The 144,179-nt window shown below is 46.4% G+C and overlaps 3 protein-coding genes, 3 long non-coding RNA genes and 2 other non-coding genes across 9 annotated transcripts; 2 read left to right on the forward strand and 6 right to left on the reverse strand.

Moving 5' to 3' along the window:
• The first annotated feature begins 26,264 nt into the window (after positions 1–26,264).
• Positions 26,265–28,720, forward strand: LOC103647391 (UDP-glycosyltransferase 90A1). Its single transcript, XM_008671933.2, has one exon. The coding sequence runs from the start codon at positions 26,279–26,281 to the stop codon at positions 27,827–27,829; it is 1,551 nt and encodes a 516-aa protein (XP_008670155.2). The 5' UTR covers positions 26,265–26,278; the 3' UTR covers positions 27,830–28,720.
• Positions 28,721–35,404: 6,684 nt separating this feature from the next.
• On the forward strand, positions 35,405–35,477 carry TRNAK-CUU (transfer RNA lysine (anticodon CUU)). Its single transcript has one exon. It is a non-coding gene; the product is annotated as a tRNA-Lys (tRNA).
• Positions 35,478–39,513: 4,036 nt separating this feature from the next.
• Positions 39,514–39,586, reverse strand: TRNAK-CUU (transfer RNA lysine (anticodon CUU)). Its single transcript has one exon. It is a non-coding gene; the product is annotated as a tRNA-Lys (tRNA).
• Positions 39,587–41,374: 1,788 nt separating this feature from the next.
• On the reverse strand, positions 41,375–43,149 carry LOC103649130 (UDP-glycosyltransferase 90A1). Its single transcript, XM_020549356.2, has one exon. The coding sequence runs from the start codon at positions 42,955–42,957 to the stop codon at positions 41,515–41,517; it is 1,443 nt and encodes a 480-aa protein (XP_020404945.1). The 5' UTR covers positions 42,958–43,149; the 3' UTR covers positions 41,375–41,514.
• A 14,460-nt stretch (positions 43,150–57,609) lies between these two features.
• On the reverse strand, positions 57,610–63,637 carry LOC111590833 (uncharacterized). The gene is made up of 2 exons (XR_002749965.1): positions 59,161–63,637; positions 57,610–57,888 (listed from the first exon to the last, which is right to left on the reverse strand). It is a non-coding gene; the product is annotated as an uncharacterized lncRNA (long non-coding RNA).
• Positions 63,638–65,138: 1,501 nt separating this feature from the next.
• On the reverse strand, positions 65,139–70,059 carry LOC118476396 (uncharacterized). Its single transcript, XR_004856388.1, has 2 exons — positions 65,583–70,059; positions 65,139–65,464 (listed from the first exon to the last, which is right to left on the reverse strand). It is a non-coding gene; the product is annotated as an uncharacterized lncRNA (long non-coding RNA).
• Positions 70,060–71,560: 1,501 nt separating this feature from the next.
• On the reverse strand, positions 71,561–76,207 carry LOC118476397 (uncharacterized). The gene is made up of 2 exons (XR_004856389.1): positions 72,005–76,207; positions 71,561–71,886 (listed from the first exon to the last, which is right to left on the reverse strand). It is a non-coding gene; the product is annotated as an uncharacterized lncRNA (long non-coding RNA).
• A 7,272-nt stretch (positions 76,208–83,479) lies between these two features.
• Positions 83,480–85,720, reverse strand: LOC100384387 (uncharacterized). 2 transcript variants are annotated; one of them, XM_008670261.2, is made up of 4 exons: positions 85,364–85,720; positions 85,158–85,276; positions 84,579–85,024; positions 83,480–83,966 (listed from the first exon to the last, which is right to left on the reverse strand). In XM_008670261.2, the coding sequence occupies exons 2-4, from the start codon at positions 85,264–85,266 to the stop codon at positions 83,670–83,672; spliced, it is 852 nt and encodes a 283-aa protein (XP_008668483.1). In that variant the 5' UTR covers positions 85,267–85,276; positions 85,364–85,720; the 3' UTR covers positions 83,480–83,669.
• Between the last annotated feature and the right edge of the window lie 58,459 nt (positions 85,721–144,179).

The following is a 144,179-nucleotide window of genomic DNA, read 5'->3' on the forward strand; positions in this document are numbered from 1 at the left end:
AAGTAGTAGAACAAAAGTAATAACATCACCTGCGATGCAATGCATATGACAAATTGAGTTTAAGTTCCATAATTTAATCATGTGAGGGTCCGAGCTGCTCATGACCGTGAGCACGGCTAGTATACCAGTTTTACACTCTGCAGAGGTGGCGCATCTTTACCCACAAGTCATGTTACCCATCTGCCAAGGGATCGCGACTTCCCATACACCTCTACCGAGGAGGCGAGGCAGGGTAACACTACGAGGCCTTTACAAAGTTCCACTAGCTTCAGAAAACCCGCTACAGTTTATAGGAAGCTCCAATGCAGGAATTCCCTTGCAGGACCGCCATCACAGCAAAATCCTCCCGAGGGCCTCCCTACACTGACCACTCCCCTACTGCCCTTGCCCCTTTCGGGTAAGGTAGTCCTCCACTAGCTTTCCTAATTAATCAGCCAAGGGCGTCCCATTATACCCTTGTGGTAGCACTGTTTTCCCGGGTGGTCGCTCCATGTTCCAATTAACATAATGATCTTATCATGAACAGTGATAATAAACAGATAATAAAAGTATAATCGTGAACAATGTATCTTCATACCCAAAACCACATAAAGCACTAGCAAGTACTACCCAAAAAGTTCAGTGGTAACAAGGTATAAAGATAATCAAACTAGGGTAACCTATTGGGTCCCATCAAATTAACCTATGCAGATCATTATGATTAATCAGAACATGGCTGGGTAAAAAGAAGTGATCAAGGACACAACTTGCCTGAGACTTGAGATTCCAGGTACCAGGATGATCTTCAGGGGACACGTGACCTCACTGCTAGTCGTAGCAATACAGACAAACAGTGTATAGGCAAAATTAACATTACACCAAACATATATGCAAAATACATAATAATGATCTACATATTGCAATAAGATCACATGAACAGGAATTATTAATTTTGGAGTTATAGATTTTAAGTTATGAATTTATAAAGATTTTATGTGCTTTGTACAAGATTAAATAGGATACAAATTTTAATGTGATATTCATGTCAAAACAGTGGTACTAATTTATAAACAATAATATTATAAGATTTTAGAAATTGGAATGGATAAATTTGGACTCCATATGAATTTTCTATGATTTATACAAGTTTCTACATTATTTTCGTATTAAAAATGATTTAAAAATGAATTTCCCTGATTTTATTCGCTAACTGGTCGGCGCGTCAAATTCAGAGAAGCCCAGGGGCTAACACGTACATTTTCTAAGACTCAGTGAACATCGCCCATGGACGGCGGGTTGATTTTTAAGAAATCCAGGGGTTCTTTAGAAAGAAAGCCAGGGCGAAGGGGTATCGTTGATTCAGAGCCGTCCGATCCTGGATCCAGGTACTAGATTAGACGACGAAGGGGTACGCGATATAAAGCCTCGGATCCAGATCCAACGGTCCGTGTTTTATGACAGCAGGACCCGACCTAATCCACACGATTTCGATCTAACCGCCCAGGACTTAACCCGCCCAACCCAGGTGCACACCTAATCCTAGTCGTATAGATCATATCCAACCGCCAGAGACGGCTGGCCGTTGATCCCAAGATCCATGGCTCACAGCCCACCACCCATTTCCAGCCTGACCGTGCGGCGGCCCGAGCAACGGCGCACGCATAGGCTACGGCAGCGCCATTGCCGTGCTGGACCACCCCTAGTTCCCGTGCTCTAACACTGATTCTATGAACGATACACGTAGAGGAGAATGAAGCGGACTTAGGATAGAAAAGCTCACAGGAAATCGTCGCATGGAGATCACTGGCCACGGTGGATACGCGGCCCAACAGCGTCGGTGAAGAATCACGGCAGCCGGAGATGTGCCAGGAACACCCGCAGCGAGATCCAACGGATCTCCTCCATCACTCGGCGCAGGAATTCCGGTGGCACAACAAGATCTAGCACGGACACAGGAGAGACCGCGGATACGGATACTCCGACGAGGAAGAGTCGGGTGCCGTCGGACTTGGGGCAGCGGCGCCTAGAGGTGGTGGCCAAGGATCCGCGCGCCGGGAAGATCTCGGTGTAGAGGATGGTGACCGGCTGGAGTTGGAGCACGAGTGTTCGGATATGGAGCTTGCTGGTGTCCTCACGACGGCCCAAGGCGAGCCAACGCGGAGGGGAAGCCAAAGAGGAACAGGCCCTACGCCATGGCTGGGAGGAGGTGCAGCTGGTGGAGCACGGCGTTGGTGAGGGATGGGAGCATGAGTGGTCAACCATCATGCGGATTGCACGAGGAAGAAAAGAAGGCTAGATGGGAGATCGGGGCCCTGTGTATTATAGCGCCGCCGAGAGGGTCACGGACGGTTCGGAGTTTGCTCAGATAAGCTCGCGTGAGATGCGTCGAGGTTGTTACGGTCAACCAGATCCGAACAACGCGGGGGAGGGGATGACCCTGTCAGCCGGGACCCACTATCAGAGCCACGGCTACACCGACAGCAAGGGGGAGGGAGGATGGATTGTGGGCCCCGGACGGCAGTCACAACACCAAATCACGCGCGCGCGTAGTTGCGAGATGGAGCTACCGACGTGCGGGCCCCACAGGGCAGTGCCCGGGTGTAAAGTGGGCGTGCAGATTGAATGCCCTGGTGGGCCGAATTAGTGTTGTTTGGCCCAATCCACAGTTTATTCGTTCCCTTTTTTTTCCTTTTCCTTTTCTTTTATTTCCAAATTCAAGCTTCCTTTCAAATTTGAATTTAGTGTTGTGGCAAATTTGTATTCAAATTTATATGTTCTATTCCTCTGAACATAGTATGAATAAATTTTATTTATTTACAAATTTATTCTGTTTCTCATAGTATTTTCTCTCTTGCTTTATATACATTATTTCCAATTTCCTAAAGTACAATTTTTTTAGCTTCAAACTCTCACTCAAGTATTATATATATTATTATTATTTTAAATGCACAACCAAATAAGACCCAGCATGATGCATAAGATGTTTATGTGCCACTTGTTAATTATTCACTTTTCAATGTGGTTATTCACATGTACCAATGAGTAGAGGCAACACATATAGGGAGAATAATCTTAGTTCTTATGCTTTTACAAATTTGGGTATTACACGGACCGTCCGTGATGCTCGGGTCAGGTTGCCGTGCTCAGCTGCTCAATTGAGCATGTCCCCCACCGCCTCCGGACTTGTTATTCTTCCTGTTCGGAGCCTTTCGAGCAATCCTACTTGCGATATGTTTGACGTGTGAGGATCACCAATGATGATGCTTTCGCCCTTGCCTTTATCAATCATTTCCGGCCGAACCTAGATTTTTCGCTTGTGTGTTCTATTGTATTGACAGGAAATGGTTGTGTGTCCACTTGCATCTCCTAGAAAACCAACCGGCCCTCATTTACGGCCGATTATATCTGTTGACGAAAAACATTACAACCATTGGTGGCATGGAAAAAGAGTTATGCCAATTGCAATAAGCACATCTCTTTAATTCATCCATAGGAGGAACAATATGTGTTAATTTAATGTTGCAATTTTTTAGTAGCTCATCAAATATTTTATCGCATTTGGCAAAATTAAAAGTAAATTTAACCTATTATTGTCGATTCTTTTGAACCAGCTATAAAGAAGAACATGTTGAAGATTTGGCCTTTATTGGCCAAACAAGCTCAGCGGTATATACATCCGTGGATTCATCATCTGAACTATCACGCTCTACTAGATGTATTGTACGGGCGACCGATTTTGATGTCTCTTTAAATCGGCTTTCACAGGCCAAAGGCCACTGATGTAGCTAAGCTATTAAAAAGACCTAAGTGCCATCTAATTTGTCTCTTAAGTAGGATAGCAACATATTAAAAGCCAGCCCTGCTAGCTCTTTGTCTGCAACATGGATTCGAAAACATCAGTTTCTAGTGTCCCAGAACCTCCGGATATAATCATTAACCGATTCTTCGCGTCCCTGTCGGACCGAGGCTAAATCAGCCAACCCTAGTTCATATTCCCTAGAAAAAATGCTCATAAAATTTAGTCTCTAAATCATTCTAGTAATCAATGGAATTAGGAGGCAGAGCGGCGTACCATGTAAAAGCGGTACCAGTAAGGGATAAAGAAAATAAATGAACACGAAAGGCTTCCCCATCAGCCAATTCACCTAGATGTGCTAGGATCTGGCCTACATGTTCGTGTGTGCTACTATCACTTTCCCCAGAAAACTAAGAAAACTCTGGTATCCTTGCCCCTTGTGGGTAAGGGACAGTGTCAAACCGGGGATCATATGACTTTTGATATGACTGCCCTACTCTGGCTACACTAACTCCGAGCCTATCTCAAAATAATTCAGCTATCTCTTCCCTAATTTCTCCATTGCGCTCGGTGGTAGACCACTGGATCTTGGGCTATGGGGCTCATTCGGTCGGGCGTTGCTATGCCGACCTTCTTGTCGTGACTGATCGATAATGTTGATCAACCTATGATCATATGGTGTGCTATGGTTTAAATATGTAGGGGGGGCATACTGCTGCTATGGCGTGTAATAATTTGGTGCATAGTGTGCAATAGTAGGTTCAGTGTATGCGTATCCGGTCTGTCCGGTGGTAAATCCGAACTATCCGATTGTGTTCGCTACTATTGGGGCACCACGTGGTGGTCATGGTGCGACCCCACACAGTCCAGTAGGGAAAGCTCGACGGTCCACATTAGGGCCGGACTGTACGGGCAAAAGCTCAGACGGTTCGACCATATCCAGGGGCGCCGATCTGCTAAGTAGGGACAATGATGGTGGTATTTGCCCTGGATATGAGTTCATCGGCATACCATATAATGGATGGGGCTGCGAATCCCCATTTGTTGCCGATGTATTAGACATAGATATCCTATTACTAGTTTCATACGATGGAAAACTAGAAGCAACATATTTCTCTAGCAAACATGTTAATTTTCTAATTTATTCTTCTAACTCTCCAATCTATTGTTTCATTTGATTTTGTTGTTGATCTACATACTTTTTAATAGATTGGATGTTGTCGGGTTTACTTATGTTGGGGACTTGAGGCAGAGATAAAAGAGATGCGATGTCGGTCTCTCTATGTTTGACAACCTTCTAGTGGCGACCCACTATGTATTGTGACAAAAATTTCACCTTCGCTTGACGCATGTAGTTATCTTATTGTTGTTGCTCGTCGGCCGTTAGTCTTTCAACAACCGACTTCAGGATATTGTTCGGGGAGATATCGGTGTGATCTTTAGAACCAGCCTGTCGGAGAGGAAATTCTCTGGCCGGCTGGTGGAACGCACCCGCCCTAAATCCTAAGATGAGGAGGGGCCTAAGCGTTTTGCCTATTGGATGGAGTCGGGAAGAACACAAGAACACACAAGGGTTTAGAGTGGTTCGGGCTGCCGGAGCGTAATACCCTACTCCACTGTGTGATGTATTGAGCTTAAGAGCTTGTATGAACTTGTGAGTCTGAGAGTTTAAGTTGGGTCTGAGTTCGCTTCCCTTGTAATGTCGTGTGCCCTCCCTTTTATAGCTCAAGGGGGGCACGTACAAGGATACTAAGCCCCGACATGTGGGCCCAGGGACAAATGGAAGGAAGCAACTAATGCCTGTAACGCTAGGGTGAACTCCGAGCGCCATAATGTCCGTAGCGCATACAGTGTTAATATCTCGTGGCTGCTTCCTCGGTAACGTGCGAGCCATGATGAGCACAGTGTATGCCGCAGCACGGGCATACTGCCTACCAACGGAATGGACAGGCACGCCGCCTGCAGGATGGCCTAGTCGCCACCCATCAGCGGAGTGGACAGGGCACATTAAATGCTGAAGCGACACATCGCCTGCCAGTGGAATGGATAGGGCTCATTAAATGCCAAGGCGGCACATCGCCTGTCAGTGGAATGGATAGGCGGCGCGCCTTATCTGCAATAAATGCAGAGGACACGTGGCCCAGAAGCCTTACGTCATGCTCCGCTCGTTCGCTTACGTCACGGGCAGTCGGCCACGCGGCAGCATCGGGTCTCCGCCTGAGCGGGGAGCGGAAGCGTACGCTGTATGGTCTGGACACATGTCGGCTCCGGACCCCCGCCTGACCTTGATCAAGGCCTGGGTATTCTTTGTCTCGGAATCCCGGGACCTTGCTGTGAGTGGCCCAGACCCTGCACAGGGGGGTCCGGAACCCGTCCCAGGGGTCCGGGCACGCCCGTGGAGGTTCTGGACCTTACATAGAGGTCCGGTCCATACGTACAGGGGTCCGGCACTTTCCCATGGGGGTCCAGACCCACTGTTGATATCCTGGAGTATATCGTCTTCTCTGGCCACATGGCGACCCGGAAGCCGTCCACGTGGTGGGGTCGGGTGCTGTTTACCACGCGACTAGAGATAGCCACATGGGCACCGTGCCTTCACACTGTAGTAAGGGGTACCCCTGTTTCAGGGTACCGACAGTGGCCCCCTGGCCCACCTCAGGGGAGGATACGAGCCTACAGGTGGGGCCAAAGCCTGGTTGGCGATTGGTGCGCTGCTTCCGTGCGCTCGCTGACGTAATCACTGTCAGTCCGCCTTCGGTCACGCCAACTGCCACGTTTGTCCTCGCGGCTGACTGAACCGCGGCCCCCACACATGATGGTTTTGCCAGGCCACACGTGAGGTGCCTCGATACCGCTGCACTGGTTTGAAAAATTACCTTCTCTGTCTTCTGTGGCGGCCCCGAGGTGGCGCATAGCTGGCGTGAGCAGTGGTTCGACTACTCTGCACCCAGGAACCAGCAACCAAGGAGTATGACTCGTGGGCCTGGGCCCCCGTGCCAGAGACTGGGCCGCTTGTTTCTTGCGGCGGAGATGAAGAGGCACACTACCGCGAGCGGCGGTTCGCTTTTCGGGCGTGCGCGGCAGTTTTCCTTCTCCGCACCCAGGAACTGACACCCACGGAGTATGACTCGTGGGTCCGGGCCCCCATGTCAGTGACTGGGCCGTTGTTTTTGGTAGAGATGAAGAGGCGCACTACCGCGGGCGGTGGTTCACACCTTGTGGCGGTTCGCCTTCTCAGCACTCGTAGACCCGCACACCAGCTATATGACTTGTGGGCCCGGGCCCCTATGTCAGAGGCTGGGTTGCATTGGTGCGCGTCGGGCGAGATGGACGCGAGCGGGAGAGTCTCCCTTGAAAAGGGATTCACCGCACGTGCAGCAGTTACGCTTTCACATTCTCTCCACTCGCTGTGCCCTTTCGCCTTCGAGCTCTCCGCGCCCCTTCGCATTCGCGCTCTCCTGCTCCACACCTGCGTTGCCGCCGATGCCATGACTTCGCTTGGCCAACCCAACCGCCTCTAGATCGAGGCGACGCTCGATGTGGTGGGCCACCTGCTTGGATGGAGTGCGCCGGCGCTCGCCGGGAGGATCCATGCTGGCGCCGTCCCCCTCTGCGACCTCGCCACTGGGGAATTCGTTTTGTTCACCTCCCCTGCGAGTTGGTGAAATGGAAATGTGCCCTTGGGCCATTTCTAAGTATTTTGGTGATTGAGTGCCAACACAAGCGCTTTTGTGTTGATCTATGCAATGTGGTAGACAAAGTGCAAATCATGTCAAAAGGTACGTTTCTAGACTTAGTACATTGTTTTATGGACTAATGTATTGTGTCTAAGTGCTGGAAACAGGAAAGATTGAATTGGAAATGAGATGACTATGTTCTGCCAGAGTCAGCTCCGTCTGGGTGCACCGGACTATCCGGTGGTGCACCGGACAGTGTTCGGTGGTGCACCGGACAGTGTCCGGTGCGCCAAACTGGCTCTTGCGAACTCGCTGCTCTCGGGATTTCATCGGCGGCGTACGACTATAATTCACCGGACTATCCGGTGTGCACCGGACTGTCCGGTGAGCCAACGGTCGGCCGCGCGATCCACGCGAGACACGTGGCCGAGCCAACGGCTAGTAGGGGGCACCGGACTGTCCGGTGCGCCAACGGCTCCAAGGCTGCCAACGGTCGGCTTCGCCAAATAAGGAAGGAAATCCGCACTGGACTGTCCGATGCGCCAGGCGACAGAAGGCAAGAATTGCCTTCCCGGATTGCTCTCAACGGCTCCTAGCTGCCTTGGGGCTATAAAAGGGACCCCTAGGCGCATGGAGGAGTATACCAAGCATCCTTTGAGCATTCTTGATCACTCACACTCCATTCTTACGCACTTGTTCAACATTCTAGTGATTTGAGCTCCGTTCTAGTGTGCTAGTCTTTTGAGCTTAAGTCTGGGTCTTGTGTGTGTGCGTATTTGCTGTGATCTTTGTGTCTTGTGTGAGTTGCTAATCCCTCCCTTACTCCGTGCTTCTTTGTGAACATCTTTGTAAGGGCGAGAGACTCCAAGTTGTGGAGATTCCTCGCGAACGGGATTAAGAAAAGCAAAGCAAAACACCGTGGTATTCAAGTGGGTCTTTGGATCGCTTGAGAGGGGTTGATTGCAACCCTCGTCCGTTGGGACGCCACAACGTGGAGTAGGCAAGTGTTGGTCTTGGCCGAACCACGGGATAACCATTGTGCCATCTCTGTGATTGATATCTTTGTGGTTATTGTGTTTTGTTGAGACTCCTCTCTAGCCACTTGGCGATTATTGTGCTAACGCCTAACCAAGTTTTTATGGCTTAAGATTAAAGTTTTACAGGATCACCTATTCACCCCCCCTCTAGGTGCTCTCAATTGGTATCGGAGCCGTTCTCTTCACGGAGGGACTAATCGCCCAAAGAGATGGATCCTAAGGGGAAGGGAATCGTGATCAACGACAAGGAGAAGGAGTCCTTCGTCAACAAGCCGAAGGATGACAAGCCTACCGACTCGGGCTCGGGCCACAGGCGCAAAGATGGGAAGAAGAAGAAGACAAGACGCATCAAGGAGATCGTCTACTACGACGACAGCGATGATTCCACTTCTTCCCAAAAGGACAACGACGACAACGACTACGAGAGAAGGAAACTAGTTAATTCAAACTTTTCTTTTGACTACTCTCGTATTCCGCAAAGTACAAATGCTCATTTGCTCTCCATTCCACTTGGCAAACCTCCTCACTTTGATGGAGAGGACTACGGATTTTGGAGCCACAAAATGCGTAGCCACATATTCTCTCTCCATCCGAGCATATGGGAGATTGTGGAAAGTGGAATGAAATTTGATAGCTCGGATGGTCCTATGTTTATCAATGAGCAGATTCATAGAAACGCACAAGCCACTACTGTGTTGTTAGCCTCTTTGTGCAGGGACGAGTATCATAAGGTGAGCGGCTTGGACAATGCCAAGCAGATCTGGGACACCCTCAGGATCTCACATGAGGGGAACGACGTCACCTTACTCGCCAAAATGGAGTTGGTGGAGGGCGAGCTTGGAAGATTCGCGATGATAAGGGGCGAGGAGCCAACCCAAACATACAACCGGCTCAAGACCCTTATCAATAAAATAAGGAGCTACGGAAGCACGCGATGGACGGACCACGACGTCATCCGCCTAATGCTAAGGTCCTTTACTGTACTTGATCCACATTTGGTGAACAATATTCGTGAAAATCCTAGGTACACCAAGATGTCGTCCGAAGAAGTCCTTGGAAAATTCGTAAGCGTGCGAATGATGATCAAGGAGGCGAGGTACATGGACGACGCGTTGAACGGTCCAATCCATGAACCTCAACCCATTGCTCTCAAGGCAACGAGGAGCAAGGAGGCGCTACCTAGCAAGGTGGCACAAGTTGAGGCGGATGGGCTAAATGATGAAGAGATGGCCCTCATCATCAAACGCTTCAAGACGGCGCTAAAGGGTCACAAGGGACAGCCAAGCAAGACCAAAACAAAGGGGAAGCGCTCATGCTTCAAATGTGGTAAGATTGGTCATTTTATTGCTAATTGTCCTGATAATGAAAGTGACCAGGAACAAGGAAGCAAGAGGGAGAAAAAGAAGGCATACAAGAAGGCTAGGGGCGAGGCACACCTTAGCAAGGAGTGGGACTTGGATTGTTCGTCATCCGACTCCAAAAATGAAGGACTCGCCGCCACCGCCTTCAACAAGTCATCTCCCTTCCCCAACGAGCGTCACACATGCCTCATGGCAAGGGAGAAGAAGGTATGTACTCGAGACAGTACTACTTATGATTCTTCTAGTGATGATGAGTCTAGTGATGAAGAAATAGATTACTCTAGTTTGTTCAAGGGATTGGATAGAACTAAAATAGATAAGATCAATGAATTGATTGATGCCTTGAATGAAAAGGATAGACTCTTAGAGAAACAAGAAGACCTTTTATATGAAGAGCATGATAAATTTGTTAGTGTACAAAATTCACTTGCTTTAGAAGTTAAAAGAAATGAAATGCTTTCTAGTAAATTGTCTACCTATCATGACTCTATCTCTAGCTTAAAGAGAATTAACAATGATTTAAATGCTAAACTAGAAGTAGCAAGTAAATCTAACTCGTGTGTAGAACATGTTATGATTTGCACTAGGTGTAAAGATTTTGACATTGATGCTTGTAGTGAACACCTAGTTTGCATTTCTAAATTAAATGACGAAGTGGCTAGTCTTAATGCCCAACTTAAGACTAGCAAGAGTGAATTTGACAAGCTAAAATTTGCAAGGGATGCCTACACGATTGGTAGACACCCCTCAATTAAGGATGGACTTGGCTTCAAGAGGGAAGCCAAGGACTTAACAAGCCATAAGGCTCCCATCTCCGCCAAGGAGAAAGGGAAGGCTCCTATGGCTAGTAGTGCTAAAAAGAACCATGCGTTTACGTACCATGATAGAAGACAGTCGTATAGGAGTTGTAATGATTATGATGCTTTTAACTCTCAGGCCATGTTTGCTACTAGTTCTTCCTATATGCATGGTAGAGATATGTCTAGGAGATATTTTGTTCATAGGCCCAGGAGAAATGTTGTTAATGTTCCTAGGAAAGTTAATGAACCTTCTACAATATATCATGCTTTAAATGCTTCCTTTGCTATTTGTAGAAAGGATAGGAAGATAGTTGCTAGAAAATTAGGGGCAAAATGCAAGGGAGACAAAACTTGCATTTGGGTCCCTAAGAAAATTGTGACTAACCTTGTAGGACCCAACAAGAGTTGGGTACCTAAGACCCAAGCCTAAATTTGCCTTGCAGGTTTATGCATCCGGGGGTTCAAGCTGGATTATCGACAGCGGATGCACAAACCATATGACGGGGGAGAAGAAAATGTTCACCTCCTACGTCAAAAACAAGGATTCCCAAGATTCAATAATATTCGGTGATGGGAATCAAGGCAAGGTAAAAGGGTTAGGTAAAATTGCTATTTCATCAGAGCACTCTATATCTAATGTGTTTTTAGTTGAGTCTCTTGGATATAATTTGTTATCTGTGAGTCAATTATGCAATATGGGATATAATTGTCTATTCACAAATGTAGATGTGTATGTCTTTAGAAGGTGTGATGGTTCACTAGCTTTTAAGGGTGTATTAGACGGCAAACTTTATTTGGTTGATTTTGCAAAAGAAGAGGTCGGTCTAGATGCATGCTTAATTGCTAAGACTAGCATGGGTTGGCTGTGGCATCGCCGCTTAGCACATGTGGGGATGAAGAACCTTCACAAGCTTCTAAAGGGAGAACACGTGATAGGTTTAACTAATGTTACCTTCGAAAAAGATAGACCTTGTGCAGCTTGTCAAGCAGGTAAACAAGTGGGAGGAGCGCATCACAGCAAGAATGTGATGACCACATCAAGACCCCTGGAGCTGCTACATATGGACCTCTTCGGACCCGTCGCCTATCTAAGCATAGGAGGAAGTAAGTATGGTTTAGTTATTGTTGATGACTTTTCCCGCTTCACTTGGGTGTTCTTTTTGCAGGATAAGTCTGAAACCCAAGGGACCCTCAAGCGCTTCCTCAGGAGAGCTCAAAATGAGTTTGAGCTCAAGGTGAAAAAGATGAGGAGCGACAACGGGTCCGAGTTCAAGAACCTTCAAGTGGAGGAGTACCTTGAGGAGGAAGGGATCAAGCACGAGTTCTCCGCTCCCTACACACCACAGCAAAATGGTGTGGTAGAGAGGAAGAACAGGACACTTATAAACATGGCGAGGACGATGCTTGGAGAGTTCAAGACCCCCGAGCGTTTTTGGTCGGAAGCCGTGAACACGGCTTGCCACGCCATCAACCGGGTCTACCTTCACCGCCTCCTCAAGAAGACTTCGTATGAGCTGCTTACTGGTAACAAACTCAATGTGTCTTATTTTCGTGTATTTGGGAGCAAGTGTTATATTCTTGTAAAGAAAGGTAGAACTTCTAAATTTGCTCCCAAAGCTGTAGAAGGGTTTTTATTAGGTTATGACTCAAATACAAAGGCGTATAGGGTATTCAACAAATCATCAGGTTTGGTTGAAGTCTCTAGCGATGTTGTATTTGATGAGACTAATGGCTATCCAAGAGAGCAAGTTGTTGATTTTGATGATGTAGATGAAGAAGAAGTTCCAACGACCGCAATACGCACCATGGCGATTGGAGATGTGCGGCCACAGGAACAAGATGAGCAAGATCAACCCTCTTCCTCAACAATGGTGCAACCACCAACTCAAGATGATGAACAGGAGGCGTGTGCTCAAGGGGGAGCACAAGACGATCATGTAATAGAGGAAGAAGCACAACCGGCACCTCCAACCCAAGTTCGAGCAATGATTCAAAGGGATCATCCCGTCGACCAAATTTTGGGTGATATTAGCAAGGGAGTAACTACTCGATCTCGATTAGTTAATTTTTGTGAGCATTACTCCTTTGTCTCTTCTATTGAGCCTTTCAGGGTAGAAGAGGCCTTGCTAGATCTGGACTGGGTGTTGGCCATGAAGGAGGAGCTCAACAACTTCAAAAGAAATGAAGTTTGGACACTGGTGCCTCGTCCCAAGCAAAATGTTGTGGGAACCAAGTGGGTGTTCCGCAACAAACAAGACGAGCACTGGGTGGTGACAAGGAACAAGGCACGACTTGTGGCAAAAGGTTATGCCCAAGTCGCGGGTTTGGACTTTGAGGAGACTTTTGCTCCTGTGGCTAGGCTAGAGTCCATTCGTATTTTGCTAGCATATGCCGCTCACCATTCTTTCAGGTTGTTCCAAATGGATGTGAAGAGCGCCTTCCTCAACGGGCCAATCAAGGAGGAGGTGTATGTAGAGCAACCCCCTGGCTTCGAGGATGAACGGTACCCCGACCACGTGTGTAAGCTCTCTAAGGCGCTCTATGGACTTAAGCAAGCCCCAAGAGCATGGTATGAATGCCTTAGAGACTTTCTAATTGCTAATGCTTTCAAGGTTGGGAAAGCCGATCCAACTCTTTTTACTAAGACTTGTGATGGTGATCTTTTTGTGTGCCAAATTTATGTTGATGACATAATATTTGGTTCTACTAACCAAAAGTCTTGTGAAGAGTTTAGCAGGGTGATGACTCAGAAATTCGAGATGTCGATGATGGGCGAGTTAAGCTACTTCCTTGGGTTCCAAGTGAGGCAACTCAAGGATGGAACCTTCATCTCCCAAACGAAGTACACACAAGATTTGATCAAGAGGTTTGGGATGAAGGACGCCAAGCCCGCAAAGACTCCGATGGGAACCGACAGACACACCGACCTCAACAAAGGAGGTAAGTCCGTTGATCAAAAAGCATACCAGTCTATGATAGGGTCTTTACTTTATTTATGTGCTAGTAGACCGGATATTATGCTTAGCGTATGCATGTGTGCTAGATTTCAATCCGATCCTAAGGAGTGTCACTTAGTGGCTGTGAAGCGAATTCTTAGATATTTAGTCGCTACGCCTTGCTTCGGGATCTGGTATCCAAAGGGGTCTACCTTTGACTTGATTGGATATTCAGACTCCGACTATGCTGGATGTAAGGTCGATAGGAAGAGCACATCGGGGACGTGCCAATTCTTAGGAAGGTCCCTGGTGTCATGGAGTTCTAAGAAACAAACTTCCGTTGCCCTATCCACCGCTGAGGCCGAGTACGTTGCCGCAGGACAGTGTTGCGTGCAACTACTTTGGATGAGGCAAACCCTTAGGGACTTTGGCTACAATCTGAGCAAAGTCCCACTCCTATGTGATAATGAGAGTGCTATCCGCATGGCGGATAATCCTGTTGAACACAGCCGCACAAAGCACATAGACATCCGGCATCACTTTTTGAGAGACCATCAGCAAAAGGGAGATATCGAAGTGTTTCATGTTAGCTCCGAGAACCAGCTAGCCGATATCTTTACCAAGCCTTTAGATGAGCAGACCTTTTGCAAGTTGCGTAGTAAGCTAAATGTCTTAGATTCGCGGAACTTGGATTGATTTATATCATACATGTGTTTATGCCTTTGATCATGTTCCTTATGCATTTTGTTGTTTATTTATGGTGCTCAAGTTGTACAAGCACTCCCCGGACCTTACAAGTCCATTTGCACGTGATGCACAAATTTAGGGGGAGATGTGTTACAACTTGACCCTTTGAGACTAACTGTGTGTTTAAGTTTGCTTAATTAAGTCTCAAAGGAGGTTTGAAAAAAAGGTGGACTTGGACCATGAAAGACTTCCACTGCACTCCGATGAGAGGGTAACTTATTCCAAGTTCATCTAATGTACTCTTATTGCCTTTATATTCTTACCTGAAGATTTTGGTGAGGCAATGGGGTTCCAGGGCCAAAGTTGATCCCGTTTTGGTGCTTGATGCCAAAGGGGGAGAAAATAAGGCCAAAGCAAGAAATGGATCAGCTACCACTTGTGAATTTGAATTTTGAAAATAGTAGAGTTAGAGTTTTTGTTTGTCAAAATACTCTCGTTTGTCTCTTATTGTCAAAAGTTGGTCTCATTTTGGTCTCAATTGGACTCATGTGGGGAGAATGGTTGATTATGGGAAATAGGGGGAATTTTTGATACTGTGATCAATTTCTATTGAAACAACTCTCTTTATGTCTCTACAAGTGTGTTTGACTTAGAGATAAGAAATTGAGTTTGATTTGCAAAAACAAACCAAGTGGTGGCAAAGAATGATCCATATATGCCAAAATTGATTCAAAACAAATTTGAGTTCTTATTTGAATTGATTTTGTACTTGTTCTAGTTGCTTTATGTTGTGTTGGCATAAATCACCAAAAAGGGGGAGATTGAAAGGGAAATGTGCCCTTGGGCCATTTCTAAGTATTTTGGTGATTGAGTGCCAACGCAAGTGCTTTTGTGTTGATCTATGCAATGTGGTAGACAAAGTGCAAATCATGTCAAAAGGTACGCTTCTAGACTTAGTACATTGTTTTATGGACTAATGTATTGTGTCTAAGTGCTGGAAACAGGAAAGATTGAATTGGAAATGAGATGGCTATGTTCTGCCAGAGTCAGCTCGGTCTGGGTGCACCGGACTGTCCGGTGGTGCACCGGACAGTGTCCGGTGTGCCAGACTGGCTCTTGCGAACTCGCTGCTCTCGGGATTTCATCGGCGGCGTACGGCTATAATTCACCGGACTATCCGGTGTGCACCGGACTGTCTGGTGAGCCAATGGTCGGCCGGGCCAACGGTCGGTCACGCGATCCGCGCGGGACACGTGGCCGAGCCAACGGCTAGTAGGGGGTACCGGACTGTCCGGTGCGCCAACGGCTCCAAGGCTGCCAACGGTCGGCTTCGCCAAATAAGGAAGGAAATCCGCACCGGACAGTGTCCGGTGGTGCACCGTACTGTCCGGTGCGCCAGGCGACAGAAGGCAAGAATTGCCTTCCCGGATTGCTCTCAATGACTCCTAGCTGCCTTGGGGCTATAAAAGGGACCCCTAGGCGCATGGAGGAGTATACCAAGCATCCTTTGAGCATTCTTGATCACTCACACTCCATTCTTACGCACTTGTTCAACATTCTAGTGATTTGAGCTCCGTTCTAGTGTGCTAGTCTTTTGAGCTTAAGTCTGGGTCTTGTGTGTGTGCGTATTTGCTGTGATCTTTGTGTCTTGTGTGAGTTGCTAATCCCTCCCTTACTCCATGCTTCTTTGTGAACATCTTTGTAAGGGCGAGAGACTCCAAGTTGTGGAGATTCCTCGCGAACGGGATTAAGAGAAGCAAAGCAAAACACCGTGGTATTCAAGTGGGTCTTTGGACCGCTTGAGAGGGGTTGATTGCAACCCTCGTCCGTTGGGACGCCACAACGTGGAGTAGGCAAGCGTTGGTCTTGGCCGAACCACGGGATAACCACTGTGCCATCTCTGTGATTGATATCTTTGTGGTTATTGTGTTTTGTTGAGACTCCTCTCTAGCCACTTGGCGATTATTGTGCTAACGCCTAACCAAGTTTTTGTGGCTTAAGATTAAAGTTTTACAGGATCACCTATTCACCCCCCTCTAGGTGCTCTTAGTTGGCGCTGCCGATCTAGTCTTTCTTCCTGCTGCTGCTGGAGGAGCTCGGCCTCCAACATCAGCACTTCACGCCCCACTCCATCCTTCAGGCAGCCATCCGGAGATGTTTGTGGGGGCGACGCTTCTTTCGCCAGCGCTCGGACGAAAGGGTTTTGTGCAGTGACCCTCCGGAGATGGAAAGCGGGCTGAGCTATGGCTCCATCTTCCGCACGAACTTCATTGCCTTCTGTAGCAGCCTCGTCAGCTCCTCCCTGAGCTTCATCAGCACCTCGAGGTACGCCTCCATGAACTGGTCAAGCTCCGGCTCCGTCTCAGCGGCCAGGCCGCCGAGCGCCGTGTGCTGCCGCGCCTCTATCTCTTTGGCTTTAATGGCCTCGACATCGCCTCCAACGATGAGGGCTCCTATGCCTTGATGCACGCATCGAGGGGGCCACCACCGTGTTCAGGTTGAGCGGAAGGTCTACGCCATGCGGTCGCGGCGGCAGCTGTGCCGTTACGGCGCTGAGGGAGGATGCCCACGGGTCGTGGTAGTGATCGCTGGTTCAGTTGCCAACACTAAAGACGCCGCTCGGGAGGTCGAACAAGATGTCGTAGCGACGGCGGCCGCGCGCTTCCAGTGCGACCCTGCTGATGTCGAGTAGCTCATACCTATAGAAATGAGGCTAGGGCTCCGCTTGAAGGCGGATGTAATAACTTTTGTTTTTGTAAGATACTTTTGAGAACTATCAATAAAACAACTCTTATCTTGTATGGTATTTGTTCTTACTGTGTGCGGCGTTACCAACTTGTCCCCTGGTACCTGGCCCCCCTGGGATGTAGGCTCGACGTGTCGAGACTGGATACCAGCATATCTAAGAAAGAGTTGGTGACCTAGCCTCCAGGAGGTAGCCTCTCCTGGTACCTGGACCTATACACAGCTTCGGCTAGGAAGTGTTAGTAGCACACCCATAGGACCCATCGTCTGGTATTAGCCGTCCTTTGATTCACGCAACAGGACCTGCAGGATTTAGCCTGGGAAGCCAAGCCGTGTGTCCGGACCCCCTGAATCATAGCTCCAGGTACTAGAACACCCATCGCAGAGTGGTGGAGCGTGCAGGCTTAGGGTACAGAACCAGGCTAAGCGGCTACACGGCTCCGGACCAGCCCAGGAGACGTGCGTCCATTCTCTAGGACCGGACCCCAGGTTCCTGAACCCATCGAGCTATAGTTCCAAATACTAGGATACCTGTCGCAGGAGTGGTGGAGCGTGCAGGCTTAGGGTACGGAACCAAGCTAAGTGGCTACACAGCTCCGGACCACCCCAGGGAACGGGTACCTGTTCTCTAGAACCGGCCCCCAGGCTGCTGGACCCCCTGCTTTCGTAGAGGGGTCCTAAACTGCAAGCCTAGCTACTCAATTCGGATGTCATGATACCAGCAAGAGTGGGGAACTGTATGGGTGGATTAGATAAAAAAATAATATCTAGAAACCGCAACAGAATAAAACCAACACAGAAGCACATCTTAGGGGGTAAATTCTTTCTTTTCATAACTCGATATGCATGGGTGCAGCCAACAAGCAGGGCTTACGAGGGCGGACCTCACCGGGCTGGCATACACGTATGCGCAACCTAGTTACAAAAAGAAGAAACCCTAACCCCTCAGACTTGCTCCTATGGATAGAACTTACGGAGATACTCTATGTTCCAGGGGTTGAGAAGAGACACTCCTTTAGTTGTGGCAAGGCGGACACACCCGGGTCGGCGTACTTCCGTCACCTTGAAGGGTCCTTCCCAACTGGGGGAGGGTTTGTGGAGCCCTTCTTGGTTCAGTACTCGTCGTAGGACTAGGTCCCGGACCCTGAGCTCCCTACTATGCACGATCCGCTAGCGGTAGCGCCCGAATGCTTGGTTGTAACGTGCATTTTGGATCGCTGCTTGCCATCTGCATTCGTTGATGAAGTCCACGTCCTCACGCCGCAGCCATTCCTACATAGACTCATCAGAAGACTAGGCCCGTGGGGAGCCCATAAGGGTTTTCGGGGGAAGACAGGCTTCGGACCCGTGGACCGGGCAGGGCAGGGTCGCCACGGTAGCCCGGCTAGCTGTCGTCACCGGAGTCGGAGCCTCTGGTGAAGACATCCTTCAGGACCCCTTGGGTGACTGATACCCGAGGTCCCGTTCTCCCGCGGCAACCTCGCCGCTGTCGACTCTTTCCTTGCCAGGGCGACGACGAGGTGGGGAGCCATCCCTAGAGGTCTGCTCGTGCCGCTCGCTGACGCGCTTCGCGAGTTCGATGATCTCGCGACACTCCATGGTGCTATGGCGACTGTTGGGGTGTACAGGGCATGAGCCGCTGTTACCCCTCTGCGGTCGTGGGCGCTTGTTGCTCTTGTTCCGGTCCCCAATCGCAGCTGCGACGACCAGAGCAGCAGACGACGACTTCTCGTGGTCGCGGTTCTTTTTCTTCTTCTTTTTGCCGTCCTGAGCGACGGCACCTGAGCCACCCGTCTGGGCAGCCCCGGTCTATGGCGCCGAGTGCCATGCACGGCCCTCAGCGGCTCTGGCGCACTTGTCGGCTAGAGCGAAGAGTGAGGTGACAGTCTCCACGTCGTACGTGGCTAACTTCTCCAACATCTTCTCATCACGTACTCCCTGGCGGAAAGCAGTGATGATGGAAGCATCGGAAATATGAGGTATGGTGCCTCGTACCTTGGTGAAGCGGGAGATAAATGCCCGGAGAGTTTCCCCGGGCTCCTGCCTCACTGCGTGGAGATGGGCCTCCACGCCATGCTGTTGGTAAGCGCTGGCGAAGTTCGCTGTGAACCACACACAGAGCTCTTCCCAGGAGTAGATCGATCCTAGGGAAAGGTTCATGAGCCAAGTCTGGGCTAGCCCAGACAAGGCTACATGGAAGTATGTTGCTATTAAGGCGGTGTCTCCACCTGCTGCCGTAATGGCGGTGACATACACCTGCAAGAATTTCAACGGGTTAGTCGTACCGTCGTACTTCTCCGGTAGGTGTGGCCGGAACTTGGACGGCCAAGTCGCCGCACGGAGATGATCCGCCAGCGCGGCGCAACCCACGCCGGCCAATGGGACACCCGCTTGGATCCGGGCACCCATCGGAGTCTGCGGTGCAACCGCATCGAAGTCGTAGTCGAGGTTGCGACCCTTGACATTCTGTCGGCGCTCTCGCGCCCTCTCTAGAGAGACGGAGGCATCCTCGCCCGCACGCCTACGGTTGAGTTCTGCCCACAGGTCATTAGACCTCTCCAGAGAGACTGGAGCGTCCTCTCCCGCACGCTGGCGGTTGAGCTCCGCCCGCAAGTCCTCGGTCGGTGCGGCCCTCACTAAGGGGGAGCGCACTGACGTCGACGCCTCATGTTGACGCCGGGATGACCGAGGCCTGGCCCTAGTTGAGCCAGACTGCGCCATGCCGAGCAGACGGTCGACATCGTCGCGCCACTGCTTCATGGCCCCCGGTGAGGCCGTGGAGCTAGGAGGGTGGCGCAGCTGTTCTCTGGCCGCAGACAGCGCCCCAGGCGCCGCCCTAGACGTCCTGGACGTTTGCGCATGAAGCGTCCCCAATCCTCTGGGACTCAAATGTGATACAATTACTAATCCCAGGAGGCTAGTAAACACATTTATACATCAGATGATTCCAGATCTGCTTAAACGAGACAAACCTACAAAGGTGGCGAACAACTTTAAGAGTTGGTCCACAACTCGGACATATCATCAGAGTGGGGCTGAAGCAGCCCTATATACGCAGCGAAGCAAATCAGCGGTCCAACAACCACAGGCAAGGTTGAGAACAGTCGTAACTCTTACCCGATCTCCTTTTTCTGAAAAACAACAAATAAGAAAGGGTGAGAACAAACGTACTCAGCAGCCCACCTTCACCCGCGGAATGGGGAAATCATATATAATGCATGGAATATGTGGAGCTCAGGATATTTTGCAGAAACAGCAATATTTTATGCAGGGTTGTTTTGAAAAACATTTTGTATTTTTGCAAAGCGCATCCTCTCCAAAAGGAGCAGGAAGTTTTTCAATATTAGAACAAAATCCCCTGGACTAAACCATCCAGGTATCTCAGCAATTCCCACTGGTTTTCATTTTCAAAAACAACTACTAGACTTCTCGTCCACCATAACTCACGGCTCAACCGCCGGACCTTTTAAAAACCACTTTTCTCAATCGCACCTCTTTTTTTCGAAAACAAAGCACTAATTGCCATACCACACCACACTCGTCTATTCCTGTGGACACGGACTATTCGAATAGGTTTGAACTCTGCACAGAGGGGTACACTTTACCCACTAGACCGGCTCTGCGATCTCATGATCAATGAGATCCGAACCTCTTTCTTTCCCCGCACGTCCTAACCTTAATGGTTATACCGGAAGGAGTCAGGCCACCACCATATCCAAACCGGACAAAACATTCCCCCTCCTTATCCTCCCGGTGCTCCCCAGCCTTCATAACCCTGGGGTTGGACCGTACGAGTTCAGATTGAGTGACTGCCCACACAGTCTCGAGTGGTTGTACTTATCATGAGTACAGGTAGTGAAAGATGACAAACCGGTCCTTATATGAGGGGACAATCCTTCTGCTCACGCCTAAACCAGCTGAGCCTTCACCTTAGGCCCTCCCCTAAACCAGGGAGTCCCTGATCATCCCTACTCAAAGGTGATAAGGGTAAAAACCCTTCATCATACACATTTTGAAAAGCATTTTCTTTTGAAAAACTCACACCTTTTCTCAAATCATTTGTAATAATTATATTAAGGATTGATTGCGGCAAGCGACTTGGGTGGCCATAATAACTTATCTCAAAATCATATCATGCATAAAATAACAGGCTCAGGGTTGTGGTTGAAAGATCATAGGTAATTTATGCATCAAAGGGATCCAGTGAGCTTGCCGTGCTTATCCGGCGAAGGGGGAAGGAGAGCTCGTGGAACTGGCTTCTGGCTCCACCGCCTGGCGTAGACTTGCAGATCTGGCCTCCGCGAGACGGCACGAACGCTCCAATAACTATGCAACATGAGCAAGCAAACATACAAATCAGCAAGTATACCAACAAATATTTAGTATAGTGGTCAGAATAGCGATATATGGATGGGTAGAGTCTTGAGTAGAATCTGTGTCATGTGGTGTTGTGATATTACTGGTGGTGGAGCGGAGGTGGTTACCAGGAGGGTGGACTAGAGGCGAAGCGACACTATGCGTGTAGCCGGCAGAGCAGAGTAACTGAGTGGGTGGGGTGTTTTCCTTGGCTGAGGGTGTTGAGTGTGTGTGGAGAGGGAGAGGGTAGCTGGGTGTATTTATAGCTGGGTGTATGTGGTGTAGCATAGTGAAGTTTACTGTTGGTGAGAACAGTGACGAATGAATCGTCTGACTTAGTATGAACAGGATAGTTATAGGCAGAATATGGGACAAGAGTATTTTGGGAGTTTTCTGGAATATGGACCATGCTTAAGGGATGACATGGTTGGATAGGGAATAGTTTGATAAGAATTTAGAAACAAGAATTATTGGAATCTGAGTTTGGGAGCCTGGTTCGAAGGAATCTCAAAGTTAAGCGTGCTCAACTTGGAGAAACCTAGGATGGGTGACCAGATGGGAAGTTCCCTACTGAAGGAAAATCACAGTCACCGGAGTTCGTATGACTGGAATATGGGTCTGGCTGGTCTTAGGTGGACTGGACAACATGATGGATGAGTAGTTGAAATTTGGGGCGATCGGATGACCGATGAATAGTAACGATGAATAGTGACGACGAAAAGGTATTATAGATATTCTCGATAAATAGTAACGATGACGAATAGAAACGATGAATAGTAACGATGAATAGTAATGTAGAATAGTGATGGTGAATAGTCGTATGAACGAACGATGAACGATGAATATTGATGATGAACGAACGATGAACGATGAATAGGAACTATGAACGAACGGACAAACGATCGAATGATCGGACGAACGAACGATCGGAATTTCGGCAGCATAACAGCAGTACAAAGATTATCTGGAAGAACGATGAATAGGGACTATGAACGAACGATGAACGATGAATAGGAACTATGAACGAATGATGAACGATCGAATGATCGAACGAACGATCAGAATTTCGGCAGCATAACGACAGAGAAAAGATTATTTGGACGAACGAACGGACGAACGATCGGAATTTCGGCAGCATAACGGCAGGACAAAGATTATCTGGAAGAACGATGAATAGGGACTATGAACGAACGATGAACGATGAATAGGAACTATGAACGAACGATGAACGATCGAATGATCGAACGAACGAACGATCGGAATTTCGGCAGCATAACGGCAGGAAAAAGATTATTTGGACGAACGAACGGACGAACGATCGAATGATCGGACGAACGGACGAACGAACCATGAACGATCGGACGAACGATCGAACGATCGGACGAACGAACGAACAAACTAAGAACAGGGGGACGAACGATCGAAGAACGATCGAACGATCCTTGTGCTAGTGTGTGCTTGTGTGGAACATGGAGTGGGTGTGGGGGGGAAGAGAGTTGCCATGAAATGGCTTGGGGTGGGATGAGAGGAGGCCCTTGCCCCTCTATTTATAGCCATGGTGGGGGATTAGGGGGAGGGATGAGAGGATTAGTGGGAGGATGAGAGGATTAGTGGGAGATTAGCATGTATTTGTCTTGTATAAGTGAGGTTAGCTTGTAGAGCTCACCATATGACACTGGAGGCATACGTATACGTATGAGCATGAGGAAGTTATGAAGAAAATATTTATAGGGACTTGAAAAATGATTCTGAAGATATTTCTCAAGAGGAAAATACTTGGAGATATATCGGTGGAATATTTGGATAGTATTTCTAGAAAGGACTTGAAGGGGATTACTTGGGAAATATCTGGGCGGTATTTCTAAAAAGAAATTGAGAGTGATCACTGGGGAAATATTTGTAGGATATTTTGAGGAGGATTTTGGAGAAAATATAGACCACTATATTTTATTTGTTGATATCAACTCGCAAATAAACATTTTGAAAAGAAATTTGAAATTCATTTTGAATTTAGAGCAAGTTTGAGAAAATTTCAAGATTTGAATTTTTGGGATGCTACAACGCAGGAGTGTGCTGCCGCGCAGAGTGCACAGCAGCAACTGCACCAGGTGCAGGGAGGTTGGTGGCCCGCAGTGTGGAAGAGGTTGCCGCCTCTTCCACCATGAAGTCCTCGGGCATGAAATCATGGTGCTCGATGATGTGGACCATGGCGTCGAGCAGAAGAACAAGCAAAAACCTAAAGCCTAAGGCCCCTACCTGGCGCGCCAAATGTCGGAGAGGAAATTCTCCGCCCAGGTGGCGGAACGCACCCGCCCTAAATCCTAAGATGAGGAGGGGCCTAAGCGTTTTGCCTGCTGGATGGAGTCGGGAAGAACACAAGAACACACAAGGGTTTAGAGTGGTTCGGGCCGCCGGAGCATAATACCCTACTCCATTGTGTGATGTATTGAGCTTGAGAGCTTGTATGAACTTGTGAGTCTGAGAGTCTAAGTTGGGTCTGAGTCCATGTCCCTTGTAACATCGTGTGCCCTCCCTTTTATAGCTCAAGGGGGGCATGTATAAGGATACTGAGCCCCGACATGTGGGCCCAGGGACAAATGGAAGGAAGCAACTAATGCCTGTAACGCCAGGGTGAACTCCGAGCGCCATAATGTTCGTAGCGCATACAATGTTAATATCTCGCGGCTGCTTCCTCGGTAACGCGCGAGCCATGATGAGCATAGTGTATGTCGCAGCACGGGTGTACTGCCTACCAATGGAATGGACAGGCACACCGCCTGCAGGATGGCCTGGTCGCCACCCGTCAGCAGAGTGGATAGGGCACATTAAATGCTGAGGCGGCACATCGCCTGCCAGTGGAATGGATATGGCTCATTAAATGCCGAGGCGGCACATCGCCTGTCAGTGGAATGGACAGGCGGCGCGCCTTATCCGCAATAAATGCAGAGGACGCGCGGCCCGGAAGCCTTACGTCAGGCTCCGCCCGTTGGCTTACGTCACAGGCAGTCGGCCACGCGGCAGCATCGGGTCTCCGCCTGAGCGGGGAGTGGAAGCATACGCGGTATGGTCCGGACACGTGTCGGCTCCGGACCCCGCCTGACCTTGATCAAGGCCTGGATATTCTTTGTCCCGGAATCCCGGGACCTTGCTGTGAGTTGCCCGGACCCTGCACAGGGGGGGTCCGGGCACGCCCGTGGAGGTTCTGGACCTTACCCGGAGGTCCGGTCCGTACGTACAGGGGTCCGGTACTTTCCCATGGGGGTCCGGACCCACTGTTGATATCCTAGAGTATATCGCCCCTGTTTGTTTGGGCTTTTTCCAGCTTCTGGCCACCAAAAGCTGTTGCAGATCGCCAAACGCCTCAGCTTTTCAGCCAGCTTCTATAAGAATCGCTTTGGTAAAAACCGTCCAAAATCAACATGAACACAAAATCGGCCGAATCGTCACGATAGTAGGAATCTGTTGCTTTCTAGATCCTAAACCCTTTGGACCACTTCATCTTTCTCTGCACGTAATCCACACAATACTCAGATTCTTCCCACAGCCAAATTCTCTCCACAGCCAGATTCTCAGAAAAGCTGGTCAGAAAAAAGCTGAACCAAACAGGCATATCGTCTTCTCTGGCCACGTGGAGACCCGGGAGCCATCCACGTGGTGGGGTTGGGTGCTGTTTACCACGCGACTAGAGATAGCCGCATGGGCACCGTGCCTTCACACTGTAGTAAGGGGTACCCCTGTTTCAGGGTACCGACACAGCCATTTGAGGGCCTAATTTTTAGTAGATCTAGACACCTGATCCCCAGTGGAGTCGCCAAAAAGTGTGTTGGCGCCCAGAACACTGGAACGAACCACTTGGCAGTGCTCTCTGCAGAGGCACGGACGGGCCGCAGCACAGGGCCAGACGGTCTGCGACCTAGGCGCAGGAGCGGCTCCTCCTCTGTGTACGTCCGGATGGTCCTCGCCTGGGGCTCGGACGGTCCGTGATGGCGCAGAACGTCGTCTTCTTCGTAGCAGACCTAGATTTTTTTTCTCCTGGGAGGGACCCCGTCGGAGAGAAGAGATCCTAGGGTGTGTCTTGGCGTCGGCAGGCCACCCAAGACACCTCTAGTCGACGTAGAGCTGAAGAGAGGTAAAGATTTGAGGTAGAGGGAGGTTAAACTAAGGCTAAACTAGAGGTACTCCTAATGCATAAGGTAACAACGATGAGTAGAGTTGATTGTATTGATTGTGGGGGTTTAATCGATCGTAGCCCTTGACTCGTTACAAGTCAGTTCCCGATTTAATCCTGCATGTTTGGCTAACAAATCCTGCTAGAATATCATAACCCTAACTGATTCTGTGCACGCGTGGAACGTCCGCCTGCCTATTTTTAGGCTTAACACAGTGTAAAAACTAATCAAATACTACATCCGTTTTCGAATATTTTATTTTTGAATTAAACTGTGACAAATAAAAAAGAACGGAGGGAGGAGGGAGTACTAGTTAACTATCCAAATAATTTCCATAATTAGCATGTCATAAAAAATATTGTTGGAAACAGATCTCTACGCACAGTGTTTCTTTGTGCGTACCTTATCAACATTGCCTTATCTCGCCATCACCACACGTCTATTTCCTATCGTTCTTCCCTGTTTGTGGCTCTCAGGCCGCTTGTAACATTTTGTTTGATTAATATAAATGACACGTGATCTGATGCCCATTTAAAAAAATATATACTCCTGATTTTAATTTATGATCCATTTTACTTTTTATGTAGTTTCATCGCCTCGTCTTATTTAAAAATTTTGTAAAACAAATAAAAATAAATTAAAACTGTACTTAAAATATATTATATATTAAACGATGTAAAAGTTAATAATAATTATAATTTCTTTTGAATAAGGCAAACCATTAGAAAAGGTACCATGACAGGGTACTGTACGTCTGTACCTGACAGGCTCACAGCGACCAGCATCGCCCAGAGTCCCATGGCGTCTTCAGCTCCTGCCCCTGCCTCTACGTTACCTTGCAGCGGAGCCCATGACGCGCAGGCTGAGCTTCCCCACATCGTCATCTTCCCGTTCATGCTCAAGAGCCACACCATCCCGTTGACGGACCTCGCCCACCAGCTCCGACGCCGGCAGATGGCCACCGTGACTTTCCTCACGACCCCGGGCAACGCGGCGTTCGTCCGCGCCGCTCTGGCTGGTGCCGACAGCGTGGCCATCGTGGAGCTCCCCTTCGCCGACAACCTGACCAAGCCGGGCGCCCCGCCGCGCCGGGAGTGCGTCGAGACCCTGGACTTGATGTCCTCCTTGCATGCCTTCGTCGAGTCCGTCTCCCTGCTGCGGCCGCAGTTCGAGGAGGCGCTCGCCGCCCTGCGGCCCCCCGCCAGCGCCGTCGTCGCCGACGCGTTCCTGTACTGGGCGCACACGGCGGCGGCCGCGCGCGGCGTCCCGACGCTGTCGTTCTTCGGCATGAACATGTTCGCACATTTCACCCGCGAGGTGTTCGTGCGCGACAACCCGGCCTCCGTGCTCACCCGCGGCACCCCGGACCCGGACGCCGTGTTCACCGTGCCGGAGTTCCCGGACGTCCGGCTCGCCCTCGCCGACATCCCGTTCCCCTTCAACGACCCGGCGACGACGGGGCCGACCCGCGAGATGGACGCCAAGATCGGGCACGCCATAGCCAGCAGCCACGGCCTGATCGTGAACACCTTCGACGCCATGGAGGGGCGCTACATCCAGCACTGGAACCGGCACATCGGGCCGAGGGCCTGGCCCGTCGGCCCGCTCTGCCTCGCGCGGACGGCCGAGGCGGCGTGGCATCATGGCGACGTGGCCAAGCCCGCTTGGATGCGGTGGCTCGACGAGAAGGCCGCTGCTGGCCGTGCCGTCCTCTACGTCGCGCTTGGCACGACGCTGGCCGTCGAGAGCGCTCAGCTGAGGGAGGTGGCGGACGGGCTGGACCGAGCTGGGTTGGACTTCATATGGGCCGTGAGACCCGTTGACGCCGACCTCGGAGCGGGCTTCGAGGAGCGCGTCCGGGGTAGGGGCGAGGTGGTGCGCGGGTGGGTGGACCAGCGTGCCATCCTTGCGCACGAGTGCGTCAAGGGATTCCTCAGCCACTGCGGCTGGAACTCGGTGCTGGAGAGCATCAGCGCCGGCGTGCCGTTGGCGGTGTGGCCGATGGGTGCCGAGCAGCCGGTCAACGCGAAGCTGGTTGTCGACGAGCTGGGAGTTGGGATCAGGGTGCCACCGAAAAGCGACGCGGTCAGCGGGATGGCCCGAAGCGAGCAGATTGCCAGGGTGACTAGCGACCTCATGACCGGAGAGACGGGCGCCGAGGCCGCAAGGAAAATGTCTGCTCTGGCAGCCAAAGCGCGGGAGGCCGTGGCCGAGGCCGGGTCGTCGTGGAGAGCCGCGGAGGAGCTCATCGGTGTGTTGAGCAAGGGGAACACACCCCAATCGTAGAATCGTCGTTCCGATTCCTTTATCCTTTTTTCCGGCTTGAATGCGTGGTCGGCGAACTCCTTACGAAGCATGTCAGCGTTTGCATCCTTGGCGCCCTCCGCGCCCACGCGAACAGAGTTGATGGAGTTCCATAGCCTCCCAAAGGCTCCGTGCTTGCAGATTCACTGTATGATCAGGACCATCCGGCGTAGTTCGTCTTCAAGAGCATGGAATACACCACGCTCCACGAACTCCGCTCGATGATGCGTTCGACGACTTCCTCCCTGCTGCCGCGTCGTCGATCGGCGAGGAAAGACCGGCTACAGTGAGCGACTTCTTCGTCCGTCTCCATCGCGTCGGCCGTACGCTAGCATCGATCGAACACTCAGGCTCCACCTCGGAACTACTCCATTGCTGGAGAGAGATAAACGCGAACTGGATTCCGCGGAACAACACACAACTGGATTTCACGGAACAACATCATGATCAGCAGTGGCGTAGCTAGATTTTTTTCGTGAGGTATGACATAAGATTTTTTTATAATCTATAATAATTTGGTATACAGTTCAAAATATAAATGCAAGAATAACATATTAATTATAGAATTAGCATTTAAGTCCATAATTGTATACATTAGAATGCAAATATAATATGAAATTATGTAAACATCAAGTGAAAAATAACCACTGGTGTTAGATTTTTTGCTAGGCCTTAATAGACCGGTGGTCCGGTGGGTCGGCTTAGGGTATGTCGTGGCCCATCCGGACCACCCATTAGATACGCTTTTGATGATCAGTGAAATTAAACAAGCAATTAATCAGATGTACAAGGATTCAGCCCTGGCCCTAATGGATTTGGTGCCTCTTTCTCCAAAAAGTTCTAGAATCTTATTAAAGGAGATATGATCATTGATGTTCAGTGACTTTTATGCAGGGAAGTTGGATATCTAGTTTCTTTTTTTGGGGTTATCACATTAATTCCTAAGATTAATATGGATTTCAAAATTTTCACCAAAGTTCTGACAAATAGGTTGTCTCTAGTAGCTAAGGAGGCTATTGGGGGCAGCCAGATAGGGTTTTTATGGGTTTTTTAAGCTGGTGCCCTCAGTTTTGATGGTGTGCTCACCTATACCCTTAGTCGTGTTTTTTGCTAAGTTTTGCCCTTCTGTTCTATAACACTGGAAGGGCAAAACTGAGCAAAAACACGACTAAGGGTATAGGTGAGCACACCATCAAAACTGAGGGCACCAGCTTAAAAAACCATTTTATTAAAGACATGAATATCCTAGAGGGGGTGGTCATATTACATGAAATTATTCATGAGTTGAAGATAAAGAAAAAAGGTCTGATAATGAAAATTGATTTTGAAAAAGCTTACGACAAAGTCAAGTGGAACTTTTTGGAGGAAGTAATGAAAACAAAAAATTTTCCGGATAGGTGGATTGATATGGTGATGAGGACATGGAGAGGAGCAACTTTTTCAAAACTTTCATAGATCTTAGGTAGGGTGACCCTCTTTCGCCAATGTTATTCAACTTGGTAGTGGATGCCTTAAGTGTCATATTAGATAAAGGGGTCGAAAAGGGTCACATCTCTGGGGTCTTAGGAGACCTTGTTCCTAGTGGCATTTCCCACGTCCAATACGTAGATGATACAGTGATCATGATAGATGGGTCTGATAGGTCAATCTTAAACCTAAAATTAATCCTTTATTGTTTCAAATGGATGTCTAGGTTAAAAATAAACTTCAATAAAAGCGAGGTCTTCATCTTTGGTTCAGTTCAACAAGAAAGGGAAAGGATGGCTAATATTCTTAACTGTACCCTGGGAACTTTGCCGATGAAATACCTAGGAATTCCTATTTCGTATGGTCGTTTAAAACCCTCTGTGTTTGAACATATTGTGGGAAAGATGGAAAAAAGGCTGGACCCATGGAATAGTAAACACCTGTCTTCTTGGGGAAGGCGCATTCTAACTAACTCTTGTTTAAGTAGTCTATCAATCTATAATATGGGGTTCTACCTCTTGCATAATAAGATTCACCAGAAAATGAACTTGATCAGAGCTAACTTCTTTTGGTAAGGTGTTGAAGACTCTAAAAAATATCACATGGCAAAATGGGATAGTTTGACCAGACCAAAAGACCAAGGCGGTCTCGGGATCACAAACACTCTTATGATGAACAAATGCTTGCTTGTGAAATGGATATGGAAATTATGTCAAGGATTGGATGATTTATGGTACAAGTTGCTGCAAGCTAAATACATGCACATGAATAATTTCTTTCTCTCTAAGAACAAGGGAGTTTCTCAATTCGGCAAGGCCTTCATAAGGTCAAGCATCTATTTCAATGAGGTGTGACAAACAAGATAGAAATGGGGAAGGGACCCTGTTGTCACACCCGGGTTTTAGGGGTCCAAACTCGGGCGCGAAATAACCACCAGGTGTGCTAGGACCAATTCTCACACATATGATGAATAGTGGTACAGAACGAATGTCACATCTTTACTATATAATAGGGGTTCTGTACAAAATAAATAAATAATTACATCATATGAAGACACGATCCAGCAACCCAAAGTTGACTGGGAGACGACGGTCTAGACCACTCACGAACTCATCACAGCATCCTCCATGCTCCTCATCCTGCGGTACCTGTTTTTGACCGTACCTGTGGGGTGTGTGAGCCAGCAAGAGTGAGCTCACATACGTTTATCGCTCAACAAGTTGTGGGGAATAATGTGCATGAACTCGCCAAAAATGGGAGCTCACGTGAAGTGTAAGACTTACCAAAGAGGATGGTTGAAGCTGAGCATTGCTTTTAAAGTTGGTCAAAATTTTATTAGTAATTACTAAGTATAAGTAAATACCAACCCAATTAAGTAGTAGAACAAAAGTGATAACAACACCCGCAATACAATGCATATGACAAATTGAATTTAGTTCCATAAATTAATCATGTGAGGGTCCAAGCTGTTCATGACCGTGAGCACGGCTGATATACCAGTTTTACACTCTGCAGAGGTTGCACATCTTTACCCACAAGTCGTGTTACTCATTTTCCACGGGGTTGATCGGACCCCATACACCTCTACCAAGGAAGCGAGGCAGGGTACCACTACGAGGCCTTTACAAAGTTCCACTAGCTTCAGAAAACCCGCTACAGTTTATAGGAAGCTCCAGTGCAGGGATCCCTCGCCTGACCGCCATCGCAGCAAAATCAACCCAAGGACCTCCCCACACTAACCACTCCCCAACTGCCCTTGCCCCTTTCGGGTAAGGTAGTCCTCCACTAGCTTTCCTAATTAATCAGCCAAGAGCGTCCCATTAAACCCTTGTGGTAGCACTGTTTTCCCGCGTGGTCGCTCCATGTTCCAATTAACATAATAATCTTAACATGAACAGTAATAATGAACAGATAATAAAAGTGTAATCATGAATAATGTATCTCCATACTCAAAACCACATAAAGCAATAGCAAGTACTACCCAAAAAGTTCAGTGGAATCAAGGTATAAAGATAATCAAACTAGGGTATCCTAAAAGGTCCCATCAGAATTAACCTATGCAGATCATTATGATTAATAAGAACATGACTGGGTAAAAAGAAGTGATCAAGGGCACAACTTGCCTGGGACTCGAGATTCCATGTACCAGGATGATCTTCAGATTCTCGGTACCTCACAGCTATTCGTAGCAATACAAACAAACATGGTATAGGCAAAATTAACATCACACCAAACATAAGCACAAACTGTATAATAATATTCTACGTGATGCTACGAGATCGTAGGTTCAAGAACGACTAAAATCAGAGTTATGGTTATAAAGATATGATTTTCTGAAGTTTTAAGTGATTAAATGATAATAATATATTCTGTGCTATAAATCATGTGAGAAACATATAAAAATAATTGATTCAACTTTAGGCTAGGTAATAACATAATCCTGTTCCAGTAAAATTATAGACACTCCGAATTGAAATACTATATTAACATGTTAACCTAATAAACATAGGGTGAACAAATTAGTTAACTATTTTGAGAACATGTTATATGATAAAATAATGTTACTAAAGTGTAGATAATTTTATTACGAGGCTAATGCAACTGGAACGGGTCAATTCGAAGTTAAAACGTGGAAGATATGCATTAAATAAGATTTAGGATCACTTAATACTAATTTTACTAGCTCCAAGGATCAATTTGTAAATTTCCAGAGCATAAACTGAATTACTTTTACATTCCTTTGGACGACGGGTTGATTATAATAAAACAAAACGCTCTTTAGCAAATTACCGAGGTCGAAGAGGTATCCATCACCAGGGGTCGTTCGATCTGTTTTTAACGCCCGAGATTAGATCCACAAAGTCGTGAACCGAAATCCAGTGTCAGCGGTCAGATCTCGATCCAACGCTCGAGATTAAAGGATCCCGCGATCTGATCTCGGCCAACAGATCTGAGATCAACGGCTATGCTTTTCGATCAGGATTGGGTATTTGAGATTGAATCGTGAGCGCTCATCACCGAATCGATGGCTAGGGCCGTTTCTCCCCCGCACGATCCTGTTCACGCCGGAACGGGGCTGCGGCATCCTGCCCGCGGTGGCAGGCCCACCGGCGAGCGGTGGCTGCTGCGAAGCTATGGATGAGATGAGTCTTTGATTGATGGCTTGAGGTGTTATGGTGACATTATTTATATAGGCTAGGAGGTGGGTGGTTATATGATAGATCTAATATGATACTTATCTGTTACGACCATATCCTATATATTAGGAACTCTAACAAACTCGAACCCAAATTTGTTACATGATAGATCTAATCTGGTACTTATCTGTTACAACCATATCCTATATATTAGGAATTCTAACTTATCTCTTTTATTCCAATAATATTGTTGTTAATTTGTACTAATCATATTAGTCCTTCAATTTAAATAAATCTTAGAATATATTTTTATTTAAAATTTTAAATTAATTTTTTGTGTGTTACACGCGAGCTGAAAAGAGTATTTTCTTAAATATCTTATTGCTATACCCTAATTTTTATCAACTTTACCTAAAGAACGTCGTATACAAACAAACCAACCAAACATACATCAATTCATTATATTAGCTTATATTTATAATTTTTGCTTTCTATTTTAAATTTAAAATTGAAGTCTAATTTAGAGGTTAGTTAAATTTTCTATTTGAAGCATAAATTGCAACAAACAAAAACTCAACATGAATGCAAAGCATTTTTATTAATTAATTTATCCATTTAAACAAATAAAAATTAGTAGGAATAATTCATGTAAGATGTTTTACAATAATAATTATTAAAGAAAATAATTCAAACACATAGCCATATTTTAGAAGTACAATAAAAATAAATTTATAATCTTCCCATATTTATTTAAAAGGATATAATTTCTTATATAAAATCTATATTAAGAGATAGTTTAATTTAATTCTTTTTTGGCGAATAAATCTTTAACACACAGGATAGTTCACATAAGAATCTTTTAGGTAATATATTATTTAAAAACACATTTATTTAAATCATGAAATGAGTTTTCCTAATTTATCCAGAATAGGATTTTGGAGTGTTACACCTGTTTTGGAAAGACATTTGGATGGGAAAGGTTCCTATTAAAATCAAGTATACTAGATTCTTTGACATCTGCAGGGACAAGGATGTGCCTATTTCTGAGTGCTGTGAGAGAGGAGAGTGGAGTATAGATTTGGTGAGGCCCCTTAATGATTCTGATTTTTTTTTGCTTATGGGAGGAGCTACATACTGAGCTTAGGGAGCATAATACCTCTCAAGGGAGAGACTTAGTGTTTTGGGTTCTTGACAACTCTCGCAGATTCACTATAAAATCCCTCTATCCCTCTACAGATTTAGAACCGACGGTGGTGTCAATAACCCCGTGTACAAAAAAATTGGAATTGCAGGGTGCCTTTGAAGATTAAGGTTTTATTTACAATGGGAAAATCCAAGCAACCGTAGTGTTAGAAAAAAAAGGGTGGAAGGGTAGAATGCGATGTTCTCTGTGTGGGGACAAAGAAACAGTTGATCACATCTTTATTCACTGTATCCTTTCGAAATATGTATATTGTTGGTTGGGACCGTGTTCTCAGGTCGGTAGTTAGCCTGTTTAGCAATTGGGGAGTGGGCACCTTCCATGCTGCACGCACCTTTCATCTCTTTATTGTTGCCGGGCTGGTTTGGACCCTTTGGTGTAACAAAAACAAGATGACGATTATGAAAAAATTCCCTAACAATATGACAACGATAATCTATGAGGTCATGTCTTTATGTCTTTTTTGCAGAGTTGGAGCCTGTTACTCAAGACAAGGGAACAGGCGATGCTGGAAGATATATTGAACTCAGTGAAGAGGTGGTTGCGTGAGCAGCATTTGGATGAGGAAAATTACAGTGACATTGGAGTGGAGAAAGTCTCTTCTTTTTGTTTAGAGTTGCTACTCTGTTTAGTAACCTGATGCAGGGGTTTTAGTCCGGCTGAAGAAAAAGGCTCTGACAGCGGTATGATCTGAAGTTGAGATCGTTTTGTTCTCTCTGCAGAGATGTTCTTACCAGTTTGCTAGACACTTTTTAGTCTTTATTGCCTTTTGTATCCTGTTTTGCCTTTTAGTCTGCAGAGATGTTCTCTTCTTTTTGTTTTCAGGTTGTGTGTCCCTTCTGTGCTTGTCGATTTCGTTCAGGAAGGTCTGGCGTCGTGGTTCTTTGATATGTGGTTGTAAACTGGCATCTCCAGTATGTATGTTTGAACAGTATTATTTGGTTTCTTAAAAGCAGAGTAAAAAAAACAGAACAACACACACATGCTGTTCGATCAGATCGACGCGAATCCAAAAGTGGATGCAGACCGGCGACGTTGCATGAAGTGCCCGATCACTCTGGACCTCATGACGGACCCCGTGAGCCGTGACCGTGTGTACTGGGCTACTGGCGGACTGGCCAGACGTACGAGTACGACCGCGAGCCCATGCATGACCCGGTGGATCAAGGCTGGAAGCCCACGTGGTCGGTCACCGGCGAGCGGCTTCGCACCGCCGACGTCGTGCCGAACTCCGCGCTCCGCGTGATCATCGAGCGGATGCTGCTCACTCAGCAACGGCGTCTCGCTTCCGGATCAGGACCCAAGCAGCTCAGGGCACCGTCACGGCGCGCTCGGCAACACAGCCTTGCCATTCGGGCCGGCCGTCGCCGGCCTACATAAAGTTGTCGCCGAGCTCTCGATGGGTTCCACGGCGGAGCGCAGGGAGGCGACGCGCGAGGCACGCAAGCCGGCACGGCGGTGACAAGGTAGGTGGTGGACAGTGGACTGGTGTCGTCGCTGTACACGCTGGTGGCCGACGGCCTGATCCGTCGTCATTACGAGATGGACGGGCAGCCGGCATCGGCGGCTTCAGAGGCCCGCGAGCAGGTCGGGGCGGGAGCAATTTTTAGACCATTTGTGGTTTTGGCGACGAAATTTGCTGCTTTGCTTTCTGACGACGGCTCTGCTGCGCTGCGAGCTTGAGATCGATAAAATTGTTGTATGGATGTTTAAACATGATACAATTAAAATTATCACCATCATTGACATGAAGCCCGTCTAGCTCAGTTGGTAGAGCGCAAGGCTCTTAACCTTGTGGTCGTGGGTTCGAGCCCCACGGTGGGCGGAATTATTTTTTATTCGTCCAAATTTTATTTTATCTGCCACCGAACGGAGATTTGCTTATTCATTTGGATTTCGTTTTTTACAATTGGAGAATTAAGCTTTGGTCACTGAAGATTTGTTTATTCGTCTACACTTTTTTTTGTTTGCCCCCACTGTGGGCGAAGTTGTGAAGGCTTCTTTTTTTTATTCGTCCAGATTTCATTTTATCTGCCACCGAACAGAAGATTTGCTTATTCATCTGGATTTCGTTTTTAACGATTGGAGAATTAAACTTTGGGCACTGCAAGGCGCAAGCACAGCGGATCCGCAAGTCTAGATTTGATTTATTTGTCACTGAAGGTTTGATTATTCTTCCGTATTTCAGTTTTTAGGATTGTAGAATGGTACGTACTAAGCTTTGGCCATTGAAGGTTTGTTTATTCGTTTAGATTTTTTGTTTGCCTCGCAAGCACAGTGGATGTGCAATAGATTCCTTTTCTTTGCTCAACTAGCAACCTGGGATCACATTTTCGTTTTGTGCTTTCAAAAAATGGTTTTGTTGACCAAAGTTTGACTTTTACAATTTTAAATTTGAAATCGAAATACTCTAAAAACCGGACCAGTTTTCATATCTCGCTCTACATGAGGAATGGTAAATTTTATCGAATTTCGCCGATATGCATGCACAACAGAGCTGCAGTGGAATCAGGCATCCGGCACGCATCATCACATCACATATGCTACGGTGAGTGCGTTGCCTTCGGACCTGATGTCCTCGTGTATTATCCCCGCAAGCACAACTTTGAATGAGGCACAACGCTAGTCGTCAACGAATCCAAAGCTGACAACGTAAGTGTGTTGCCTGCGGACGCTCTCCCTAGCTCTTTACAGTACTTTAGAGCTTAATATATTTGCCTAGAAAGGGATTCAAAGAAACTGAAGAGGATTGAGCGAGAAATAAACTAATTTCTCTCTCAAATCCCTTCTAACCAAAAATTATCTGAGAGATTGTTTGGCATAGAGGTATCGAACCTATTATGCATAAGGAAAAAAAATTTAATCGAGCTCATTCATCCATTCGGGATATTATTAAACGATCATTTGGAGTGTTGAAAAGAAAGTGGCAAATCCTGTACAAGATGCCACCCTACCCAATGTTTAGGCAAAAACTGATTGTGGTCGCTAAAATGGTACTCCATGATTTCATCCGTGACAAGAGTGAAGATTTGGATTTTGCTCGTTTCGAATGTGATCCTGATTATGTTCCTACAATACTAGGAAGATACAACAAATGTGCCGCATGTGCCAACTATGGATGCTTTCCGTGATGAGTTAGCCACCGCTCTAGCGCTTGCTTGGAAATAGAATTGGCAACTTGTTGACATTTCAATATGTACTGCCAACTTCACTTGTCCTTATTATTTATGAAACACATGAATACATGATTCCTGTGGTGGACCTTGACATGCTTCATCTAACCAAACCAGTTCGATGTTTGATGGTGTACTTTCCTACAAAATTAATCTAATTAGCGAAGTTTATTTTAACTTAAAATAAAACTGGCCGTGCACATCACGTCCTGGGCACATCGGGCCATCATAAAAGGATACAGGATGATAAACGAGTGTATCCCCACTTTAAAGATTGTTTTGGGCTCTTCATGGCACACACATTAGAGTAGCTCTTCATCCTAATGAGAAAGTGAGGCTTGCAGAGAGGGTGCAAAGTCAGGTTTTAACACTAACATGTTCCTAGCATATCCGATGTGGCACCGGATAAAACACCAAACATGGTTTACAGATAGGGTCCAAACTTAGGTTTTCAAACTGACACGCACCTGCCATGTCCGGTGTTGCACCGGATGCAACATCGGACAGGGCTTGTAGAGAGGTTGTAAATTTGCGTCGTCGACCTTTATACTCACTGGACATATCTGGTGTGCCATCGATACCTAGAGCCAATGGAAACTCTGCACTATTCAGCTGTAGGCACCAGAAGTATCTGGTGCGTCACTGGTGGCACACATGGCACACAAGATGTCTGCACAGTAAAGAATAAATTGACAGAAACTACCCGTTGGTACGACACGACATATTAGGAGTGGAGGTCATTTTACACTAAAATATCAATTTTGTGAAGATGGAGTTAGGATGTAATCGAAACACTTGAAAATACTCGCCAATTGTATCGTTGAAGGCTTGAAGCTTCTCTATGGTGGATCAGAGTTGCAAAATATGGAGCAATGGGGTGCCAAACAATCTACGAGGGCCTTTTTGGTTAGAAGGGGTTTGAGAGAGAAATTAGTTTATTTCTCTCTCAATTCTCTCCAATTTCTTTTAATCCCTTTCTAGGTAAATATATTAGGCTCTAAAGTATTGTAAAGAGCTAGGGAGAGCATCCGCAGGCAACACACTTACGTTGTACTTTGGGTTTGTTGCCGACTAGCATTGTGCCTCGTTCAAAGTTGTGCTTGCGGGGAATAGACAAGGACGTCAGGTCCGGAGGCATTGCATTCACCTTAGCATATGTGATGTGATGATGCGTACCAGAGGCCTGATTCCACTGCCGCTCTATTGTGTATGAGTTGCTAGCTAGCAGCGTTTACCTTCTCGCTCGGTATCCGACGAAATTCTATAAAATTTATTGTTCTTGGTGTAGAGCAAGATACGAAAACTGGTCTGGTTTTAGTGTATTTTGATTTCAAAATTTAAAATATAAAGTTAAACTTTGGTCAACAAAACGGTTTTTTGGAAAGCACAAAAACAAAATGTAAACCTCGGTTTCTAGTTGAGCAAAGAAAAGGAATCCCTTGCAAATCCACTGCGTTTGCGAGGCAAACAAAAAATCTGGGCGAATAAACAAACCTTAAAGGTTAGTTTGGGAACCCATTTTTCAAAGAAATTTCTATTTTTCTTTAGGAAATTAGTTCATTTTCCTTAGAAAATTAGGAATCCCTTGGAAAAATGTAGTTCCCAAACTAGTCCTAAATGGATAAAGCTTAGGAGATATTTGTTTGAGATTATTGTTGAGCACTATTTATGGTACTGTGCATGTCCGGACAGTCCGGTCCTGAGGACCGAACGGTTCGGCCTACAGACTGTCCGCCCTTAGACACGTACAATCTACGATTAAATCGAATCAGACGTAACTAATCTCTTTTACCGCGTGTATTTATCTATCTAAACCCGTCCAGACTTTTTCTATATATATATATATATATATATATATATATATATATATATATATATATATATATAGGTATGACCGATTGCAGACTTCAACAATTGAACTACAATCAATATATCTTTCATTATTTATCTTTTACCCTAGGAGTAGACAATAACATAGCTTTCTCCCTTTAATCTTCACCTATCTTCGACTCTACATCATATAGAGGTGTCTTGGGTGACCTGCCGATCTCATGACAAACCCTAGGATCTCTTCTCCTCGACAGGGTCCCTCCCGGGAGCGAGATCCAGTGCACGCGCGGACCGTCCGACTCGTCAGCCGGGAACTCTTGCCTCTGTGCCAGATCACGGACCATTCGGCTCTCGGTTGTGGACCATCCACGCTGCCACAGAGAACCCCACCATCGGTACACATCGTAATGATTGGCGCCTAAATCGGCGCCAATAATTATAATCTACCTAGATTATATAATCCAACAAATTTTGATGAACAGATTATAATCACAAGCAAAAGCAAACACCCGGTACGTACCATTCTCCAATCCTAAAAACTGAAATATGGAGGAATAAGCAAACACCCGGTACGTACCATTCAGTGACAAATAAATCAAATCCTGACTCGCGCTTCTGCAGTGCTTGCGCCTTTTGGGCAAACAAAAAAACGAAATCCGGATGAATAAGCAAATCTTCACTGGTAGATAAAATGAAATCGTACCATTCAGTGACAAATAAATCAAATCCTGACTTGCGATTCCGCAGTGGTTGGGCCTTTTGGGACAAAAAAAAACGAAATCCGGATGAAAAAGGAAATCTTCTGGTAGATAAAATGAAATCTGGACGAATAAAAAGAAAACACTATATAAAAAACTTCGCCCACCGTGGGGCTCGAACCCACGACCACAAGGTTAAGAGCCTTGCGCTCTACCAACTGAGCTAGACGGGCTTTGTGATGATAAGTGTGGTAATGTTTTATACTTTTTTACTTAAACATCCATAAAGCAATTTTCGCGGGCCTCTGAAGCAGCCGATGCCGGCTGCCCGTCCCTCTCGTAATGACGGCAGATCAGGCCGTCGGCCACCAGCGTGTACAGCGACGACACCAGTCCACCACCTACCTTGTCACCGCCGTGCCGGCTTGCGGGCCTCGCGTGTGGCCTGGCCTCCCTGCGCTTCGCGGTGGAACCCATCGAGAGCTCGGCGACAACTTTATGTAGGCCGCGGGCGACGGCCGGCCCGAATGGCAAGGCTGTGTTGCCGAGCGCGCCGTGACGGTGCCCTGAGCTGCTTGGGTCCCGATCCGGAAGCGAGACGCCGTTGCTGAGTGAGCAGCATCCGCTCGATGATCACGCGGAGTGCGGCGTTCGCCACGACGTCGGCGGTGCGGAGCCGCTCGCCGGTGACCGGCCACGTGCGGCATCCAGCCTTGATCCACCGGGTCATGCATGGGCAGATGGACTCGCGGCCACACACGGTCTCGATGGATCGTATTTGCAGTAGTTTTAGTAGCTGTTTTTAATCCGAAGTAAATAGCCCCGACATCTCGAGAAGGAGGTATATAGTGAAGAAACTATTGCATTCTAACCCTAATAACCTTGCAAATCGAGATGCTTCTGGATCTCAACGACACCACCGTAGAGGAGGTGATCGGACGACTACGGGCTGTGTGGAGCAACGAAAGACGTCCGGTCATGTCATCTGGCTAAGATGGTGGAGGTCATTTTCTCCTCACCGATCGAGGAGTGATTCATGCGCTTCAAGGCAACCGAGAACCGACAGAGGAAACAAGTCTGGATCGAGCTCTGACGTGAAGCCATAATCAAGGCACGGTCGGATGGGCGTGGCCGCGGTCGGAGGGATCTGACTTGTTTGTTTTTTTTTTCTTATTTATTCCAATTGAGTTGTAGGGGAATGAAAAAGATTAAGAAGAATTTTAACTTGTTTTTGTTTATGATTTAAACTCACTTAATCTCATTCAATCCATATTGATCAAAGATTAAACCGAACATGCCCTAACCTGGCTGCTATATACGAGCCGAAGTTCTGATAGGAAACAAACGAATCAGAAAAATACGATACAGCACATCTTGATCGGACTACAAATACAGCCCTAAAAACAGGATAAAGGAATCAGAACGATTCTACGATTGCGGTTTGCTCCGCTTCCGCTTGCTCAAAACACCGATGAGCTCCCCCGCGGCTCTCCACGACGACCCGGCCACGGCCTCCCGCGCTTTGGCTGCCAGCGCAGACATTTTCCTTGCGGCTAGAGATGGCAATGGGTACCCGAAACCCGATGGGTTTTTACCCCATTAGGGTACGGGTTTGGGCCAATTTTCATAACCGTGGATTTGTTAATGGGTATAAATCTGTACCCAGCGGGTTTATGGGTACGGGTTTGTTCCTATAGTACATAAACCCGTGAACCCGTGAGTTTTTTAAACCCGACCAAACCTAGTGCATATTGTCATTTTATTTTATAAACGAACAAGAAACTTGTTATTCCTTATTTGCTTCATAATTTTTAACAATTGGTGAATGTATCAGTAATCGGTGAGAGTGTTGCTTGCTTGCTATTATAGTTTTTACTAGCGTTATATATGTGGTGGATGGATAACTTAGTGCAAGGTCACTTAATTATACAACTTATTATTTGTATTTCATTCTCTCTACTAATATTTTTTATACCAAATCATGAACTCGTTGTTTATTACATAGATTTTGGATCATGATATCATTAATCATTATGATACTTATTGATTATGAGAAGATAATTATATTGCAGATGAAACACGCGGGTAACCCATGGGTACCCGTTAACCCGATGGGTACGGGTTTGGTCAAAATCTCAAACCCGTCACGGCTACGGATTTTTTAATGGGCATAGATATTTTTCACGGGTACGGGTTTGGGACGGCAAAACCCAGCGGGTTTGTATCCGTTGCCATCTCTACTTGCGGCATCGGCGCCCGGCTCACCAGTCATCAGTTCGCTAGTCACCTTGGCAATCTGCTCGCTTCGGGCCATTCCGCTGACCGCGTTGCTTTTCGATGGCACTCTGATCCCAACTCCCAGCTCGTCGACAACCAGCTTCGCGTTGACCGGCTGCTCGGCACCCATCGGCCACACCGCCAACGGCACGCCGGCGCTGATGCTCTCCAGCACCGAGTTCCAGCCGCAGTGGCTGAGGAATCCCTTGACGCACTCGTGCGCAAGGATGGCGCGCTGGTCCACCCACCCGCGCACCACCTCGCCCCTGCCCCGGACGCGCTCCTCGAAGCCCGCTCCGAGGTCGGCGTCAACGGGTCTCACGGCCCATATGAAGTCTAACCCAGCTCGGTCTAACCCGTCCGCCACCTCCCTCAGCTGAGCGCTCTCGACGGCCAGCGTCGTGCCAAGCGCGACGTAGAGGACGGCACGGCCAGCAGCGGCCTTCTCGTCGAGCCACCGCATCCAAGCGGGCTTGGCCACGTCGCCATGATGCCACGCCGCCTCGGCCGTCCGCGCGAGGCAGAGCGGGCCGACGGGCCAGGCCCTCGGCCCGATGTTCCGGTTCCAGTGCTGGATGTAGCGCCCCTCCATGGCGTCGAAGGTGTTCACGATCAGGCCGTGGCTGCTGGCTATGGCGTGCCCGATCTTGGCGTCCATCTCGCGGGTCGGCCCCGTCGTCGCCGGGTCGTTGAAGGGGAACGCGAGGTCGGCGAGGGCGAGCTGCACGTCCGGGAACTCCGGCACGGTGAACACGGCGTCCGGGGTGCCGCGGGTGAGCACGGAGGCCGGGTTGTCGCGCAGCAACACCTCGCGGGTGACATGTGCGAACACGCTCGTGCCGAAGAACGCCAGCGTCGGGACGCCGCGCGCGCCCGCCGCCTCGTGCGCCCAGTATAGGAACGCGTCGGCAACGACGGCGCTGGCGGGAGGGCGCAGGGCGGCGAGCGTCTTCTCGAACCGCGGCCGCAGTAGGGAGACAGACTCGACGAAGGCCGGGAAGGAGGACATCAAGTCGAGGGACTCTACGCACTCCGGGAGCGGCGGGGCGCCCGGCTTGGTCAGGTTGTCGGCGAAGGGGAGCTCCACGATGGCCACGCTGTCGGCGCCAGCTAGCGCGGCACGGACGAACGCCGCGTTGCCCGGGGTCGTGACGAAGGTGACGGTGGCCATCTGCCGGCGTCGGAGCAGGTGGGCGAGGTCCGCCAGTGGGATGGTGTGGCTCTTGGCCATGAACGGGAAAATTACGACGTGGGGAAGCTGAGCCTGCGCGTCATGGGCTTCGCTGCAAGGTAACGTAGAGGCAGGGGCAGGAGCTGAAGACGCCATGGGAGTATGGGACTCCGGGTGGAGCTGGTCGCTGTGAGACTGTAAGGCACAGTTCACAGTACTTTTACTGGTGGGGATCTACGAAGAATGGCGAAGCAAATTCTGCGGCTGGTCATCCTCACATACGAACTGGATCCACATGCGAGCACGTGAAATATCCGTGTTTAAAAAAATGTTCACGTGCCCATCGACCTGTTGCAGCGACTATGTTTTTCTTATCAAGAAGTCACGACCTTTACTGCAGGGTAAGATGGAGAAAACCTTGAACTCCTGCTGCACACCCCAGCTATACCATGTGAGAAACTGGAAAGTCAAACTAAGAACATAAAAAGTGTTACTTAATCCATCTAACTAATTCAGCTAGAGATCTTTTCACAATAAGTCCAGAACTAGCAAGTACTAATTCTTTCACAAAGTTTTTGAATTTGAAGTGATTCGGGAGAGTTTGGAGGCATTGGAATCGGAACCTAAGAAACAGGGTCGCCAGACCAATGGTTACGATTTGATGCCTACATGTGGGATGATATTTAAAGGCATAATTGTCAAATCTTGTGAATGGGGTTGTCAGGCCATTGCACCTTAGTATGATAGTATGCAAAACTAGAGTAGAGAGGTTTTGGTAGTATTGGGCTGGTCGACAGAGTCCACTGAACTAAACAATGCAATTATAGCAGTTATGGTTCTTTCAGCAATGACATCATACCTTATATACAGAGTGACTATCAGACCATTGTGCCCTAGTTAGACGCACTCTAGAGTGTGAAAAGAGAGATATTGTGAGTATTGATCTGGTTCGCTGAGGGGTCGTTAGACCATATGCTCCTATAACACACTCTAACGACTATATCTAAAATAGCGAGGTTACTGTGACCATTATGTCTCATTGGACCAATGTCGATGGTCTGATCCTCATGTGTTGGGTGGTTGACGCCTGTGATTTCAACAAGAGTTCCTATAGTGAAAAGTTGTATAGTTGGGATGTCCATTCTATCTCTCTTGGCCATTTGATCACCTAAACAAACCCTCTAAAGTGGAAGGAAGAGCCTTTGTCTAGTAAGGAACTTGAGACTTGACAACCACATAATTAGTGGCTTCGTTAGTGCATTGAGAGTAGCTATTGTACATCTCCTGTTAAAACTAGCCTTTGATTGGTCAAGTGAGAGTTTGTGCTTGTTACTCTTGGTGTGATCAACATCACCTAGATGGTTTTGGTAGTGATGGGGAGTTCGGTGATCACCTAGAGAGCTTATGGGTGATTCACCTCGTTGTACATAGTTGGGCGGTTCACTACGTTGGAGTGGCCAAAAACTAGCTGAAAGGATCACGATGCCCAAGAGGGGGGGTGAATTGGGCTTTTCTAAAAATCAACACTAATTAAAACCTAAGCAAGAGCTAAACAAGAGCCCAACTTCACCCCAACAACTAGCACTAAGAAAATAATACTAGAAATGTAACAAGGCTAAAACAGTGCTTCAAATACTTGCTAAACAAATACACAAAGTAAATAGCTTGAATTAAGTGCGGAATGTAAAACAAAGTTTAGAAGACTCCTCCAATTTTTCCCGAGGTATCGAAGAGTCGGCACTCTCCACTAGTCCTCGTTGGAGCACCCGCGCAAGGGTATCGCTCCCCCTTGGTCCTCGCAAGAACCAAGTGCTCACTACGAGATGATCCTTTGCCACTCCGGCGCGGTGGATCCCTCGAGACCGCTTACAAACTTGAGTCGGGTCACCAACAAGATCTTCACGGTGATCACCGAGCTCCCAACGCCACCAAGCCGTCTAGGTGATGCCGATCACCAAGAGTAACAAGCCATAGACTTTCGCTTGACCAAGAGAAGCCTAATGCAAGTGGTGTGTGCTCTAGGTGGCTCTCACTAGCGCTAATGAGGAACAAGCGCGGATTATGATTCTCTAATCTCCTCACTAGGCTTTTGGTGCTTGCAATGCTCTACCAAAGTGCTGGAATAAATGTGGAGTGCAAGCCATTGAATATGGTGGGTGGAAGGGGTATAAATAGCCCTCACCCACCAACTAGCCGTTACAGGAAACTTGCTGCGCGATGGCGCACCGGACAGTCCGGTGCGCCACCGGTGCGCCAACGGTGCGCCACCGGTGCGCCAACGGTCACTTCCAACGGCTAGTTCTGACACAGAGCCGTTGGACTCATGGCGCACCGGACAGTGAACAGTCCACTGTCCGGTGCACACCGGACAGTCCGGTGCGATGTCCGGTGTGCCACTAAAATTCATCTCCGAAGGCAGCGCTCTCGGGTTTCTGCGACTGGGAAGGCTCTGCTGTGAACCAGCCTGGTCCCACCTGGCAGAGGGTGCACCGGACAGTCCGGTGCACACCGGACAGTCCGGTGCCCCAAAGCCAGAAACCCTAAGTCTTGTTTTTCAGCTGATTTTCAAATCGGTTTTCGCTCTAACTTGTATGTGAGTTCTAGAGTGACACCTAGCACTGTGTATGAGTGTGATTGTGCACCAACACTACACTAGAACTCTCTTGGTCAAACTACTCATCGACAACCCCTCTTTATAGTACGGCTAAAAGAGAATAAAAGACCTAACTAAATCGCGAGTGTCCACATCTCCTTGACACTCGGACTCCGTAGACCTTCACCTTTTGTTCCGTCGTTTTAGCCGTCGCTTCGAGTTCTTATCTCCGGGATTGCTTTCACATTGTAGTGCTTTTACCTGTCATGTGACCTAACTTACCACTTGTCTCTGCAAAACACACGTTAGTCACATATAATATTACGTTGTCATTAATCACTAAAACCAACCAGGGGCCTAGATGCTTTCAATCTCCCCCTTTTTGGTGATTGATGACAACCCTACAAGTTTTGTGAGAGTAGTTTGTTTTGAAGATTCTGTCAATTGAAAAAATGGTTAGTTATACTCAGTAATTTTTGACAGAAAGAATGTGTACCATAATAATAAGAGTGAGCGCATACACATCATAAGATTCTTGTTCATATAAAAGAAAAAGTAAATTAATGAAACAAGAACTAGAAGACTGGAGATATGATATAAGGTGAAAACGTAATACACACAGTCAACCAAAAGCAACGAGAGTATATGACGAGTTTGTGAGCCAAAAACATAAAGCTAGTACAGAGAGTAGCAGGCACAAATATTACATCAAAAGGACACTGACTCTCTACTAACTCTCTGACTCCCCCTAGCTCTCACAACTCATATCTCTCCCCCTTTGGCGTCAAACACCAAAAGGGACCTAAACACCTGATGCAGGAGGAGGCGACGGGGGCGCATCCGGTCGAGGTCGAGGTAGCAGAGCAAACGCCGACGGAGGGTCAGAGTCAGGCTCGGATCCAGGATCTGCGGTAGAAGCTGGAGCTGGTACTGACTCGGACGCAGGCAGCGCTGCAGGAGCTACCGGAGCAGATGCAGTCACAGATACTGCCACAGCGGTAGTGGTAACAGCAGATGCTGGTGGCACTGGCGGCTGCGGGCAGACAGAGCTGAGAACTGGAGAAGTGAACGCCAAGGTGACCGGCCGGAGCGGAGAGGTAACAGCAGGGGGTGCAGACAAGATCGAAGGCACTACTGGAGCGTGAAGCGAAGAAGGCGGAGCAGACTGAACTGGAGACGCTGAGATACCAGAATGCTGAAGCATGAGGGCCATGAATGCCCTATTCTCTGCCCTATCCTGAATAAGCTGCTGCTGAAGTGAATCCTGCCTGTCCTGCATAGTCTGAAACATTGAGAGCATCCTCTCGGACATACGGGCCTGCTCGGCTGCCAGCTGAGCCTGCTGCTGAGTGAGAGTCTGAAGAATCGAAGCTAGAGCAGGGTCCATAGCCTGAGTGGTAGCAGGGGCAGCACTAGAGCTCCCAGCCTCATGATCATGAGAGCGTGGAGGCATAGGAGGCGGAGGTGGAGGAGGAATCCCAAAATCATCATCATCATCATCATCATCTGCTGCACCCTGGGTGTCAAACTGTCGAAGTGCGGCATCCTCGGCCTGAGTGTCAAACACAGGAGCATAAGCTGGCACTGGAATCTCTGGAGCAGGACGGTAAGATCCAAACACAAGGCGAGAGGCCTCAAGGGTGCTCTGAAAGCGAGGTGGCTGGATCAGCTGCGCAAATATGTGGCATAAGTAGTGAGCATAGGGCAGCTGTCGTCGAGCACGAATCCCATCCAGAACAGTGTCCTCAATCTCACAGATCAGAAAGTCCACAACATCAAACTCAGAGTGGGATACCAGGGCACCAAGGAGCCATAGCTGAATATGAGTAGTGGCCTCCCTGTATCCCATCCTAGGCAGGAGTGTCCGTCTGACGAGCTCATATAAGTACTTCGCTGCCGGAGTGAAGTCTGCTGGAGAACGTCGCGACCCATCTGAAAAAGGCGGGCGGAACAGAGCCGCGACGTGAGCTGTCCCTGGAGCCACACCGCCGTGAGGGCGACGTGGAGGATCTGAAGTGCCGTAACAGAGACTGTGGAGGCGAGTCGACGAATCAGGGAATCCAAAAAGCTGTCTGATCTGACTGGCAGTGATCGTGACATCCTCGCGCTCAAAACGGAACCTCATCCACTGATGATCCGGGTCAATCCAAACAGAGGCATAGAAGACGCGGACCCACTCCTCAACATATCTGCCGCTGATAGTCAGAAAGGATAGAAGGCCTGGCAAATATGTGAGATGCGCCTCAGACTCAGCACCGGCTGCTAGCAAGAAGGCTGGAAGATCCAAGAGGCGGTGAACTCGTAGCGCAATCTGAGCTGACATCTGAGCCCTGAAGAAAGACTCCTGAATCCGAGTGCTGAAAAGAACTCCTGCTGCTGGGTCTCTCTGAGCTGGCAGCCAAGACTCCACGGGTACGTACCTGAACCGACGTACCCGGGCTGCAGTAGCACGCTGAAGATCAAATAGACGAGGATCCGAAACCAGTGGACGGACCTCAGTCTCGTCACGCTCCCGGAAGCGAGGAGGGGGAACAGGTGGAGCAGAAGCGGGAGCGGGGGCAGGGGAAGCAGTGGAAGCTGGCGTGGTGCTGGTAGTGGGTATGGCGGTGGAGGTGGATGGAGCAATAGGAGTGACTGGGGCAGGAAGAGTGGGTGGTGGAGTGGCAGCGGAGGTGTGAGTGGATGAGCGAGACCGGGAGGCGACACGACGAGCACGGAAAGCAATCTGATCTGAAGGAACATCCGGCTGATCTCCAAGTGCTGCCTGTGCAGCGGCTGCTGCAGCTGCTGCTGCGGCACGAGCCTCTCTGTCCGACCGCCGCTTCTTGCGGCCTTCCTGCTGCTCCAAAAAGACAGTCTTCCCCTTCACCTGCCTGAAGGGGCGACGAGGGTCCTCGTCATCGCCACCCCCTGACGCCGACGCATTCTTCGTGCGCGGCATCCTGAACTAAAGTCTGCAAATGAGATAGAGAGACTAAGCACAGAGCAAATAGTGACTGATAGAATTATCAAAGAGTGAGATGTCTACCTGGAAAGCGCACACTGGAGGTGACGATCCAGGCAGAACGGAAGACGGCACACACAAAGTCACTGAAATGACAGAAGAGGTGAGCACGTATTAGTCACATAGTCATAAGCATATGAAATGTGAACAAATACATACACAAAGAGATATGGCACGAGACAGGACGATTGATAAGTCAAAAGCCGTGAAAACGACGTTTGACGGACAAATAGAGACATAGGATGATTGGAATGCAAATTGAGGCACAAAACGATATGGGATTGAGCCGATACTCCACGAATAGGTTTATATAGGTCAATATGAGTGAAGTGTGTGCTTGGTTTGAATTTAGGCGAAGAAATAGGGTTTTGGGCACTCGGCTCGGAAACGATCGTGCAAAACGAGAATTTTGGTTAAATTTAAGCCTGGGATCTCGGATTGGCGTGAAATTTGGCATGTAGGTTACTGGAAGTGTGGTGAAGGTGCCTGAAAAATTTGGGTTCAATTGGAGCAAGTTTGGCTGGTTTGGGCATTTCACCGAGCACTTGGTGTGCGGGGATCTAGGGTTTTAGGAATATGGCCATTTGAGGTGGGAATGCCCTCCCGAAGGAGCTAAAGGTTTGCAGGGATACACAATGGAGGTACATGAACACATTTCAACAATTGGATTCACAGGAATTTGAAGATTTGCAAAAGGTGGGAGAAAGGGTAGAGAGGGGGTAGACTTTTCACAGAGGACTGAGAGGAAGAAGAACAGGAGATGGGAGAGAGACTTGCTCACCGAGGGAGGGATGGAGAGAGGCGAGGTCGCCGGCGATGATGGCCGGAGATGGTGGCCGCCGGAGAGGTCGCCGGGAGGAGGAAAACGCCAGACGCAGAGGCTGGGCGGCTGGGGGAAAAGAACAACCAGAGGGCCTCTGGCTCGGCTCGGGCTGGAGGCTGTTTTTTAAAACGCGAGATGGGCACACCGGACAGTCTACAGTGGCTGTCCGGTGCACACCGGACAGCGCACAGTAGATGTCCGGTGAACCACCGGACAGCGCACAGGAAAAGAGGAACTTCGCGCGCGGCTGCCGGTGCACCGGACATTGCACAGTGCAGTGTCCGGTGCACACCGGACTGTCCGGTGAGCCCAGACAGAGGAGAGTTTGGAAAATTTTGAATTTTTCTATCTAACTCCTAACCAAACCAAATCCCAACTTATAATCACACAAAAGAACACTTGTTGGGACAGGTATTGGCACCCTCATATACTTTTCAAAATATTTTGCCATAGGCTAGATAATTTTTAGAGAAAATAGGCAAATGGTGAAATTTGCATTTTGGTTTGCACTAGGGGTTTTTCATGAGTGATTTGAGTTTTGAATACTCCCCCTAAGTGCAGTACCTCATGCATATTTCAAGAATCAATAATTGCTTGAAAGTAAGAATTTAAGTGCTAAAAGCTTAAAACTAAGACTTGTCAAGTTTGACCCGAGTTAAGCTTTTTCACTCGCTTTATTGGCGGTTATCTCAACTAGGTTAGACAAGCCCTAGATGCAATACAAGGAATTTAAATATGCAATGCAAGTGACAACACCATTTGACATTTCACATAAAATTTCTGAGATCAAGGATATTTAGTTCATTCCTCAACATGCAAAAGCGGGTCTTATCAAGTGGCTTAGTGAAAATATCCGCTAATTGATCTTCCGACCTCACTCCTTCTAAAATAATATCTCCTTTAGCAACATGATCTCTAAGGAAGTGATGACGGATATCAATGTGCTTGGTGCGAGAGTGTTGTACAGGATTATTAGCAATTTTAACAGCACTCTCATTATCACACAACAAAGGTACTTTTTCTAGAACTACACCATAGTCTAGAAGAGTTTGTTTCATATATAAAATCTGTGTGCAACAAGCACCTGCGGCAATGTATTCCGCTTCGGCAGTTGACAAGGCAACACTATTTTGCTTTTTGGATGTCCATGAAACTAGTGATCTGCCAAGCAGATGGCATCCCCCAGAAGTACTTTTCCTATCAATTTTGCAACCGGCATAATCCGAATCGGAATAGCCAATTAAATCAAAAGTAGCTCCTTTGGGATACCACAGACCAACGCTTGTGGTGTGCTTGAGATACCTAAGAATTCTCTTAACAGCGCGAAGATGAGCTTTCTTAGGATTAGATTGAAATCTAGCACACATGCAGACACTAAACATGATATCGGGCCTAGATGCGGTAAGGTATAATAAACTACCAATCATAGAACGGTAGAGGGTTTGATTAACCGGGTTACCTCCCTCATCTAAGTCGAGATGTCCATTTGTAGGCATGGGGGTCTTGATTGGTTTGCACTTCTCCATGTTGAATCTTTTCAACAAGTCTTTGGTATACTTCTCTTGAGAGAGAAAGTTACCATCTTTCATTTGCTTGACTTGAAAGCCGAGGAAGTATGTTAGCTCACCAATCATTGACATCTCGAACTCCTTCGACATCAATTCACCAAATTCCTTGCAATGACAGTCATTTGTCGAGCCAAAGATTATATCATCAACATATACTTGACAAATGAAAATATCACCGTTATGTTTCTTGGTGAAGAGAGTTGTGTCGACGGTCCCGATTTTGAAGCCCTTTTCGATGAGGAAGTCGCGAAGACGCTCATACCAAGCCCTTGGAGCTTGCTTTAGCCCATATAGCGCCTTGGACAACCTGTAAGCATGGTTAGGATATCTAGGGTCTTCAAATCCAGGCGGTTGCTCAACATATACAAGTTCATTTATGAAGCCATTTAAAAATGCACTTTTTACATCCATTTGATAAAGTTTTATATCATAGCATGATGCATATGCAAGCAGGATACGGATGGCTTCCAGTCGAGCAACCGGTGCAAAGGTCTCTCCAAAATCTAAGCCTTCAACTTGAGAGAATCCTTTTGCAACAAGTCTTGCCTTGTTTCTTACAATCACACCTTGATCATCCTGTTTGTTTCTGAACACCCACTTTGTTCCAATGATTCTTGCATCTTGTGGGGGCTTCTCTAGGGTCCAAACTTCGTTACGGGTGAAGTTGTTAAGTTCTTCATGCATGGCATTCACCCAGTCCGGATCCTGTAGCGCCTCATCTATACAAGTAGGCTCAACACAAGAAACAAAGGAGTGATGTTCAATAAAATTAGCATGTTTATGTGATCGAGTAATAACCCCTTGTGAAGGACTCCCGATGATTTGGTTTTGAGGATGAGCTTGAAGTAGTGATGAGTTTCTCCTGTCAACCACTTGGGAAGAAGATCCTGGAGCATCAACATCTTCGGCTTGTACCCTTGCTTGTTCATGAGAGACAAATGTATCTTCATTTGCATGCCTCTCATCTTTTTCATCATCTTGTGGTACATTTGATGAAGAAGGCCTGTCAATGATTTGCACCTCTTCTTCATCTTCTTTTGGTTTGATAGCTCCAATAGGCATGTTCTTCATTGCTTCCCTAAGTGGCTCATCACCTACATCATCAAGATTTTCAAGTGCTCCTTGGGAGCCATTAGTCTCATCAAATTCCACATCATATGTTTCTTCTACCACGCCAGTGGCCTGGTTGAATACTCGATATGCTTTGGACTTTAATGAATAACCCAAAAGAAAACCAATATCACAACGTCTTTGAAACTTCCCTAGATGATGGCGTTTTTTGTAGATGTAGCATTTGCACCCAAACACCCGGAAGAAAGAGACGTCTGGCTTTTTCCCATTTAGCAGTTCATAAGGAGTCTTTGCAAGTAGCCGGTGAGGAAATAGCCTGTTTGATGCATAGCAAGCAGTGTTGACAGCTTCGGCCCAAAACCTCTCCGGTGTGTTATACTCATCAATCATTGTTCTTGCAAGAGTGATCAAGGTCCTATTTTTCCTTTCAACAACTCCATTTTGTTGAGGTGTATATGTGGCAGATACTTCATGCTTGATCCCAATTTCATCACAGTACTCATGAATGTTGGTGTTGTCAAATTCTTTGCCATTGTCACTTCTAATCTTCTTAATCTTGCAATCAAATTCATTTTGAGCTTTCTTGGCAAACTTCTTGAATATAGATGCAACTTCAGATTTGTCATGGAGAAAGAACACCCAAGTGTATCTTGAGAAATCATCAACAATCACTAAACAGTAGAGGTTGCCACCGGTACTGACATAATTTGTAGGTCCAAATAAATCCATATGAAGTAGTTCCAGTGGCCTTGATGTTGACATGAAAGCTTTAGTGGGATGTGTATTAGCAACCTGCTTTCCAGCTTGACATGCACTGCATGGCTTGTCCTTTTCAAATACCACATCCTTTAATCCTCTAACCATATCTTTCTTTAATACCTTCTTGAGTGTGCTCATCCCAACATGTGCAAGCCTCCTATGCCAAAGCCATCCAAGAGAAGCTTTGGTGAAGAGGCAAGTTCTTAAGTCTGCATCTTCTGAAGTGAAATCCACTAAGTAGAGGTTGTTGTATCTAAATCCCTTGAATACCATTGATTCATCATCCATTTTTGTTACAATAACCTCTGATGGAGTGAATAAGCATTGAAGTCCAAGATCACAGAGTTGTCCCACTGATAATAAATTGAAGCTCAAAGGTGCAACTAAGAGAACATTTGATATTGATAAGTCATTTGAGATTGCCACCTTGCCAAGTCCTTGTACTTTTCCTTTTGAGTTGTCTCCAAATGTGATTTTATCTTGACCATCAACATTCTCATCTAATGAGGTGAACATCCGTGGGTTGCCTGTCATATGTTGTGTGCATCCACTGTCAATAACCCAATGGCTCCCACCGGTCTTGTAGTTCACCTACATTCACAGACAATTCAAGCTTGAGTTTTGAGAGCCCTATATTGCATAGGACCAGTGACTCTCTCAATTAAGGACTTTGCCACCCAGATTTGTCTAGGTCTACTCTTATTTGGTGGACCTAGGAATGTAACCTTAATCTTTCCATTTGCAACCTTTCTTAGAACATAGTGAGCATTGAAAGCAAATGGTCTTGAGTGCTTAGGCAAGGGAGTTGGTGGTTTAGCTTTGCAGTTGTGGGCAAAATGACCTTCATTTCCACACTTAAAGCATTTGATAGGCTTGTGAGTCTGCATTGGCTTGTATTGAGTGATAGCTTTCTTTTGCACAAAAGCATTGTATCCAATACCACTCTTGTTATTTTTCATAACAGTGTTCATAAGCAGCTCATTTTGGAGGTATTGACCCTTGTTGAACTTTTGCACACTTGTTGCAAGGTGTTCATTTTCACTTTTTAATTTCTTGACCTCATTCTTAAGCCTTTGATTATCCACTGCCAACTCATTGTTGAAATCATTGTTCTCAATAGCAACTTTTCCTCTAGTAGTTGCATCAGTCAAATAATTCTTCAATTTTTGGTTGTCTAAAGTCAGGACTTCAACTTTTTCAGTCAATTCAGCATGTAGACTAGTTTGCTCTTCTTGAACCAAATCATCACATGAGGTTGCTACATCAAGCTTAACAACAGGGTTAATAGCCTCATGTGTTTTGTAAGATAAAAGTTCATTTTCAACAAGAAGATTGTCATGATCAAATTTAATTTGAGTATAGTCTTCCTTGATCTTAACTAGTCTATTTTGCAACTCCCTATTAGCTTCATTTAATTTGTCATATTTCTCCTTAGCATCTTTTAGGGAGTTTGTGAGCTCTTTTATAGTTGATGACATAGTTTTATTTTCTTCTTTTATTTCATCACTAGCCTTCATAACTATGTCATACTTGGCATTTAAAGATTCATTTTCATTTTTCAACCTGTCACATTTAGCTTTTGACTTTCTAATGATTTGAGTATATTCTTTAAGTAAGTCAGCTAACTCATCATATGAAGGTGAAGCAAATTCTTCATCACTATCACTATCACTAGCATCATCAATATTAATATCATTTTGTACCTTTCGTTCACCCCTAGCCATAAGGCACAGGTGAGAAGTGGATGATGGCGATGGTGGTGGTGAAGAGAAGTCCCCGGCGATGGCCGCAACTTTTTCATCATCCTCTTCTTCACTTGAAGAAGATCCACTTGATGACTCGACGTCGGTGAGCCAGTCGCCAACAATATAAGCCTTTCCATTCTTCTTTTTGTGGAACCTCTTTTGCTTCCCATCCCTTCTTTTGAAGAATTTCTTTTCTTTCTTTTCATCATCGCTGTCATCTTCCTTCTTGCCCTTAAACTTGTTCTTCTTGGGCTTGTTGCATTGATGAGCAAGATGACCAAGCTCACCACAGTTGTAGCAGTCCATCTCAGAAATGGGCTTTCTTTTGTTGGAAAAGAACTTCTTCTTTCTTGAATCAAATTTTATGCCTTCTCTATTTAGCTTCTTCAACATCTTGGTGGTCTTCCTTACCATCAAGGCAATATTTGCATCAAGGTCATCATCACTTGAGGATTCTTCCTCAACTTGCATTTTCGCTTTTCCCTTTCTTTCATGATTTGCTTTGAGAGCCAAATCCTTTCTTTTGGAAGATGATTCTTCTTTGTCGTTGATGTGCATGTACATTTCATGAGCATTGATCTTTCCCAAAATTTGTGTAGGTGTGGTAACCGAAAGATCCATTTGATGTAGCACAGTGACAATGTGTCCATATTTGTCTATTGGGAGGACACTGAGAATCTTCCTCACAACATCCGGTTGTGAGATTTGAGTAAGCCCCAATCCATTGACTTCCTCTACAAGAATATTAAGTCGTGAGTACATAGCGTTTGCATTTTCATTAGCAAGCATTTCAAAAGAATTTAACTTTCGCATAGCTATGTGATATCTTTCCTCACGTTCACTTCTAGTTCCTTCGTGTAGAGCACAAATGTCCATCCACAAATCATGAGCATTTTTATGATTCCTAACTCTATTGAACACATCTTTGCAAAGGCCTCTAAAAAGGGTGTTTTTGGCCTTCGCATTCCATTTCTCATAATTGAACTCATCACCTACAAGATTTGTGGGATCTCTAGGTTGGGGAAGCCCTTGTGTGGCGGCTTTATAGACACCAATGTCTATAGCCTCTAAGTATGCTTCCATACGAATTTTCCAATAAGGAAAATCGTCACCATCAAAAACGGGAGGAGGTCCATCCCCACCGGACATCGTAACTCTAGCGGTTAAGCTAATTTATGAGCAACAAGGTTCTGATACCAATTGAAAGGATCACGATGCCCAAGAGGGGGGGTGAATTGGGCTTTTCTAAAAATCAACACTAATTAAAACCTAAGCAAGAGCTAAACAAGAGCCCAACTTCACCCCAACAACTAGCACTAAGAAAATAATACTAGAAATGTAACAAGGCTAAAACAGTGCTTCAAATACTTGCTAAACAAATACACAAAGTAAATAGCTTGAATTAAGTGCGGAATGTAAAACAAAGTTTAGAAGACTCCTCCAATTTTTCCCGAGGTATCGAAGAGTCGGCACTCTCCACTAGTCCTCGTTGGAGCACCCGCGCAAGGGTATCGCTCCCCCTTGGTCCTCGCAAGAACCAAGTGCTCACTACGAGATGATCCTTTGCCACTCCGGCGCGGTGGATCCCTCGAGACCGCTTACAAACTTGAGTCGGGTCACCAACAAGATCTTCACGGTGATCACCGAGCTCCCAACGCCACCAAGCCGTCTAGGTGATGCCGATCACCAAGAGTAACAAGCCATAGACTTTCGCTTGACCAAGAGAAGCCTAATGCAAGTGGTGTGTGCTCTAGGTGGCTCTCACTAGCGCTAATGAGGAACAAGCGCGGATTATGATTCTCTAATCTCCTCACTAGGCTTTTGGTGCTTGCAATGCTCTACCAAAGTGCTGGAATAAATGTGGAGTGCAAGCCATTGAATATGGTGGGTGGAAGGGGTATAAATAGCCCTCACCCACCAACTAGCCGTTACAGGAAACTTGCTGCGCGATGGCGCACCGGACAGTCCGGTGCGCCACCGGTGCGCCAACGGTGCGCCACCGGTGCGCCAACGGTCACTTCCAACGGCTAGTTCTGACACAGAGCCGTTGGACTCATGGCGCACCGGACAGTGAACAGTCCACTGTCCGGTGCACACCGGACAGTCCGGTGCGATGTCCGGTGTGCCACTAAAATTCATCTCCGAAGGCAGCGCTCTCGGGTTTCTGCGACTGGGAAGGCTCTGCTGTGAACCAGCCTGGTCCCACCTGGCAGAGGGTGCACCGGACAGTCCGGTGCACACCGGACAGTCCGGTGCCCCAAAGCCAGAAACCCTAAGTCTTGTTTTTCAGCTGATTTTCAAATCGGTTTTCGCTCTAACTTGTATGTGAGTTCTAGAGTGACACCTAGCACTGTGTATGAGTGTGATTGTGCACCAACACTACACTAGAACTCTCTTGGTCAAACTACTCATCGACAACCCCTCTTTATAGTACGGCTAAAAGAGAATAAAAGACCTAACTAAATCGCGAGTGTCCACATCTCCTTGACACTCGGACTCCGTAGACCTTCACCTTTTGTTCCGTCGTTTTAGCCGTCGCTTCGAGTTCTTATCTCCGGGATTGCTTTCACATTGTAGTGCTTTTACCTGTCATGTGACCTAACTTACCACTTGTCTCTGCAAAACACACGTTAGTCACATATAATATTACGTTGTCATTAATCACTAAAACCAACCAGGGGCCTAGATGCTTTCACTAGCCTATAGAGAGAACTTAGTCCTTGAATGGGGTAAAGGAGAACGACACCCTTGCGTTGGAGTTGTTTCTCCAACAAGGACTAGTGAAGAGTCCTGGCTCTTTGATACCTCATAAAAAATCGAGGCATTTCTAATCCTTACTTTATTTCGAGCATTTACTTTTGAGTAATTTCATTCAAGTATTTGAGTTGCTACCGAAAGCATCACGATGCCCAAGAGAGGAAGGAATTTGGATTCTAAATTTTGTTGCAATAATTAATTTCTAATCTTAAGCCCAACTTGACCCTAGTACCTAATGTGTTTATAAAGAGATAGACACACTAAAAACAAACCCTATGCTACCATGGCAAATATAAATGTTGAAAGTAAATTCCTCAAAATTAATTGTGAAAGGTAAAGCAAGGGTTAAGATTGTGACAGCCCTCCCAAGTTATCAGACCCACATGCACCAATCCTTGCCTTAATGGCCTCAGATGGTTGTGCACGTGTACCGGGTAACTTAACAAGGCTATCGAGTTCTCCAACTGGAACTCATCATCCCAAGGATCTCCCACATAACAGGTATATTACAGTAATCACATTTGATACACACACATTGGAGATAGAGCGGAAGACTTTTACAAAGTACACTTTACATTCCAGAACTCAAGTTTTACATGGTAGAAAGAGATGTATTTATTACAAGTCCCGATAGTACTTGAAGGGCATAACTTAACTACAATAATTGGAAGGGTGAAGCCTTTCCATAAGAGATATATAAAAACCTTCTAAGCTTCAAGTCCTCCACATGAAGTAACTAACCCAAAGATAAGGGAATAAAACTTCTCCTACAAAAACAACAAGGGATAAAACCCTGAGTACGCAATTACTCAGCAAGACTTACCCGACTAAAGAAAAGACTCTCAAGGGTATGCTGGCTTTTGGGAATCAAGGTAAAGCTCATCAAAGTTCAAGGACTCATTTTGCAGAAAAGCTTACTAGAAGTGGGTCCTTAAGCCAAGTTTTATTTCACAAGTTAGTTTATTACCTGAATCTTCTAGCCTGAATCTAGCATTTTCCTAATCTAGATCATTCACTTGACCTACACTAGGTTCCTTTTAAATCCAAATTTTTGTTTCGCTTGTTATCTACGATGAAGGGCAGCGATCCAGCCTTCATATCCGAGAAGTAACGACGATCCGAATCGATTAATACCCAGCTGGGGATCTCCAACCACACGACATATGCTTCCCTTAACCTTTTTTTTGCACATGTCTACCATTCCCACGGATCCTCCATCACATGAACAGGTCCGCGCCACCCGAGAGCACACCACCCCTTTTAGGCGGTCCTTTGCCAGGAGGGTACGTGCCACTCTCGCCATCTCTCCACTCCCAGTGCGCGATTGTCTTTTCACGTATGGAATAGCCGGGTTCAGGCTTACCCATGACGAGGTATGTGGCCAGATAAAAGGTCCTAGATCATCAGGCCAACAATCGGTACGGTCCTTAATCGACACAGACGGGCGACCTTTCCTGCTCAGCGTCTGGTCCCATTTTAAACTATTTCAAAATTTTGGCGCCTGGCAGAGGGGCCATGCCTGGATAATGAATTTATCAACGTCTTGATGCCTTCATTATCCCAAGCCCATTTTCTTTTTGTGAAAACATGAGTCATAGATCAAAAACATTTTTCTTAGTCTATCAGCATGACTAAGCATCTCTAGCTTTTATAAAACAGGTGACAAGGTATGGTAATCAATCTTTCAAGGATGGTAATGCATCAAGTGTTTAATCAATCAACTCCTATCACCTAATGCAGCATATAAGTGATAAAATTTTGTAAACACAAGGGAGGTGGCAAATGCACCGGGGCTTGCCTTATTGCAGGAGTAGATCCCAAAATTATTCTACTCTATAAGTAGTTAGATAAAACTCCACCACTGGATCAAGAGGCTCTGGAGTGAACTCCTTTTTCAGACACCGCTTCTTCTCTAGATGTTCTACAAGTCAATTGCAAATACATGGATGCTTATGTAAGGATATGAAATGCAAAGTCTCTAGACTCTCACAACTACGCATACATTCAAGCAAGCAACCATACCAGCGGCCACCGCTTACCACAGACGTTCACGCAGAACTGGGAGAACGACGATGCTGCAGTGAGGTTGCGAGAATGAGCGTGGGGTCGATGGCCGACGACCGATGGCAAGTGTGCAGCGACACACACCATGGGCTGGGAAGAACCGGAGATGACATGCGGCGAGCTCTGGCCAGTTGAACGACGCAAAGCATGTCAACTCGAATGCGAGTTCGGTGTCCAGTAAAGCTCATGGAGAAATTCACTAAAGGCCGAGAGATGGCAGGGAAATTATTGAACTGTAGAGCACAGCAATAGGAAAAAGGAAGGAGGAAGATTACTGCACTTTGGATTTTAAACTAGGAAGGAGAGGAGAATTGCACGCGCAGCCAGCCACACGTCCCAGCGAAAGCACACAGACAGCTGCGTGGCAGCTCTTGCATGTGGCACAGACAGGAAGTAGCTGCGTGGCAGCCCAGCTCGATGACCGTCGGCCACCACCAGGGGAAAACATCTAGAATAGGGGACAAACCTGGCTCCCTGCAACCAGTGCCACGTCCACTACGCGTGTCCGTTCAAGCCTCACAGTCCTGCAGAGCTCAACGCTCAAATTACAGGAGGCAAGCAAGCTAGCTCCTGCCGACATGCACATGGAGCACACAAGTTAGTGGATTAGCTGAACACTCTTCCAAACTGAAGCACGTTCAGCCCCACACCCAGCTAGTGGATTGGTTGAACTCTCTTCCAACTACCAGCTCTTCCCATCTCTAACCACAGCTTTAAATTACTGACACATGGGGAGCATAACTACAACGTGGAGAGCTCTCTGCTCCCAAAACTAAACCAAGTTTTCAGTCACCGAAACTGAATTCAGCACTAAACAACTAAATCCCCATCCTTAACCCCTTTGATCCTCACGATTCCATGTAATACATGTTGACCTTTGTTAACAAAATTTTCTCACAAAATATAGCTCTAAGAAAGTGCTGCAGCAACTCAAGGTCGAAAGCTCACAGATTACGAATTATTGTGCCTCAAAGTGGGGTGAAAATGTTGAATCATGGCTTTTACTAACTGAATAAGATTCAGCATTTTCCCAGACTGACAACTCGACTTGGAGCAGAATTTTCTCTCGATTTGAAGTAAAAACGGGAAAAATGTATATTAACAAAAACCGCTCTCCATCCTGCCCTCTAACAACTTGCTATAGCAACACATGGCTGAAAACACACTGATAGAAAGTTATAATGCCCCAAAGTTGTCCCAAACCAATTGAACTTTCTTGTTTCAGTTAGCTGAAATCCAAAACCTGACAGTGAATGTTTTGGGACAGTTTACTGCAAGCTCTGTGCAGGACCATGCCAATCTCATAATAAGAAATCTACTCACTAACCAAAGATCTTCAACATTGCTACAGGAGTCATGGCTCATACCCACATGGATTAGTCACAACAAGGATCTAAAACTGAGTAAGCACACTGAACTTGGTCTTTCAGTTGGCTGAAACCTGAGTTCGGACATTAAATCCCGACAGCCCCTCTTTGGACCAACATTTCTCCCAAATTTGTGTAGTATCAAGACAAACCTACTTAAGGAAATTTGTTCACCAAACCATCCCCTAACATTTTTCTATAGGGCATGCAGCTCGAAACACCATGGACAAGGCAAAGGAGAACTCCAAAGTCAGATGAAAAACAATGAATTTCAGCTTCAATAAACTGAACCTAGTGCTGAAACCCAAATGTTTGACACCACAGCTTCGAGCAAGCTTTTCTCCTAGTTCTATGCAAGGTCACGGCGATCCAACTTAATGAAAATTACTCCCCACACCACCCTCTAACAGTTTTATATAGAGAGTGCAGACTATAACTTCATGGATCAAAAGTTATAGTGCCCTGAAGTTAGGTAAAAACACTAGAATTCAGCTGCAGCTAACTAAACAAGAAACTGAACACACATGCCTGACAAAGAATGGTTGGGCATAGTTTACTCAATTTTTGTGCAGCACCAAACAAAACTTTCTTAAGAATATTTGATCACCATTATATGGTATTCAACTTTGCTGCAGAGATATACCCCAGAACTCCATGGATCAGGCACAAAGAAGCTCCAAAGTTGCACCAAAAACACTAAAATTCAGATTTAGTAAGTTGCACTAAGTCTGAAATCCAAATCTGTGAGCTCCACTTTGGACCAGTTTTACACCCAGTTTCATATGGTTTTAGGGATGGGTTGCCTAAGCAAATTTGTACCCCTAGTGTAGCTCTACAACTTTGTTACATTGTCCACCTTCAAACTGTTTATAGATCAAAAGTTGTAAAGCCACCAAAACAGCTAGTTGATATTATTTTCAGCAAACTTCAAATCTGAATCAAAACTGAATTTAGCATTTTACTCCAACTTTTTCTATAAAACTTGGAAATATCCACACATGAAAGTTGTTCAACTTTCCAAAACCTACAACTTTTATATATATACCTTTAGCAAATTCTCTCTAGATTTAAAATTCCACTTTTGGGCTTCTTTAAGGTTTCAATTGGGATTGCTTTTCTCCAACAATCTCACCACTTTGGGTTCATCACTTAAGAGTAGAGTTACTCCTTAACCTAAGATCCCACTTTGGTGTATATATCTCATGTCCAAAATGACACTGTTTAGAAGTGGTGCACTTAAACTTGATTGCAAACAGGGTTTTTAATCTTCCCTCGCTCCCAACAACACAACACATCACATTTGAGTTGAACTTTTAACCTAGTAAAATGCATTCTAGGGATATCAAGCAAAATGATGTGGATGCATATGATGTTATGCCAAAATTTTAGTTCTTGTAACACCAGGGGTGTTACATCCTTCCCCCCTAAAAAGGAATCTCGTCCCGAGATTTAAAATTCTAGGTCAAGTAATGGAAAAAGGAAATGCATCACTAGTTTATTTCCCCATTACTCTTAAAAGACGAGAGGCGTACCTCTTTTGGTTTATGTTAAGGACAAAACACACCAGACCTAGGTTTACAAGACACTAGAAACTCAGGAACATGCTTTTCTAGATTCTCCTCCAATTCTCATGTGGCTTGGTCTTCCGTGTGTTTTGGTTTCACCGTATCTTGTAAAACTCGATAACATTCTTCGAGTGGCCCTATCCTTTTGATCCAAAACCTTTATGGAATACTCGAGTAGGTTAAATCTGGTTGAATATTGACATTTGACATCTCAAGAACAAGTTCGGGGGCTCGAAGAAACTTCTTCAACTGATACACGTGGAATATGTTGGGCACTGCTGCAATATTTTCTGGCAGCTGCACCTTATAAGCCAGAGGTCCACCAAAATATTTGTTCCAAATATTGGTTCATCTTACTACTTCCAGGGTAATAGGAGTTCCGGACTGCAACTCGATCACAAATTCCACGACCCTTTCCGGAGGTAAACCAAGCAAAATCTTGGGGAACACCTCTAGAAACTTCTTAACATCGTGCATATTCTTTACTTCTTTCACTTAAACTCCTGATGTAGACAAACCTTATTATCTCCCAGAACAGCTTGACTAACCACCTTATTATAACCTTCAGTCGAACTGGTTGTCATCAGGAGCTAAAGTTTCACATTAAAACCACGTAGGAAGTATTACCCTTTTCCTCTCACTAGTATCCACAAAATCCAAAACATACTGGGATAGGCGAGTAAACCTCTCAAATAGTCCATTACACTCGCTTCTTCACCTTGCTTTAGATCCAAAAACGCTTTGAACTTTATTTGCATAGGGGCTTCTGGAACATGACGTGCCCGAAATACCTCACAGAACTCAACCCAAGAACTTAACGTCCTTCTGGCTGCAGCACAAGGTATTCTGCCCACCAACTAAACTTGGCTTCCAGTCTTCAAAAACAAGGAAAGGTAGCATAGAAAGGCAAAGACAGACAACATGAACAGGGTAGACGAAACACGTACTAAAGCTACTACATAGGGGGTTTAACTTAAAGTTATATGTCATGATGCATGCTCGTCCTATTCGTCCTCACAATCTTGCTAGCATATAGTGGCTTGCACGCTCTATGGCGGTGGCATACCTACTCACTCCGGAGTTAACTAGTCGTAATTTCCTAGAGTTTAGTCAGTGTACCTACAGAATATTCCATTACAGCCCAAATCCCATGATGCAATTCACACATTTGGTCACAATTTATACTCCATATATTTCTATATGGAGGCCAGCTCCTCATTAAGCGCCGAGCCACGCATAGGCGCCGCTGCCACACTTTTAACCACAGGGCAGCCCATTGTGGTAACTTACTTTCTTACCTGCGCGTAGGTGCGTCGTTACAAGTACGTTACACTTTTCAGTATTCCCATGTCTGTATACCCATACACATCCATGGGGTACTCAATTCCCAGAAAAATAATTGCTCCACAATGCAACCTTCATATATACATACGTAGAATATGTATATAGTCTAGTGCCACATTTAAGCACTCCCCTAGACCGACGGTTGTTCGGTCATGCTCTCACAACTCACCTTTACCTGAGCGTCGATCCATTCAAAACTGAATGGCACTAAAAGTAACATTACACATGTATGCATTACCCTTCCCAGGTTGTGGGTTAGTGGTTAGCATCTTAAACTAAGCCACCTGATAGTCCTTAGTTTTAACCACATATTATTTGCACTTCTACTATCAGGCCTTGATTATAGATTCTTAAGTTTATAAAAATCATTTTGAAGTTTATCAAAGGATTACTTTAATATCCATGCTAATGGGGGATCGCTCCGATACCACGCTGTGACAGCCCTCCCAAGTTATCAGACCCACATGCACCAATCCTTGCCTTAATGGCCTCAGATGGTTGTGCACGTGTACCGGGTAACTTAACAAGGCTATCGAGTTCGCCAACTGGAACTCATCATCCCAAGGATCTCCCACATAACAGGTATATTACAGTAATCACATTTGATACACACACATTGGAGATAGAGCGGAAGACTTTTACAAAGTACACTTTACATTCCAGAACTCAAGTTTTACATGGTAGAAAGAGATGTATTTATTACAAGTCCTGATAGTACTTGAAGGGCATAACTTAACTACAATAATTGGAAGGGTGAAGCCTTTCCATAAGAGATATATAAAAACCTTCTAAGCTTCAAGTCCTCCACATGAAGTAACTAACCCAAAGATAAGGGAATAAAACTTCTCCTACAAAAACAACAAGGGATAAAACCCTGAGTACGCAATTACTCAGCAAGACTTACCCGACTAAAGAAAAGACTCTCAAGGGTATGCTGTCTTTTGGGAATCAAGGTAAAGCTCATCAAAGTTCAAGGACTCATTTTGCAGAAAAGCTTACTAGAAGTGGGTCCTTAAGCCAAGTTTTATTTCACAAGTTAGTTTATTACCTGAATCTTCTAGCCTGAATCTAGCATTTTCCTAATCTAGATCATTCACTTGACCTACACTAGGTTCCTTTTAAATCCAAATTTTTGTTTCGCTTGTTATCTACGATGAAGGGCAGCGATCCAGTCTTCATATCCGAGAAGTAACGACGATCCGAATCGATTAATACCCAGCTGGGGATCTCCAACCACACGACATATGCTTCCCTTAACCTTTTTTTTTGCACATGTCTACCATTCCCACGGATCCTCCATCACATGAACAGGTCCGCGCCACCCGAGAGCACACCACCCCTTTTAGGCGGTCCTTTGCCAGGAGGGTACGTGCCACTCTCGCCATCTCTCCACTCCCAGTGCGCGATTGTCTTTTCACGTATGGAATAGCCGGGTTCAGGCTTACCCATGACGAGGTATGTGGCCAGATAAAAGGTCCTAGATCATCAGGCCAACAATCGGTACGGTCCTTAATCGACACAGACGGGCGACCTTTCCTGCTCAGCGTTTGGTCCCATTTTAAACTATTTCAAAATTTTGGCGCCTGGCAGAGGGGCCATGCCTGGATAATGAATTTATCAACGTCTTGATGCCTTCATTATCCCAAGCCCATTTTCTTTTTGTGAAAACATGAGTCATAGATCAAAAACATTTTTCTTAGTCTATCAGCATGACTAAGCATCTCTAGCTTTTATAAAACAGGTGACAAGGTATGGTAATCAATCTTTCAAGGATGGTAATGCATCAAGTGTTTAATCAATCAACTCCTATCACCTAATGCAGCATATAAGTGATAAAATTTTGTAAACACAAGGGAGGTGGCAAATGCACCGGGGCTTGCCTTATTGCAGGAGTAGATCCCAAAATTATTCTACTCTGTAAGTAGTTAGATAAAACTCCACCACTGGATCAAGAGGCTCTGGAGTGAACTCCTTTTTCAGACACCGCTTCTTCTCTAGATGTTCTACAAGTCAATTGCAAATACATGGATGCTTATGTAAGGATATGAAATGCAAAGTCTCTAGACTCTCACAACTATGCATACATTCAAGCAAGCAACCATACCAGCGGCCACCGCTTACCACAGACGTTCGCGCAGAACTGGGAGAACGACGATGCTGCAGTGAGGTTGCGAGAATGAGCGTGGGGTCGATGGCCGACGACCGCTGGCAAGTGTGCAGCGACACACACCATGGGCTGGGAAGAACCGGAGATGACATGCGGCGAGCTCTGGCCAGTTGAACGACGCAAAGCATGTCAACTCGAATGCGAGTTCGGTGACCAGTAAAGCTCATGGAGAAATTCACTAAAGGCCGAGAGATGGCAGGGAAATTATTGAACTGTAGAGCACAGCAATAGGAAAAAGGAAGGAGGAAGATTACTGCACTTTGGATTTTAAACTAGGAAGGAGAGGAGAATTGCACGCGCAGCCAGCCACACGTCCCAGCGAAAGCACACAGACAGCTGCGTGGCAGCTCTTGCATGTGGCACAGACAGGAAGTAGCTGCGTGGCAGCCCAGCTCGATGACCGTCGGCCACCACCAGGGGAAAACATCTAGAATAGGGGACAAACCTGGCTCCCTGCAACCAGTGCCACGTCCACTACGCGTGTCCGTTCAAGCCTCACAGTCCTGCAGAGCTCAACGCTCAAATTACAGGAGGCAAGCAAGCTAGCTCCTGCCGACATGCACATGGAGCACACAAGTTAGTGGATTAGCTGAACACTCTTCCAAACTGAAGCACGTTCAGCCCCACACCCAGCTAGTGGATTGGTTGAACTCTCTTCCAACTACCAGCTCTTCCCATCTCTAACCACAGCTTTAAATTACTGACACATGGGGAGCATAACTACAACGTGGAGAGCTCTCTGCTCCCAAAACTAAACCAAGTTTTCAGTCACCGAAACTGAATTCAGCACTAAACAACTAAATCCCCATCCTTAACCCCTTTGATCCTCACAATTCCATGTAATACATGTTGACCTTTGTTAACAAAATTTTCTCACAAAATATAGCTCTAAGAAAGTGCTGCAGCAACTCAAGGTCGAAAGCTCACAGATTACGAATTATTGTGCCTCAAAGTGGGGTGAAAATGTTGAATCATGGCTTTTACTAACTGAATAAGATTCAGCATTTTCCCAGACTGACAACTCGACTTGGAGCAGAATTTTCTCTCGATTTGAAGTAAAAACGGGAAAAATGTATATTAACAAAAACCGCTCTCCATCCTGCCCTCTAACAACTTGCTATAGCAACACATGGCTGAAAACACACTGATAGAAAGTTATAATGCCCCAAAGTTGTCCCAAACCAATTGAACTTTCTTGTTTCAGTTAGCTGAAATCCAAAACCTGACAGTGAATGTTTTGGGACAGTTTACTGCAAGCTCTGTGCAGGACCATGCCAATCTCATAATAAGAAATCTACTCACTAACCAAAGATCTTCAACATTGCTACAGGAGTCATGGCTCATACCCACATGGATTAGTCACAACAAGGATCTAAAACTGAGTAAGCACACTGAACTTGGTCTTTCAGTTGGCTGAAACCTGAGTTCGGACATTAAATCCCGACAGCCCCTCTTTGGACCAACATTTCTCCCAAATTTGTGTAGTATCAAGACAAACCTACTTAAGGAAATTTGTTCACCAAACCATCCCCTAACATTTTTCTATAGGGCATGCAGCTCGAAACACCATGGACAAGGCAAAGGAGAACTCCAAAGTCAGATGAAAAACAATGAATTTCAGCTTCAATAAACTGAACCTAGTGCTGAAACCCAAATGTTTGACACCACAGCTTCGAGCAAGCTTTTCTCCTAGTTCTATGCAAGGTCACGGCGATCCAACTTAATGAAAATTACTCCCCACACCACCCTCTAACAGTTTTATATAGAGAGTGCAGACTATAACTTCATGGATCAAAAGTTATAGTGCCCTGAAGTTAGGTAAAAACACTAGAATTCAGCTGCAGCTAACTAAACAAGAAACTGAACACACATGCCTGACAAAGAATGGTTGGGCATAGTTTACTCAATTTTTGTGCAGCACCAAACAAAACTTTCTTAAGAATATTTGATCACCATTATATGGTATTCAACTTTGCTGCAGAGATATACCCCAGAACTCCATGGATCAGGCACAAAGAAGCTCCAAAGTTGCACCAAAAACACTAAAATTCAGATTTAGTAAGTTGCACTAAGTCTGAAATCCAAATCTGTGAGCTCCACTTTGGACCAGTTTTACACCCAGTTTCATATGGTTTTAGGGATGGGTTGCCTAAGCAAATTTGTACCCCTAGTGTAGCTCTACAACTTTGTTACATTGTCCACCTTCAAACTGTTTATAGATCAAAAGTTGTAAAGCCACCAAAACAGCTAGTTGATATTATTTTCAGCAAACTTCAAATCTGAATCAAAACTGAATTTAGCATTTTACTCCAACTTTTTCTATAAAACTTGGAAATATCCACACATGAAAGTTGTTCAACTTTCCAAAACCTACAACTTTTATATATATACCTTTAGCAAATTCTCTCTAGATTTAAAATTCCACTTTTGGGCTTCTTTAAGGTTTCAATTGGGATTGCTTTTCTCCAACAATCTCACCACTTTGGGTTCATCACTTAAGAGTAGAGTTACTCCTTAACCTAAGATCCCACTTTGGTGTATATATCTCATGTCCAAAATGACACTGTTTAGAAGTGGTGCACTTAAACTTGATTGCAAACAGGGTTTTTAATCTTCCCTCGCTCCCAACAACACAACACATCACATTTGAGTTGAACTTTTAACCTAGTAAAATGCATTCTAGGGATATCAAGCAAAATGATGTGGATGCATATGATGTTATGCCAAAATTTTAGTTCTTGTAACACCAGGGGTGTTACATCCTTCCCCCCTAAAAAGGAATCTCGTCCCGAGATTTAAAATTCTAGGTCAAGTAATGGAAAAAGGAAATGCATCACTAGTTTATTTCCCCATTACTCTTAAAAGACGAGAGGCGTACCTCTTTTGGTTTATGTTAAGGACAAAACACACCAGACCTAGGTTTACAAGACACTAGAAACTCAGGAACATGCTTTTCTAGATTCTCCTCCAATTCTCATGTGGCTTGGTCTTCCGTGTGTTTTGGTTTCACCGTATCTTGTAAAACTCGATAACATTCTTCGAGTGGCCCTATCCTTTTGATCCAAAACCTTTATGGAATACTCGAGTAGGTTAAATCTGGTTGAATATTGACATTTGACATCTCAAGAACAAGTTCGGGGGCTCGAAGAAACTTCTTCAACTGATACACGTGGAATATGTTGGGCACTGCTGCAATATTTTCTGGCAGCTGCACCTTATAAGCCAGAGGTCCACCAAAATATTTGTTCCAAATATTGGTTCATCTTACTACTTCCAGGGTAATAGGAGTTCCGGACTGCAACTCGATCACAAATTCCACGACCCTTTCCGGAGGTAAACCAAGCAAAATCTTGGGGAACACCTCTAGAAACTTCTTAACATCGTGCATATTCTTTACTTCTTTCACTTAAACTCCTGATGTAGACAAACCTTATTATCTCCCAGAACAGCTTGACTAACCACCTTATTATAACCTTCAGTCGAACTGGTTGTCATCAGGAGCTAAAGTTTCACATTAAAACCACGTAGGAAGTATTACCCTTTTCCTCTCACTAGTATCCACAAAATCCAAAACATACTGGGATAGGCGAGTAAACCTCTCAAATAGTCCATTACACTCGCTTCTTCACCTTGCTTTAGATCCAAAAACGCTTTGAACTTTATTTGCATAGGGGCTTCTGGAACATGACGTGCCCGAAATACCTCACAGAACTCAACCCAAGAACTTAACGTCCTTCTGGCTGCAGCACAAGGTATTCTGCCCACCAACTAAACTTGGCTTCCAGTCTTCAAAAACAAGGAAAGGTAGCATAGAAAGGCAAAGACAGACAACATGAACAGGGTAGACGAAACACGTACTAAAGCTACTACATAGGGGGTTTAACTTAAAGTTATATGTCATGATGCATGCTCGTCCTATTCGTCCTCACAATCTTGCTAGCATATAGTGGCTTGCACGCTCTATGGCGGTGGCATACCTACTCACTCCGGAGTTAACTAGTCGTAATTTCCTAGAGTTTAGTCAGTGTACCTACAGAATATTCCATTACAGCCCAAATCCCATGATGCAATTCACACATTTGGTCACAATTTATACTCCATATATTTCTATATGGAGGCCAGCTCCTCATTAAGCGCCGAGCCACGCATAGGCGCCGCTGCCACACTTTTAACCACAGGGCAGCCCATTGTGGTAACTTACTTTCTTACCTGCGCGTAGGTGCGTCGTTACAAGTACGTTACACTTTTCAGTATTCCCATGTCTGTATACCCATACACATCCATGGGGTACTCAATTCCCAGAAAAATAATTGCTCCACAATGCAACCTTCATATATACATACGTAGAATATGTATATAGTCTAGTGCCACATTTAAGCACTCCCCTAGACCGACGGTTGTTCGGTCATGCTCTCACAACTCACCTTTACCTGAGCGTCGATCCATTCAAAACTGAATGGCACTAAAAGTAACATTACACATGTATGCATTACCCTTCCCAGGTTGTGGGTTAGTGGTTAGCATCTTAAACTAAGCCACCTGATAGTCCTTAGTTTTAACCACATATTATTTGCACTTCTACTATCAGGCCTTGATTATAGATTCTTAAGTTTATAAAAATCATTTTGAAGTTTATCAAAGGATTACTTTAATATCCATGCTAATGGGGGATCGCTCCGATACCACGCTGTGACAGCCCTCCCAAGTTATCAGACCCACATGCACCAATCCTTGCCTTAATGGCCTCAGATGGTTGTGCACGTGTACCGGGTAACTTAACAAGGCTATCGAGTTCGCCAACTGGAACTCATCATCCCAAGGATCTCCCACATAACAGGTATATTACAGTAATCACATTTGATACACACACATTGGAGATAGAGCGGAAGACTTTTACAAAGTACACTTTACATTCCAGAACTCAAGTTTTACATGGTAGAAAGAGATGTATTTATTACAAGTCCTGATAGTACTTGAAGGGCATAACTTAACTACAATAATTGGAAGGGTGAAGCCTTTCCATAAGAGATATATAAAAACCTTCTAAGCTTCAAGTCCTCCACATGAAGTAACTAACCCAAAGATAAGGGAATAAAACTTCTCCTACAAAAACAACAAGGGATAAAACCCTGAGTACGCAATTACTCAGCAAGACTTACCCGACTAAAGAAAAGACTCTCAAGGGTATGCTGTCTTTTGGGAATCAAGGTAAAGCTCATCAAAGTTCAAGGACTCATTTTGCAGAAAAGCTTACTAGAAGTGGGTCCTTAAGCCAAGTTTTATTTCACAAGTTAGTTTATTACCTGAATCTTCTAGCCTGAATCTAGCATTTTCCTAATCTAGATCATTCACTTGACCTACACTAGGTTCCTTTTAAATCCAAATTTTTGTTTCGCTTGTTATCTACGATGAAGGGCAGCGATCCAGTCTTCATATCCGAGAAGTAACGACGATCCGAATCGATTAATACCCAGCTGGGGATCTCCAACCACACGACATATGCTTCCCTTAACCTTTTTTTTTGCACATGTCTACCATTCCCACGGATCCTCCATCACATGAACAGGTCCGCGCCACCCGAGAGCACACCACCCCTTTTAGGCGGTCCTTTGCCAGGAGGGTACGTGCCACTCTCGCCATCTCTCCACTCCCAGTGCGCGATTGTCTTTTCACGTATGGAATAGCCGGGTTCAGGCTTACCCATGACGAGGTATGTGGCCAGATAAAAGGTCCTAGATCATCAGGCCAACAATCGGTACGGTCCTTAATCGACACAGACGGGCGACCTTTCCTGCTCAGCGTTTGGTCCCATTTTAAACTATTTCAAAATTTTGGCGCCTGGCAGAGGGGCCATGCCTGGATAATGAATTTATCAACGTCTTGATGCCTTCATTATCCCAAGCCCATTTTCTTTTTGTGAAAACATGAGTCATAGATCAAAAACATTTTTCTTAGTCTATCAGCATGACTAAGCATCTCTAGCTTTTATAAAACAGGTGACAAGGTATGGTAATCAATCTTTCAAGGATGGTAATGCATCAAGTGTTTAATCAATCAACTCCTATCACCTAATGCAGCATATAAGTGATAAAATTTTGTAAACACAAGGGAGGTGGCAAATGCACCGGGGCTTGCCTTATTGCAGGAGTAGATCCCAAAATTATTCTACTCTGTAAGTAGTTAGATAAAACTCCACCACTGGATCAAGAGGCTCTGGAGTGAACTCCTTTTTCAGACACCGCTTCTTCTCTAGATGTTCTACAAGTCAATTGCAAATACATGGATGCTTATGTAAGGATATGAAATGCAAAGTCTCTAGACTCTCACAACTATGCATACATTCAAGCAAGCAACCATACCAGCGGCCACCGCTTACCACAGACGTTCGCGCAGAACTGGGAGAACGACGATGCTGCAGTGAGGTTGCGAGAATGAGCGTGGGGTCGATGGCCGACGACCGCTGGCAAGTGTGCAGCGACACACACCATGGGCTGGGAAGAACCGGAGATGACATGCGGCGAGCTCTGGCCAGTTGAACGACGCAAAGCATGTCAACTCGAATGCGAGTTCGGTGACCAGTAAAGCTCATGGAGAAATTCACTAAAGGCCGAGAGATGGCAGGGAAATTATTGAACTGTAGAGCACAGCAATAGGAAAAAGGAAGGAGGAAGATTACTGCACTTTGGATTTTAAACTAGGAAGGAGAGGAGAATTGCACGCGCAGCCAGCCACACGTCCCAGCGAAAGCACACAGACAGCTGCGTGGCAGCTCTTGCATGTGGCACAGACAGGAAGTAGCTGCGTGGCAGCCCAGCTCGATGACCGTCGGCCACCACCAGGGGAAAACATCTAGAATAGGGGACAAACCTGGCTCCCTGCAACCAGTGCCACGTCCACTACGCGTGTCCGTTCAAGCCTCACAGTCCTGCAGAGCTCAACGCTCAAATTACAGGAGGCAAGCAAGCTAGCTCCTGCCGACATGCACATGGAGCACACAAGTTAGTGGATTAGCTGAACACTCTTCCAAACTGAAGCACGTTCAGCCCCACACCCAGCTAGTGGATTGGTTGAACTCTCTTCCAACTACCAGCTCTTCCCATCTCTAACCACAGCTTTAAATTACTGACACATGGGGAGCATAACTACAACGTGGAGAGCTCTCTGCTCCCAAAACTAAACCAAGTTTTCAGTCACCGAAACTGAATTCAGCACTAAACAACTAAATCCCCATCCTTAACCCCTTTGATCCTCACAATTCCATGTAATACATGTTGACCTTTGTTAACAAAATTTTCTCACAAAATATAGCTCTAAGAAAGTGCTGCAGCAACTCAAGGTCGAAAGCTCACAGATTACGAATTATTGTGCCTCAAAGTGGGGTGAAAATGTTGAATCATGGCTTTTACTAACTGAATAAGATTCAGCATTTTCCCAGACTGACAACTCGACTTGGAGCAGAATTTTCTCTCGATTTGAAGTAAAAACGGGAAAAATGTATATTAACAAAAACCGCTCTCCATCCTGCCCTCTAACAACTTGCTATAGCAACACATGGCTGAAAACACACTGATAGAAAGTTATAATGCCCCAAAGTTGTCCCAAACCAATTGAACTTTCTTGTTTCAGTTAGCTGAAATCCAAAACCTGACAGTGAATGTTTTGGGACAGTTTACTGCAAGCTCTGTGCAGGACCATGCCAATCTCATAATAAGAAATCTACTCACTAACCAAAGATCTTCAACATTGCTACAGGAGTCATGGCTCATACCCACATGGATTAGTCACAACAAGGATCTAAAACTGAGTAAGCACACTGAACTTGGTCTTTCAGTTGGCTGAAACCTGAGTTCGGACATTAAATCCCGACAGCCCCTCTTTGGACCAACATTTCTCCCAAATTTGTGTAGTATCAAGACAAACCTACTTAAGGAAATTTGTTCACCAAACCATCCCCTAACATTTTTCTATAGGGCATGCAGCTCGAAACACCATGGACAAGGCAAAGGAGAACTCCAAAGTCAGATGAAAAACAATGAATTTCAGCTTCAATAAACTGAACCTAGTGCTGAAACCCAAATGTTTGACACCACAGCTTCGAGCAAGCTTTTCTCCTAGTTCTATGCAAGGTCACGGCGATCCAACTTAATGAAAATTACTCCCCACACCACCCTCTAACAGTTTTATATAGAGAGTGCAGACTATAACTTCATGGATCAAAAGTTATAGTGCCCTGAAGTTAGGTAAAAACACTAGAATTCAGCTGCAGCTAACTAAACAAGAAACTGAACACACATGCCTGACAAAGAATGGTTGGGCATAGTTTACTCAATTTTTGTGCAGCACCAAACAAAACTTTCTTAAGAATATTTGATCACCATTATATGGTATTCAACTTTGCTGCAGAGATATACCCCAGAACTCCATGGATCAGGCACAAAGAAGCTCCAAAGTTGCACCAAAAACACTAAAATTCAGATTTAGTAAGTTGCACTAAGTCTGAAATCCAAATCTGTGAGCTCCACTTTGGACCAGTTTTACACCCAGTTTCATATGGTTTTAGGGATAGGTTGCCTAAGCAAATTTGTACCCCTAGTGTAGCTCTACAACTTTGTTACATTGTCCACCTTCAAACTGTTTATAGATCAAAAGTTGTAAAGCCACCAAAACAGCTAGTTGATATTATTTTCAGCAAACTTCAAATCTGAATCAAAACTGAATTTAGCATTTTACTCCAACTTTTTCTATAAAACTTGGAAATATCCACACATGAAAGTTGTTCAACTTTCCAAAACCTACAACTTTTATATATATACCTTTAGCAAATTCTCTCTAGATTTAAAATTCCACTTTTGGGCTTCTTTAAGGTTTCAATTGGGATTGCTTTTCTCCAACAATCTCACCACTTTGGGTTCATCACTTAAGAGTAGAGTTACTCCTTAACCTAAGATCCCACTTTGGTGTATATATCTCATGTCCAAAATGACACTGTTTAGAAGTGGTGCACTTAAACTTGATTGCAAACAGGGTTTTTAATCTTCCCTCGCTCCCAACAACACAACACATCACATTTGAGTTGAACTTTTAACCTAGTAAAATGCATTCTAGGGATATCAAGCAAAATGATGTGGATGCATATGATGTTATGCCAAAATTTTAGTTCTTGTAACACCAGGGGTGTTACATCCTTCCCCCCTAAAAAGGAATCTCGTCCCGAGATTTAAAATTCTAGGTCAAGTAATGGAAAAAGGAAATGCATCACTAGTTTATTTCCCCATTACTCTTAAAAGACGAGAGGCGTACCTCTTTTGGTTTATGTTAAGGACAAAACACACCAGACCTAGGTTTACAAGACACTAGAAACTCAGGAACATGCTTTTCTAGATTCTCCTCCAATTCTCATGTGGCTTGGTCTTCCGTGTGTTTTGGTTTCACCGTATCTTGTAAAACTCGATAACATTCTTCGAGTGGCCCTATCCTTTTGATCCAAAACCTTTATGGAATACTCGAGTAGGTTAAATCTGGTTGAATATTGACATTTGACATCTCAAGAACAAGTTCGGGGGCTCGAAGAAACTTCTTCAACTGATACACGTGGAATATGTTGGGCACTGCTGCAATATTTTCTGGCAGCTGCACCTTATAAGCCAGAGGTCCACCAAAATATTTGTTCCAAATATTGGTTCATCTTACTACTTCCAGGGTAATAGGAGTTCCGGACTGCAACTCGATCACAAATTCCACGACCCTTTCCGGAGGTAAACCAAGCAAAATCTTGGGGAACACCTCTAGAAACTTCTTAACATCGTGCATATTCTTTACTTCTTTCACTTAAACTCCTGATGTAGACAAACCTTATTATCTCCCAGAACAGCTTGACTAACCACCTTATTATAACCTTCAGTCGAACTGGTTGTCATCAGGAGCTAAAGTTTCACATTAAAACCACGTAGGAAGTATTACCCTTTTCCTCTCACTAGTATCCACAAAATCCAAAACATACTGGGATAGGCGAGTAAACCTCTCAAATAGTCCATTACACTCGCTTCTTCACCTTGCTTTAGATCCAAAAACGCTTTGAACTTTATTTGCATAGGGGCTTCTGGAACATGACGTGCCCGAAATACCTCACAGAACTCAACCCAAGAACTTAACGTCCTTCTGGCTGCAGCACAAGGTATTCTGTCCACCAACTAAACTTGGCTTCCAGTCTTCAAAAACAAGGAAAGGTAGCATAGAAAGGCAAAGACAGACAACATGAACAGGGTAGACGAAACACGTACTAAAGCTACTACATAGGGGGTTTAACTTAAAGTTATATGTCATGATGCATGCTCGTCCTATTCGTCCTCACAATCTTGCTAGCATATAGTGGCTTGCACGCTCTATGGCGGTGGCATACCTACTCACTCCGGAGTTAACTAGTCGTAATTTCCTAGAGTTTAGTCAGTGTACCTACAGAATATTCCATTACAGCCCAAATCCCATGATGCAATTCACACATTTGGTCACAATTTATACTCCATATATTTCTATATGGAGGCCAGCTCCTCATTAAGCGCCGAGCCACGCATAGGCACCGCTGCCACACTTTTAACCACAGGGCAGCCCATTGTGGTAACTTACTTTCTTACCTGCGTGTAGGTGCGTCGTTACAAGTACGTTACACTTTTCAGTATTCCCATGTCTGTATACCCATACACATCCATGGGGTACTCAATTCCCAGAAAAATAATTGCTCCACAATGCAACCTTCATATATACATACGTAGAATATGTATATAGTCTAGTGCCACATTTAAGCACTCCCCTAGACCGACGGTTGTTCGGTCATGCTCTCACAACTCACCTTTACCTGAGCGTCGATCCATTCAAAACTGAATGGCACTAAAAGTAACATTACACATGTATGCATTACCCTTCCCAGGTTGTGGGTTAGTGGTTAGCATCTTAAACTAAGCCACCTGATAGTCCTTAGTTTTAACCACATATTATTTGCACTTCTACTATCAGGCCTTGATTATAGATTCTTAAGTTTATAAAAATCATTTTGAAGTTTATCAAAGGATTACTTTAATATCCATGCTAATGGGGGATCGCTCCGATACCACGCTGTGACAGCCCTCCCAAGTTATCAGACCCACATGCACCAATCCTTGCCTTAATGGCCTCAGATGGTTGTGCACGTGTACCGGGTAACTTAACAAGGCTATCGAGTTCGCCAACTGGAACTCATCATCCCAAGGATCTCCCACATAACAGGTATATTACAGTAATCACATTTGATACACACACATTGGAGATAGAGCGGAAGACTTTTACAAAGTACACTTTACATTCCAGAACTCAAGTTTTACATGGTAGAAAGAGATGTATTTATTACAAGTCCTGATAGTACTTGAAGGGCATAACTTAACTACAATAATTGGAAGGGTGAAGCCTTTCCATAAGAGATATATAAAAACCTTCTAAGCTTCAAGTCCTCCACATGAAGTAACTAACCCAAAGATAAGGGAATAAAACTTCTCCTACAAAAACAACAAGGGATAAAACCCTGAGTACGCAATTACTCAGCAAGACTTACCCGACTAAAGAAAAGACTCTCAAGGGTATGCTGTCTTTTGGGAATCAAGGTAAAGCTCATCAAAGTTCAAGAACTCATTTTGCAGAAAAGCTTACTAGAAGTGGGTCCTTAAGCCAAGTTTTATTTCACAAGTTAGTTTATTACCTGAATCTTCTAGCCTGAATCTAGCATTTTCCTAATCTAGATCATTCACTTGACCTACACTAGGTTCCTTTTAAATCCAAATTTTTGTTTCGCTTGTTATCTACGATGAAGGGCAGCGATCCAGTCTTCATATCCGAGAAGTAACGGCGATCCGAATCGATTAATACCCAGCTGGGGATCTCCAACCACACGACATATGCTTCCCTTAACCTTTTTTTTGCACATGTCTACCATTCCCACGGATCCTCCATCACATGAACAGGTCCGCGCCACCCGAGAGCACACCACCCCTTTTAGGCGGTCCTTTGCCAGGAGGGTACGTGCCACTCTCGCCATCTCTCCACTCCCAGTGCGCGATTGTCTTTTCACGTATGGAATAGCCGGGTTCAGGCTTACCCATGACGAGGTATGTGGCCAGATAAAAGGTCCTAGATCATCAGGCCAACAATCGGTACGGTCCTTAATCGACACAGACGGGCGACCTTTCCTGCTCAGCGTCTGGTCCCATTTTAAACTATTTCAAAATTTTGGCGCCTGGCAGAGGGGCCATGCCTGGATAATGAATTTATCAACGTCTTGATGCCTTCATTATCCCAAGCCCATTTTCTTTTTGTGAAAACATGAGTCATAGATCAAAAACATTTTTCTTAGTCTATCAGCATGACTAAGCATCTCTAGCTTTTATAAAACAGGTGACAAGGTATGGTAATCAATCTTTCAAGGATGGTAATGCATCAAGTGTTTAATCAATCAACTCCTATCACCTAATGCAGCATATAAGTGATAAAATTTTGTAAACACAAGGGAGGTGGCAAATGCACCGGGGCTTGCCTTATTGCAGGAGTAGATCCCAAAATTATTCTACTCTGTAAGTAGTTAGATAAAACTCCACCACTGGATCAAGAGGCTCTGGAGTGAACTCCTTTTTCAGACACCGCTTCTTCTCTAGATGTTCTACAAGTCAATTGCAAATACATGGATGCTTATGTAAGGATATGAAATGCAAAGTCTCTAGACTCTCACAACTATGCATACATTCAAGCAAGCAACCATACCAGCGGCCACCGCTTACCACAGACGTTCGCGCAGAACTGGGAGAACGACGATGCTGCAGTGAGGTTGCGAGAATGAGCGTGGGGTCGATGGCCGACGACCGCTGGCAAGTGTGCAGCGACACACACCATGGGCTGGGAAGAACCGGAGATGACATGCGGCGAGCTCTGGCCAGTTGAACGACGCAAAGCATGTCAACTCGAATGCGAGTTCGGTGACAAGTAAAGCTCATGGAGAAATTCACTAAAGGCCGAGAGATGGCAGGGAAATTATTGAACTGTAGAGCACAGCAATAGGAAAAAGGAAGGAGGAAGATTACTGCACTTTGGATTTTAAACTAGGAAGGAGAGGAGAATTGCACGCGCAGCCAGCCACACGTCCCAGCGAAAGCACACAGACAGCTGCGTGGCAGCTCTTGCATGTGGCACAGACAGGAAGTAGCTGCATGGCAGCCCAGCTCGATGACCGTCGGCCACCACCAGGGGAAAACATCTAGAATAGGGGACAAACCTGGCTCCCTGCAACCAGTGCCACGTCCACTACGCGTGTCCGTTCAAGCCTCACAGTCCTGCAGAGCTCAACGCTCAAATTACAGGAGGCAAGCAAGCTAGCTCCTGCCGACATGCACATGGAGCACACAAGTTAGTGGATTAGCTGAACACTCTTCCAAACTGAAGCATGTTCAGCCCCACACCCAGCTAGTGGATTGGTTGAACTCTCTTCCAACTACCAGCTCTTCCCATCTCTAACCACAACTTTAAATTACTGACACATGGGGAGCATAACTACAACGTGGAGAGCTCTCTGCTCCCAAAACTAAACCAAGTTTTCAGTCACCGAAACTGAATTCAGCACTAAACAACTAAATCCCCATCCTTAACCCCTTTGATCCTCACGATTCCATGTAATACATGCTGGCTTTTGTTAACAAAATTTTCTCACAAAATATAGCTCTAAGAAAGTGCTGCAGCAACTCAAGGTCGAAAGCTCACAGATTACGAATTATTGTGCCTCAAAGTGGGGTGAAAATGTTGAATCATGGCTTTTACTAACTGAATAAGATTCAGCATTTTCCCAGACTGACAACTCGACTTGGAGCAGAATTTTCTCTCGATTTGAAGTAAAAACGGGAAAAATGTATATTAACAAAAACCGCTCTCCATCCTGCCCTCTAACAACTTGCTATAGCAACACATGGCTGAAAACACACTGATAGAAAGTTATAATGCCCCAAAGTTGTCCCAAACCAATTGAACTTTCTTGTTTCAGTTAGCTGAAATCCAAAACCTGACAGTGAATGTTTTGGGACAGTTTACTGCAAGCTCTGTGCAGGACCATGCCAATCTCATAATAAGAAATCTACTCACTAACCAAAGATCTTCAACATTGCTACAGGAGTCATGGCTCATACCCACATGGATTAGTCACAACAAGGATCTAAAACTGAGTAAGCACACTGAACTTGGTCTTTCAGTTGGCTGAAACCTGAGTTCGGACATTAAATCCCGACAGCCCCTCTTTGGACCAACATTTCTCCCAAATTTGTGTAGTATCAAGACAAACCTACTTAAGGAAATTTGTTCACCAAACCATCCCCTAACATTTTTCTATAGGGCATGCAGCTCGAAACACCATGGACAAGGCAAAGGAGAACTCCAAAGTCAGATGAAAAACAATGAATTTCAGCTTCAATAAACTGAACCTAGTGCTGAAACCCAAATGTTTGACACCACAGCTTCGAGCAAGCTTTTCTCCTAGTTCTATGCAAGGTCACGGCGATCCAACTTAATGAAAATTACTCCCCACACCACCCTCTAACAGTTTTATATAGAGAGTGCAGACTATAACTTCATGGATCAAAAGTTATAGTGCCCTGAAGTTAGGTAAAAACACTAGAATTCAGCTGCAGCTAACTAAACAAGAAACTGAACACACATGCCTGACAAAGAATGGTTGGGCATAGTTTACTCAATTTTTGTGCAGCACCAAACAAAACTTTCTTAAGAATATTTGATCACCATTATATGGTATTCAACTTTGCTGCAGAGATATACCCCAGAACTCCATGGATCAGGCACAAAGAAGCTCCAAAGTTGCACCAAAAACACTAAAATTCAGATTTAGTAAGTTGCACTAAGTCTGAAATCCAAATCTGTGAGCTCCACTTTGGACCAGTTTTACACCCAGTTTCATATGGTTTTAGGGATGGGTTGCCTAAGCAAATTTGTACCCCTAGTGTAGCTCTACAACTTTGTTACATTGTCCACCTTCAAACTGTTTATAGATCAAAAGTTGTAAAGCCACCAAAACAGCTAGTTGATATTATTTTCAGCAAACTTCAAATCTGAATCAAAACTGAATTTAGCATTTTACTCCAACTTTTTCTATAAAACTTGGAAATATCCACACATGAAAGTTGTTCAACTTTCCAAAACCTACAACTTTTATATATATACCTTTAGCAAATTCTCTCTAGATTTAAAATTCCACTTTTGGGCTTCTTTAAGGTTTCAATTGGGATTGCTTTTCTCCAACAATCTCACCACTTTGGGTTCATCACTTAAGAGTAGAGTTACTCCTTAACCTAAGATCCCACTTTGGTGTATATATCTCATGTCCAAAATGACACTGTTTAGAAGTGGTGCACTTAAACTTGATTGCAAACAGGGTTTTTAATCTTCCCTCGCTCCCAACAACACAACACACCACATTTGAGTTGAACTTTTAACCTAGTAAAATGCATTCTAGGGATATCAAGCAAAATGATGTGGATGCATATGATGTTATGCCAAAATTTTAGTTCTTGTAACACCAGGGGTGTTACAAAGATGACTTTTTAAAAAAAAATCCAAGGTATCAAAGAATCGACACTCTTCAGTAGTTCTCATTTACCCATGACTAAGTGCTCCCTATATTAATGTACACATTAGTTAATCTAGACATATACATATATATTAATTTGTGAATATGCACATGTACATTTCAACTTATAAATAGAATAAAAAGTCTCTAGACTTTTAGTACCAGTTCTACCCAAGAATCGACACTAATAATCATCTTTAATACAAGTTTAAGTTTAGAACCAGTAATAAAAGATCATCTTTAGCACCGATTTACGCCTAGAGTCGATACTAAAGAGAGACCTTTTAGTATCAGTTCGAGACAATAATCGATCTTATGCAACCGTAACTAAATTAAAGGTTGGCGCCTTTAGTTCCGATTTTTTTAGTACCGACCGGAAATCTGGTACTCCATCCAGTTCCCAACCAGTACTGATCGTCCATTCTCTAGCTAGTAGTGATAATTATTGCTCGGTAATAATAGATTATTCAAGTCATGGAACTTACAAAATCAGATAAATTCTTTCTAACCACAAATACTCACCTGTTTAAGGACAATTGATGTAGGCGACGTATTTCTTCGACAGCAAGACAATTATGGTGACTTTATTAGTCTGAGAATCTATGACTATGAGTCCAACTCAGGTTATGGAAGATGCTAGTAAAGTGTGTGCATACATTTATAAAGGTGAATATACTATCGTGTACGTGTCGTATATAAAAAAGAAGAATCAAATGCATGAGTTAAACGTATCAAAGGATGCTAATTAGTATCGCCAACTTGGAAAATACATTTTTAGGCCCTTAAACTTGTTAGGTCTTGTTCGGTTCTATCTCAATCCATATAGATTATGGAGGATAGTAAGTCAAAATCTCTCACAATCCGTATCAATCCCCTCCAATCCGTATGGATACGAATTGAAAATAACTGAACAAATTCTTAAGAGGTACACAACAACGATCGGTATTGTCTAAAAATAAACATGCACCATTTTCACATCTTTAGAGATGTGTGGTATATCGCCCGCTCTTAATTGCTACGCACCGGTTGCGATGATCAACCTCGAATTCATCGGGGCGATAGTTACTGCCAAGGAGGTGCTCCTGTTGGACCCTCTCATGCATGAAGTGCCCCCTTTCGTTGACCAATTGGGCCAGCACCTGCCTCTAAGGAGCCTTGTCGGTGGGAATGGTGAATGTGCCCACTGATGGCAATGGAGAAAAACATAGGGAATCACATGGAGACCAGGTATCCCGTCTTAGGCTTTGTTTGGTCATTCCTATTACACATGAATTGTATAGGATTGAAAAAAATTAAGAACAAATTTGATTTGCTTGGGATTCAAACCCACCTAATCCCACGCAAAAATGGAGATATAATTGGGTTCTTCAAAACAACCTGTATACTGTCTGTTTATGACCGTGCTGCTTAGATCGCCTCATGTTGTAAATTGTTATAGGTTTAGACTTCTAGTTGCTTATGTGTGTAGAGTCACAAATGAATCCAGCTTGAATATTTGTTCTGATCTTATCTATCCTGAATAGATGGCCAAACGGGCGGCCCGGCCCGGTGAAGCCCGGCCCGTCAGGTACGGTTAGAAAATCGGGCCGGGCCGTCTAAGTCCGCGGGCTTGATTTTCTGTCTGAGTCCGGCCCGCAGCGGGTCCGGCCCATTTAGCACAGAAAAAACGGTCCTAAAAGCACGTTTTATTGCAAAAAATGGGTTTAACGGGCTTAGAGGTACACGAGCCGTGCCGGGCTAGCCCACCATGTTTAGTTTCCTATCCGAGCCTGACCCGCTTATTCGTGCCGGGCCGTCCTGGGTTCGCATAGAACCGGACCGTGCCGGGCTCGAATCAGACCCAAACAACGGGTTTCGTGCCGAGCTCGCGGGCCTCGTACTTATTGGTCATCTATAATCCTGACGCTCATGCAAAAAGAATTGCGTGGTGTGCTTACAGTTGTGTGTCCACATGGATTAGTAAAAGAGGCGCAATTAATTAATTTTAGGTGCAGGAAGACAAATAGAAATATGCCATTGGAATTTCGTTTTTGGAGTTAAACTGTAGGGTTCTCTTTCGTTCTCTCTTGAGCTTATTGGTTACATCGATCATATTTTAGTGAGCTGCTAAGTGTTTCGGTTGTGCTTGTGAGAATCCTGGTAATATTTCATATGCTGCTGTACTGGGATCTATTATGCATTTATTTATGGTATCTTACCAGGTTAGGGATGAAATAGAACATCTTCTCGATGATAATGAAGACATGGAACATCCGTATCTAACAAGGAATCAAGTACAGAACCAACAGGTAATTAATAAACTTTATAAGAACCATGTTCGTTTGATCAAGGGTGATATATATGACATTTAGAACCAGCAAATTTAGTCAACTTTGCACTCCTAGCCATATGCGTGCATCCCCTAATACTGCCGATCGTTCCATACCCATGCCCAGTTGTTGAGCAGGGCGTCCGGGGGGAAGAAGAAGGCGCGGTCGTCGTCCTCTGGCGACGACGGTGGCGAGCGCGCCCCGGCGAAGTACGACTCCGGGCTGTCGTTGGTCCCTGCCGCCGCCGGCGCTGCAGCGCTGCCGGAGCAGAGCTTGTCTCCTTCCAAGACAGCGTAGGCTGTCGCTTGGGCGGCAACTGTCTGCTCTCCAGGCTCTGCCGCCGCCGCCGCCGACTCTTTCGTTTGCAGTTTCTCAGTTAACGTGATCACCTGGTACGAATGGCGATGCGTATGATTACACAGAATTCACGTAGTATGCAAGATTATTGGGCTGTTTGGTTTGTTGCCTAATTTGTCATATTTTGACACACTTTTGTATCTAGAGTTAGTTTTTCAATTCGAATGACTAACTTTACATAAGTATAACATAGTTAGTCAGAAATCAAACAGCCCTACATTTCTCTTGGTCTGGACAGGCTCGGGCACCGACCCAATTTCTTGATTACGATTACATCGAGGTTGACCTTGATTCAATTGTCAGATTCTTATTATCATCGCGCAGTCTGCATGCAGTTCTGTTCATTTCCTTTTATTAATAATATAATGAAACTAGTACTACTCGATACCCCGGCCTAAATGCTAGGATTACTCTACACGGCCGTCACCAGGAGAATATACTTGCGGCGTGGCAGGTTTAGGAACGCCCGAAGTTCATACTTTTAGAAAAAGCATCCATAAAGATGCATATACATCTACTCCTAGTCAATTTCCTTTTTCAATCAATCAAATAAATCTACAGGTTCGATTAGTTTATATTTTTTGCCATATTTTATTAACCAATCTATGCGTGCATCCCCTAATACTTTTAGAATCACCTCGCACCTGTGAGCGGAGACGATCGTTATCGGCGAGGAGCGCGTCGCGGCCGGCGATGAGGTCGTCGTGCGCGGCCCTGAGGCGGTCGAAGTCCTGCTCCAGCTGCTTGCTCCTCCACCGCGCGCGGCGGTTCTGGAACCACACGGCCACCTGGCGCGGCGCGATCCCGAGCCTCCGCGCCAGCTCGCTCTTCCGCTCGGGCTCCAGCTTCCGCTTGGGCTCCAGCTTCCGCTTCTCCTCCTCGAAGCTCAGCTCCAGCTCCCGCACCTGCTCCGCCGTCAGCCGCCGCTTCGTTGTCCGCTCCTGCTGCGGCCCATGGAGCTCGTAGTCCAGGCCGCACAGCTCGTCGTCCAGCTGGAGCTGCAGCTGCAGCTGCAGCTCATCGTGCGCCGTCAGCTGGAACGGCCGCTTGCGCCGCCCGTCCGCCGCACCACCCACCAACGGCGGCGCTCCTGCATACGGGGAAAGAGAACATGATCAACGCACGCACGCATCCATTCCATTCCAAGAATGAAATAGCTCAATAGGTAGCGCTCGCGCGCTTCAGAAACCCGTCACGATTACTGACTGGGGTCTGGGACTGACCTCCAACGAATCCGCCGCCAAAGAGAAACACCTGTCGCTGTCCGCCGCCATCGCCGGCAGCAGGGAATGGTACCGCGGAGCTGCTGATCAGGCTACTAGCGGGGTCCATGCGCCAAGCACTAGCACGGACCAAAAAAAAAAAAAAAAAAGAAGCTGCCAATTGTACTCGCACACTCACGTACGTGTCTGTATGTACGCTCCTCCACCTCTTCTTGAAGCGCGGAGCGAGGTCGACCGCCGGGCGGCCGGAGCTAGCCTGATCAGAAGGACACCGCGGCGGCCGGGAACTTGTGGCGGAAGAAGCTGGTGCTCCACGGCGTGCGCGTCGACGACTTGGTGGGGTACAGCGAGAACCCCATGGCCCCGCCGCCGGATAAGAAGGTAGGCTTCGTCAGTGCAAGTTTTACACGGTCGACGGTGGTGGCCGGAGAAGCTGGCCGGCAGGTGGCCTCGTCCACCTGTGGTCTGAGGTGCGGGCCCGGTGGAATGAGGCTGGGGTTGTAGGATGTCGTGTGGGGTGGTGGCGGCAATTCGTGTGGGTTTGTAACCGGTAAACTCTGAAGCTTGGAAGAGGGGTGGAATTTATAGTCGGAGGGTGCGGGACCGAAATGCCATTTTTATTTGGCGCTGAGGTGTTTTTTTTTGTCTCCTGGTTGGAGGATTAAGGCATATTCCTCTTCTTCTATACATTAGTACCTATGTTTTATAAGTATTCTTTCTTTTTTTCAGCTGGTTGGATTTGTAAATTTTGAAGAAAGTAGTTTAAGAAAATCCTTGGAAATTTGACTGGGATTCAAAAGTGCTATGCATGGTTAACCATCCCATTTTTTTACTAATTTCTGGCTAATTACCGCTGATTTTCGATTTTTCTGGTAAATTTAATGAAAATGGTTTCCAAATTTGCTGACCGAGAAATGTGGTTTCCAGGCTGGTTTTCGTTGTTTTCCACTGAGAAATGTTCTTTCTCGATCTTTCGGTCGAAATTCGTTGTTTGCAATATATAGACTTATAAAATTCGGATTTCTCGGCCGAGATCTCGTATTTTTCGATAAAAAACTTTGTCTTTTACTGAAAAAACGAAGACTATTTTTAAAAAAAATAAAATTAAATATATGATATATCAAAATACTTAGGAAAACATCTATTTTTATCATATTTTCTGATTTTAAATTTTAAATTTGGTTAAATCGAACGAGAACCCGTTTTCGGTTCAGGAATAGAAAACCGACCCGAAAACAGGGGTTCACGATCAGGGTTTTAAACCCTAGAGCTATGACAAAGATCAATTCATCACCTCAGTCTGTCTCCAGCAGCTATCCTATTGTATCTTCTATTATATCCTCTATTTCAAACATTATTCTGCAAATAATATTATTGCAGATCTCCTACTTTACACGATATACTGTTATTTGTTGCTAACAACCTCAAACTCATAGAAACATATAGAAAAAATAATAACATTTTGACAAAAGAAAAATCTAAGGTGTTAACAATTTGCAAACATGTCATGTTTTGGTCATGTTCTGTATTAGACTATCTCTAGTAGCTTACTTATCTCTATCTCTTATTTAAAACTATACTATATAAATACTTCAAAATATACTTTACACGGTGGCCATATAGATGGTCTGCTGATCATAGCTTTTCGAGCGCATCTGGTATTAGGTGGCACCGTTTCGTGCATTTAAAAAGACAAGCCACAGGCTCCACACACAAAGAAGCACCCTTTGGAAACCTAAAAGGCTAGTTAAGAAATGGCCCCGGTGGTAATGGTATACCATGCACTGAATTTTCATGTACCTTAATTAACTAACAAGACTAAGGGCCCATTTGGTCCTTTAGGACATGTTTGATTTGCTGCCTAACTTACCACACTTTATCTAACTTTTCTGCTTAAGGTTAGTTCTTCAATTCAGACGACTAACCTTAGGCAAAGTGTGACATAGTTAGCCACGAACCAAACAGGCTCTTAGTCTAGAGACTAAATTTTAGTTAAGATTTAGAAGACTAAAGTTTAGTCCATACTCTGTTTGATTCTAGAGACTAAAAGTATTTAGAATACATTAAATGAATCATAAGATGACCAAAATAACCCTTAGTATTATCCCGCCATTAGGGCAACTGAAATAAAGGAGTGGTAAAAATAGAAATAATATGATTTAATCCTTTTTAGTCACCCTTTAGAAACTAAAAAATAAAACAATTTAGTCTCTATTTTAATCTTACCGTTAGCAAATTAGAGACTAAATTAGACTAAAATAGACATACTAATCTTTAGTCCCTAAAACCAAATAAAGAATACTAAATCACAGTTATGTCAGCGTCATGACAGGGCAACACGTGCGTATAATATAAAAACAAGCTAAGTAGCTAACGACGATTCAGTCGCAGTGATAATTTGAGTGTGTGAAGGAATCACGCGACATGCATGGCAATTTATGGTAGGCAGCCGATGTATTTGTTGATCCTATTTCCAGCCACGAACTGACGCAGCAGTTTTGCAGAGAACAATGATTGAATGCTAGCAAGTCAACTTAAGATGACATGGGACTATGGGAGAAGCGACTTATTATTCTCTTCTCTCTTCATGTTCCGCTTTAGCACAGCTATCCATCTATGTTTTCCTTAACAAAGTGAAAGTCGCCTAGAGGACAGTGAATAGACGAAACCTAAAAATTATAAACTTTGAACACGTGCTTCACACGATATTAGGGTTAAAATAAATAATGTTGAATTCGGAGTGCGGAAGATAGTTCCTCTTGCTATGAATTGCTCTATCAATGCGGATAACTTTGGGAGCAAGCTCAAAACAATATGAGCAAGAAAACTTTAGAGAGAGGAGAGGAAAGAAACAAATCGAGTTATGAAGATCAACACAAATGAACACGGTGATTTGTTTCCCGAGGTTTGGTTCCAAGGAACCTACTCCCCGTTGAGAAGGCCACAAAGGCCGGGTCTATTCCAACCCTTTCTCTCTCTCTCAATCGATCACTTAGACCGGTTGAGTGCTTTTTCTTAATCACACGGGTTTGATGCTTTGATTTTGGAGCTTTTAGAGAGGATTTGATGCTTTGATTGTGTCTTGGAGTCTTATTTTTTGCTCTAGTATTGAATGAGGAAGTTGGAATGCTTGGATGGCTTGAATGTTGGTGGTTGGGGGTATTTATAGCCTCCAACCACTTTCTAGCTATTGGCTGACATTGCTGTCGATGGTCACACCGGACAGTCTGGTGGTGCACCAGACACACTATTGTTAACTGTCCGGTGAGTGCCACGTCAGACGATCGTTGGGGTTTGGAGCTGTTGACCGTTGAAGTCCTTTGTTCTCTTACGGCACCGGACAGTCCGGTGGCACACCGGACAGTCCGGTGCAACCTGACGTTGCAGTCTGTCTTCTGACTTCTGTCGGTCAGACTGTTACACAGTCGACCGTTGGCGAAGTTGATTGCTGCTGCATTGTCTCACCGGATAGTCCGGTGGTGCACCGGACAGTCCGATGAATTTTAGTGGACGGGCTCTGAGAAAACCCGAGAGCGGCTAGTTCGCGGAGGGCTGCAGCGTGGGCAACGGACAATGTCCGGTGCGCCACTGGCTGCATCAAATCTTGTATGCTCCAAACTTTGTAGTATTCCCTCAAGTCTTTTCTTTGTATGTTTATGTTGAACTTTATGCACCTAAGAAAAATATCCACTAGGCAAACTAGTTAGTCCATATAGTTTGTGATGGTTGTCAAACACCAAAATCGATTATAGGAAATGTTGAGGCTATTTCCCTTTCAATCTCCCCCTTTTTGGTGATTGATGCCAACACAAACAAAAGCAAATACAAAGTGTAGAAATGTAACTAGTTTGCAATTTGTCAGATATGCATAACTTACTTTAAATGAAAGCAGTTTTAAACATATATGGTTGCTTTGATTTAGTTTAACATTTTGGACCATGTTTGCACCACTTAGCTTGTTTTTGCAAATCTTTTGGAAAAGTCTTTTCAAATTCTTTTGCAAATAGCCAATGGTACAAGAATATGGTTTCAAAAGGCATTTTCAAGTTTTTGTAAATTCCCCCCTGTTTCAAATGCTTTTCCTTTGGCTAAATTAAACCTCCCCCTGAAGAAGTTCTCCCCTTAACTGTTAAGAGGGTTTTGTAATTTAAATAATCTCTCCCCCTTTTTTGAAAAAGTTTTTAGAAAATAGGGTGGTGGTGCGGTCCTTTTGCTTTGGGCCTATTATTCTCTCCCCCTTTGACATTAAGCGCAAAAAACGAAGATAACTAGAGGCCTATTACTCTTTCCCCCTTTTGTAAAAGGATATGAATGAAAGTTTATGAGGAGGACAAATGATAAATGATACCGACAGAGTTTTAGTGGAAGCCTTGCCTTTGCTGAATACCCCATTTTTCTTTCAATCGAAGACTAAGGATAGAAATAAACTTGGAAGCACATTAGTCTTAGCTTTGGCATAAGAAGAATAAGAAATATGCATTGTACCAAATGAAAGAGATATGATCAAAGGTATATACATGAGCTATGTGTGCAAGATTTCAATCAAAGTTCCGAGAATCGAGGATAATGAGTTCATTCCTAAGCTTGCTAAAAGTCTTTTCATCTAGGGTCTTGGTAAAGATATTGGCTAATTGGTTGTGAGTGCTAACATAAGCAATTTCGATATCCCCTTTTGTTGGTGATCTCTCAAAAAGTGATATTGTATGTCTATGTGTTTAGTGCGGCTGTGTTCAACGGGATTATGCGCCATGCGAATTGCACTCTCATTATCACATAGGAGAGGGACTTTGTTCAACTTGTAGCCATAGTCTCTAAGGGTTTGCCTCATCTAAAGTAATTGTGCACAACAATGTCTTGCAGCAATATACTCGGCTTCGACGGTGGATAGAGCTACTGAGTTTTGTTTCTTTGAAGCCCAAGACACCAGGGATCTCCCCAGAAACTGACGAGTCTCTGGTGTACTCTTTCTATCAATCTTACATCCAGCATAATCGGCATCGGAATACCCAATTAGATCAAAGGTAGATCCCTTAGGGTACCATAGCCCAAACTTAGGAGTGTAAACTAAATATCTCATGATTCTTTTTACGGCCCTAAGGTGAACTTTTTTAGAATTTGCCTGGAACCTTGCACACACGCATACTAAAAGCATAATATCTGGTCGTGAAGCACATAAGTAGAGTAAAGATCCTATCATGGACCGGTATACCTTTTGATCTACAGATTTACCTCCTGTGTCGAGGTCGAGATGCCCATTTGTTCCCATGGGTGTCTTGATGGGTTTGGCATTCTTCATCCCAAACTTCTTGAGTATTTGCAGATGAATGTGTCCTCTTGGATTTACTTGATTTGAAATCCAAGGAAGTATTTCAACTCCCCATCATTGACATCTCGAATTTCTGTATCATAACCCTACTAAACTCTTCACAAGATGACTTGTTAGTAGACCCAAAGATAATATCAGCAACGTAAATTTGGCATATAAACAAGTCTTTAGCAATTGTTTTAGTGAAGAGAGTAGGGTCAGCTTTACTGAATTTAAAGCCATTAGTGAGAAGAAGGTATCTTAGGCATTCATACCATGCTCTTGGGGCTTGCTTGAGCCCATAAAGCGCCTTTGAGAGCTTATAAACATGTGTAGGATACTCACTATCTTCAAAGCCGGGAGGTTGCTCAACATACACCTCTTCCTTGGTAGGGCCATTGAGGAAGGCACTTTTCACGTCCATTTGATACAACTTAAAGCCATGGTAAGTAGCATAGGCAAGTTATATACGAATTGGCTTAAGTCTAGCTATTGGTGCATAGGTTTCATCGAAATCCAAACCTTCGATTTGTGAATATCCCTTGGCAACAAGTCGGGCTTTGTTCCTAGTCACCACACCATGCTCATCTTGTTTGTTGCTGAATACCCACTTGGTACCTACAACATTTTGGTTAGGATGTGGAACTAAGTGCCATACCTCATTCCTCATGAAGTTATTGAGCTACTCTTGCATTGCCGCCACCTAGTCCAGATCTCTTAGTGCATCCTCTATCCTGATGGCTCAATAGAAGACACAAAAGAGTAATGTTCAAAAAAATGAGCAACTCGAGATCTAGTGGTTACACCCTTATGAATGTCACCAAGAATGGAGTTTACAGGGTGATCTCTTTGAATTGCTTGGTGGACTCTTGGGTGTGGTGGTCTTTGATCCTGAATTTCTTGATCATCTTCCTTGTCTTGATCATCTTCATCTCCGCCTTGATCAATGTCCTCCTCTTGAGGTGGCTCATCGTCTTGGTCTTCATCCTCTTTTTCGTGAGCCATTTCCTCATCTTGAGTTGGTGGAGATACTTGTATGTAAGATGATGGTTGATCTTATGCTTGTGAAGGCTCTTCGGGTTCTTTTGGACACACATCACCAATGGACATGTTCCTTAGCGCGACGCACGGAGCCTCTTCATCGTCTAGTTTATCAAGATCAACTTGCTCCACTTAAGAGCTATTAGTCTCATCAAACAAATGTCACAAGAAACTTCAACTAATCCAGTGGACTTGTTGAAGACTCTATATGTCCTTGTGTTTGAGTCATAACCAAATAAAAAACCTTCTACTGCTTTTGGAGCAAATTTAGAATTTCTACCTATCTTAATAAGAATAAAGCATTTTCTCCTAAAAATTCTAAAATAGGAAACATTGGGCTTTTTATTGGTGAGGTGTTCATATGACTTTTTCTTGAGGATTCAATGAAGGTAGAGTCGGTTGATGGAGTAGCAAGCGGTGTTAATCGCCTCGGCCCAAAACCGATTCGGTGTCTTGTACTCATCAAGCATGGTCCTTGCCATATCCAAAAGATTTCTATTCTTCCTCTCCACAACACCATTTTGTTGAGGTGTGTATGGAGAAGAGAACTCATGCTTGATGCACTCCTCCTCAAGAAATCCTTCAATTCGAGAGTTCTTGAACTCCGTTCCATTGTCGCTTCTAATCTTCTTAATTCTCAATCCGAACTCATTTTGAGCCCGTCTCAAGAATCTCTTTAAGGTCTCTTGGGTTTGAGATTTTTCCTGCATAAAGAATACCCAAGTGAAGCGAGAATAATCATCCACAATTACAAGACAATACTTACTCCCGCTGATGCTTATATAAGCAATCAGGCCGAATAGATCCATGTGGAGTAGCTCAAGCGACATCTCGGTTGTCATGATGTTCTTGTGTGGATGATGAGCTCCAACCTGCTTCCCTGCTTGACATGCGCTACAAATCCTATCTTCTCAAAATGAACATTTGTTAGTCCTAAAATGTGCTCCCCATTTAGAAGCTTATGAAGATTCTTCATCCCAACATGAGCAAGTCAGCGATACCAGAGGCAGCCCATATTAGTCTTAGTAATTAAGCAAGTGTCTAGTTCAGCCTTGTTATCATTGAAATCAACTAAATATACATGTCCATCTAACACTCCCTTAAAAGCTATTGAATCATCACTTCTTCTAAAGATGGTAACAACAACATCTGTAAAAATACAGTTGTAACCCATTTTGCATAATTGAGAAACAGAAAGCAAGTTGTAATCTAAAGAATCTACAAAAAACATTAGAAATGGAATTGTCAGAAGATATAACAATTTTACCCAAACCTTTGACCAAACCTTGATTTCCATCCTCGAATGTGATTGCTCTTTAGGGATCATCATCTTTCTCATATGAGGAGAACATCCTTTTCTCCCATGTCATGTGGTTTGTGCACCCGTTGTCGATTATCCAACTTATCCCGCCGGATGCATAAACCTACAAAACAAATTTAGGCCTTATTTTTAGGTACCCAAACGGTCTTGGGTCCTTTCACAATAGAAACAAGCACCTTGGTTACCCAAACACACGTCTTGGGACTCTTGTGTTTGGCTCCAACATATTTGGCAACTACCTTGCCTGATTTGTTAGTGAGCACAAAAGATGCATCAAAAGTCTTGAATGAAATGCTATGTTCATTTGATGCATTAGCAATCTTCTTTTTATGCATTTTTATATGAGTTGAATGCCTAGATCTAGAAGCCTCATTATTATACATAAAAGCATGATGAGAACCATAATGAGATTTTCTAGCATGAATTCTTCTAATTTTGTGCTCAGGATAGTTCTCAGGATATAAAATATAGCGCTCCTTATCCTGAACCATGGGAGCCTTGCCCTTAACAAAGTTAGAAAGCCTGTTCTTAGGGGCGTTAAGTTCGATGTTGCTTTGGCTCCATTGTTGGAAGCCAATGTCATCCTTAATACCAGGGCGTCTCCCATTATAGAGCATACTACGAGCAAATTTAAAATTTTAATTCTCTAGTTCATGCTCGGCAATTTTAGCATTTAATTTAGCTATGTGATCATTTTGTTCTTTAATCATAGCAAGATGATTATTCATAGCATCAATATTAACATATCTACACCTAGTGCAAATAGTGACATGCTCAACAGTAGATGTAGAAACATTGCAAGCATTCAATTCTTCAATCTTAGCAATTAAACTAGCATTTTCAGTTCTAAGACAAGAAATTGAATCATTGCAAATATTAAGCTCTTTGGACAAGTTTTCACATTTTTCTACTGCAAGAGCATAGGCATCTTTGAGTTTAACAAATTTCTTATTTTTCTTAACGAGCAAGTCGTCTTAGCTTTCTAAGATATCATCCTTCTCGTTAATGCTTTCTATCAATTCATTAATCTTCTTATTTTGATCTTTGGTAAGGTTTGCAAAAAGAGCAGTTAAATCATCATCATTATCACTAGAGCTACCCTCATCATCGGAAGTAGTGTATTTGGGGGTATCTCTAGAATGTACCTTCTTCTTTTTGTTGTCCTTAGCCATGAGGCATTTGTGGCCGGCGTTGGGGAAGAGAAGGCCTTTGTTGATGACGATGTTGGCGGCGTCCTCGTCGGAGGAGTCGGTGGAGCTCTCGTTGGAGTCCCAGTCTCGCCCCATGCGCGCTTCGCCACCCTTCTTCTTGTTGTAATATCTTTTGTTCTCCATCTTCTTCTTCCCTTTCTTGTCATCGTCTCTGTCCTTGTCACTTGTATATGGACATTTAGCAATAAAGTGACCGAACTTACCACACCTGTAGCATACCCTTTTGGAACGGGGTTTGTAGTCCTTCCCCTTCCTTTACTTGAGGATTTATCGAAAGCTCTTGATGATAAGAGCTATCTCCTTGTTGTCAAACTTGGAGGCGTTGGGAGTCTACTTGGTGTAGACTCTTCCTTCTTTTCTTCCGTTGCTTTGAATGCAACGGGTTGCACCTCGGGTGTGGAGGTGGTGCCTTGCTCCAAGTTGACAATGTGTTTGGAGTCTTTGATCATAAGTTCAAAGCTCACAAACTTGCCAATTACCTTCTCAAGAGACATATGTTTATATTTAGGATCTCCACAAATTAATTGAACTTGAGTGAGATTACGAAAAACAAGAGATCTAAGAATGACCTTGACCATTTCATGGTCATCCCACTTGGTGCTCCCGAGGTTGCGGACTTAGTTGACCATTGTCTTGAGCTAGTTGTACATTTATTGTGGCTCCACTCCTTTGTTGAGGACAAATCGACCGAGTTCTCCATCGATCGTTTCGCGCTTGGTGATTTTGGTCACCTCGTCCCCTTCATGCACCGTCTTGAGGACGTCCCAAATTTCTTTGGCACTTTTCAACCCTTGCACCATATTGTACTCCTCTCGACACAAGGAAGCGAGGAGTATAGAGGTGGCTTGGGAGTTGAAGTGCCTTATTTGGGCGGCCTCATCGGAGTCATAGTCCTTGTCGCCCACCTGTGGTGCCTGCGCTCCAAACTCAACAATATCCCATATACTTTCGTGGAGTGAGGTTAGATGGTGCCTTATTTTATCACTCCACATAAAATAATCTTCACCAACAAAATATGATGGTTTGCCTAGGAGTACGAAAAGTAGAGGAGCGTGTTTGGAAATGCGAGGATAGCGAAGAGGCATCTTACTATACTTCTTACGCTCTTGGCGTTTTGAAGATGTAGACTCAGCGCCGGAGGTAGAAGGTGATGAAGAATCGGTCTTGTAGTAGACCACCTTCTTCATTTTCTTTTTATTCTTGTCACCCTTGACTTGATGGAGCCGACGGATTCCTCCTTGTGCTTGTCGTTGGCCTCCTTCGATGGAGTCCTTTCATCGTTCTTCTTTCCCAAAGTTTCGGGCTTTTTCCCAGTCACCATCTCCCTTTTGGTGTGTTCTCCCGACATCACTTCGAGTTGTTAAACTCTAATGAAGCACCGGGCTCCGATACCAATTGAAAGTCGCCTATAGGGGGGTGAATAGGCGAAACCTGAAAATTATAAACTTTGAACACGCACTTCACCCAGGGTTAGGGTTAGAAATAAATAATGTTGAATTCGGAGTGCGTAAGATATTTCCTCTTGCTATGAGTTGCTCAATCAATGCAGATAACTTTGGGAGCAAACTCAAAACAATATGAGCAAGGGAACTTTAGAGAGAGGAGATGAAAGAAACAAATCGAGTGATGAAGATCAACACAAATGAACATGGTGATTTGTTTCCCGAGGTTCGGTTCCAAGGAACCTACTCCTATTGAGGAGGCCACAAAGGCCGGGTCTATTCCAACCCTTTCCCTCTCTCAATTGATCAATTAGACCGGTTGAGTGCTTCCTCTTAATCACACGGGTCACTAAGACTCTGCAAGGATCACCACATAATTAGTTGTCTCTTGCTAGCTTTACAAAGCACTTGGAAAGAGTAGAGTGAGAAGAAGAAAGCAACAAGAGCAACAAAAGAAACACAAATCACCCTCTCTCAAGTCACTAAGCACTTGATTTGATTTTGGAGCTTGGAAAGAATTTGATGCTTTGATTGTGTCTTGGAGTCTTATTCTTTTGCTCTAGTATTGAATGGGGAAGTTGAAATGCTTGGATGGCTTGAATAGTGGTGGTTGGGAGGTATTTATAGGCTCCAACCACTTCCTAGCAGTTGGTTGACTTTGTTGTTGATGGGCACACCGGATAGTCCGGTGGTGCACCGGACACACTACTGCTCGCTGTCCGGTGAGCGCCACATCAGCTAACCGTTAGGGTTTGGAGCTGTTGACCATTGAAGTCCTTTGTCCTCTTGCGGCACCGGATAGTCCGGTGGCACACCGGACAGTCCGGCGCAACCTGGCGTTGGAGTCTGACTTCTGACGGTCAGACTATTCCGAAGTGGACCGTTGGCGAAGTTGACCATTGCCCCGTTGTCTCACCGGACAGTCCGGTGGTGCATCGGACAGTCCGATGAATTTTAGTGGACGAGCTCTAAGAAAACCCGAGAGTGGCCAGTTCGCGGAGGACTGCAGCCTTAGCACCGGACAGTGTCCGGTGCGCCACTGGCTGCACCAAATCTTGTATGCTCCAAACTTTGTAGTATTCCCTTATAGTTTGTGATGGTCGTCAAACACCAAAATCGATTATAGGAAATGTTGAGGTCATTTCCCTTTCACGAAGGAAGCTTTCCGGGCTCACACAATCATTACTGAAAGGAAAATGTGCCCTTGGGCCATTTCTATTATGTTTTGGTGATTAAGTGTCCAACACATAGTGAGTTGCTATGTGTTAAACAAGCAAGAAGTGCAAATCATATAACAAGGTATGTTTCTAGACTTAGTAATTAGTTTTTGTATAATAATGTATTTGTCTAAGTGTTAGAAGCAGAGCAGAGAAGAAAAGAAACAAAGTGAAAAAACTTGGTTGTGTGCAGCCAAACAGCAACTCTGGTCAGGTGCACCGGACAGTGTTCGGTGCGCCAGACTGGTTGGCGGTGAACTAGCCACTCTCAGGAAAAAGCAGAGGCATACGACTGTAATTCACCGGACTGTCCGGTGAGCTAACGGTCACCAACATCAATGGTCGGCCGCGCGATCTGCGGGCGACGCGTGGCCCGCAACAACGGTCGGTTGGGCACACCGGACTGTCCGGTGTGTGCACCAACCGACCCAGAGGACCAACGGTCGGATGCGCCAAAATTGGAAGGAAATCACGCACCGGACAACTACACTGACTGTCCGATGTCCGGTGCACCACCCGACAGAAGGCAAGGATGGGCTTCCATGTTTGCCTCCAGCGGCTCCTAGCTGCCTTGGGGCTATAAAAGAGACCCCTAGGTGCATGGAGGAGTCACCCAAGCATTCTCTAAGTATTCTCAAGCATCCAGACTCCACTCTTGCGCATTCGCTTCATTGTGTTAGTGATTTGGGCTCCATTCGAGTTGTGCACTCCCTGAGTTGTCATTTGAGCTCAAGTCTTCACTTGTGTGCGTGGTTGTGCTGCGTATTTGGGTCTTGTGTGTGTTGCTCTTCCCAACCTTACTCTGTGCTTTCTTTGTAATCTCAATTGTAAGGGCAAGAGACTCCAAATTGTGGAGATTCCTCGCAAACAGGAAAAAGACTATAAGAAAGAAAGCTGTGGTATTCAAGTTGATCATTGGATCGCTTGAAAAGGGTTGAGTGCAACCCTCATCCATTGGGACACCACAACCTGGAAGTAGGCAAGTGTTACTTGGCTAAACCACGGGATAAATATCGCGTGTCTCTTGTGTTGCCTCTCTGTGATTGTTTTATCCACAAGAACTCGCTTCGAAACTACTTAGTTGCGCTAACACTTTAATAACTAAGTTTTGTGGCTATTTAGTGTTTGATTTTACAGGATCACCTATTCACCCCCTCTAGGTGCTCTCAATTGGTATCAGAGCCGTACTCTTCATCTAAGGGACTAACCGCCCGAAGAGATGGATCCTAAGGGAAAGGGGATGGTGGTCAACGACAAGGAAAAAGAGTCCATCCTCAACGAGCCAAGAGACGACAATCCTACTGACTCAGGCTCGAGTCAAAAGAAGAGAGAAGGGAAGAAGAAGAGGCGCATTAAGAAGATCATCTACTACGACAGCGATGCCTCGTCGTCTTCACCACACGACGACGACTCTTTAAAAAGGAAAACGGTCAATCAAAACTATTCATTTGATTACTCCCGTATTCCATTTAATTCAAATGCTCATTTGCTATCAATTCCACTTGGGAAACCTCCACACTTTGATGGAGAAGACTACTCTTTCTGGAGTCATAAAATGCGTAGTCATTTATTTTCTCTCCATCCTAGTATCTGGGAGATTGTTGAAAACGGAATGCATTTTGATAGTACTGACAATCCCGTTTTCATAAATGAGCAAATTCATAAAAATGCACAAGCTACTACTGTCTTGCTAGCTTCGCTTTGCAGGGATGAATATAATAAGGTGAGTGGCTTGGACAATGCCAAGCAAATCTAGGACACCCTCAAGATATCTCATGAGGGAAACGACACCACCATGATTACCAAAATGGAGCTGGTAGAAGGCGAGCTGGGGAGATTTGTGATGATCAGGGGAGAGGAGCCAACTCAGACTTACAACAGGCTCAAGACCCTCATCAACAAGATCCGAAGCTATGGAAGCACAAGATGGACGGATCATGATGTCGTCCGACTCATGCTAAGGTCATTCACGGTAATTGACCCCCATCTTGTCAATCTTATTCGTGAAACCCCCAGGTACACCAAGATGCCGCCCGAGGAGATACTTGGAAAATTCGTGAGCGGGCGCATGACGGTAAAGGAGGCACGATACGTGGATGATGCCTTGAACGGTCCACTACCCATCTACGAGCCGCAGCCCATTGCTCTCAAAGCAACAAGCAGCAAGGACGCGCTACCAAGCAAGGTAGCTCAAGTGGAGGCTGCCGGACTCAATGAAGATGAGATGGCGCTTATCATCAAGCGATTCAAGACCGCACTCAAAGGACACAAAGAATACCCCTCCAAGAATAAAACAAGGGGAAAGCGCTCCTGCTTCAAATGCGGTAAGACTGGTCATTTTATAGCTCAATGCCTCGATAATGATAATGACCAGAAAAAAGAAAAGTATGAGAAGAGTGAGAAGAATAAGGTTTACAACAAGGCAAAGGGCGAGGCGCACCTTGGAAAAGAATGGGATTCAGACTGCTCTTCATCCGACTCCGACGATGAAGGACTGGTAGCCTCGGCCTTCAACAAGTCTTCGCTCTTCCCTAACAAACGTCACACTTGCCTAATGGCTAAGGAGAAGAAGGTACGTATTCGAGATTCCCCGAAGTACTCTTCTTCTAGTGATGAGGAATCCGATGATGAAGTAGATTACTCTAGTTTATTTAAAGGTTTAGATAGAGCCAAAGTAGAGAAAATTAATGAATTAATTGATGCTCTAAATGAAAAAGATAGACTGCTAGAAAAACAAGAGGACATTTTGTATGAGGAACATGACAAATTTGTTAGTGTACAAAAGTCTCTTGCTTTAGAAACTAAGAGAAATGAAATGCTATCTTTTGAGTTATCTGCTTGCTATGAATCTATATCTAGTTTAAATAATTTAAATGATGATTTAAATGCTAAGCTAGAGGAAGTTTGTAAAATAAATTCATGTGTAGAGCATGTTAGTATTTGTAATAGATGTAAGGACTTTGACGTTGATGCATGTAAAGAACATCTTATTTCTATTACTAAGTTGAATGATGAAGTGGCAAGTCTTAATGCTCAACTTAAGACTTGCAAAAGTGATTTTGATAAATTAAAGTTTGCTAGGGATGCCTACGCTGTTGGTAGACACCCCTCAATTAAGGATGGACTTGGTTTTCGAAGGGAAACCAAGAACTTAACAAGCCAAAAGGCTCCCATTCTCACCAAGGAGAAGGGAAGGCCCCTATGGCAAGTAGTCCTCAAAGGAACCATGCTTTCATTTATAATAGGAAAATTGCTAGCAGTTCCAATTATAATAAGAGCTATGTTCATACTGCTTACAATGATTTACATGCTATGTTTGCCTCTAGCTCTACTTTTGTGCATGGTAGAAGTAGGCCTAGGAGAAATAAGGTTGTGTCTCATATGCCTAGGAAAATATGCAATGAACCCACTACTGTTTTTCATGCTTGCAACACTTCTTTTGTTCTTTCATGTAAGAATGCAAAGGTAGTTGCTAGGAAGTTGGGATCTAAATGCAAGGGAGACAAAACTTGCATTTGGGTTCCAAAAGTTATTGTGACTAACCTTGTAGGACCCAATAAGAGTTGGGTACCTAAAACCCAAGCGTAAATTGCCTTGCAGGTTTATGCATCCGGGGGCTCAAGCTGGATTATCGACAGTGGATGCACAAACCACATGACGGGGGAGATGAATATGTTCACCTCCTACGTTAAGAACAAGGATTCCTAGGATACGATTATCTTTGGAGATGGGAATCAAGGCAAGGTCAAGGGTTTGGGAAAGATAGCCATCACCAACAAGCACTCCATATCAAATGTATTTCTAGTAGAGTCGCTTGGTTACAACCTTCTGTCTGTAAGTCAATTGTGTCACATGGGTTACAATTGTCTTTTTACAAATGTCGATGTATCTGTCTTTAGAAGGAGTGATGGTTCATTAGCTTTTAAGGGTGTATTAGATGGCAAACTCTACTTAGTTGATTTTTCGAAAGAGAAGGTCGATCTAGATGCATGCTTAATAACTAAGACTAGTATGGGCTGGCTATGACATCGTCGTCTAGCACATGTTGGGATGAATAACCTTCATAAACTTCTAAAGGGAGAACATGTGTTAGGACTAACCAATATTTGTTTCAAGAAAGATAGACCTTGTGCAGCTTGTCATGCAAGGAAACAGGTGGGAAGCACTCATCACAACAAGAATGTGATGACAACATCAAGACTGAAAGGGAATTAGGCTTACACCTAGTTCCTAAATAATTTTGGTGGTTGAATTGTCCAACACAAATATTGGACTGACTAGTTTGCTCTAGTGTATAAGTTATACAGGTGCAAAAGGTTCACATCTAGCCAATAAAAAGACCAAGTGTTGGATTCAATAGAGGAGTAAAGGGGCAACCGAGGGCACCCCTGGTCTGGCGCACCGGACTGTCCGGTGTGCCACCGGACAGTGCACAGTACCTGTCCGGTGCACCAGGGGACTCAGACTCAAACTCTTCACCTTCGGGAATTCCAGGGGCGACTCGGCTAAAATTCACCGGACTGTCCGGTGTACACCGGACAGTGTCCGGTGCGCCAAAGGAGGTCGGCCTCAGGAACTCGCCAGCCTCGGGTTCGCGCGGCAGCCGCTCCGCTATAATTCACCGGACTGTCCGGTGTGCACCGGACTGTCCGGTGTGCCAGCGGAGCAACGGCTCCCTGCGGCGCCAACGGCTCCCTGCGGTGCATTAAATGCGCGCGCAGCGCGCGCAGTCGTCAGACTCGCCCATACCGGTGCACCGGACATCAAACAGTGCATGTCCGGTGTGCACCGGACACCCAGGCGGGCCCACAAGTCAGAAGCTCCAACGGTCAGAATCCAACGGCAGTGATGACGTGGCAGGGGCACCGGACTGTCCGGTGTGCACCGGACTGTCCGGTGCGCCATCGAGCAGAAGCCTCCAGCCAACGGTCAAGTTTGGTGGTTGGGGCTATAAATACCCCAACCACCCCACATTCATTGCCATCCAAGTTTTCCACTTCTCAACTACTACAAGAGCTCTAGCATTCAATTCTAGACACACTAAAGAGATCAAATCCTCTCCAAATCCACACAAAGCCCTAGTGATTAGTGAGAGTGATTTGCCGTGTTCATTTGAGCTCTTGCGCTTGGATTGCTTCTTTTCTTTCTCATTTGTTCTTGTGATCAAAACTCCATTGTAATCAAGGCAAGAGGCACCAATTGTGTGGTGGCCCTTGCGGGGGAAGTTTTGTTCCCAGCTTTGATTAGAGAAGAGAAGCTCACTCGGTCCGAGGGACCGTTTGAGAGAGGGAAGGGTTGAAAGAGACCCGGCCTTTGTGGCCTCCTCAACGGGGAGTAGGTTTGCAAGAACCGAACCTCGGTAAAACAAATCTCCGTGTCTCACTTGCTTATTTGCTTGGGATTTGTTTTGCGCCCTCTCTCTTGGACTCGTTTATTATTACTAACGCTAACCCCGGCTTGTAGTTGTGTTTATATTTGTAAATTTCAGTTTCGCCCTATTCACCCCCCCTCTAGGCGACTATCAATTGGTATCAAAGCCCGGTGCTTCATTAGAGCCTAACCGCTCGAAGTGATGTCGGGAGATCACGCCAAGAAGGAGATGGAGACCGGCGAAAAGCCCACTACAAGCTACGGGAGCACTTCATCGGAAGAGTCCCGCACCAAAAGGAGGGAGAAGAAGAAGAACTCCTCCAACAAAGGGAAGGAGAAGAAATCTTCTTCTCACCACAAAGAGAAGAAGGAAAAATCTTCTTCCCACAAGCCGCATCGGAAAGGCGATAAGCACAAGAGGATGAGAAAGGTGGTCTACTACGAGACCGACACTTCATCAACCTCTACCTCCGACTCCGATGCGCCCTCCGTCACTTCTAAGCGCCAAGAGCGCAAGAAGTATAGTAAGATCCCCCTACGCTACCCTCGCATTTCCAAACATACATCTTTACTTTCCGTCCCATTAGGCAAACCACCAACTTTTGATGGTGAAGATTACGCTAGGTGGAGCGATTTAATGCGATTTCATCTAATCTCGCTCCACAAAAGCATATGGGATGTTGTTGAGTTTGGTGCGCAGGTACCATCCGTAGGGGATGAAAACTATGATGAGGATGAGGTGGCCCAAATCGAGCACTTCAACTCTCAAGCCACAACCATACTCCTTGCCTCTCTAAGCAAGGAAGAATACAACAAAGTGCAAGGGTTGAAAAATGCAAAGGAGATTTGGGATGTGCTCAAAACTGCGCACGAGGGAGATGAGCTCACCAAGATCACCAAGCGGGAAACGATTGAGGGGGAGCTCGGTCGGTTCCGGCTTCAAAAAGGGGAGGAGCCACAACACATGTACAACCGGCTCAAGACTTTGGTGAACCAAGTGCGCAACCTCGGGAGCAAGAAGTGGGATGACCACGAAGTGGTAAATGTTATTTTAAGATCTCTCATTTTTCTTAATCCCACTCAAGTTCAATTGATTCGTGGTAATCCTAGATATACTAAAATGACCCCCGAGGAAGTTATCGGGCATTTTGTAAGTTTTGAGTGCATGATAGAAGGCTCGAGGAAAATCAACGAGCTTGGCGACCCATCCGAAGCCCAACCCGTTGCATTCAAGGCAACGGAGGAGAAGAAGGAGGAGTCTACACCAAGTAGACAACCAATAGACGCCTCCAAGCTTGACAATGAGGAGATGGCGCTCGTCATCAAGAGCTTCCGCCAAATCCTCAAACAAAGGAGGGGGAAAGACTACAAGTCCCGCTCCAAGAAGATTTGCTACAAATGTGGTAAGCCCGGTCATTTCATTGCTAAATGTCCTATGTCTAGTGACAGTGACCGAGGCGACGACAAGAAGGGGAGAAGAAAGGAGAAGAAAAGGTACTACAAGAAGAAGGGCGGCGATGCCCATGTTTGTCGGGAATGGGATTCCGACGAAAGCTCTAGCGACTCCTCCGACGACGAGGACGCCGCCAACATCGCCGTCACCAAGGGACTCCTCTTCCCCAACGTCGGCCACAAGTGCCTCATGGCAAAGGACGGCAAAAAGAAGGTTAAATCTAAATCCTCCACTAAATATGAATCCTCTAGTGATGACAATGCTAGTGATGAGGAAGATAATTTGCGTTCCCTTTTTGCCAACCTTAACATAGCTCAAAAAGAAAAATTGAATGAATTGGTTAGTGCTATTCATGAAAAGGACGACCTTTTGGATTCCCAAGAGGATTGTCTAATTAAAGAAAACAAAAAACATGTTAAGGTTAAAAAGGCTTATGCTCTAGAAGTAGAAAAATGTGAAAAATTATCTAGTGAGCTAAGCACTTCCCGTGAAATAATTGACAACCTTAGGAATGAAAATGCTATTTTAAATGCTAAGGTTGATTCTCATGTTTGTGATGTTTCAATTTCTACTCCTAGAGATAATGATGATGATTTGCTTGCTAGGATTGAAGAATTGAACATTTCTCTTGCTAGCCTTAGAGTAGAAAATGAAAAGTTGATTACTAAGGCTAAAGAACTAGATGTTTGCAATGTTACAATTTCTGACCTTAGAACTAAAAATGATATGCTGCATGCTAAGGTTGTAGAATTAAGATCTTGCAAACCCTCTACATCTATTGTTGAGCATGTATCTATTTGTACTAGATGTAGAAATGTTGATATTGATGCTATTCATGATCACATGATTTTAATTAAGCAACAAAATGATCATATAGCTAAACTAGATGCTAAAATTGCCGAGCACAACTTAGAAAATGAGAAATTTAAATTTGCTCGTAGCATGCTTTATAATGGGAGACGCCCTGGCATTAAGGATGGCATTGGCTTCCAAAGGGGAGACAATGTCAAACTTAATGCTCCTCCAAAGAACTTATCTAACTTTGTTAAGGGCAAGGCTCCCATGCCTCAGGATAACGAGGGTTACATTTTGTACCCTGCCGGCTATCCTGAGAGCAAAATTAGGAAAATTCATTCTAGGAAGTCTCACTCTGGCCCTAATCATGCTTTTATGTATAAGGGTGAGACATCTAGCTCTAGGCAACCAACCCGTGCCAAGTTGCCTAGAAAGAAAACTCCTATTGCATCAAATGATCATGTTATTTCATTTAAAACTTTTGATGCTTCTTATGTGCTTACAAGCAAATCCGGCAAGGTAGTTGCCAAATTTGTTGGGGGCAAACACAAGGGCTCCAAGACTTGTGTTTGGGTACCCAAAGTTCTTGTTTCTAATGCCAAAGGACCCAAAACAGTTTGGGTACCTAAAGTCAAGAACTAAAGTGGTTTTGTAGGTTTATGCATCCGGGGGCTCAAGTTGGATACTCGACAGCGGGTGCACAAACCACATGACCGGGGAGAAAAGGATGTTCTCCTCATATGAGAAAAACCAAGATTCCCAACGAGCTATCACATTCGGGGATGGAAATCAAGGTTTGGTCAAAGGTTTGGGTAAAATTGCTATATCACCTGACCATACTATTTCCAATGTTTTTCTTGTTGATTCTTTAGATTACAACTTGCTTTCTGTTTCCCAATTATGTCAAATGGGCTACAACTGTCTTTTTACTGATACAGGTGTCACTGTCTTTAGAAGAAGTGATGATTCAATAGCATTTAAGGGTGTGTTAGAGGGTCAGCTATACTTAGTGGATTTTGATAGAGCTGAACTCGACACATGCTTAATTGCTAAGACTAACATGGGTTGGCTCTGGCACCGCCGACTAGCCCATGTTGGGATGAAGAATCTTCATAAGCTTCTAAAGGGAGAGCACATTTTAGGATTAACAAATGTTCATTTTGAGAAAGACAGGATTTGTAGCGCATGCCAGGCAGGGAAGCAAGTTGGAGTCCATCATCCACACAAGAACATCATGACTACCGACAGGCCGCTTGAGCTACTCCACATGGATCTATTCGGCCCGATTGCTTACATAAGCATCGGCGGGAGTAAGTATTGTCTTGTAATAGTGGATGATTATTCTCGCTTCACTTGGGTATTCTTTTTACAGGAAAAATCTCAAACCCAAGAGACCTTAAAGGGATTCTTGAGACGAGCTCAAAATGAGTTCGGCTTAAGGATCAAGAAAATAAGAAGCGACAACGGGAAGGAGTTCAAGAACTCTCAAATTGAAGGCTTCCTTGAGGAGGAGGGCATCAAGCATGAGTTCTCTTCTCCCTACACTCCACAACAAAATGGTGTAGTGGAGAGGAAGAATCGAACTCTATTGGACATGGCAAGAACCATGCTTGATGAGTACAAGACACCGGACCGGTTTTGGGCCGAAGCGGTCAACACCGCCTGCTACGCCATCAACCGGTTATATCTTCACCGAATCCTCAAGAAGACATCATATGAACTCCTAACCGGTAAAAAGCCCAACATTTCATATTTTAGAGTTTTTGGTAGCAAATGCTTCATTCTTATTAAAAGAGGTAGAAAATCTAAATTTGCTCCTAAAACTGTAGAAGGCTTTTTACTTGGTTATGACTCAAACACAAGGGCATATAGAGTCTTTAACAAGTCCACTGGACTAGTTGAAGTCTCTTGTGACGTTGTGTTTGATGAAACTAACGGCTCTCAAGTAGAGCAAGTTGATCTTGATGAGATAGGTGAAGAACAGGCTCCATGCATCGCGCTAAGGAACATGTCCATCGGGGATGTGTGTCCTAAGGAATCCGAAGAGCCTCCAAGTACACAAGATCAACCATCCTCCTCCATGCAAGCATCTCCACCAACTCAAAATGAGGATGAGGCTCAAAATGATGAAGAGCAAAATCAAGAAGACGAGCCACCTCAAGATGATAGCAATGATCAAGGGGGAGATACAAATGATCAAGAAAAGGAGGATGAGGAAGAACCAAGGCCGCCACACCCAAGAGTCCACCAAGCAATCCAACGAGATCACCCCGTCGACACCATCCTCGGCGACATTCATAAGGGGGTAACCACTAGATCTCGTGTTGCTCATTTTTGTGAACATTACTCGTTTGTTTCCTCTATTGAGCCACATAGGGTAGAGGAAGCACTTCAAGATTCGGATTGGGTGGTGGCAATGCAAGAGGAGCTCAACAATTTCACAAGGAACGAGGTATGGCATTTAGTTCCACGTCCTAACCAAAATGTTGTAGGAACCAAATGGGTCTTCCGCAACAAGCAAGATGAGCATGGTGTGGTGACAAGGAACAAAGCTCGACTCGTGGCCAAAGGATATTCACAAGTCGAAGGTTTGGATTTCGGTGAAACCTATGCACCCGTAGCTAGGCTTGAGTCAATTCGCATATTATTAGCCTATGCTACTTACCATGGCTTTAAGCTTTATCAAATGGACGTGAAAAGTGCCTTCCTCAACGGACCAATCAAGGAAGAGGTCTATGTTGAGCAACCTCCCGGCTTTGAAGACAGTGAGTATCCTAACCATGTTTATAGGCTCTCTAAGGCGCTTTATGGGCTCAAGCAAGCCCCAAGAGCATGGTATGAATGCCTTAGAGATTTCCTTATTGCTAATGGCTTCAAAGTCGGAAAAGCCGATCCTACACTCTTTACTAAAATTCTTAAAAATGACTTGTTTGTATGCCAAATTTATGTTGATGATATTATATTTGGGTCTACTAACGAGTCTACATGTGAAGAGTTTAGTAGGATCATGACACAGAAATTCGAGATGTCAATGATGGGGGAGTTGAAGTATTTTCTAGGATTCCAAGTCAAGCAACTCCAAGAGGGCACCTTCATTAGCCAAACGAAGTACACTCAAGACATTCTTGCTAAGTTTGGGATGAAGGATGCCAAACCCATCAAGACACCCATGGGAACTAATGGGCATCTCGACCTCGACACGGGAGGTAAGTCCGTGGATCAAAAGGTATACCGGTCGATGATTGGTTCATTGCTTTATTTATGTGCATCTCGGCCGGACATTATGCTTTCCGTTTGCATGTGTGCAAGATTCCAATCCGACCCTAAGGAATCCCACCTTACGGCCGTAAAACGAATCTTGAGATATTTAGCTTATACACCTAAGTTTGGGCTTTGGTACCCTTGGGGATCCACGTTTGATTTGATTGGTTATTCGGATGCCGATTGGGCAGGGTGCAAAATCAATAGAAAGAGCACATCGGGGACTTGCCAGTTCTTGGGAAGATCCTTGGTGTCTTGGGCTTCAAAGAAGCAAAATTCCGTCGCTCTTTCCACCGCCGAAGCCGAGTACATTGCCGCAGGACATTGTTGCGCGCAATTACTTTGGATGAGGCAAACCCTGCGGGACTACGGTTACAAATTAACCAAAGTCCCTTTGCTATGTGATAATGAGAGTGCAATTAAGATGGCCGACAATCCCGTCGAGCATAGCCGCACTAAGCACATAGCCATTCGGTATCATTTTCTTAGGGATCACCAACAAAAGGGAGATATCGAGATTTCTTACATTAATACTAAAGATCAATTAGCCGATATCTTTACCAAGCCACTTGATGAACAATCTTTTACCAGACTTAGGCATGAGCTCAATATTCTTGATTCTAGAAATTTCTTTTGCTAAGCTTGCACACATAACTCATTTGAATACCTTTGATCATATCTCCTTTATATGCTATGACTAATGTGTTTTCAAGTCTATTTCAAACCAAGTCATAGGTATATTGAAAGGGAATTGGAGTCTTCGGCGAAGACAAAGGCTTCCACTCCGTATCACATACTTCGCCATCACTCCGAGCAACTCTCTATTCTTTGGGGAGAAATGAGCATCAAAGAAAAGGACTTCATCCTTGGGGGAGAGAGTAAAAGCTCAAAAGCAAAAGGATCGAACTTCATCTTTGGTATAATCTTAACTCGTTACTTATGACCAAAGGGGAAGAAATTCCTTCGAGGGCTCTAATGATTCCGTTTTTGGCGATTCATGCCAAAAAGGGGGAGAAATGAGCCCAAAGCAAAAGGACCGCACCACACCACCAAATTCAAAAACTTAGTGCTTTCCAAAAGTATTTATCATTTGGTATCCTATTGTGTTCAAAAGGGGGAGAAAATAGTATTTCAAAAATGATGTATCAAAACCCTCTTGAACACTAAGAGGTGGATCTCTTTTAGGGGGAATTTTTGTTTAGTCAAAGGAAAAGCATTTGAAACAGGGGGAGGAAATTTCAAATCTTGAAAATGCTTTGCAAACTCTTATTCATGTACCTTTGACTATTTACAAAAGATCTTTGAAATGGATTTACAAAAAGAATTTGCAAAAGCAAAACATGTGGTGCAAACGTGGTCCAAAATGTTATATAAGAAAGAAACATTCCTTGCATATCTTGTAAGCAGTTATATTGGCTCAATTCCAAGTAACCTTTTTCACTTACATTATGCAAACTAGTTCAATTATGCACTTCTACATTTGCTTTGGTTTGTGTTGGCATCAATCACCAAAAAGGGGGAGATTGAAAGGGAATTAGGCTTACACCTAGTTCCTAAATAATTTTGGTGGTTGAATTGTCCAACACAAATATTGGACTGACTAGTTTGCTCTAGTGTATAAGTTATACAGGTGCAAAAGGTTCACATCTAGCCAATAAAAAGACCAAGTGTTGGATTCAATAGAGGAGTAAAGGGGCAACCGAGGGCACCCCTGGTCTGGCGCACCGGACTGTCCGGTGTGCCACCGGACAGTGCACAGTACCTGTCCGGTGCACCAGGGGACTCAGACTCAAACTCTTCACCTTCGGGAATTCCAGGGGCGACTCGGCTAAAATTCACCGGACTGTCCGGTGTACACCGGACAGTGTCCGGTGCGCCAAAGGAGGTCGGCCTCAGGAACTCGCCAGCCTCGGGTTCGCGCGGCAGCCGCTCCGCTATAATTCACCGGACTGTCCGGTGTGCACCGGACTGTCCGGTGTGCCAGCGGAGCAACGGCTCCCTGCGGCGCCAACGGCTCCCTGCGGTGCATTAAATGCGCGCGCAGCGCGCGCAGTCGTCAGACTCGCCCATACCGGTGCACCGGACATCAAACAGTGCATGTCCGGTGTGCACCGGACACCCAGGCGGGCCCACAAGTCAGAAGCTCCAACGGTCAGAATCCAACGGCAGTGATGACGTGGCAGGGGCACCGGACTGTCCGGTGTGCACCGGACTGTCCGGTGCGCCATCGAGCAGAAGCCTCCAGCCAACGGTCAAGTTTGGTGGTTGGGGCTATAAATACCCCAACCACCCCACATTCATTGCCATCCAAGTTTTCCACTTCTCAACTACTACAAGAGCTCTAGCATTCAATTCTAGACACACTAAAGAGATCAAATCCTCTCCAAATCCACACAAAGCCCTAGTGATTAGTGAGAGTGATTTGCCGTGTTCATTTGAGCTCTTGCGCTTGGATTGCTTCTTTTCTTTCTCATTTGTTCTTGTGATCAAAACTCCATTGTAATCAAGGCAAGAGGCACCAATTGTGTGGTGGCCCTTGCGGGGGAAGTTTTGTTCCCAGCTTTGATTAGAGAAGAGAAGCTCACTCGGTCCGAGGGACCGTTTGAGAGAGGGAAGGGTTGAAAGAGACCCGGCCTTTGTGGCCTCCTCAACGGGGAGTAGGTTTGCAAGAACCGAACCTCGGTAAAACAAATCTCCGTGTCTCACTTGCTTATTTGCTTGGGATTTGTTTTGCGCCCTCTCTCTTGGACTCGTTTATTATTACTAACGCTAACCCCGGCTTGTAGTTGTGTTTATATTTGTAAATTTCAGTTTCGCCCTATTCACCCCCCCTCTAGGCGACTATCAAAGACCACTGGAGCTTCTTCACATGGACCTCTTCGGACCCGTTGCCTACCTTAGCATCGGGGGAAGTAAGTATGGTCTTGTAATTGTTGATGATTTTTCCCGCTTCACTTGGGTGTTCTTTTTGCAGGATAAATCAGAGACCCAAGGGACCCTAAAACGCTTTCTAAGGAGGGCTCAAAACGAATTTGAGCTCAAGGTGAAAAAGATAAGAAGCGACAACAGGTCCGAGTTCAAGAATCTGCAAGTGGAGGAGTATCTTGAGGAAGAAGGCGTCAAGCACGAGTTCTCTACTCCCTACACACCACAACAAAATAGTGTGGTAGAGAGGAAGAACAGGACGCTTATCGACATGGCGAGAACGATGCTTGGAGAATTCAAGACGCCCGAGCAGTTTTGGTCGGAAGCTGTGAACACAGCTTGCCACGCCATAAACTGGCTCTACCTACATCGCCTTCTCAAGAATACCTCGTATGAACTCCTTACCGGTAACAAACCCAATGTTTCTTACTTTCGTGTATTTGTGTAACACCCTGAATTTGGGGGGTATAAAATTTCTTTGCTCATATTCACAAATTCAGGTGTTACTTCTCTTTTCTCACCTTTCCCCAATCTCCTCTTTCTCATTTCTATAGGAGAAGAGTGGTTATTCTTATTTGTAATTATAATTTAGTAGGTTAAACTCCAAGGGAGTATGAATTGTTGCATCATGTTGAACCCTAGATTTCACTCTTGTTTGGTGCATAATCATTAGAAATGCTAATTTGAATTGTGGCTTATTTGGATTTGAATCAAATAGAGTAAATAAAAAGAAAAGGGAAAACAAATGCCAGAATAAAAGAAAAAGGAAAAGAAGCCCACTCCCCCTGCCCCCCTCAGCCTTTCGGCCCAGCCGGCCCACCCCGCGCGCGCGCCTTCTCCCCCCTCTTCTCTCTCTGCCCTGGCGGGCCCGCCCGTCAGCGCGGCTGCCTTCCCCGCGTCCGCGCCCGCTTTCCCCGCTCCCTCTGCTCGCGGGCCCGGGCTGTCAGCTCCCTCGTCCCCGCGTAACTGCCGCCCGAGCTGCGCGTTGCCGCGGTCTCCGCGCCCACGTCGCGCGTGAAGCTCGCAACCACCCCGCCCTCGGCCACTTGAGCCCGAAGCCTAGCCCACCCTCTCTCTCTCCCTCATTTGCGCACCTGCAGACCCCTCTCCAACCTCCCCCGCGCTGCGCACACGCCAGAGCGCCGCCGCCATTAAACCACCGCCGCCCGAGCCCATTCCTCCGTCGCCGTTGGAGCCCCGCCGTGCCCTCTGCCACGGTGAGCTCCGCCCCGACGTCCGCAACCCGACGTCCGCAACCCGGGACGCGCTTCAATTTCCCGATTCATGCGGGAAGCCTCGGTCCACACCGGGCGCACGCGGGACACAGCGCCTGTGGCCCCGGGACGCCTCGGCAACGAGCACCACCGCCGCGACCGTCGAGCCCACCTCGACGATAAGGTGCGCCGAGGCTACCACCCCAGGCATGGGGGACGCTACGACAGCGGGGAGGATCGGAGCCCTTCGCCCGAACCACCCGGTCCGCGAGCTTTCAGTCAGGCCATACGACGGGCGTCGTTCCCGACCCAGTTCCGAACCCCGACTACCATCACCAAGTACTCGGGGGAGACAAGGCCGGAATTGTGGCTCGCGGACTACCGGCTGGCCTGCTAGTTGGGTGGAACGGATGATGACAACCTCATCATCCGCAACCTTCCCCTGTTCCTCTCCGACGCCGCCCGAGCCTGGCTGGAGCATCTGCCCCCTGCACAGATCTCCAACTGGGACGACCTGGTCAAAGCTTTCGCCGGCAACTTCCAGGGCACATACGTGCGCCCTGGGAACTCCTGGGATCTCCAAAGCTGCCGCCAGCTGCCGGGAGAGTCCCTTTGGGACTACATCCGGCGATTTTCGAAGCAGCGCACCGAGCTGTCCAACATCACCGACTCGGATGTCATCGGCGCGTTCCTCGCCGGCACCACTTGTCGCGACCTGGTGAGCAAGCTGGGTCGCAAGACTCCCACCAGGGCGAGCGAGCTGATGGACATCGCCACCAAGTTCGCCTCTGGTCAGGAGGCGGTCGAGGCCATCTTCCGGAAGGACAAGCAGCCTCAGGGGCGCCAGCCGGAAGACGTCCCCGAGGCGTTCGCTCAGCGCGGCACCAAGAAGAAGGGCAAGAAGAAGTCGCAAGCGAAACGCGCCGCCGCTGATGCAGACCTTGTCGCCGCCGCCGAGCACAGGAACCCTCGGAAGACTCCTGGAGGTGCCAACCTGTTCGACAAGATGCTCAAGGAGTCGTGCCCCTATCATCAGGGTCCTGTCAAGCACACACTTGAGGAGTGCGTCATGCTTCGGCGCTACTTCCACAAGGCCGGGCCAGCGGTGGAAGGTGGCAGAGCCCACAACAACGACAAGAAGGAGGATCACAAGGCAGAGGAGTTCCCCGAGGTCCACGACTGCTTCATGATCTACGGTGGGCAAGTGGCGAACGCCTCGGCTCGGCACCGCAAGCAAGAGCGTCGGGAGGTCTGCTCGGTGAAGGTGGCGGCGCCAGCCTACCTAGACTGGTCCGACAAGCCCATCACCTTCGACCAAGGTGACCACCCCGACCGCGTGTCGAGCCCGGGGAAGTATCCGCACGTTGTCGATCCCGTCATCGGCAACGTCAGGCTTACCAAGGTCCTCATGGACGGAGGCAGCAGCCTCAACATCATCTACGCCGAGACCCTCGGGCTCCTGCAGATCGGTCTGTCCTCGATCCGGGCCGGCGCGGCGCCCTTTCACGGGATCATCCCCAGGAAGCGCGTCCAGCCCCTTGGGCAGCTCGATCTGCCCGTCTGCTTCGGGACTCCCTCCAACTTCCGGAAGGAAACCCTCACGTTCGAGGTGGTCGGGTTCCGAGGAACCTACCACGCAGTGCTGGGGAGACCATGCTACGCCAAGTTCATGGCCGTCCCCAACTACACCTACCTCAAGCTCAAGATGTCGGGCCCCAACGGGATCATCACCGTCGGCTCCACGTACCGACACACGTACGAATGCGACGTGGAGTACGCCGAGGCCCTCGCCGAATCCGAGGCCCTAATCGCCGACCTGGAAGGCCTCTCCAAGGAGGCGCCGGATGCGAAGCGCCACGCCGGCAACTTTGAGCCAGCTGAGACGGTTAAGTCCGTCCCTCTCGACCCCAGCAACGACATCACCAAGCAAGTCCGGATTGGCTCCGAGCTCGATCCCAAATAAGAAGCAGTGCTCGTCGACTTTCTCCGCGCGAACGCCGAGGTTTTTGCGTGGAGTCCCTCGGACATGCCGGGCATATCGAGGGATGTCGCCGAGCACTCGCTGGATATCCGAGCTGGAGCCCGACCCGTGAAGCAGCCACTGCGCCGATTCGACGAAGAAAAGTGTAGAGCCATAGGCGAGGAGATCCACAAGCTGATGGCTGCAGGGTTCATCAAAGAGGTATTCCATCCTGAATGGTTAGCCAACCCTGTGCTTGTGAAAAAGAAAGGCGAGAAATGGCGGATGTGTGTAGACTATACTGGTCTAAACAAAGCATGTCCAAAAGTTCCCTACCCTCTGCCTCGCATCGATCAAATCGTGGATTCCACTGCTGGGTGTGAAACCCTATCGTTCCTCGATGCTTACTCAGAGTATCACCAAATCAGGATGAAAGAGTCCGACCAGCTCGCGACTTCTTTCATCACACCCTTTGGCATGTACTGCTACGTTACTATGCCATTCGGTTTGAGGAATGCGGGTGCGACATACCAAAGGTGCATGAACCACGTGTTCGGAGAGCACATTGGTCGTACGGTCGAGGCTTACGTCGATGACATCGTAGTCAAGACAAGGAAAGCCTCCAATCTCCTCTCTGACCTTGAAACGACATTCAAGTGTCTCAAGGCGAAAGGCGTAAAACTCAATCCCGAGAAGTGTGTCTTCGGAGTCCCCCGAGGCATGCTCCTGGGGTTCATCGTCTCCGAGCGGGGCATCGAGGCCAACCCGGAGAAAATTGCGGCCATCACCAACATGGGCCCCATCGAGGACTTGAAAGGCGTACAGAGGGTCATGGGATGCCTTGCGGCTCTGAGCCGTTTCATCTCGCGCCTCGGCAAAAGAGGCCTGCCTCTGTACCGCCTCTTAAGGAAGATCGAGCACTTCACTTGGACCCCCGAGGCCGAGGAAGCCCTCGGGAACCTAAATGCGCTCCTTACAAGCGCGCCCATCTTGGTGCCCCCCGCTGCCGGAGAAGCCCTCTTGATCTACGTCGTCGCTACCACTCAGGTGGTCAGCGCCGCAATCGTGGTCGAGAGACGACAAGAAGGGCACGCATTGCCCGTCCAGAGGCCGGTCTACTTCATCAGTGAGGTACTGTCCGAGACCAAAATCTGCTACCCACAAATTCCGAAGCTACTGTACGCGGTAATTCTGACGCGGCGAAAGTTGCGACACTACTTCGAGTCTCATCCGGTGACTGTGGTGTCATCCTTCCCCCTGGGGGAGATCATCCAGTGCCGAGAGGCCTCGGGTAGGATTGCAAAGTGGGCGGTGGAGATCATGGGCGAGACAATCTCGTTCGCGCCTCGGAAGGCGATCAAGTCCCAAGTCCTGGCATACTTTGTGGCTGAATGGGTCGACACCCAGCTTCCAGCAGCTCCGATCCAACCGGAACTCTGGACCATGTTTTTCGACGGGTCGTTGATGAAAACAGGAGCGGGCGCGGGCCTGCTCTTCGTCTCACCCCTCGGGAAGCACCTCCGCTACGTATTGCGCCTCCATTTCCCGGCGTCCAACAACGTGGCCGAGTACGAGGCTCTGGTTAACGGGTTGCGCATCGCCATCGAGCTAGGGGTCCAGCGCCTCGACGCTCGGGGTGATTCGCAGCTTGTCATCGATCAAGTCATGAAGAACTCCCATTGCCGCGACCCGTAGATGGAAGCCTACTGCGATGAGGTTCGGCGCCTGGAGGACAAGTTCTACGGGCTCGAGCTCAACCACATCGCCCGACGATACAACGAGACTGCGGATGAGCTGGCTAAGATAGCCTCGCGACGGACAACGGTTCCTCCGGACGTCTTCTCCCGAGACCTACATCAACCCTCAGTCAAGACCGACGACACGCCCAAGCCCGAGAAGGTCTCGGCCCTGCCCGAGGCACCCTCAGCTCAGCCCGAGGCACCCTCGGCCCCCGAGGGTGAGGCACTGCGCGTCGAGGAAGAGCGGAATGGGGTCCCGCCTAATCGAAACTGGCAGACCCCATACCTGCAATATCTCCACCGAGGAGAGCTACCCCTCGACAGAGCCGAAGCTCGTCGACTGGCGCGGCGCGCCAAGTCGTTCGTCTTGCTGGGTGACGGAAAGGAGCTCTACCACCGCAGCCCCTCAGGCATCCTCCAGCGATGCATATCCATCGCCGAAGGTTAGGAACTATTGCAAGAAATACACTCGAGGGCTTGCGGTCATCATGCAGCGCCTCGAGCCCTTGTTGGAAACGCCTTCCGACAGGGTTTCTACTGGCCAACCGTGGTGTCCGACACCACTAGGATTGTACGCACCTGCCAAGGGTGTCAATTCTACGCAAGGCAGACGCACCTGCCCGCTCAGGCTCTGCAAACAATACCCATCACCTGGTCTTTTGTTGTATGGGGTCTGGACCTCGTCGGTCCCTTGCAGAAAGCACCCGGGGGCTACACGCACCTGCTGGTCGCTATCGACAAATTCTCCAAGTGGATTGAGGTCCGACCCCTAAACAGCATCAGGTCCGAACAGGCGGTGGCGTTCTTCACCAACATCATCCATCGCTTCGGGGTCCCGAACTCCATCATCACCAACAACGGCACCCAGTTCACTAGCAGAAAGTTCCTGGACTTCTGCGAGGTCCACCACATCCGGGTGGACTGGGCCGCCGTAGCTCACCCCATGACGAATGGGCAGGTAGAGCGTGCCAACAGCATGATTCTACAAGGACTCAAGCCAAGGATCTACAACAACCTCAACAAGTTCGGCAGGCGATGGATGAAAGAACTCCCCTCGGTGGTCTGGAGTCTGAGAACGACGCCAAGCCGAGCCACGGGCTTCACGCCGTTCTTTCTAGTCTATGGGGCCGAGGCTATCTTGCCCACAGACTTAGAATACGGATCCCCGAGGACGAGGGCGTACGACGACCGAAGCAACCGGACCAGCCGAGAAGACTCACTGGACCAGCTGGAAGAGGCTCGGGACATGGCCTTACTACACTCGGCAAGGTATCAGCAGTCCCTGCGACGCTACCACGCCCTCGGGGTTCGGTCCCGAGACCTCCAGGTGGGCGACTTGGTGCTCCGACTACGGCAAGACGCCCGAGGGCGCCACAAGCTCATGCCTCCCTGGGAAGGGCCATTCATCATCACCAAGATTCTGAAGCCCGGAACATACAAGCTGGCCAACAGTCAAGGCGAGGTCTACAATAACGCTTGGAACATCCGACAGCTACGTCGCTTCTACCCTTAAGATGTTTTCGAGTCGTTCATATACCTCGTTTACACGCACAAATAAAGCCTAACCATCAAGGAAGGGTCAGCCTTGCCTCGGCAAAGCCCGACCCTCCCTCGGGGGCTAGAAGGGGGGAACCCCCTCTGCGTCAAAATTTTCCTCGGAAAAAGTCTTTCTGTCAGAACATCTTTCGTGCTTTTCGACTACTTCGATAGCGGGATCCTGAAAACGACGGAGTACACGTAAGCAGGCAAGGCCGACCGACCCGAGGGACTCCTACGCCTCCAGGATACGGATACCTCACTCATCACCTTCTGCGATAACTAACTCACGCTCGGATAAGCGATTCCACTGACCGAACAAGTCTTAACGCTTGAAAACTCTTCTGTCGAAACGATTTTTTCGTGCCTTCTCGACTATATCGATAACAAAAACCTACGGATGAGTAAGAGTACACGTAAGCGGCAAGGCCGACCGAGCCGAGGGACTCCTACGCCTCCGGGATACGGATACCTCACTCATCACCTTCCGTGAAAAGTAACTCTCACTCGGATAAACGATTATGTTACCGACGAACAAGTCCTGATACTTGAAACAAGGGGGAAAGAAACGCAGCTTTACAACACGACGACGGTATGTTTGGGCCTCGGCGACCGCAAAAAACATACGCACACTACAGATAAGTTGTTCCTGCAGGATCAGACATCGGTAGGGGGAGCAGCAGCACCCTCGGCGTCAACTCCACCTTCGGCGGAATTCGACCCGGCCTCGGACGGCAACACGGTCGGAGGATCTCCGCCTCGAAGGAAGATGTCAGCACCGCGCCTGGGCCATCGCCGCCAGGGCCTCCTCCAGGAACCCGGCCCGAGCAGACGGCTCGACCGGCAGCTCCGTAGCCTCAGCCAGCTGTCCCTCGAGGACATCAGCCTAGCTCATGGCCTCGGCAACCCGACTCCGGCGTTAGTCCCGCCAGTGGACGGCCCGACCAGGCTTCGGCCGACGAAGCTTCTTTTCGAGCCAACTCCGCCTCTGTCCACGCTGACACCGCTGCCTCCGGCTCCGGCTCATCGCAGAGCGGCCGAGGGTTCCTTTAACTGGGCAAGAGAAGCCTCGGGCGGCAAGGCCGACCGAGCCGAGGGACTCCTACGCCTCTGGGATACGGATACCTCACTCGTCACCTTCCGCACAGGGCAACTCACGCTTAGTTAAGTGGTTCAGCTAGCCGACAGGCGAGTCCTAGTGCTCGAAATAAGGAAGAAACACGGTATTACACCCAAAATACCAAGATGTTCAGGCCCCGACAGCCACAATGAACAAACACCGGCACTCAAGGTGCCATTACAAACAGAACTCCGGTTCCACTCCCGCGGGTATGAACAACCTCCACACCGGAGAGCCTGCGGGACGACAAACTCCGGGCGACTCGCCAGCGACCTCTGCAAGAGCAGCGATGGTCCCAGGACGGACGCTGCCGCCGGAAGGCTCTCGTTCGTGTCCCCACTCGAGGGACGAGAACCAGACATTAAAGCCAAAGAGCCAGAGGTCGGTCCGCGGCTGGCGCTGACGGTCTCGTCGGCGGAGAAGCTTTCTCCAGCTGCCACCACCTCAGCACCGACGGCGGCGTCCACCTGTCCACCAACACCGCACCAGCGGGCGCCGGGCGCCCCAAAGCGCATCGGCAGGTCCTCACTCTCGTCCTCACCACGAAAACGAGAATGGGACCATCCCAGAACACGAGTACCGCCCTCGCGGCGTACGACGTGTTGTGAGACCCCCTGGTGCGACTGGCCACCATCGCTCGGACAGAGGACGGATTGCTGCACCCTGGACTGGGCAGCAGCAGTTCGCCTTCCCCGGCACGGCTGGAGGGCGCCTCCTCCGCAGAGCTGGAGGATGGTTTCCACCCCCAGAAGTCGGAGGAAGAAGCGGGACGCCAGCCCACACGAAGGCAGGCCCCGGCTCAGCCTCGCCCTCCTCCCCAGCAAGGATGATGAAGATCCTTGAAGCTGAGGGTGGGGCAGAGGCCGCAGCCCGGCTTGCTTCTCCCCACCATCAAACTGGTGGTCACCGTCTCGGGTGACCATCGGCGAGGGGATGCAGCCGGGCTGCCTGATGAAAATCCTTGAAGCCGAGCGATGGCTGAAAGGTACCAAGTCCCACGAAGTTGCGCTCCTCCAACGACAACAAGACGAAAGCAACGCGAGCGCTCCCCATCCAGGGGCTCGGAAGGTGGAGGGACGCGATGCATGAGGGGAGTGCGAAGGCATGACTGCCATCCAAGGGGGTCGCCCTCTTTTTAAAGGCGACTCTCCCCACTTGCGTCCTCAGCCGTCGCGGACTGAGTCTTCACCAACACGCTCCAAGGTCCTCCCCCTGCGACACAGGGGCTGGGTCCCGCGCGTCATGCAAGCTGGCCCAAGGCAGAAGAAGCCAAACCGCCGCGCGCGGAGCGTGTAACTGCCCAGTGGTTACAAGCACTCCTCCGCTTTCACCCAGACCAGCGGGTGAAGAGGCGGACCGCCATGCAGGCGGCATGCAACCACACCAAGGGGGTGCACCCCTTCGACTTCGACGCGTCCAGCATGGAGGCCCAGGCCCACACGTCATGTAACCGGCGCACCGGTTACTACGTACGAGAAACTGCACCGCCACTTGCGCCAGTACCGCGCCTTCTCGACTGCGGAACCGGTGCCGCGACTCAAAGCAACCCCGCGCATGGCCCAACAGTGCCAACCAGGCGCGTCGGTCACGGGTCAGTCAGCCGCGGGAGAAGGCGCGACGGTCGATATGGCCAAAAGTGGGCCGACAGTAATGGCGAAGGCAGGCAGGCAAGCTGCAGTCGAATCGTCTGTAGGCTCACGTCCCCTCCTGGGACACCGGGAGAGCCCTTTCCCACGACGTGGAGACGACGCGCCCGTGTTCTGTTCCCCAAACGGCCCGCACACGCACAACGGCTGCCCCGCGAACCACTCGTCCCGTCGCATTAACTCTGCGGCAGGGCAGGCGACACCTTTGGCAGGTGAAGCGGGCGACGCTTCACCTCCGCCATAATGACCGCGTCAAAAAAGGTACGCTGCGTCGTTCAATTTCGTATCCTTTTCCTCTTCCCCTTTCTCTCTCTTGCTACAGGGACCGGGAAAGGGGATACTCCGAAAGGGATCCTTCTCCGCGAAGGAAGCGGGCCCCGAGCCCTCCTACTGATCAGAGGTTCGAAGGCTGGCCCCTCGGAAGGGTTCGACAGCTTCCTCAGAGCACTCGGGCTTCGCGCCCACTACTGGTCAGAGGTTCGAAGGCTGGCCCCTCGGAAGGGTTCGACAACCGCCTCAGGCCACTCGGGCTCCGTGCCCACTACTGATCAGGGGTTCGTAGGCTGGCCCCCGAAGGGTTCGACAGCCGCCTCAGAACACGCAGAGCGAGGGATGACTCTGGGTACGTCCGATACATGGCCGAGGCTCGGGCTACGCTCCCGAGGTACCCTAGGACATTTCCGAGACCAGCAGGAGCGATTCTATAACGGAATCCCATCAGAGGGAGGCATCGAGCCCTCAGACCCTATCAAACGGGACCGAGTCCGGCAAATCACCTGCAGGTACTTTTGAAGCGTGCCTTTGGGCCACTAGCCGACCCTTATCGAACGGGGAAATGGCGTCCACTCGGATCACCCGTTAGCAACTCACTGGAGACACCATGTTCGGCGCCCTCCGAGGGCTACATGGCGCTTCCCCCCCTCCTCCTTGCGGAAAGGCGACGAAGGGGCGTATGAAAAAAGCCGAGTCAGTCCTTGACCGTCCTCTCGCTCTGTGCGGAGGCTCGGGGGCTGCTCTCGCAAACCCAGCTCCGGCCAAACCGTTGACAGCGTCAACATACCAGCCCGAGAACTTGGAACCTGACTATGCACCCGGGCAACGACCAGTTTGCATGAGGGAACAACCAGACCAGCCGAGGCATCACGAAACGCGCTAAGACTTCGGAGGAGTCAAACCACTCGTCCGAGGCCTCGGGGGCTACACCCGGCGGGTGCGCTCGCGCGCATCCACCGGAACGAAATGCAACCAAGAAAGGTCGGTCCCCTTGCAAAAAAGTGCGACAAAAGCCTCCAAGCGAGTACTAACACTCCCTTCGAGGCTCGGGGGCTACTGTCGGGGACCATAATTAGGGGTACCCCCAAGACTCCTAATCTTAGCTGGTAACCCCCATCAGCACAAAGCTGCAAAGGCCTGATGGGCACGATTCCGGTCAAGGCTCCGTCCACTCAAGGGACACGATCTCGCCTCGCCCGAGCCCAGCCTCGGGCAGGAACAGCCGACCCAGGAGGATTCACGTCTCGCCCGAGGGTCCCCTCAAGCAACGGGCACACTTTCGACTCGCCCGAGGCCCAGCTCGGGCAGGCTTCACGGAGAAGCAACCTTGGCCGGATCGCCACGCCAACCGACCGTATCGCAGGAGCATTTAATGCAAGGATCGCCTGACACCTTATCCTGACGCACGCTCCTCAGTCGACAAAGCCGAAGTGACCACAGTCACTTCGCCCCTCCACTGCCAGACCTGACAGGAAAACAGTGCCGCCTGCGCTGCTCCGACTGCTGTGCCACTCGCTAGAGTGAGGCCGACAGCAGCTAAGTCCAGCCTCGGGCGCCATAGGAAGCTCCGCCTCGCCCGACCCTAGGGCTCGGCCCCAGTCTCGGCCTCGGAAGACGGACTCCGCCTCGCCCGACCCCAGGGCTCGGACTCAACCTCGACACCGAAAGACGGTCTCCGCCTCACCCGACCCCAGGGCTCGGACTCAACCTCGACTTCGGAAGACGGTCTCTGCCTCGCCCGACCCCAGGGCTCGGACTCAACCTCGACATCGGACGACGGTCTCCGCCTCGCCCGACCCCAGGGCTCGGACTCAGCCTCGACCTCGGAGGAGCCACCGCCTCGCCCGACCTCGGGCTCGAACCGACCACGCTACAGGGGGGCCATCATTACCCTACCCCTAGCTAGCTCAGGCTACGGGGAACAAGACCGGCGTCCCATCTGGCTCACCCCGGCAAAACAGGCAATGATGGCACCCCGCGTGCTCCATGACGACGACGGTTCTCAGGCCCTTACGGAAGCAAGGAGACGTCAGCAAGGATCCGACAGCCCCGACAGCTGTGCTTCCACAAGGCTCAAGTACTCCTCCGACGGCCACGACATTACATGAACAGGGTGCCAAAACCTCTCTGACAGCCACGACGGCATGTACATAGGACTCTGGCTTCCCTCTGCTAGACACGTTAGCATATTGCTACACCCCCCATTGTACACCTGGGCCCTCTCCTTACATCTATAAAAGGAAGGTCTAGGGCTCTCATACGGGAGGGTGGCCGCGCGGGAGGACGGGCTGACGCACGAGGCTCACGCTCTCTCTCTCTCTCCCACGCGAACGCTTGTAACCCCCTACTGCAAGCGCATCCGCCCTGGGCGCAGGACAACACGAGGCCGCGGTTTCCCCTTACTGTTTTCCCCCCTTGTGTTCCGTCTCGCGCCGACCCATCTGGGCTGGGACACACAGCGATAATTTACTCGTCGGTCCAGGGACCCCCCCGGGGTCGAAACGCCAACAAGGTTCGTCGGAGATGACGAAGTTCGCCGGAGCCGAGGAGAAACCCGTCGATTGACGGCAAACCGGAGGTTGAATCGACAAATCAAAAGCACCGGGACGAAGCTCTTGATAAGACGCAAGCAACGGTACCCTCAGATTCCACCACCGACACACGGATCAAAAGTAATTGCTCGCCGGAGTTGTCATCGAAGTTGGAACTGTTCCGAATTTTGGCGAGCAATTCCGGGAGTTTGGGATCTTGGCTGGGGGTGGGGTTTCGAATTTCAGAAAGTGCTCGACGAGAGGATTCCAGCCACATATATATACATATATTGCTAAGGTTTGAAGATATTTTATTTTTCATAATTATCATATTTTTAAAATTAAAAGTAATTTTAGAAAAAAGGCTGAAATCGTTTTTAATATCCGAAAAATATCTCGAAAGCTCCAAAAATTATAGAAAAATTCTTAGACATGATTTGGCACCCAATGAACTTAAAAACATATTTAGAACTTTAGAAAATATTTTTAAGTACCTCAAATAAATAGATTTTAAATTTCGAAAAATAGAAAAGTATTCAGAAAAATGCGAAATTTAGCGGAAGACTTCTACAAGATATATTAACATGATTAAAACACTCCTTGGACTTAGAAACACTATGCAACAACATAAATGCAACAATCACGGCACTTCTAGAGCTCACGCCAATATAGAACCAAAATAACTCTCTACTGTTTTGATAAAGGGAAAAGAAAAGTGAAGAAAGGAAAGGGTAGCACCTAAATTTTGAATACAGAGCAAAAAAAACTATACCACAAAATTTAGGGTGTTATAGAAAAACTCAAAAAAATGGGAAAATGATTTTAAATAGCGATATCTTAAGAAAACCGCATGTAGAAATCGTGTATTTCTAGTTGCGGTTTTCTTAAGGAACTGTCTATAAAAATATGATTTTTTACATACGATTTTCTTAAGAAATCGGCACTAGAAATAACACTGACGCTTGATAACTGAAACCGTCTATAAAAATTAAGTCCCATCGCAGGCTTTTAGCTCTTTTCTACTAATGACATTCATTAAATTTTTAGTTATGATCAATATGATTCGCATATATGTATTAGCTACTATTGTGAGTAGCAGTATCACATATAAACACATACATATTGTTGTAAATTTCTTAGATTATTATGAATGGAATTAAATATAAAAATGCCTAAATTCTCAACATAAACTGAAGAAGGATGTTGGAATCTGGGGGTTTGGAACGGATGCTTCGTGGTATATGCTACTACTGCCGTGGGACTAGTCGAGTAGACCTAGACGAACAAATAAACGTTGCGGTTATTCTCATCGTTGGACGCAATATCAGATACCCTAGATAGGCATTTGATCCTTACCAATCTCAGTTAAACAATTCAAGAACAAATGCTTTGCTTGCTATCTGATTTTACTTTTGATAGCATTTGCAGGACTTGTTTTGTCCTCTCCAGTGCAAGAAGAACCCAAAAAAGAATATCTTCTCGTTCCTTATCTGAGGAAAAGGAATATAATCCTGATGTGTAGGCGTGATGAATTGTAGCTTTCATGAGCTAGTACTCCTCAAATATGCCCTTTACTTGCCTGGTGTCATATATGTTTCCCATAATCACATGGCATTTGGAATTCCAGTTGTCTAATCCTCAGCTACCACTCAGGAACACCCCTGGAGTTGACATTAGCTTTTAGCTTATATTCTTAGGTCCAGATTCAGAGAATGAGTTGGACAAATGCCATGCTCTTGGCCAACCACTTGTTCCATGCAGATTGCAGGCTTGCAGAAGCAGAGATGTCATTAATTGCAGTCAATTCTGATATCCCCACTATCCTGAAGAGATAATATTTTCTTCTCCACTTTCTTGCCGTTGTTTAATTTCTCATGGATTCTCAATGAGTGATGCACTTTAGTGGTATTGCACTGCAGGATACTCAAGCCTCAACACCTGTGCAGCAGGTGAAGGGTTGTGCTGCCCTAGCTAACAGGAACTTATCTGACTTTCTGTAGTTTTCTGATGAATCATCAACCGTGAACTAATCAAATTATGTGTCACAATTAGCTGGTTAGGTAATCTTATCTGTGCCCCATATTTTTAGGGCCTTTTGTACCACAATGTCTGCCTGGCCAGTGGGAATTAGGCAGCTGGGTGTCGGCATATAGACTGGAGGGGAAAAAAATACTCAGGATAAAAAGGAATCATGACAAAAACTTTTATTTGAAAGGAATCGACATCTCCTGAGAAAAATTATCTGATTCGTGAGGCATCAGATCCACGTGTTTCTCATTTTAGGATCATTTCTGTGAAATAATATTTTTTTTGGAACGAGTCAAAACATAAAAGGAAGAGCTCTAACGATAATGAAATAAAAAAACCATGGAAATAAAAAAGGCTCGACTTTATTTTTAATAGAAAAGGTCAACTTCAACATTTTCGACTTTTCATCTCGTGTCTTTGAAGTTGAGGCCCAATTTTCTCCTGTAAAGTCTATTCTTTTTTCCCCATCTCCAATTTGAATCCATCCACATGCATGACCTTTTAAATTTTATAGAAAGTCCGTAATCCATGTTGGAAGAAAAAAAACAAAGCAAGCCGTATTTTTCAAAATAAAATAAAAAGGTAAAAGGAATAGACGACAATATCTGTCTAATATATATATATATATATATATATATATATATATATATTAGACAGTGTATATCTAAGTGTATAACAAAAACTATATATAGAAAAAATATTATAGTTTATAATAGAGAGAGTGTATACAGGGCTGGCCCTGAGGGCGTGCGTGGGTGCAGCCGCACCGGGCCCCCAAAAACATAGGACCCCTAGCCACTGGACGCTAGCATTTTTTTGTTAAATCTATCTATTCTAGACACAAATACGCAAAAAAATGATGCGCTATCGAGTTATCGACTAGTCTCGTTTATATTGTTAAACTAATGTCTCAATTACTTATCGAATACTTTATCTGTTTCAAAATAATATTTGGTTTAGCTCTTAATTTTTATGTTTATATTGATGATGATAAATCCACTAAAGAAGCAAAACAAATTTTATTTTGATAAAGAAAGAGTATTATAAACTATACATATGATGGTTGCTTCGGTAGAGAGAAGTTTTTTAAAATTAATTTTTTATGAACTATTTATGGTCAATAATAACTCAAGAGAGGTTAAATGGCTTGGTGATTCTATATATCGAAAAAAGTTGTTGGATGAGATTGATCTCGATGATATAAGCGATGACTTTGTATCACAAAATGTTAGAAGATATTTTAATAATATCATATAACAATTAAGTATTTTTTGCTATATTTTATATCTGTTATCTTATAAACTTTAAAACAGTGCATAATAATTTTTATACGTCAAATATTCGGTAATATATGTATAATTATACATATTTGTGTGTGAATGGGGCCTCTATATCGAATTTCGCACTGGGCTTCTGAAAAAGCAGGAACGGCCCTGAGTGTATATATTAGTTACTCGCTAAGAGACCTGAGTTAGTGAGGCAACAAGTTATCCTTGTCCTCTCCATTATTCATGTACATGAGATTTTTTTTGATTTTAACTAGTGTATTAATCTAGAATCTTATGTTGTATAAGTATTGTATATGTATGTGATATATGTAGTGCATATAACCGGGTGACTGGACGTATATACAGGCAATTCCATTAGAGAAAGAGATGGAGGGTAGAGAAGAGAAGAGAGGAAGAAGAGAGAAAAATAAGTCTCCTACCAGCTTGTGTTGCCTCCATCACGGGTCACTAGAGAATTAGCCTCTCCTTTAGCCTATTCTTGGATTCGTTACTCCATATAACTAATTAAAACTGGTTATATTTACTCTCTATGGGCATGTTTGGCTCTACGAGCTAAAGCAAACTGACTAAATTTATGCTCCTCCTTAGAAGCTAAAAGTGACTAAAAATATATCTTTTCACCATTTTAGTCACTTTTAGCTCTTGTTTGGATCTTTAGCTGCTAAAATGGTTAGATTTTAGTTACTTTTGCTTTAGCTCCTAGAATCCAAACAAACCCTATGTTTTTGTTTTCTAAAATAATATCTATTTTCTAAAAATTGCAACATGTAATAAGATAAAATGTTGAAAGCTAAGCTCAGTTCATGATATCAACAAAAATATTGGAGGTTATATAACTTAAACTAATATTTTAACTAAATCATATTAAAAGCCACATAAGTGAAATGCAAATAATAAAAAAAGTAATTGGTAAATTTGTTGTAGATGTGTAGAGATTATAATATGTTGCGAAAGAATAGAGATAGATAGTAAACATAATAAATTTATTACATTTTGTATACTATATTTATCTTTGAAACTTTTGATATTAACATAACGTAAGCTAAACTACAGCAGAAATGACCACCAACTATAGTAACAGATTTCCAACCAGTCCTATGCAACCAAAACTAAAGACTATGTTACTTAGTTCTCGTTGCATGGCCCAGTAGTAAAGACTCCATTAGTACCAATTGTTGTCTCCAATCGCTATTAAAAGGACTGAAATCTTAAAAAAAATAAGCCTATGGTGTCACAGAAACGTGCAAGTCCAATGCAAGTCACAAGTCATGTGATTTTTTGTGCAAAGTATATTTATGCATGTGATGTTAGGTTTCGAATCCAAGACCTTAGGCTTCAGGTGTTTGTGACTAGCAATGAGGTGATTTTCTTTTATTTTAAATCTATAAGAGCTTTTAGTGTTGGTTAGTAGCAAAAAGTATTATCAAAGAGCCTTTTAGTGTCGGTTTTTGCTATACCACCAACCGGTTTTTTTAATACATCAGAGCCAAGGTTCCTTCATGGTTGGGCATCGGGGTTGGGCAAGCGAAAACGCATCGCGTCCCTAATCTCCTCTTGGTCGGGACTCGGGGGTAACAAAGGTCGGGTGAACTAGCTAGGGTGGTTGGAGATTTGTCATCTCTCGCTAATCCCACGCCATGTCATATCAGTTAAGTTATACTCGCCCCCGACATATATATTGTCATACATAACATTCTTAAGGAACATACCTATGTGAACTCGACTTTTGGATGGTCGTGGTTTGTAAGATTTGGGTGACCTCTATTAAACTTATGAAGGGACACTACAACAGCTGCAGTCATTTTCGGTGGCCAGGAACCGCCGGAAATAAGGCCTTTGCCGCCGAAAATAAGCTATTTTCGGCGGCTTTAGGCTTATTTTCGGTGGTTCCTGGCCACCAGAAAAAATCAGCCAAAAATAAGCCTTTATTTTCGGTGGTTAGTGACCAGCCGCCGAAAATAACTTATTTTTTGCGGCCAACAGAACAGCCGCTGAAAATAATCATTGACTTTCGGTGGCTGACACCTGGCCACCGAAAATAAGGTATTTTCGGTGGCTGATCACTGGCTGCCGAAAATAGTTCATGCTTATTTTCGGCTGCCCATTGAGGCCGTCGAAAATTAATAATTTTAGAGATTTTTTTTAAAAAAAATGCAAAAAATAACAACACATTCATCAATAATATAATCACAATAAAATGATAGAAACATTAAATCCACAATTGCACAATTTACAAATAGTCCACAACATAAAGTTGGAGTCCATTACAATATTAGAGTTCACAAATAATCCATACAACATAAAGTTCACAAATAGTCCATACAACATAAAGTTCACAAATAGTCCATTACAACGCACAATTCGACACAAAACTCAAACCATCACATATTGGGGTCGTTGGAGTTGTGACCACTACCTCCAGAAGCGAAAAACTCGTTGACGAAGTCGTGTAACGGGTTTGGATTCTAAAGAAAAAAGAAGACATTAATAACGGCAGTGTTTACATGCATGACCACTATTCAAACAAATTGTTTGTCAAACTAACCTCTCATGTAGTAGCTCCCTCCCCTGCATAAGCTCCTTCTGGTGCTGGTATCACCGATGGTGGCGTGTTGTGGCCCATGACCCCGGATCCCTACAAAATCAAGTTTAGTCAAGATTTGAAAGGTTGATATAAACGACAAGTCTTAACTAAATTGGAGCACTTGATGTGGAGGTGATGGAGCATGTAATCCCCACTGAGGCATCGACGGCTAAAATTGAGGGAAAACAAATGGTTGCTGATGTGCCTTCTCTAAAACCAAGACTGTTGCAAATATAATATATTAGTTATAGGACTAATATCGACGGTGTTGAGAATAAATAAGACATTCACGTTCATTGCTTGTTACGCCTGTGCGTTGTAAGCAGTCATGTACTCTGATTGCTGTTGGAGGAATGTCATTTGTTGTTGCCACAGCTATTCACGAAACTTTTCTTGCTGCTCCCTCATAGCGTCCTCCATGCTAGATACAGAGCGCCGACTACAGCTGCTACTACCACAACCCGCCTGCGACGAAGAGCCGCCACGAGAACGCAACTCCGTCGAATCGATAACACCGGTAAACATAGAATATCTTGAAAAATAAGAAAATTAGCTATCGAGTCATAGTTCCAATATTATTAAAAAATTCACAAGTTAATACTGTTCATGCGCCTTTCCTCCAATAGAATGCACAACTTCAGCGTCGATGGTAGGCACTCCTCGCCAATCGTAGTCTTCTCCATACTTCCTAACCATCTCCTACTCGTATGTCTCCTGCAATACAATATGAAGGTTCAGTACACATGTAATTTATAGCTATATGGCAAGAAAACATTAATCCTAACAACAACTAACCATACGCTCAACGGCCGCTTGTCTACATAGCTCATCGAAGATTTCACTGTTTTTCGCTCTATGCCCTCTCCTATAAACATCGATTGGGCTGGGGTCAACTCCAGTTTGAGACTCCTGCTGCAAATATAAGTTTAAACTGGTTTCATTTCTGAGTAAAACAGAATACTGCATACTCACCATTTGCTTCGCCAACCGAATGTGTCCATCAGCCCCATAGGTATGGTTGACTACAACCTCATCATCGTCCTTGTCCTGCTGATGGCGCTGCCTATGTCGATTCCTGTTAGACTTCTCAATCCACTCGGGCGAAGCCCATATCTCACACAAAGCCTTGTAAGCCTGCGGCCGGTGTTCCATCCATAGAAGAGTTACCTGCATCTAAAGCGTTAGCTCAAAATTACATTAACATCTGAATGAGCTGCTAAATTAGATTTTTACCTCCATGTACCGGTCTACAGTCAAGTAGACATCCGAATATTGTCAAAAGTTGTTTATAGAATGCCCTCAGCGCTTCATGTACGCGTTCACAACCTGTAGACGAGCATTGAAAAATGCATCCCTGCACACACCTTCTTCGCATTTTTCTCTAATACTCGGTCAGCATGCTCTTGAGTCTCAGGTTCCACACGATAGCGTCTCTATTCAACATCGAAAATAAATTTAGTTTGAAAACAGCTAATAAATGTTAGTTTGAAACATTACTCTTACCCAAAAGTCGTGCTTGACGGCGCCTTGAGCTGTTCCATACGTAGCATGTGGAGCTAGTGCGAAGTGCGACCAGCTAGTGCAAGGAACCACCACACCTTTCGGGTCGGTGACAATTCCTGGATTATGTAGATGACAGAGGTTACCTAAGACTTGATTAACCTGTCTATGGTGACCTTGGCCGTCGAAAGACGTGCCATCCCATTGGCTGCATGACAAAAAAACAAGGAAGTCATGTCATATATATAGTGTACAATAAACAAATAAGTAAGAACAAAGTGGCCAAACATGAGTACCTATCACCAACCGGGATGATCAGTACCCGAGCTTCAGATTGTGCAGGCGCTGACGGAGGTAGGACAAAGTGGCCCTTCCGAGTGCCCCTTCGTCGAACGACAGGAGCCTCGGTGGTATCGTCATCCGCCTCAACATCTATGCCCGCGACCTCCTCCTCCTCCTCATGGGCCTGCACCTCCTCCTCCTCATGGTGTTGCACCTCCTCCTCCTTGTCCTCCTCTTCCTATGGACATGAAATAGAGACATGTAAGACACATTTATATATAAGTGACTGACAAATAAGATCAATTACATAAACATTTACATCGGTACTCCGTTGTAGAGCGATAGGTGTATCACGCAGTTCTGGTCGGGCGTGTCTCAGCAACGCCTCCTGTCTGCTCTGGCTAGAAGAACTCCCTTGGAAAAGGGAACGTGCACCAGGGATTATCCTGCTAGCCGCATTAAGAAACCCCCTAGCAGTGCGCTTTGTTTTCCTACCACTCATCCTTTTCAATAGAAAAACATTAAAGGTATTAGCTCCATAAAATTAAGTGAATTAATAAAAAATCAAATAATACATCACATAAAATTAAATTATGCATTACACATCAAAATTCATCGGAATCACGATCAAGGAGTCTTCTTTGATCCAAAGCTCGCAATGTGGCTTTTTTGTTCCTTGGATTTCGTTTTCGTTTCGGTGCAACACACTCATCAGCAGTGACATCGTTACGGTCTCCGACTAGTGAGTTCAGTGCAACACCCTCATCGATAGTAAAAGTGGTTGGCAATTCTTCTTCTTGATAAACATCATCAGCCTGTTCGTCTTCGAATTGATAACCAACAGTGCAAGGAGTATGTAAATGTTCCCTAGGGTTCACCTTGTGAACTACCCACCATGCTTTAAACTTCGGATTTGGGTACGACATATAGTAGACCTGCTCTCACTGGTGTGCAAGGATAAAATTATCATGGCCTCGAAGTCGTTCCTTGTGCTTTACTTCAGTTATGCCATATTTGACTTTGTCTATTCACATAGAAAGAATACTAATTTCAAAGTTTTGTTCCCTGCATAATTCAACTCTAGGATGTTTTGAATGATGCCATAATAATTAGTTTCTCTTCCGAGTGCATCGAGTGCCCTAGTCAGAACTCCAGTGTTACAAGTGGCTGCACGAGGACGAGACTTTTCAAATTGGTCTGAATGAAAACGAAAGCCATTCACATCGTATCGACCAAAGGTTCTGCAAGTCACTGTCCCATAAGATAGTTGTCTCAAGTCCTCGTGTATGTTAGGAGTCTTTGTGCACTGCAAATAATATACAGTTAAAATGACTACCTCGCGTAAAAGGCTAAATGACATCAAAGTAAGGAATATAAAGAGTTTACATGCTCCCAAAACCAGTCAACAAAATTAGGTCTTCCTTGTCTCCCATGTCGTCGCATTGTATCTAGTTGTTTGCTTGTAGGCTGATGGGAATAAGTCCAATTTTCCTCGTCGAACTTACTGTACGACAAATAAGTAATTAAATATGGCTCCTTGGCAAAGAAATTATGGGGTAAAATAAAGACTTACATGAAATAGGGCTCCATCTCTTCCATATTATAGTACATGTATAGCAATGCGGACATTCTTTCATCCATGCTAAGGTGGTAGAACGTGCCCTTACTAGTACTTGTGTCTTTTCATTGGAAAATGTTGAGATCACTGACAGGAGGTTCCTCATCGACATTGTATCGCATGGTAGCAGCATAGACATTATGTTCCTCTGCGAAATACACACTCGTGAAGTATGAAACCTCCTTTAGCAAAAAAGCTTCAGCGATGCATCCTTCTACTCTAGCCTTATTTCAAACCATACCTCACAGGTTTTTGAGTGCACGTTAAATATGATACATCCACCTATATTGTACAGGTCCACCAACCTTTGCCTCATATGGAATGTGAATAAGTAGATGCTCCATCGAATTGAAGAATCCAGGTGGGAATATTTTTTCTAGCTTGCATAACAACACTGGTATTTCTTTCTCCAACTTCTCCATCATATTTTTACTTATTTCTTTGGCACAGATATGCCTGTAGAAATAACTTAGCTCAGCTATTGCTTGCCACATGGCGTCGGGCTTGTAACCACGAAACATCACAGGGAAAATCCTCTCCATTAATATATGGAAGTCATGGCTCTTTAACCCAGTTAGTTTTCCCGTTTTCAAATTCACAGCTCTTTTCAAGCCCGCAGCATAACCATCGGGAAATTTAATTTTTTCATCCATCTCATTACCTCAATCTTATCTTTAGAGGTAAGACAGAACAAGGCACGTGGTGGCTTGCCATTGTCATTGAGCACTTGGGTTGGTCGGTCACAAAGCATTGCTAGATCTCTTCGAGCTTTCAGATTGTTCTTTGTTTTTTCAAAATGCATGCAGGTGTGTATGAGGGCTTCAGCAACATTACTTACTTGGTGCATGACATCAATGTTGTGCACAAGAATCAATGATGACATATAAGGGAGCTCCTAGAGACCACATATATGTGTCCAGTTGTGGTCCACTCTGAATCCTTCGTACTTGTCTCCCTTTTCATTTAGGACAAGGTTGTTCAGCTGAGCATATATTTCTGCTGCGTTAAGACGTTTAGGCGGTCCTTCGGTGACCACGGTGTTCTTTATAAAGTTTTTCTTATCGCTCCTAAAGGGGTGTTTCCTGGGCAACCAGCGTTGATGACAATCGAAGTAAGTGATCTTTCCACCATGAGCAAGACGGAAGAAATCTGTATCTGAACCGCAATATGGACATGCCAATCTACCATGTGTACTTTAACCGATAAAATAGCATACGCCATGAAGTCATGCACCGACCACAAATACGCAACTCGAAGTTTGAATATCTGTTTTTTAAAAACATCGTATGCTTCAACTCCTTTCCAAAGCTCCTTCAACTCTTCAATCAAGGGTTTTAACATGACATTGAGGTTCTTTCCAGGATAGTCTGGGCCAGGAATGATTAAGCAATGAAATATAAATTCATATTCCATTTAAAGAGAAGGTGGAAGGTTGTATGGACTAACAAAGACGAGCCAACATGAGTATGATGATGCCATTTGACCAAAATGTGTGAAGCCATCGATCGCGAAGCCGATTCAAACATTCCTCGGATCAGCTGCAAAGTCTGGATCAAACGTGTCGAGAGCCTTCCAAGCATCCTCATCTGAAGGGTGCACGATTAGGTCATCGTTATCACGGACACCTTCTTTGTGCCATCGCATGTGCATAGCGGGTTTTTTAGATAGAAACAAATGTTTCACTCGAGGAGTTAGTGGCAAGTAGCGGAGCTGCTTATGTGCAACATCTGTCATCACCTTGTCACCCTCATCATTAACAACTTCCACAAATCTAGATTGTCCACATTTCAGACATTTTTTCTCTTCCGCATGCTCCTTCATGAAAAGCATATAATTATTTTTGCACACATCAATCTTTTCATAATCCATACCGAGACATTTGATAATTGTCTTTGAATGGTACATGTCTTTAGAAAACTTATTGGGCTTTGGGAGCACATCTCCTAATAACTTTAAAATCTCATTGTAACAATTGTTCGAGAAAAAAAATACTTGAACTTAATGGCCAAGAGCCGAGTCACAAAAGCGAGTATACTCACATCTGTGTGTTCATGCAACGACTCTTTAGAGTCTTTTAGTAGTTTAAAAAATCTGGAAACCTCTGGTGTGGCAGGATCCTCGGAGTTTAGGTTTAATTCTGGACGTAGCGAATCTAGCATCTCATGCATCACATCATCACCAGCCCAATCATTGTTCTCCTCCTCTTCTACATTCCGGTTGGGTACTACCTCACCATGATGTTCTCACACCTCATATCCGAGCATAAATCCAAACTGACAAAGATCTAGGCTAACTCTTTCCTTATTAGAAATATATTGTTTTCGTGCCGCCTACAAGGGCATCTGACAGTGCCGGTTAATGACAAGGAGAATATGTGGTCCACAAAATCTTTGGTCTTGGCTACCCAATCATCAGAATGACGTCCATTCCTACTCCAACCATTGTACATCCATGCACGATCTTTAGCCATGCCTGAGACTATTAAACCGAACCATATCGTAAAAACATTATTCAACTTCGTCAGGGGTATCGGTCCTACATGTATAGGCAAAGATAGGTTCTAAACCCACATCAAGCTAACAGGACCCAAAAAAAATCGGCAGCATAATCTCGCTGCCACTAAACAATATAAGAATGAACCACATATACCACATATGTCTTCCCTAAACAACATATACCACATATACAATATGCCTCGAACTAAACAATAATACTAATCACGCGCACTAATCAACAAACACATATACCACTAATACATTACCACATATGCCTTCCCTAAACATATAACACATATACAATATGCCTCGAACTAAACAATAATATAAATTAAACGCACTAATCAACAAACACAATTACAAAAATATACTAATTTCGGCGGCAATTAAACAAAAGGCCGCCGAAAATACAAAATAAAATACGCAAAATAAATAACCTTAATGAAGGCGAGGTCGACGGGATGGGGCAGAGCGCGGCGTGGCCGGCGGCGCGTCGCCTGGCGAGGCGTCGGGGCTTGGCGGCGGCACGTCGAGGGAGTGGGCTGCGCGGGCGAGCGTGCGGGCGGCGCTGCGGGGGCGGGGGCGGCGCGGCGGGCCAGGGGTTGGCGCGGTGGGGCGGGGGGCGGTGCTCCGTGGCCGGCGGGGGGCGAGGGCCGGTGGCGGATGGAGCGGACGCGAGACGAGAGAGAAGAACCAGAGAACAGAGAAGAAGGAACGGACGTTTTTTAATACTTAATTTTCGGCTGCCGTGCCCTGGCCACCAAAAATAAATACGGCCGCCGGAAATGGTATACAGTGTTGTTGTGGGACCAGAGAGTACAACCTATATGCTCCGAAACACAAATTGACTGTAAGTGAAACTTATTTGCACAAAACTTACAAATCTTCTCCTCACCACATCTAGCTAGCTCCCGGATCAGTCCCTTGCTACAAATCTAAGATATGCTTCGTGAGGCCATATATCACTAAACCCTGACATACACTTTTTTGTCAGCGCTTTTCTTTTTCAGTAATCTCTCCTTATTCTTCTTAGGAAGGAAGGGACGCTAATTTGTGTGGCCGCATGGTTCTATCGTTTTCCATCCATCCATCATTCATTCTAATCAAGGATCTAGGCAGCTGCGGCCTGCTGGGAAAGAAGATCCACCGGAGGAAAACCTGCAGCCACACACCGGTAGCTTCTAGATCTCCGGCCAACCCCTTTCCTCCCACCAACAGACTCCCCACTACCTACGGAACGAGAGGTTACGGGAGCTCATAGGTTGAGCGGTGAGTGTGACTTTGCTAGCTGCGCACTACCCTCCTCGATCTTCTTCTTCGAATCCCCCCATGTGAGGAACAAGGCGGAGTGGGGTGGTGCATGGACACAGAGCCAATCGACCATTAGCTCCGAGGTTCAGTCATTCAGTTGGCCTAGCTTGGCCAGATGTACTACTACTGCATCAGAGAAGAGAACATAGCAAATCAAGCTATATATGCTACAAAAGCCGATGGTTGACGCACAAAGAGGCAGCACGGCGTCGTGGCTTCCACTGGCAATGGCAACTCGACAGCAGCGCGTGGAAATTAAAGAATAGGAACATGTTTTCAAGTGCACCCGCCAACAGCTGCAGTTGAGCTTGGCATGAGCAAATTAAAGGAGGATCTACTGCTTTAGACTAGGAATTGACAAACAATTGGCCAGGGATCGAGGCCGAAAAGAATGATGGATAGAAAGAAGGAAAGAAAGAAAGAACTGTGATTCGATGCCAAGGAGATCATCATGATCCTGACGAGTGCCTAGTGTGCGGCAACGATGACCTACACACACAAAAAAAAGGATGGCATCGCGCTAACCAGCATGACATGTGCACCGTCGGCAGCTCAGCTGCACTCCTGTAGATGGAACTCGACATGACACTAGACAGACAGGCAGCGGAATCTCGCAGGTGCTTGTGTTTGATTCACTGGGCCCGGGGTTCGCTGTCGAGGTCAAATAGGAGTTGCTCCGGTTGGGAGAGGAACCCTTTGTAATTTTGTTTGGTATCGGACTCACAACTCCTATTTTTATGTGTATTAAATATGACTATGTGTCGTCGCAGCGCACGGAAATTGTACTAGTGGAAGAAAAACAATTTCTTTCGTCTGTTCTTTAAATTTTAGTCGATTGTTGCTCAGGCGATAAAAAATAGGTGAAACCTAAAATTTATCACTAAATACAAAAACTCAAACCCCGGTCAGGTGTATTGGAAACTCTAACCCTGACAGGGGTTGGACAATCTATTAAATAGACTGAAGTAACTGGGTCAGGCCCATTAGAGAGGGGCGAGACAGTAATTACACAGGGAGAACCCCAAACCCTAATCAGGTATTCTAACACTCCACCGCAGTCACAACTCTATCCTGTACAGATGTTGAGACTGGATCGGAAGTCTATGGGTGTGTTTGGTTTGACTTTTGGCTTTGGCTTTTGCCCCTCTAAAAGCCAAAAGCCAACCAAAGGGCTGGATCCAGGAAGCAGCTTTTTCTAATAGCCGACTTTGTTGTAGTGTAAATCTGAAAGCACCCCTGGACCTGCTTTTAGTGGCTTTTCGGATGGAACTATGAAAACATATATCGAAGAATTTTTAACGAATTTTAGTGGTTTCCACCAAACGGTTTTTAGCTTTTTAACAGCTTACAGCCTACAACAGCTTTTTCTACAGCTCACAGCCCACATCAACTTTTTTCACAGCCACAGCCCAACCAAACAGACCCTAAAAATACACTCGACGGTAACCCCTTGGTGAAGATGTGAGCGAACTGCAGCGTGGTGGGGACGCTGAGAACCCGAACGTCACCGGCAGCGACACGCTCGCGGACGAAGTGCAGGTCGATCTCCACGTGCTTCGTGCGCTAATGTTGCACGGGATTGGTGGAAAGGTAGACCGCGCTAACGTTGTCGCAGTAGACGAGGGTGGCGCGCTGAAGGGGACTGTGGAGCTCGTAGATGAGCTGTCGTAGCCAGGAGGCCTCTGCCACGCCGTTGTCCACGGCGCGGTACTCGGCCTCAGCGCTGGAGCGAGAGACGATGGGCTGTCGTTTGGTGACCCAAGAGACGAGGTTGGCGCCCAGGAACACGGCGTAACCGGAGGTGGACCGGCGCGTGTCGGGACAGCCAGCCCAGTCAGCGTCGGTGTAGACCACGAGCTCCAACGTCGGGTATGGTCGAAGTAGGAGGCCGTAGTCGAGGGAGCCACGGAGGTAGCGCAGTATCCGCTTGAGAGCGGTGAGGTGCGACTGCCGCGGAGTGTGCATATGTAGGCACACCTGCTGGACGGCGTAGGCGATGTCGGGCCTAGAGAAGGTGAGGTATTGGAGCGCGCCGGTCAGGCTCCAGTAGGACGTCGCGTCGGCGACCGGAGGCCCATCGTTCTCAGAGAGCTTTGCCTGAGTGTCGACAGGCGTGGAGCAGGGCTTGCAGTCATACATGCCAGCCCGCTCCATGATGTCGATGGCGTACTGGCGCTGGTGGAGGAAGAGACCCTGAGGTCGGCGCTCGGCGGTGATGCCGAGGAAGTGCTGTAGGGGCCCCAGGTCCTTCATCGCGAACTCCCGTTGAAGGGCGACGATCGTGCGCTGTAGAAGGTCGGCGGTGGATGTCGTGAGCACAATGTCGTCGACGTAGAGCAGGAGGTAGACAATGTCGTCGCCACGCCGGTAGATGAATAGGGACGTGTCCGACTTGGCCTCGACGAAGCCGATGGAGGCCAAGTAGGAGGCGAAGCGACTGTACCATGCCTGCGGCGCCTGCTTGAGGCCGTATAGGGATCGGTTCAGCCGGCATACCAGATCCGGACGATCGGCGTCGATGAAGCCGGTGGGCTGGTTGCAGTAAACAGTCTCCGTCAGAGTGCCATGGAGGAAGGCATTCTTGACGTCGAGCTGATGGATCGCCCAGTCGCGGGAGAGGGCGAGGGAGAGGACGGCGCGGACAGTGGCGAATTTGACGACGGGGCTGAAGGTCTTGTCGTAGTCTACTCCGGGGCGCTAGGTGAAGCCCCGAAGGACCCAATGGGCCTTGTAGTGGTCGAGGGAGCCGTCTGAGGTCAGCTTATGGCGAATTAGCCACTTGCTGGTGACCACGTTGATGCCTGGTGGACACGGCACCAGGTCCCAGGTGTAGTTGGCCAAGAGGGTCGCGTACTCCTCCTCCATAGCACGAAGCCAATGTGGGTCGGCGAGGGCAGTGCAAATGGAGGAGGGCACCGGGGATGCGTCCGGTGGAGTGCAGGTCGTATCAGCTGCCAGGATCAGCTAGTCGACGGGGCGAAGAATGCCAGCGGCGCGCCGAGTCACCATCGGGTGGACGTGCCCGGGGTCGCGGTGGATGGCGACCGGGTGCTACACTGACGGCTCGGAGCGGGCCGCCAGAACGTCGGGAGCAGCAGGTATGGCCGGCTCGCGACGGTGATAGACGACGGCGGGGTCGGCGAAGTGAGCCGGGATCGACGGGGCCGCGCGTGGCACAGGCGGGGTCGATGGGGCCGCGCGTGGCGCAGGTAGGGGCAACGGGGCCGCGCATGGCGCAGGCGTGATTGACGGGGCCGCGCGTGACGCAGGCGTGATCGACGAGGCCGCGCGTGGCGCAGGCGTGATCGACGGGGCCGCGCGTGACGCAGGCGTGATCGAGGAGGCCGCACGTGGCGCAGGCGTGATCGACGGGGCCGCGCGTGGCGCAGACGTGATCGACGGGGCCGCGCGTGGCGCAGGCGGGGTCGTCGGGGCCGCGCGTGACACAGACATGATCGATGGGGCCACGCGTGGCGTTGTGGCCGCATGAGGTACAAGTAACGGCGCAAGGCGGGGCACCGGGGGTGGGGTGGAACCGGATCGGACTCGAGGAGTGAGTCGAGATCGGTGAGTGGGGTGGAGCCTGTAAGGGGAAACTGAAAGGGAAATGTGACTTGGGCCATTTCTAAGTATTTTGGTGATTTAGTGTCCAACACAAGTGCCTAAGTGTAAAAAGGTGGACAAAGTACAAATCAAGAATAAAGGTATGTTTCTCAGACTTAGTACATTGTTTTATGGACTAATGTATTGTGTCTAAGTGCTGGAAACAGGAAAAATCCAATTGTAAATGTCTTGGCTCGAGCAGCCAAGACTCTGCTGAGTCTGGGTGCACCGGACAGTGTCCGGTGGTGCACCGGACAGTGTCCGGTGCGCCAGGCTGGCTCGAGCGAAGTGGCCGCTCTCGGGAATTCACCGGCGACGTACGGCTATAATTCACCGGACTGTCCGGTGTGCACCGGACTGTCCGGTGAGCCAACGGTCGGTAGGGCCAACGGTCGGCCGCGCGATCTGCGCGGGACACGTGGCCGAGCCAACAGCTAGAAGGGGGCACCGAACTGTCCGGTGTGCACCGGACATGTCCGGTGCGCCAACGGCTCTCAGGCTGCCAACGGTCGACTGCGCCATATTTGGAAGGGAATCGGGCACCGGACAGTGTCCGGTGTGCACCGGACTGTCCGGTGCGCCAGTCGACAGAAGGCAAGATCAGCCTTCCTAGATTGCTCTCAACGGCTCCTAGCTGCCTTGGGGCTATAAAAGGGACCCCTAGGCGCATGGAGGAGAACACCAAGCTTTTCTACAACATTCCTAAGCACCAAGACATCGATTTCGCGCATTCTTTTCATTGTGATAGCATATAGAGCTCTAGTGGAGTTGTGAACTCATTGAGTTGTGTTGCGAGCTCTTGTTGCGACTTGTGTGCGTGTTGACACTCTGTTTATTGTGTCTTGTGTGCGTTGCTAATCCCTCCCTTGCTCCGTGTTCTTTGTGAATTTCAAGTGTAAGGGCGAGAGGCTCCAAGTTGTGGAGATTCCTCGCAAACGGGATTGAGAAAAAGCAAGCAAAACATCGTGGTATTCAAGTGGGTCTTTGGACCGCTTGAGAGGGGTTGATTGCAACCCTCGTCCGTTGGGACGCCACAACGTGGAGTAGGCAAGCGTTGGTCTTGGCCGAACCACGGGATAACCACCGTGCCATCTCTGTGATTGATCCTTGTTGGTTATTGTGTTTTGTTGAGGATTCCTATCTAGCCACTTGGCAATTATTGTGCTAACGATTAACCAAGTTTTTGTGGCTTAAGTTTTCAAGTTTCACAGGATCACCTATTCACCCCCCCCCCCCTCTAGGTGCTCTCAGAAACACATCTTCGTCGAAGACGACGTGACGAGAGATGATGATGCGGTGGGAGGTGAGGTCTAGACACCGATACCCCTTGTGGTCAGGGGAGTAGCTGAGGAAGAGGCAGCGAGTGGAGCAAGGAGAAAGCTTGTTAGGGTCGGTAGCGGAAGTGTTAGGGTAGCAGGCACAGCCGAACACGCGCAGGTGGTCGTAGGAAGGGGTTGTGTCGTACAGGGCGAAGTGAGGTGTAGGGTGGCTCACCGCCTTCGAGGGAAGACGGTTGAGGAGATGCGTGGCGGTATGAAGGGCCTCTGCCCAGTAGGTGGCAGGGAGGGACGCCTGAAAGAGAAGGCAGCGGATCATGTTGGTGGTGGTGCGAATCATGCACTCGGCCCGGCCGTTCTGAGCAGAGGTGTAGGGACACGAGAGACGCAACTGGACACCGTGAGTGAGGAAGAAAGAACGGGAGGCGTTGTTGTCGAACTCGCGGCCATTGTTGCACTGCAGGGCACGGACCGGGCGCCGGAACTGGGTGGATACCCAGGCGAAGAAGTGAGTGAGGGTGGTAAACGTGTCGGACTTCAGCCGAAGGGGAAAAGTCCAAAGGAAATGGGAGTAGTCGTCTAGAATGACCAGGTAGTATTTGTAGCCGGAGAGGCTAAGGACAGGAGACGTCTAGAGATCACAGTGGACAATATCAAAGGCCTAAACAGCCATGGACGTGGAAGTGGAAAAAGGAAGACGGGAGTGACGGTCGAGCTGACAAGCATGACAGAGGCGCTCAGAAGAGCCCCGAGTATAGGATATGTCTGAGTGGCCGGAAAGCTGGGACATGATGTCAGGTCCAGAGTGCCCGAGGCGACGGTGCCAAATGGCGGAGGAGGTGGTGGTAGTAGCAAGTGCAGGAGATGAGGCTACTCTGGTGTGGGGAGTGGAGGGCAAGTGAAGAGGATAGAGGGGACCAGAGACGTCACAGCGAGCGAGGACAACATGTGTGGGAAGGTGGCGTATGGTGAGACCCTAGGGGTCAAACTCCATAGAGCACTGGTTGTCACTAGTGAAGCGATGAACCGAGAGGAGGGTATGAGTCAGTCTGGGAGCAACAAGGACGTCGTTAAGGCAGAATGGTCCTGGAAGAACCGATGTACCTACTGAGGTGGCCGGGAGGGTGGAACCGTTGCCAACGACGATGGAGGAAGGATGTGAGGGGTGGGGTGGATGGGAGTGGAGTAACAAACTAGTTGTGGGGGTAGTGTGGAAGGAGGCCCTGGAGTCAACCACCCAATCGGTGGTGGTTGGGGGAGGTGGTGGTGGTGAAGGTACGGTGTGAGCAGAGAGGGGCAAAGAAGGTGCCCCGATAGAGGCACTAGAAAGGGAGGGAGATGACACGGACTCAACCGCTAGGGAGGCGATCGCAGCACGTGGGAAGACAAGCGGTCCAGGCACGTGACGGCCCTCCTGAGGGTGGACCTCGACACAGTCCCAAAGAATAGGGTTCCAGACTGGATCGAAGGACACAAACATGCCCCGGATGAGCTGGTCGTCGTGGAGGAGGACACGCACATTCACGAGAGCGGCGAGTGAGGTAAAGCTCATGTATGGCGGGGGTGACGCCATGGAACCGGTGTGGGAGGAGACAACACTGGTAGGAGTATCGCAGCTGCGCGAGTAGTGAGGAGGGTGAGAGCACCTAGAGGGGGGGTGAATAGGTGATCCTGTAACACTTAAAAACTTAAGCCACAAAAACTTGGTTAAGTGTTAGCACAATAACCGCCAAGTGGCTAGAGAGGAATCTTCAACAAAACACAACAACCAACAAAATCAATCACAGAGATGGCACGGTGGTTATCCCGTGGTTCAGCCAAGACCAATGCTTGCCTACTCCACGTTGTGGCGTCCCAACGGACGAGGGTTGCAATCAACCCCTCTCAAGCGGTCCAAAGACCCACTTGAATACCACGGTGTTTTGCTTGCTTTACTCAATCCCGTTTGCGAGGAATCTCCACAACTTGGAGCCTCTCGCCCTTACACTTGAAATTCACAAAGAAGCACAGAGCAAGGGAGGGATTAGCAACGCACTCAAGACAAGAAATCACAGCAACACCATGCACACAAGTCGCAACGAGAGCTCGCAACACAACTCAATGAGTTCACCACTCAACTAGAGCTCTAATTGCTATCGCAAAGAATCAAAGGCGCGGAATCGATGTCTTGGTGCTTAGGAATGTTGTAGGAATGCTTGGTCTTCTCCTCCATGCGCCTAGGGGTCCCTTTTATAGCCCCAAGGCAGCTAGGAGCCGTTGAGAGCAATCTAGGAAGCCTGATCTTGCCTGGCGCACCGGACAGTCCGGTGCACACCGGACACTGTCCGGTGTCCGATTTCCTTCTAAAAATGGCGCAGTCGACTGTTGGCAGCCTGAGAGCCGTTGACGCATCGGACATGTCCGGTGCACACCGGACAGTCCGGTGCCCCCTTCTAGCCGTTGGCTCGGCCACGTGTCCCGCGCAGATTTCGCGGCCGACCGTTGGCCCGGCCGACAGTTGGCTCACCGGACAGTCCGGTGCACACCGGACAGTCCGGTGAATTATAGTCGTACGTCGCCGGTGAATTCTCGAGAGCGGCCACTTCGCTCGAGCCAGCCTGGCGCACCGGACACTGTCCGGTGCACCACCGGACAGTCCGGTGCTCCCAGACTCAGCAGAGTCTTGGCTGCTCGAGCCAAGACATTTCCAATTGGATTTTTCCTGTTTCCAGCACTTAGACACAATACATTAGTCCATAAAACAATGTACTAAGTCTGAGAAACTGAAAGTGCATTTATCCCTTTTGTGAGTTTTGGTGATTTGGATAACAACACATTTAAAGGTCTAACAAGTTTGCTAAGTGTTGAACAGGAAATTCAGTATGATGAACATACTTGAATAGTGTATAATGATCAGTGAACAAGGTTCAACACAAGGTCAAATAACCAGTGAGACAATGCAAATGGATATAATATGGTCTCTATATTGGTTTGAATATATGGACAAGTCCTGAGAAATCACTATGCATAAATATGATCATAATAGAGGTTGAAGTGATTAAGAGGATTGGTCAAGCCAAAGTGAATAAGATATGAGGAATCATGAATTGACTTGACCATATTACTATTAGTCCATATATGAATATATGAGAATCAAACTAGAGCTTGATTGATCTTAGCAGTTATATCTAGATGACATTCAAGCAAGGTTCACAATATTGAAGAAATGATTCTCTCAATGGATGCTCAATAGGATGTGACTCAAGAATGGCTTGATAGGGTGAAGATAGCAAGGAAAGGGCTTCGAGGAACTAAGCGAAGGTGAAGGCCAAGCGACGGCTTGTAGACCGAGGTACCATGGCTAAGGTGAAGAAGAGAGTACTTGCACTAAATCGATGAACTAATCAGCTATGAAGAGTTACAACATGTTGATGCATCAGTAAGGTGACTTGAATCCATGATTTGAACTCATATATGGTGATATGGCACAAGTCACAGGCTCGATTTGTGTTTGCTTCAAAAGGTGAGACAAAGATGTTTGTGATCCTTATGAAGCAACACCATGGAGAAATCACACTTGAGACACCAATGACTCAAGGAGTTTACTTAATTATATTTTATTTAACTTGAGTATAGGAATCGTCGTACTATCAAGGGGGATCCAAAAAGAAGGTTGGTGTTGGTACTAAAGCTCAA

The sequence above is a fragment of the Zea mays genome, chromosome 2 (assembly GCF_902167145.1).
Source record: "Zea mays cultivar B73 chromosome 2, Zm-B73-REFERENCE-NAM-5.0, whole genome shotgun sequence".
Classification (NCBI taxonomy): domain Eukaryota; kingdom Viridiplantae; phylum Streptophyta; class Magnoliopsida; order Poales; family Poaceae; genus Zea; species Zea mays.

What these genes read in the sequence shown, in the direction of transcription:
- LOC103647391 (XM_008671933.2), top strand. Translation starts at nt 26,279, where the DNA reads ATGACAGGGTACTGTACGTCTGTACCTGACAGGCTCACAGCGACCAGC.
- LOC103649130 (XM_020549356.2), bottom strand. Translation starts at nt 42,957, where the DNA reads ATGGCGTCTTCAGCTCCTGCCCCTGCCTCTACGTTACCTTGCAGCGAA.
- LOC100384387 (XM_008670261.2), bottom strand. Translation starts at nt 85,266, where the DNA reads ATGGACCCCGCTAGTAGCCTGATCAGCAGCTCCGCGGTACCATTCCCT. An exon ending in TGGCGGCGGATTCGTTGGAG is followed by an intron (nt 85,025 to 85,157) that starts GTCAGTCCCAGA and finishes CCCCGTATGCAG; the next exon opens with GAGCGCCGCCGTTGGTGGGT. An exon ending in ACGATCGTCTCCGCTCACAG is followed by an intron (nt 83,967 to 84,578) that starts GTGCGAGGTGAT and finishes CATTCGTACCAG; the next exon opens with GTGATCACGTTAACTGAGAA.